We start from the raw sequence: 141,683 nt of genomic DNA, 5'->3' as shown, positions 1-141,683 counted from the left end.
GCTATGATCATTACGCCTACATGACCAATGAAAGGCCTTTTCTCGTGTCATCCTACCTTGTTGAATTACTGTTGTGCCCCTTAGATTTCTTAATTCTTGGATGTAGGCAACCGGTGCATTGCAGCAAGAATTTAGCTTCAGTATTTAACCTCCACTGTTGATCTTTTTCACACCAAAGTGTAATTGAAATAACAGTTTGAAGTTATTCACAGACGTTTCAAATCTTTCTACATTTTTGGCACTTTATGTTAAAATTGGCATTGGATATGGTAAATTTGTTATGTTTTCTTTTGTTGGTTTTAAGCACGTTAACATCTATTTTGTAATCACAGTTCATCGTGTAAGGACTGGAACTGGATTTGAACTGTCGTGATTTTTGCATGTTGTATTGACAAGGATACCAGCAGAAAAATCATGTTTCCGATATTATTTTGAGTCTTTAGGCTCATTGGTATATGAGTGTGTCTGCTCATCATACAGTTATAATGCTTCAGGTGCAGTAAATTCTGTCTTTGGAGTAATCTACCAATCAGAAGGAAATGTACACAATGTTTGGTGGTGGTTGAAAGTGAAATCTTGAAACGTGTTTGTGAGTTTGATGTGTGTGTATACCTCCTTTTCCTGTTAAGTGTATATAACCTGATCATACAGGACACATACAGAATATCTATGTAAGCAACTGTTCATACCTTATTTGACTGCACTGTTGATAGTCATGTATATTTTTATTACACTGACATACAGATGGTAAGAAATCAACCAGAAATCAAGAAAGCAACTGTCCGAATTTCGTAACTTTTAAACTTACGCCTGCCACACTCTCAGACATTCAGAAATGTCTGCTGATGTGTTTAGATTTATGTTTAGGTATGTAGTTATTGTTGCCAAATTATTTCTTGATTAATATTGTGGATGTAAAGTTGATTAAGTAGTGAACACTATTCCATGGGGCTGATTTAAGTTTCCTTATTTTGTCCAGAGGTGTATGTTGTTTGTGTTTATACTTATCATATTTAATAGAATATGCTTTTGCTTAGACACCAAAACTTGAAATATTGGTTTGTGTTTGGAAAAAAGGATTTGAACGATTTTTGAGGTATCATTTTAACCTGTTAGGGTTTAACAGGGGAAATCCATGGTCGTAAATAATTGTATTTTTTCTGTGAATGAGACCGTTCCCCCATTTTCTATACTACTCATAGTAACAGTCAATTTGATTTTAATGTACTGTATTACAGAATAATGCACCCGTGTGTGTGTGTCTGTGTTATACATACATACACACACGCGCGCACGCACGCACGCACGCACGCACGCACGCACACATACATACATACATACATACGTACATACATACATACATACATACATACAGTTACCTTTAATATTACAACACGATCATAGTAAATGTTCTAACTATATTCAGTTAACGGAGTTCAAATTATGAAACAAAAAATCACATGAGATCACATCCAGTCGAAATCACGTAAACCGTACAGATTTCATAAAAGCAATTAAAATGACCTCACTATCTGATACTTGAGTGACAGGTTTCGTGGTGAATCACTGCTGCTCTATTTTCATATGATATTCGTATTCAAAAATCCACGTTATGACATAGGTCATTGGCCTCCAGCTCCTCGGTTACAGCTACAAGTATGTGAGATGTCGCCTTTTAGTGTTTTCCTTTATTGTAAACGTGATAAATGTGAGCTATTGTTTGATGTTCTGTGTTTGGTGATCACATGGTGCTATTGGAGGAAGTCAGTGAGCGATACTCAAAGGCGAGACATCTTTGGTAACACGTGACGAAATGCGGAAAGAAATTTCCTTTCTGTATACCACAGCAGAACTCTTACCACAAAGACCACAGACTGAGACTTGTATGCTACAAAAAACAAATCCTAAAAAATCCCGAAAATTAAACTACAAAGATATTATTTCAACTGCTTCATTTTTTTAATGTAATGTAGTTAGTGTGTGTGTGTGTTTGAGAGAGAGAGAGAGAGAGAGAGAGAGCGAGAGAGAGCGAGAGAGAGAGAGAGATAGGGAGAGAGAGGCTTGTGTGAATACGTATGTGTAGGTTTGTGTGTAAACTTATGTGTAGGCTAGGGTTTCGGATTGTTGGTAGGTTCTTACATCGTCTTGTGTGTAGGCATATGTTTGTGTGTAGTTTTGTATGAGGACCTATGTGTGGGTTTTGTACAGGTTTGAGTGTGGGTCTGTTTGCCTGTGTGAAGGTTTGTGTGGACATGTATAGAACCGGGTGTAGGCGGGTACAGGATTCTGTGTTAGCTTATCGGTAGGTCTTGTTTCCGGCAATTTGTGGAATGGAAAGTTTGAGTGCAGGCATTATTATGTCGAGGCATGTGTGTGATCTGCGTATCCCAAAGAGGAAGAACTCCTCCTATAATGAGTATCCGAATGAAAACAACTACAGGTAAATTTATGACGTGTACTGTAAGGGAATTCCATCGTGTCGTATTCGGGATGCTTGTTACATGTGTACCAGCCTTTATTAAACCTCCATGACTACCTTTAAATATATCTCTTCTAAATGAATTCACAGGTAATAATTCTTAAGAACGGCTTCAAAATGTTTTTACATACCGTCAAAAGTAGCATGTTATCTTTTAATGCTGTATGTGGTCTTTATATTCAATTTATTTCAATATTTTATAAAGAAGGCCTTTGTTTTTATTGAGGCAGATAATGTCGCGGCATACATTAATCTTATATGTCAAGTTTTCGACCTGAATATTGCTTCGTAGAATCTGCTCATTACTAAAATACGCCAGAAGTCAGACAGTGACAACTGGTTAGATATTATCTAGTTCTAGATATAGTATGTTGTTTTTCACTCATTGGTGGAATTGATATCACCTAAACGATTTAATAGCACGAAAACAACTTTGTCCGGAATCGCCTTTTGCGGCAATCAATTGGTCCTTTTGTTAGAGTAATTTCCCTTTATTTTATTGACGCCATCCTTTTCTGAAAAGACACTTCTGTCGAGGGTTACCTTGTCATTGCCTTGTCGCCATAGCGACAAAGCGAAATCAACTACGATATATTCAGAACTATATATAAATTCTGGGAACATTACGTCGCACAGGCCTACATGCACAGATCTTGAAACGTATTCCGTCGAAATGTTCGCCTGCGGTCATTCTCTCAAATCCAACTTCAGCCCCACCCCACCCCGACTATAGTGTCACTAAGTGTTTTACTATTGTTGCATCAAAGTACAGAACGTCAAGAACGCGTGTCGTGATTAGTTTGGGTTTTTAATCCACACAGATTTGTCAAACAGGATACAGCTTAAATACTGCTGATATCTACTGCAGTATTCTGCATGCTATCCTCATTCAAACCAAGGAATATCCGTGTAAAGAACTAGATTTTCAAATGCAGGATTTTTGTAATGGAAGTAAATGTACATTACGAGACAAGATGACTTGTTGTGCAACGTCAAGGCCAGAATTTAACCAGTCAAGATTATCCACAGAGAGGCTCGATAGCGACAGAAATAGAATAGTCACTGAAAATGGATTAGAATCCGTAAACCTATGATGCATCAATAAAATCACACTAATATTGATAGTAATAATGTAAGATTACTATTGTACAACGCCAAGACCAGAAATTAACCAGTCTCGATTATCCAGCGAGAGGCTATATAGCGATAGAAAGAGCAAAGAATGGTCACGGAAAGTGGAGCACTGAATCCATCTAACGACTGACCTATGATACATCATTAGAAAGAAAGCTTAATTATAATTGTATTTTTAATACAGTTCATGTGTCCGTTATATGGCATATTTATCAGCTATCAGTTTAATGGTATCTATTTACGTCAGCTACTTGGTTATACATTGTAGTTGTTTGTTGAAAATAAATGTTCACAAATACCCATGAGTTCTGTAACATGACGTTGTTCAGTATTGTTGACATCCACACATTTCGACATTAAACACTTATTCAGTTCTGTGTGTTGCTGTGATGTTTATCTGGTGTATAACGGGTACTCGGGGGAGGGGGGGTGATGCATGGAGACAGCTCTGTTTAACGTGACACTATACCGCTACGCATAACGGGGACCTCTCCCCTGATGGACATTTTCGTCTGAAGAACATGTTGTCAGAAACGGAGACTCGCCAATAATCTGGCCACCAAGCCTCACCATTTGATCCATCACGTCTGTTGTTTGTTGATCAATCACTGCAATATTCCAGATATATGGTTTCGGTCTGTCAGTTATCGGGTCTGGACCAGACACTCATGAGATCAACCAGCAGGAGCATCAATCTAGGATAAGGACACGATGACATATGAGAAGTCCGCAAGTCTGACAACCCGTCAATCGCTTTAATGACAAGTATGGATTACTGAAGATTGGACTGGTGGCATACGACCAATTCTAAGACAGATTTTTACTGGGAAGACAAGCATGGTTTGCAGAAGACCAATTGGATCTTCACGGAGTAGACAAGCATGGGTTCCAGAAGACCAATTGGATCTTCACGTAGTAGACAAGCATGGTTTGCAGAAGACCAATTCTGTTCCGAATCTTCACGGGGAAGACAAGCATCTGTTTCAGAAGACCTTGATCTTCACGGGGACAGGGTTAGTCAAGCATGGGTTTCAGAAGACCAATTTTGAATAGGATCTTCACGTGGGAGGCAAAGATGGGTTTCAGATGGGTCGGATCTTCATGGGGGAGACAAGCATTGGTTTCAGAAGACCAATTCTAAACCTGATCTTCATGGGGAAGACACGAATGGGTTTCAGAAGACTAATTCTAATCCGGTTCTTCGCTGGGGAGACAAGCATAATTTGCAAAAGACCACTTTAATCCCAAATCTACACGGGTCCAGTGATATTATTGATCCATCAAGTCCACGTACATCAAGAATCGTTTACTCGGGTCGTGGTGGTGTGTGGTCATGTGCACCGTGCTCAGGTCACAAATCAGTTTAAGTTAATCGACATTGGTCGCAGAGAGTCCTCGGATAGGCGACCGACTTTAGCACCTTGACTCTTGATAGTTCCTCAGTCCTGGCTAACAACGAAGCACATGAAACGTGGTTTCACCTTAGGCAAATAAGTTTGTTCAAAACTGCTTCTGTTTACCCAGCTGAAAAATGGGTACCCGGTGGGACACATCATGTGACTATTACCCCCAAGCGCAGTTTGGGTTATTCGGGGTAACATTGAACTATCTGCCCTATGGGCATGCTGTCGGTGTGGATTTAGCGCATTATGAATGGACTAATTATAATTATTATTTATCTTGTTTGATCCCGGTATCTTCACGGGCTTATTTAAATAAGGTCAGGAGGACATACAGCATCTCATGACAGAAATCCTTGCGTTGTATTCCCAGGTACACTTACTGAATAATTTCTTTCCCCAATTCTTTGAAGGATTCGTATTACCATAACGGGCATTTGAACTCGGAAGCAAATTCCCTAATTTGGTTGCTCATCATTGTTCCTATCAACTCTTTGAGACTTGAAATATCCAACGTGCGTGCGTTGCTCTTTTAGATTGAAAACAAGGATTACTCAAAGGCCTTCTCTGGGGAGACAAAGACATGGGAACTATTTTCAGCATAGTAATCTCTAGAGAACAAGGGGATAACTTATAAGATGGTATAACAGCGGGTATTAGGTTCCTCTCGCCCCTTCGACTTTACATGACTGAGCAGCAAATGTCACTTTTCATATTTCCTGAGGGAGAGAGAAAGAACACTTCATATAGTGTCCCATATTATACCGTGAATAAAACGTTAAGCTCCACCCAGTATATTTTACAAAACATATAGGTTGGCACATACGAAATCTTTCAGAAAAACGAGCTATCATCATTTGGTTTAGCACTTTTAGTTTTAATCATCATTTATTTTCAACAGGATGCATGCGCTTTTGGAAAACATGCATTTTGTTTTCCTCAGGAATGTTACCTTCTTTTGAAAAGTGAAAATCAGAAATGACTGTTATATGGTCACACTGTTATATGATTGTCACTTTTAACAAGTGAAACCTAAATTCAATAGTGTTGTATAGCACAACAGCAATAGTTACTTTGATTTAAAAATCAGTGTCGTCATATCTGTAACAATATTTCCTTTATTTGTAAAAACAAGTTATTATGACATTCCTAAATCAGTTACCAGATGAAACTTCTCTAAATATGGACTGGTCTTCCCAATTAGTTCAGCCTAACATTTCCACAGCTTCACATTTTAGTTTTGAAATAGACTGGCGCTTAACTTTTTAGTCTTGGTATATATGTTTTTCATTACTTAAACAAAACAACATTACATTGCCTTGTTTGCATCCGTTGAAAGAATACAAACGGCTGGTTTATGAGGGCCGTACGGGTATTTTGGTCTATGTGTTTAACAGCCTGGAGGAGGATATGGACATATATTAAATGGAATCATAAATATGTACATGTTCCAATCACACATTAAGTCAATGAAATACGCCTAGTTAAATACATCTGAACTATTAACATTTCTGGTATACATATTGAGAATCTGGTCCGGTGCTGCGTACCAGGGCCCCGTTTCACTAAACTCTCTTAAGCCTCAGATTTTCGTAACTTTTCTTGTAGCATTGGCACCTACTATGTTACAGAATGCCAGGTACCAATGCTACGAGAAAAGTTACGAAATCTTAGGCTTACGTGAGTTTAGTGAAACGGGCCCCTTATTGGTTGCACCCAATGATCACATATGTGCATAACAAATAAGTATGTATGCAGAGATACACACACGTGTGATATGGTATAAAGTAAGGTTAAAAGCCAACATTCGCCACACACATCAAACTACATAAATTATAAACTTACATATATGTGTCACTCACACATACCAAACATACAGACATGCATGCAAACTGACTAGTCATTGCCTTTTAATAAGCTGTCTGCTGTTTAGTTGATATACTTTTAGAATTGTGTTATACATTTTACATATACCCACAATAACACAGTGATCTGATGATTCATCTACTATAAACATATCTATACAGGATATATAATAATTCAAGCATATCAAGTCTGAGTTAAATGCTATCGAACATATATTTCTAATTATAACAAACAGGAAACTTACCATATGTACAGCATTCTATACAATCAGTGACACAAAGGAAATGGCTGTGAGCTGGAGTAAGGAGTGTTGTATGGATCCAGCGTGACAATTAGTGTTGGTTAGACTGAGAGTTACAAGGCGTACTGTTCAGATCTATGGAATATGGGTAAAGTAAAGTAGAAAGCATAACTATGATCTTTACAGGTGTTCTTATTGTTCAACATATTTAAGAATGAAATGGAAACAATGCTATCCGCAATAACACTTAAAATAACCTCTATAATCTCTCTCCAACTAGTGAGTGAGTGAGTTTAGTTTTATACTGCGCTGTAGTGATATTCCAGCTATATGGCGACGGTCTGGACCATAAAGCCCAGTGATCAACAGCATGAGCATTAACTTAGCGAATCTGACCACCCGATTCCGTTAGTCGACGCTTACGAGAGAGAGAGAGAGAGAGAGATGGGGGGGGGGGGGGGGGGGGGGGGGGGGGCTGTGACTTGGTAATTCTATGTGGAACAAGGTAAATGCGGCAAATCACATTTGTACATCCACATTTGTACTATCGGTACGTTTTGAACCAACAAAACAAAATGCCTTGATTTTCAGATATTAGATATCTGTGGTACAAAACATCACAAAAGATGGCACTCATTTTCAGTTTCAGTTTTCAGTTAAAATCATATACATGGTAAGGTCAGCGTAGAAGCAAGACCCCTTTTGCAGCTTATGCTATTGTCCTGAGAATCCTGTATTTCGAATAGTGAAATTCCGTTCAGAATTCTTAGCATCTTGAGACATTTTATGAGCTCTTCGTTAGCGCAATCATGAAAATTATTGGTTTGGCTTGTTGGTTAACGCCACATTGAACAATATTCCTGCTATTTGTCATTGAATAAAGGAGTCTGCAACAGTCAATCCGGTGATCAACATCATGAACATCGATACATGCAAATGGGATACGATGCCAAGCAAGTCAGAAAGGCTAACAACCCGGTCCCGTTCTTACGACAAACATTGTCTGGAACGGACCTTCACGGACACGAAAAAGAAGACGGATATTGACTTCCAGAAAACTTAAGGCAAGGAAATATATGGAAAGGTGGAGGAAAGGTGGTCCAGACAGCTGCCATATACCTGGAACACTGCTGAGTACAACGATGAACTTCAAACAGACCGACGTCATATTGTGATACATTGCTGAAGTAAAGCTGTAATCAACGAACAAGTATTTCAGTAGATAACATGTTCAAGGGAAAGGATATACTGTACATGTAGCAGCGTGAACGTTACCGGTGACGGTGAAAGTTATACCAGTTAACAGTCTCTAAATGTAATAGTAACGGGTACACCTCGCATCGCGCATTCGACATGCGCTGTCTGGTAGGACCCATTCGTAACTACTTGTGTCATTCCGGCAAGAAGTCTTGCAGCTATCCCGTGAACGTTACCGGTGACGGTGAAAGCTATACCAGTTAACAGTCTCTAAATGTAATAGTAACGGGTACACCTCGCATCGCGCATTCGACATGCGCTGTCTGGTAGGACCCATTCGTAACTACTTGTGTCATTCCGGCAAGAAGCCTTGCAGCTATCCCGTGAACGTTACCGGTGACGGTGAAAGTTATACTAGTTAACAGTCTCTAAATGTAATAGTAACGGGTACACCTCGCATCGCGCATTCGACATGCGCTGTCTGGTAGGACCCATTCGTAACTACTTGTGTCATTCCGGCAAGAAGTCTTGCAGCTATCCCGTGAACGTTACCGGTGACGGTGAAAGTTATACCAGTTAACAGTCTCTAAATGTAATAGTAACGGGTACACCTCGCATCGCGCATTCGACATGCGCTGTCTGGTAGGACCCATTCGTAACTACTTGTGTCATTCCGGCAAGAAGCCTTGCAGCTATCCCGTGAACGTTACCGGTGACGGTGAAAGTTATACTAGTTAACAGTCTCTAAATGTAATAGTAACGGGTACACCTCGCATCGCGCATTCGACATGCGCTGTCTGGTAGGACCCATTCGTAACTACTTGTGTCATTCCGGCAAGAAGTCTTGCAGCTATCCCGTGAACGTTACCGGTGACGGTGAAAGTTATACCAGTTAACAGTCTCTAAATGTAATAGTAACGGGTACACCTTGCATCGCGCATTCGACATGCGCTGTCTGGTAGGACCCATTCGTAACTACTTGTGTCATTCCGGCAAGAAGTCTTGCAGCTATCCCGTGAACGTTACCGGTGACGGTGAAAGTTATACCAGTTAACAGTCTCTAAATGTAATAGTAACGGGTACACCTCGCATCGCGCATTCGACATGCGCTGTCTGGTAGGACCCATTCGTAACTACTTGTGTCATTCCGGCAAGAAGTCTTGCAGCTATCCCGTGAACGTTACCGGTGACGGTGAAAGTTATACCAGTTAACAGTCTCTAAATGTAATAGTAACGGGTACACCTCGCATCGCGCATTCGACATGCGCTGTCTGGTAGGACCCATTCGTAACTACTTGTGTCATTCCGGCAAGAAGTCTTGCAGCTATCCCGTGAACGTTACCGGTGACGGTGAAAGCTATACCAGTTAACAGTCTCTAAATGTAATAGTAACGGCTACACCTCGCATCGCGCATTCGACATGCGCTGTCTGGTAGGACCCATTCGTAACTACTTGTGTCATTCCGGCAAGAAGTCTTGCAGCTATCCCGTGAACGTTACCGGTGACGGTGAAAGTTATACCAGTTAACAGTCTCTAAATGTAATAGTAACGGGTACACCTCGCATCGCGCATTCGACATGCGCTGTCTGGTAGGACCCATTCGTAACTACTTGTGTCATTCCGGCAAGAAGTCTTGCAGCTATCCCGTGAACGTTACCGGTGACGGTGAAAGCTATACCAGTTAACAGTCTCTAAATGTAATAGTAACGGGTACACCTCGCATCGCGCATTCGACATGCGCTGTCTGGTAGGACCCATTCGTAACTACTTGTGTCAATCCGGCAAGAAGTCTTGCAGCTATCCCGTGAACGTTACCGGTGACGGTGAAAGTTATACCAGTTAACAGTCTCTAAATGTAATAGTAACGGGTACACCTCGCATCGCGCATTCGACATGCGCTGTCTGGTAGGACCCATTCGTAACTACTTGTGTCATTCCGGCAAGAAGTCTTGCAGCTATCCCGTGAACGTTACCGGTGACGGTGAAAGTTATACCAGTTAACAGTCTCTAAATGTAATAGTAACGGGTACACCTCGCATCGCGCATTCGACATGCGCTGTCTGGTAGGACCCATTCGTAACTACTTGTGTCATTCCGGCAAGAAGTCTTGCAGCTATCCCGTGAACGTTACCGGTGACGGTGAAAGCTATACCAGTTAACAGTCTCTAAATGTAATAGTAACGGGTACACCTCGCATCGCGCATTCGACATGCGCTGTCTGGTAGGACCCATTCGTAACTACTTGTGTCATTCCGGCAAGAAGTCTTGCAGCTATCCCGTGAACGTTACCGGTGACGGTGAAAGCTATACCAGTTAACAGTCTCTAAATGTAATAGTAACGGGTACACCTCGCATCGCGCATTCGACATGCGCTGTCTGGTAGGACCCATTCGTAACTACTTGTGTCATTCCGGCAAGAAGCCTTGCAGCTATCCCGTGAACGTTACCGGTGACGGTGAAAGTTATACCAGTTAACAGTCTCTAAATGTAATAGTAACGGGTACACCTCGCATCGCGCATTCGACATGCGCTGTCTGGTAGGACCCATTCGTAACTACTTGTGTCATTCCGGCAAGAAGTCTTGCAGCTATCCCGTGAACGTTACCGGTGACGGTGAAAGCTATACCAGTTAACAGTCTCTAAATGTAATAGTAACGGGTACACCTCGCATCGCGCATTCGACATGCGCTGTCTGGTAGGACCCATTCGTAACTACTTGTGTCATTCCGGCAAGAAGTCTTGCAGCTATCCCGTGAACGTTACCGGTGACGGTGAAAGTTATACCAGTTAACAGTCTCTAAATGTAATAGTAACGGGTACACCTCGCATCGCGCATTCGACATGCGCTGTCTGGTAGGACCCATTCGTAACTACTTGTGTCATTCCGGCAAGAAGTCTTGCAGCTATCCCGTGAACGTTACCGGTGACGGTGAAAGCTATACCAGTTAACAGTCTCTAAATGTAATAGTAACGGGTACACCTCGCATCGCGCATTCGACATGCGCTGTCTGGTAGGACCCATTCGTAACTACTTGTGTCATTCCGGCAAGAAGTCTTGCAGCTATCCCGTGAACGTTACCGGTGACGGTGAAAGTTATACCAGTTAACAGTCTCTAAATGTAATAGTAACGGGTACACCTCGCATCGCGCATTCGACATGCGCTGTCTGGTAGGACCCATTCGTAACTACTTGTGTCATTCCGGCAAGAAGTCTTGCAGCTATCCCGTGAACGTTACCGGTGACGGTGAAAGTTATACCAGTTAACAGTCTCTAAATGTAATAGTAACGGGTACACCTCGCATCGCGCATTCGACATGCGCTGTCTGGTAGGACCCATTCGTAACTACTTGTGTCATTCCGGCAAGAAGTCTTGCAGCTATCCCGTGAACGTTACCGGTGACGGTGAAAGCTATACCAGTTAACAGTCTCTAAATGTAATAGTAACGGGTACACCTCGCATCGCGCATTCGACATGCGCTGTCTGGTAGGACCCATTCGTAACTACTTGTGTCATTCCGGCAAGAAGTCTTGCAGCTATCCCGTGAACGTTACCGGTGACGGTGAAAGCTATACCAGTTAACAGTCTCTAAATGTAATAGTAACGGGTACACCTCGCATCGCGCATTCGACATGCGCTGTCTGGTAGGACCCATTCGTAACTACTTGTGTCATTCCGGCAAGAAGTCTTGCAGCTATCCCGTGAACGTTACCGGTGACGGTGAAAGTTATACCAGTTAACAGTCTCTAAATGTAATAGTAACGGGTACACCTCGCATCGCGCATTCGACATGCGCTGTCTGGTAGGACCCATTCGTAACTACTTGTGTCATTCCGGCAAGAAGCCTTGCAGCTATCCCGTGAACGTTACCGGTGACGGTGAAAGCTATACCAGTTAACAGTCTCTAAATGTAATAGTAACGGGTACACCTCGCATCGCGCATTCGACATGCGCTGTCTGGTAGGACCCATTCGTAACTACTTGTGTCAATCCGGCAAGAAGTCTTGCAGCTATCCCGTGAACGTTACCGGTGACGGTGAAAGTTATACCAGTTAACAGTCTCTAAATGTAATAGTAACGGGTACACCTCGCATCGCGCATTCGACATGCGCTGTCTGGTAGGACCCATTCGTAACTACTTGTGTCATTCCGGCAAGAAGTCTTGCAGCTATCCCGTGAACGTTACCGGTGACGGTGAAAGTTATACCAGTTAACAGTCTCTAAATGTAATAGTAACGGGTACACCTCGCATCGCGCATTCGACATGCGCTGTCTGGTAGGACCCATTTGTAACTACTTGTGTCATTCCGGCAAGAAGTCTTGCAGCTATCCCGTGAACGTTACCGGTGACGGTGAAAGCTATACCAGTTAACAGTCTCTAAATGTAATAGTAACGGGTACACCTCGCATCGCGCATTCGACATGCGCTGTCTGGTAGGACCCATTCGTAACTACTTGTGTCATTCCGGCAAGAAGTCTTGCAGCTATCCCGTGAACGTTACCGGTGACGGTGAAAGCTATACCAGTTAACAGTCTCTAAATGTAATAGTAACGGGTACACCTCGCATCGCGCATTCGACATGCGCTGTCTGGTAGGACCCATTCGTAACTACTTGTGTCATTCCGGCAAGAAGTCTTGCAGCTATCCCGTGAACGTTACCGGTGACGGTGAAAGCTATACCAGTTAACAGTCTCTAAATGTAATAGTAACGGGTACACCTCGCATCGCGCATTCGACATGCGCTGTCTGGTAGGACCCATTCGTAACTACTTGTGTCATTCCGGCAAGAAGTCTTGCAGCTATCCGTGAACGTTACCGGTGACGGTGAAAGTTATACCAGTTAACAGTCTCTAAATGTAATAGTAACGGGTACACCTCGCATCGCGCATTCGACATGCGCTGTCTGGTAGGACCCATTTGTAACTACTTGTGTCATTCCGGCAAGAAGTCTTGCAGCTATCCCGTGAACGTTACCGGTGACGGTGAAAGCTATACCAGTTAACAGTCTCTAAATGTAATAGTAACGGGTACACCTCGCATCGCGCATTCGACATGCGCTGTCTGGTAGGACCCATTCGTAACTACTTGTGTCATTCCGGCAAGAAGTCTTGCAGCTATCCCGTGAACGTTACCGGTGACGGTGAAAGTTATACCAGTTAACAGTCTCTAAATGTAATAGTAACGGGTACACCTCGCATCGCGCATTCGACATGCGCTGTCTGGTAGGACCCATTCGTAACTACTTGTGTCATTCCGGCAAGAAGTCTTGCAGCTATCCCGTGAACGTTACCGGTGACGGTGAAAGCTATACCAGTTAACAGTCTCTAAATGTAATAGTAACGGGTACACCTCGCATCGCGCATTCGACATGCGCTGTCTGGTAGGACCCATTCGTAACTACTTGTGTCATTCCGGCAAGAAGTCTTGCAGCTATCCCGTGAACGTTACCAGTGACGGTGAAAGTTATACCAGTTAACAGTCTCTAAATGTAATAGTAACGGGTACACCTCGCATCGCGCATTCGACATGCGCTGTCTGGTAGGACCCATTCGTAACTACTTGTGTCATTCCGGCAAGAAGTCTTGCAGCTATCCCGTGAACGTTACCGGTGACGGTGAAAGTTATACCAGTTAACAGTCTCTAAATGTAATAGTAACGGGTACACTCGCATCGCGCATTCGACATGCGCTGTCTGGTAGGACCCATTCGTAACTACTTGTGTCATTCCGGCAAGAAGTCTTGCAGCTATCCCGTGAACGTTACCGGTGACGGTGAAAGTTATACCAGTTAACAGTCTCTAAATGTAATAGTAACGGGTACACCTCGCATCGCGCATTCGACATGCGCTGTCTGGTAGGACCCATTCGTAACTACTTGTGTCATTCCGGCAAGAAGTCTTGCAGCTATCCCGTGAACGTTACCGGTGACGGTGAAAGCTTATACCAGTTAACAGTCTCTAAATGTAATAGTAACGGGTACACCTCGCATCGCGCATTCGACATGCGCTGTCTGGTAGGACCCATTCGTAACTACTTGTGTCATTCCGGCAAGAAGTCTTGCAGCTATCCCGTGAACGTTACCGGTGACGGTGAAAGTTATACCAGTTAACAGTCTCTAAATGTAATAGTAACGGGTACACCTCGCATCGCGCATTCGACATGCGCTGTCTGGTAGGACCCATTCGTAACTACTTGTGTCATTCCGGCAAGAAGTCTTGCAGCTATCCCGTGAACGTTACTGGTGACGGTGAAAGTTATACCAGTTAACAGTCTCTAAATGTAATAGTAACGGGTACACCTCGCATCGCGCATTCGACATGCGCTGTCTGGTAGGACCCATTCGTAACTACTTGTGTCATTCCGGCAAGAAGTCTTGCAGCTATCCGTGAACGTTACCGGTGACGGTGAAAGCTATACCAGTTAACAGTCTCTAAATGTAATAGTAACGGGTACACCTCGCATCGCGCATTCGACATGCGCTGTCTGGTAGGACCCATTCGTAACTACTTGTGTCATTCCGGCAAGAAGTCTTGCAGCTATCCCGTGAACGTTACCGGTGACGGTGAAAGTTATACCAGTTAACAGTCTCTAAATGTAATAGTAACGGGTACACCTCGCATCGCGCATTCGACATGCGCTGTCTGGTAGGACCCATTCGTAACTACTTGTGTCATTCCGGCAAGAAGTCTTGCAGCTATCCCGTGAACGTTACCGGTGACGGTGAAAGTTATACCAGTTAACAGTCTCTAAATGTAATAGTAACGGGTACACCTCGCATCGCGCATTCGACATGCGCTGTCTGGTAGGACCCATTCGTAACTACTTGTGTCATTCCGGCAAGAAGTCTTGCAGCTATCCCGTGAACGTTACCGGTGACGGTGAAAGTTATACCAGTTAACAGTCTCTAAATGTAATAGTAACGGGTACACCTCGCATCGCGCATTCGACATGCGCTGTCTGGTAGGACCCATTCGTAACTACTTGTGTCATTCCGGCAAGAAGTCTTGCAGCTATCCCGTGAACGTTACCGGTGACGGTGAAAGCTATACCAGTTAACAGTCTCTAAATGTAATAGTAACGGGTACACCTCGCATCGCGCATTCGACATGCGCTGTCTGGTAGGACCCATTCGTAACTACTTGTGTCATTCCGGCAAGAAGTCTTGCAGCTATCCCGTGAACGTTACCGGTGACGGTGAAAGCTATACCAGTTAACAGTCTCTAAATGTAATAGTAACGGGTACACCTCGCATCGCGCATTCGACATGCGCTGTCTGGTAGGACCCATTCGTAACTACTTGTGTCATTCCGGCAAGAAGTCTTGCAGCTATCCCGTGAACGTTACCGGTGACGGTGAAAGTTATACCAGTTAACAGTCTCTAAATGTAATAGTAACGGGTACACCTCGCATCGCGCATTCGACATGCGCTGTCTGGTAGGACCCATTCGTAACTACTTGTGTCATTCCGGCAAGAAGTCTTGCAGCTATCCCGTGAACGTTACCGGTGACGGTGAAAGCTATACCAGTTAACAGTCTCTAAATGTAATAGTAACGGGTACACCTCGCATCGCGCATTCGACATGCGCTGTCTGGTAGGACCCATTCGTAACTACTTGTGTCATTCCGGCAAGAAGTCTTGCAGCTATCCCGTGAACGTTACCGGTGACGGTGAAAGCTATACCAGTTAACAGTCTCTAAATGTAATAGTAACGGGTACACCTCGCATCGCGCATTCGACATGCGCTGTCTGGTAGGACCCATTCGTAACTACTTGTGTCATTCCGGCAAGAAGTCTTGCAGCTATCCCGTGAACGTTACCGGTGACGGTGAAAGTTATACCAGTTAACAGTCTCTAAATGTAATAGTAACGGGTACACCTCGCATCGCGCATTCGACATGCGCTGTCTGGTAGGACCCATTCGTAACTACTTGTGTCATTCCGGCAAGAAGTCTTGCAGCTATCCCGTGAACGTTACCGGTGACGGTGAAAGCTATACCAGTTAACAGTCTCTAAATGTAATAGTAACGGGTACACCTCGCATCGCGCATTCGACATGCGCTGTCTGGTAGGACCCATTCGTAACTACTTGTGTCATTCCGGCAAGAAGTCTTGCAGCTATCCCGTGAACGTTACCGGGTGACGGTGAAAACTATACCAGTTAACAGTCTCTAAATGTAATAGTAACGGGTACACCTCGCATCGCGCATTCAACATGCGCTGTCTGGTAGGACCCATTCGTAACTACTTGTGTCATTCCGGCAAGAAGTCTTGCAGCTATCCCGTGAACGTTACCGGTGACGGTGAAAGTTATACCAGTTAACAGTCTCTAAATGTAATAGTAACGGGTACACCTCGCATCGCGCATTCGACATGCGCTGTCTGGTAGGACCCATTCGTAGCTACTTGTGTCATTCCGGCAAGAAGTCTTGCAGCTATCCCGTGAACGTTACCGGTGACGGTGAAAGTTATACCAGTTAACAGTCTCTAAATGTAATAGTAACGGGTACACCTCGCATCGCGCATTCGACATGCGCTGTCTGGTAGGACCCATTCGTAACTACTTGTGTCCATTCCGGCAAGAAGTCTTGCAGCTATCCCGTGAACGTTACCGGTGACGGTGTGAAAGCTATACAGTTAACAGTCTCTAAATGTAATAGTAACGGGTACACCTCGCATCGCGCATTCGACATGCGCTGTCTGGTAGGACCCATTCGTAACTACTTGTGTCATTCCGGCAAGAATTCTTGCAGCTATCCGTGAACGTTACCGGTGACGGTGAAAGTTATACCAGTTAACAGTCTCTAAATGTAATAGTAACGGCTACACCTCGCATCGGCGCATTCGACATGCGCTGTCTGGTAGGACCCATTCGTAACTACTTGTGTCATTCCGGCAAGAAGTCTTGCAGCTATCCCGTGAACGTTACCGGTGACGGTGAAAGCTATACCAGTTAACAGTCTCTAAATGTAATAGTAACGGGTACACCTTGCATCGCGCATTCGACATGCGCTGTCTGGTAGGACCCATTCGTAACTACTTGTGTCAATCCGGCAAGAAGTCTTGCAGCTATCCCGTGAACGTTACCGGTGACGGTGAAAGTTATACCAGTTAACAGTCCTCTAAATGTAATAGTAACGGGTACACTCGCATCGCGCATTCGACATGCGCTGTCTGGTAGGACCCATTCGTAACTACTTGTGTCATTCCGGCAAGAAGTCTTGCAGCTATCCCGTGAACGTTACCGGTGACGGTGAAAGTTATACCAGTTAACAGTCTCTAAATGTAATAGTAACGGCTACACCTCGCATCGCGCATTCGACATGCGCTGTCTGGTAGGACCCATTCGTAACTACTTGTGTCATTCCGGCAAGAAGTCTTGCAGCTATCCCGTGAACGTTACCGGTGACGGTGAAAGCTATACCAGTTAACAGTCTCTAAATGTAATAGTAACGGGTACACCTCGTCGCGCATTCGACATGCGCTGTCTGGTAGGACCCATTCGTAACTACTTGTGTCATTCCGGCAAGAAGTCTTGCAGCTATCCCGTGAACGTTACCGGTGACGGTGAAAGCTATACCAGTTAACAGTCTCTAAATGTAATAGTAACGGGTACACCTCGCATCGCGCATTCAACATGCGCTGTCTGGTAGGACCCATTCGTAACTACTTGTGTCATTCCGGCAAGAAGTCTTGCAGCTATCCCGTGAACGTTACCGGTGACGGTGAAAGTTATACCAGTTAACAGTCTCTAAATGTAATAGTAACGGGTACACCTCGCATCGCGCATTCGACATGCGCTGTCTGGTAGGACCCATTCGTAGCTACTTGTGTCATTCCGGCAAGAAGTCTTGCAGCTATCCCGTGAACGTTACCGGTGACGGTGAAAGTTATACCAGTTAACAGTCTCTAAATGTAATAGTAACGGGTACACCTCGCATCGCGCATTCGACATGCGCTGTCTGGTAGGACCCATTCGTAACTACTTGTGTCATTCCGGCAAGAAGTCTTGCAGCTATCCCGTGAACGTTACCGGTGACGGTGAAAGCTATACCAGTTAACAGTCTCTAAATGTAATAGTAACGGCTACACCTCGCATCGCGCATTCGACATGCGCTGTCTGGTAGGACCCATTCGTAACTACTTGTGTCATTCCGGCAAGAAGTCTTGCAGCTATCCCGTGAACGTTACCGGTGACGGTGAAAGTTATACCAGTTAACAGTCTCTAAATGTAATAGTAACGGCTACACCTCGCATCGCGCATTCGACATGCGCTGTCTGGTAGGACCCATTCGTAACTACTTGTGTCATTCCGGCAAGAAGTCTTGCAGCTATCCCGTGAACGTTACCGGTGACGGTGAAAGCTATACCAGTTAACAGTCTCTAAATGTAATAGTAACGGGTACACCTTGCATCGCGCATTCGACATGCGCTGTCTGGTAGGACCCATTCGTAACTACTTGTGTCAATCCGGCAAGAAGTCTTGCAGCTATCCCGTGAACGTTACCGGTGACGGTGAAAGTTATACCAGTTAACAGTCTCTAAATGTAATAGTAACGGGTACACCTCGCATCGCGCATTCGACATGCGCTGTCTGGTAGGACCCATTCGTAACTACTTGTGTCATTCCGGCAAGAAGTCTTGCAGCTATCCCGTGAACGTTACCGGTGACGGTGAAAGTTATACCAGTTAACAGTCTCTAAATGTAATAGTAACGGCTACACCTCGCATCGCGCATTCGACATGCGCTGTCTGGTAGGACCCATTCGTAACTACTTGTGTCATTCCGGCAAGAAGTCTTGCAGCTATCCCGTGAACGTTACCGGTGACGGTGAAAGCTATACCAGTTAACAGTCTCTAAATGTAATAGTAACGGGTACACCTCGCATCGCGCATTCGACATGCGCTGTCTGGTAGGACCCATTCGTAACTACTTGTGTCATTCCGGCAAGAAGTCTTGCAGCTATCCCGTGAACGTTACCGGTGACGGTGAAAGCTATACCAGTTAACAGTCTCTAAATGTAATAGTAACGGGTACACCTCGCATCGCGCATTCGACATGCGCTGTCTGGTAGGACCCATTCGTAACTACTTGTGTCATTCCGGCAAGAAGTCTTGCAGCTATCCCGTGAACGTTACCGGTGACGGTGAAAGTTATACCAGTTAACAGTCTCTAAATGTAATAGTAACGGGTACACCTCGCATCGCGCATTCGACATGCGCTGTCTGGTAGGACCCATTCGTAACTACTTGTGTCATTCCGGCAAGAAGTCTTGCAGCTATCCCGTGAACGTTACCGGTGACTGTGAAAGTTATACCAGTTAACAGTCTCTAAATGTAATAGTAACGGGTACACCTTGCATCGCGCATTCGACATGCGCTGTCTGGTAGGACCCATTCGTAACTACTTGTGTCAATCCGCCAAGAAGTCTTGCAGCTATCCCGTGAACGTTACCGGTGACGGTGAAAGCTATACCAGTTAACAGTCTCTAAATGTAATAGTAACGGGTACACCTCGCATCGCGCATTCGACATGCGCTGTCTGGTAGGACCCATTCGTAGCTACTTGTGTCATTCCGGCAAGAAGTCTTGCAGCTATCCCGTGAACGTTACCGGTGACGGTGAAAGTTATACCAGTTAACAGTCTCTAAATGTAATAGTAACGGCTACACCTCGCATCGCGCATTCGACATGCGCTGTCTGGTAGGACCCATTCGTAACTACTTGTGTCATTCCGGCAAGAAGTCTTGCAGCTATCCCGTGAACGTTACCGGTGACGGTGAAAGCTATACCAGTTAACAGTCTCTAAATGTAATAGTAACGGGTACACCTCGCATCGCGCATTCGACATGCGCTGTCTGGTAGGACCCATTCGTAACTACTTGTGTCATTCCGGCAAGAAGTCTTGCAGCTATTCCGTGAACGTTACCGGTGACGGTGAAAGCTATACCAGTTAACAGTCTCTAAATGTAATAGTAACGGGTACACCTCGCATCGCGCATTCGACATGCGCTGTCTGGTAGGACCCATTCGTAACTACTTGTGTCATTCCGGCAAGAAGTCTTGCAGCTATCCCGTGAACGTTACCGGTGACGGTGAAAGTTATACCAGTTAACAGTCTCTAAATGTAATAGTAACGGCTACACCTCGCATCGCGCATTCGACATGCGCTGTCTGGTAGGACCCATTCGTAGCTACTTGTGTCATTCCGGCAAGAAGTCTTGCAGCTATCCCGTGAACGTTACCGGTGACGGTGAAAGCTATACCAGTTAACAGTCTCTAAATGTAATAGTAACGGATACACCTCGCATCGCGCATTCGACATGCGCTGTCTGGTAGGACCCATTCGTAACTACTTGTGTCATTCCGGCAAGAAGTCTTGCAGCTATCCCGTGAACGTTACCGGTGACGGTGAAAGCTATACCAGTTAACAGTCTCTAAATGTAATAGTAACGGGTACACCTCGCATCGCGCATTCGACATGCGCTGTCTGGTAGGACCCATTCGTAACTACTTGTGTCATTCCGGCAAGAATTCTTGCAGCTATCCCGTGAACGTTACCGGTGACGGTGAAAGCTATACCAGTTAACAGTCTCTAAATGTAATAGTAACGGGTACACCTCGCATCGCGCATTCGACATGCGCTGTCTGGTAGGACCCATTCGTAACTACTTGTGTCATTCCGGCAAGAAGTCTTGCAGCTATCCCGTGAACGTTACCGGTGACGGTGAAAGCTATACCAGTTAACAGTCTCTAAATGTAATAGTAACGGGTACACCTCGCATCGCGCATTCGACATGCGCTGTCTGGTAGGACCCATTCGTAACTACTTGTGTCATTCCGGCAAGAAGTCTTGCAGCTATCCCGTGAACGTTACCGGTGACGGTGAAAGCTATACCAGTTAACAGCCTCTAAATGTAATAGTAACGGGTACACCTCGCATCGCGCATTCGACATGCGCTGTCTGGTAGGACCCATTCCTACTTGTGTCATTCCGGCAAGAAGTCTTGCAGCTATCCCGTTCGTCACCACTTGCCTCTTTCCGTAAACAGAAGCATTTGTCACCACTCGTCCCTTTACATCAATCGCTATTCGGCTTGTCCCGGAATAACACGAGTTGGTCACGAATGATGTTGGACCGTGCCATTCGTAACTACTCGTCTCTTTCCGTGGCCTACAAGAAAACGCCATACGGCTTGCCGGAATGACACAAGTAGTTACAAATGGGACCGTGCCGATAAGCTGACCTAGCTGATTACGAAAGCGAGGATAATTTTAAAATATTGCAACATAAAGTCCAGAAGAGTGACGTATATCATGATATATTCAATGTCATTTAGAAAGTGGTTAAATGTTTTGTTTGAGTAACATTCTACAAAAAGTTACTGGTATAGAGATGGCAACTTCTTTATTTTCACAATTGAAACGTTTCTTATGCGGTTTTAAGGCTCATATTTTGGATTGATAATTATCGATGTATCGAGCCAAGCCTTCAATCCCGTGTGTCTCCTTTTGCAGCATGAATGGGTTGCTGAATACCAATTTTAAACCATATGTTCACAATAATAGCACATGGCCGGGTTTTTACGCCCCAGATCACACCAGGACAATCCCAGCTGACTTCTTTTACTGAAAAGTTTCTTCCGCCAAATCATATATTATTCATGTAGTATTATCATTTCGCCATGACGATGTCAGTGTTGACCACGACAACGGCAAAAACGACCCTGTCAATTATAACGAGAAACAATCGATTCTAATTCGTGTATAACTTTCCTCCCGCAAACCACAAACAGCCATCTATATGCCAAGTTTCAGTATTGCTGCTACAAGAACGACACATTTAGGTAAGCTTACTAGCTGAGTTCTCTAATATCAAAATTTCATTCACGTACTTAATTACTAGGTTGATAAATATTCTGTTCATATTGGTGGAAACTTTCTGCTTACCAGCTAGCAGAGGATACCGGTTTAAGAATGTGTCAAAATACACGACCAAAGAAGGTGTACACCAATGGTTAGAAATGTGCTACCCTTCAGATGTATAGACTCACTAGCAGGGGTGACTATTGAGGTAAAGTGACTATTGCGATAGCGATAGCAATGGTTCTACGCCACTTTCAGCAACATTTCAGCAGTATGACATCGGGGAACACCAGAAATGAACATCACACATTGTAACCATGTATGTGATCGAACGGAGGTCTTCGGCGTGACCAGCAAACGTTGTAACCACTAAGCCACCTCAACACCATGTTTCTCCTGGTTGAAGTGTACATGTTCTTTATCCTGACAGTGTAGTTTGTTTCGTGCATGACACACGTGTATGACTTGTTCTAATTAACTCGACTTACAAAAATGATATCATACAAAAATCCCAGGATTCTCAATATGCCCTTCATTGTCAGTATATTCCTTCTCAGCAAATCTGTAAATATTGTCTTAATGAATTCTAAGAATTGTCAATGGGCCATTTATTGTCAATATACTCTTTATCAGAATCGAAAGTCAGAGAGTCTTACGTCCGAATCTTCAATACATACATGAAGTTCTGGAGATCGTTTCTAACCCGTGTTATAGTAGGTTATGATAATAAAACAGTATTCACGATCGTTATCATTCAAAGGCATTCACTCTGCACAACAAAATAATGATCGATTAATGATGCATTTATTAGAGATTGTGGCAGTGAGAATTCATCGGTCTCAAATAAAATCGAAAGGACTGGACAAAGCCTAATCAAGTCACTCCAATTGCATGAAAGATATTTTCAGCGAAATTTCTGTTTGCTTCGATTATTTTGCCCATGCTATGTTCTTGTTATTCTTGTTATTAAGTATTTTCTCTTAATTTCAAATATTTTCTCATTCCTTCTATTAAGTTCTCGTTGCTTCAAGTTTGTGTAAAAAAAAACCTTGAAATTTCAAGTACGTTTCGTTAATTCAAGTTTCATTAAAACTATTCCCTATCCCCGATGACATGATTGAAGCGACGAGTAATTTTATGCTACGAAAGTGTCTCATTATACTTTCGTAGTTATCCCTGCACACAGGTCAAAACATCACAAAAATCATGATATATCAGGAAAGCTATTGGTATGGAGAACGTGAAGTAGGTGGTATATATATACAACGCGTTTAATGTGCCATGACCTGTGCATATCGTGATGTTTTTACTAAAACGCGCGATCACGTCCTTACGCTTCATATCCGTCTCCCACTGAGATTCAGCTGGTGATCACAGGTATCACAGCTGCTTTAAGTTAAAATTTCCTGCATCTCTACACATAATCCTCTTACTCTGCCTGCCGTGCGGTAAGTTATTCAATTTTAAACAAATCAGCCATGTTAAATGTCTACTTTAATAGTTGAAGGATGTACATATCAGAACTAGCTGACTTTACTCGAAAGCGTTTAGCGTTTCAAAAACATTATAATTCTGTTCTATGTTACGTAAATATATGTCGAATATCAAGTCTCGTGAAGAAGGACGAATCTCAATCTTTATTCAGAAGTTGACAGTTAAGTAAGTGTTTTGAATGATAATGATGAAATGTTTATATCTGAACGTTTAAATGCTATTTTAAGTGAGTCACACATAATTCATGAGTGTCGTCGTTTTGCAAAAGAGAGAAATTGTAATATAAAAAACCGCAACATGAGATATTATATTATAATAGTCAAAAATATAAATAACATGTGTTTGGCGTCTATTTTTAACACAACCAAAGTTTGATTGCTAAATATTCTGACAACCGTTTTTCCCAACTGTTTAACACATTATGTAAAATCATCCGAAATAGCTGACTTAACAGGAGAGCAGTTCTTGTCATTTTTACCCCTTACAATCACAGTCAAAACATACGTTACTGACGCAAGTTAAAGCATGCAAATAAGATGTAATCTCCATAGTTTCGCGAGCAGTATAAGTTTTAAAAATATGACATTATTTAATGATTTTCTCGTTACATTTTTCATGCTTAGACTCTTGTTGAAAGTTTAATATTTTTACAAGTTCATCCAAAGTTTTGTTTGCCATTTGTACAATCGTTATGGCAATGCACACGCAAATGCATCTTCCCGCCTAAACAGTGGTGCAGATAATTGACTGTGACGTTGGTTATTTTATGTTTCTAAATTTGTTGACCTTTTGGATGATGATGATGATGATGATGATGATGATGATGATGATGATGCTTAGAGGACCAAATTGAAAGGCCTAGTAGGGGAAAACAATAGTTACTTCAATATTTGTTAAAACTACACACACACACATAAATATGTATTTTATCAAAGTCATAAACAAACAAAACGTCCCATACCATTTTATTTCTATTTCTGTGTGTCAAACAAGTGATACAATTACTGTTAAATGTCAATCAAGTGATACAATTTACTGTTAAATGTTAACAAAATTCCTGGCGGTAGTGTTTCGGTATGTTGAAAAGGCACCAAATAGGTAAATATGTGACATAAAGTTTAATTATCATTTGCTTTGTAAAGCATGTTGCTTTTTCTACAAATAGAAGTCTTGTAACTTTTAATAGTTGATTCCTAGGCATGTTAACATCTCATCATCTGTGTATTATTACGATTCAGTGGGTCGTCGTTTATTCTGTTAACTTGACTTACTTCTAAGAACCATCAAATAACGAAATACAAGTACAACCATTGTTGTATGGCCTATCGGGATTGCATCTTAAGATGTCTTTAATGTTTGATAAGCTATTGATGTAACGGCTTTGAATAGTCACCAGTGCGTACAGCTTTTGTGTGCAAACTCTCTGGGTACAGCCCATGAAGAGCTAATGGGTTAGGTCTGTTAGAATTGGTCTCCAGCTAACCATGTTTGGATCTGGTTGTCAGGATCGCTGACTTGGTTAACACATGCCATCGCATACCTATTTCGCAGTTCGATGCTCGTGATCTTGATCATTTGATTGCCTGGAGTTATTTACAGATGGCCACCATATTGCTGAATTTCAGTAAGAGAACAAACCAACCAACCCAAATCTCCTTGTACACAAGCCCGATGTTTTAGCCTATTGGGGGTAAACTTTACCATTAAAGCAAATCAGATTTTACTTGACAATCATGAACACACTTTGTTGGGGATTGTACAAAGTAAGACGATGAACCCAGTTTGGTTCCCTTGGACGCCAGAAGCGTGGAGTACACTTCCAAATCTGATATGATCCCACGTTTAGCAATGTCACGGTGGTGGACAGCGAGAACGGTCTTGCTTTCAGACTTTGTTCCCGTGTGAGAGTCGAACCCAGGTCTTCAGCGTGGCACTTTAACCACAAGGCTATCCCATATCCCATGACGTTGGGGCAAGACGTTCATCACTTAGATAATTAAGGACAAGCGGGGTTTGAACCCACAGTTAACGATTCCTGGGACAAGTAAGGGAGGCAACCGCACAACCAGCCGCAGTGCCTTCGACGACTATATAAGGTGAAAAATTTGGATCAGGTGGTTACAGTGTGTGTCCCGTGTAACTATGTGTAATCATGCCCCGATTGGTTTGCCTTACCCTGCTCACTAAGTCGACCTCTATTTCTGTTTCCAGAACCATGGGGTCGTTTGCAGGACACATCGACGAGGGTATATTCTTCATTATTTTGGCTGTATGGTGGATGATATATATCTACGTTGACTACATATTCGTAAGTATAACAGAATTGCCGCCTTGTATAGCCTTAATTTAATTTGTTAAGAAAAGTACTTTATATTGTTAGATCCAGACTCGTCATTAAGCTAATGATTTTCTCCGTCTCTGAGATCGAGTGCTGTTTCAAACGAAGGAAATAGGCAGAAGTGTATAGAAGAGAAATGATCTTTCTCAGTATATAGAATTGAATGGGTTCGTAGGTATGCTTTTACGCCGCTCGTAGCAACATTCCAGCAACAGCATGGCGGGAAACACCAGAAATGGGCTTCACACATTGTACCCATGCGTGGAATCGAACCCGGGTCTTGGGCGACGTGACTAACGCTTTGACCACTAAGCTATCCCATCGCACCGAGATAATAAAGAAAAGAAACGAAAAGTGGTTTTCAGATGTATACTTATGTATGTGTGCAAATCAACAGATCATAATAGAATGTTTGTGAATATATTTAACACAAATCATCGCCGCTCACTGGTGTTCCTCATGGCGCACATGTGAAACAAATGTCAAGGTGAAGGTCATCTTGTATGGCACACATGAGAGTCCTGGATCTAGATTTTCAAAGCTCTTTTAGCACTAAGAAAACGTACGATTATCTTAGCGCTAAGAGAGCTTCGAAAATTTAGGCCCAGTGTGCCATTGTACAAAACAACTTTACCTCTAAGACTATCGTTAGTCTATGTTACGCTATAGAACTTACGATCACCTTAGCGCTAAACAACGACACCCACATATACCTCTCATCGTCGCCTCTTGGAACCAGTCAGATGGACATGGAGAAGGAGAATGTTCACCCACTCTTTCTGCAGAACTTGTGCCAACTGTTGGAGGTTCTGTGGCTGTTGCCTATGTGATCGCCGACGTTGGAGACTTTGAAGAATGCAAAAACCGTGATTCGCCATTAAACATACAACGAATGATATTTTGTGGAAGCGGCGCAAACATACAAACGTCACGTAAAACACACAAACAGATATGAGAACGTGCTCGTGGCCCTAAAGCTGGACGTGACGATACTACGGGTCACCTTGATCCATATGCAAAGAGACTACAGTCTGTTTGACTAAAAAGTGCCTCCATTAATTGCTGAATATATCAGTTTAGAAAGGTAGTTAACAGATGTCACGAGGCTTTTGACATGTCCCCTACATGGGTTGTGTCGACCACGCTGTCTCTCTTCTGTATTACATGTTTTCAATGCCCATGTACAAAGTCCTAGTGCCTTGGAAGCACTTTTCATACACCTATCAATTACATAATTATATATCTATAATTGTCTGATACATATCAGTAAATGTGAGGTCAGTACAATATTCACTTTCCCTGCCCTCTCAACGATCCAGTTAGTCGCCTCTTACAACAAACATGTGTTATTTTTGGTCTTTTGCAGGCGATTAACGGGATCGGGTGGTTAGGCTCCCTGAGTTGGTTGACACATGCCTTCGTATCTCAGTTACGTTGACCGATGCTTGTGCTGTTGATCCCTTGATTGTCTCGTCCAGACTCGATTATTTACAGACCGCCGCCACATGGTTGGAATATTGGTGTAAAGCTAAACACACTCACTCCCCTTTCCTCAAAACAAGCAAAACACACCCATGGGAGCTCCTTTATTACATATTCAATGGTATATTTGTGTGTTATTTCACACCTTTGTTTCTTTTGCAGCGGCAAGACAAGGGGAAAGAATTCATCCCGCAATTCAGTTATCAGTTACCAGGGAAACGGCGAGTTCCGGGAGAAATATGCTTCAAGATAGCTTTTCCTGTTGTAGGTATGCATCAATAGGATCGATGGGTGAATGTTTATTTACGCCGCATTGGCAACAATTTGGTTATCGCGTTACTGCTTGCAATGCATGCTTCGTATGTACAGGGAGACTATATAGAGAGGGAGAAGAAACTGCCCGAAAAGCCGTTGAACGTCTCGGGTCGTTACGTAACCAGTGTGGTCAATATGGCGGCAGCGCGGTATGTAAAACTGAGCCCGATTTATATTCAACAGCTGATTAAATTCGCTGAGCGTTGTAACAACTGAAATCCAACATATAGAAGATAAGTTAACTATTTTGTCACTTTAATTTAAGTCAAATAATTGGTATTAGTGTCGGTATTAAGATTTGTAGTTTCACGTCGGTAAGTTATAACTCACTGGCTTCTGTTCTTGATTCACCGCAACGATAGACTAAATTGTGTTCTGTTCTGATCCGCCACTGAAATGCTACACGTCGTTGTTTGAGTATTCCAAGATATTTCCTCAAAAACATCTTTCACATACACCTTTACTTCTTGAGGGGAATATGCTATCAAGTGAAATGTGTTTGCAAGTAATAGTGAGAGTTTCATCATCTAAAACAAAATGTTAGGGTGTATTTGAAGTGTGTGAATACTATGACATATCGCCGATCTGATCTGATCCGCCATTGGTGCTTGTGGGTTACAGTTGCATAACTTCTTTCTTTCTTGTGATCATATTATTTGACAAAACTGGAAAGGTGTTTAGAACGCTTTGTGACAGTTTTACACTTTCTGTTTTTGAGGGGTGTGCGACGGTGTCAGTTAACATTTTGTTGATGTCCATGCCGTTCCCCACATGCAATAGGATATCTGAAATAATTATTTATGTAAAGAAAAATGTATCAAAGTAGATTTTATTAAAGGACAGCTGGTGTAAACACATGTTTTCTCGCGATACTTTTGCGTTCTTTAACATGTTTGGGAGAGAAGGCCGCCGTGTATCATTTATCCTTTCATTCATTCACATATGTACTCCTTTCTTTTATGCTTTTTATTTCTTTCTTTCATTCATTCACATAATTCATGTTCTTAATTCTTACTATAATTCATTCACTCATTCATTCATTGTAAAATTCCGACTGATAAAATGAACTGGCTGAAGGTCTGTTAACAACACCTGAAATTTGCGCTGGGAACGAGCCAAGTCACTGTATGCGTTGGAGCATGACGAGGCACGCATTAATTAGCACAAATGGTAAAGTGACCTGTCCCTGTTGTAGATCCTGGTATATACGAGGCCGATTCTAGTAGAGAGAGGACTGCTGAAGCACTTCACACGTTTAAATAATGGAACTTTAATCGTAATAATAAACACATTTGATGAGAAGTTAACATATCTACTGTCTACCTCTACGATTTATTTAGTTGATATGTGAAAGTGTGAAATATCTGTTAAACTATGTAGGGGGATAGGAAACGTAGAAAAAGAACTTTACTGAAGAGATATTTGTTCAGAAATGAGAAATGAGGCGTTTTTCAAAGCCCAAAGCGACCATGTCTTTATGCAAATTACGTAGTGTGCGATGATATTGTATTACAAAGGGCTCGTCTAAACGTGCATTTTGAAATTAAACTTACCTACAATATAAACGATAGCTGACGTACAAAAAAAGATAATTTTCATGCTAAAACTATGAAGGATGCAGCTACCTATGCCCCCTAAAAAATCCATTTCTTCACCGATTTCGTTCAAATTCTACCGTTACAGTCATTACATGAAACACACGTTATGTAATGAGTGTAGCGGTAGAATTTCCTTAAAAATCCATTTATTCACCGATTTCGTTCAAATTTGGAATATATGTAAATTACAGCATCTAAAAACATTATATGTTTGCAAAGGTCCAGATTTATATCTTTGAAAATTATTGTCGGTGCATTCTTCATAATGTTTTACATTGTTACGTAAATCTTATTTTTATAGAACTGCGACAATAAGGTTTATGACAATAAATATGTTTATATCAAAGATGCTGCATCGTCTGCTCTTCATCTGCCTTCGATGACAGCACCTGGAGTCGTACAAACCGTGTAAACAAAGGATCGCTACGCAAATCGAAATAGTGTTACAAGTTTTATGATATTTTCTAATTGAAACTAAATCGTTCTATCTAAATTGTCTAATTAAATGCCCAGACTCATCAAAAGAGTAAAGAAATATATACATAATATTGAAAGGACTTTGTAAGATGTGTCCGTTTCTTGCAAAACGTACCCTTCTTGTAACACTGCACAGTTTGGGAGTGGATAAGGTGAGGAGTTGCCACTTTGTCACCAATAGCCACACGTCCCAATTAGTCAAGGTTAAAGATTAATCACAGTGTGAATGGGTGAGTATAGTTTTAGCGATATTCCAGCAATACCACGGTCGTGGATGCCAGAAATGGGCTTCATACATGTATCCATGAGGCAAATCGAACCCGGGTCTTAATAACTAACGGGATCGGGTGGTCAGGCTCACTGACTTGGGTGCCACATATCATCAGTTCCCAATTGCGCAATTCGATGCTCATGCTGTTGATCACTTGACTGTCTGGTCCAGGCTCGATATTTACAGATCGCCGCCACATAGTTGGAATATTGTTCAGTGCGACGTAACACTAAACTCACTCACTCACATACTCACTCATCACTTTCGCTTCTTCAGGATTCCTGGCGGAGCTCATAGACAGCGGCGCAAAGTTCCAAGACGAGGAAGGCAACTTCACGAACCTCATCTACATGCAGCATGTTACCATCTACGGCTTGTTCATCATCCACGGCATCACCGACCTCCTCGTGTATTACGACTTCCCTCTCCCCGCCGGCACGCACTACCTCACAGTTGCTATCGCCTTCTTCTGGTACGGTATCGGTTTCTACTTCCACGCCCACATGCACGGCAAGGAGCCGTTAGAGGAGATGGTTCATGTGCTTCCCATCCCTGTGATGCTGGCAATGGGGTTGACCGTCCTCTCCGAGATGCTGTGGAAGAAGGGTGTGGCCACTGCTCTTGCCAGGACGTACTTCGTGTTGACTTTGGGCACGTGGTTTTCGCACGTGGCTTTCATTCTGTACGATCACACCACATTCCCAGGTAGGTTACATGTGTCATTCGTATTTTCTGAGTAAGAATAGGGTGGGCTTCCGCCCTGAGTGAGTGAGTGAGTGAGTGAGTGAGTGAGTGAAGTTTTACGCCACTTTAGGCAATATTTCAGCATCAAGGTGCGGGACACCAGAAATGAACTTCACATGTAATATCCATGTGGGGAATCGAACCCGGGTCTTCAGCATGACGAACAAACGCTTTAACCGCTTTACCCCACCGCCCTTGCACCCTTACCACTCACATAGCTACAGATAACATTAACATGGACCTCGTTCGTCCAGCGAGCATTCCAGAAATATCTCTGAATTAAGAAGTCTCCAGAAATGGACTTCATATATTGGAACATCGCATTGGAAGACAACGGATGAGATCAAGCCTTAAGAGTCATGGACGAATGAGTTAGTGAACGTGTGAATAAGTGAGTGGATGGGTGAAATCAGTAACTAGGTGAATGAATAAATGATTGATTGGGATGGAAGAAAAGTGGTTGTTTGTTTGTTTGTTTCCTTGCTTAACGCCACACTCAGCAATAGTCCGGCTATATGGCGACGGTTTGTAAATAATCTAGTTTGGAGCAGACAATCCGGTGATACACATCATGAAAATCGAGCTACGTAATTGCGATACCTAGACCGGTCAGTGAGCCTGACCACCCGATCCCGTTAGCTGAATCTTGGGTTACAGGCGGACAAGTCATATCCGATGTCAATAAGGGTTGGCAGGGAATATTAAGCAAACCCTTTCTACTGTCTACAAATTGAGGTAAACTATACATTTGCATTATTTAAACACATTTAAGGGGCACGTAACACTAACGCTCTTTGCACCTGTTTAAATTTTCAGGTTCAGGTCCATCCAACTATGACCGCCATGATCACAGAAACGTTGCATTTGCTGCTGCAGCCTTCGGCATGCATCTCTGTTTCAACCTCATCTTCATGGTTGTGAGCTACGTTATCACCTACTACGTTGTGAGATGGATGTATGGTGTTCGTGTAACCATCAGTTATCGCTCTGAAGATTTCGACCAGCAGTACAAGAACCTACCACTGGATCATTCAGACGACAGTGCAGAGTCTTTCCTAATGAAGGAATGTGACTTTTAACACAGTCTTCGGGCATGGGTGACCACTTGAGTTGCGTCCCTTCTGCATTAAAGGCTCTGCTGGACAATTATTGCGCGCAAAGTCTGCATAAGTTTTGGCTTCCGGCTATATCCAGATGACACATCGTAATAGAACTGAAATACTGCCTAAAGCGGCTTTTTGCCATATTTATTCTCTATTATGCATGTCATGTAACATTTTATACGAAAATCATTTTCCATATTTTTGTGATTTATCCTATTACGCATTCCATCAAGGATTTTATGCGACAATCATTTACCATATATTTGTGATACTTCGCAATGATCAAGCAAAATGTAACTGAAAGCACAAGAGCAGATATCTTTTTTTCAAAATGAGCGTGACTGCTATTTGTTAGTTAGCGTAATTGTTTTTAAGGATGTTTTGGTAATTTGTTTAGTAGTTTAAGGCGGTCTAAATATTCAAAACTTGACCGTGAGCATCGATAGATTCCAAAACGACAATCGTCACGCTGAAGACCCGTGTTTGAATCCCTGCATGGGTACAATGTGTGAAACCCATTTCGATATATGTAGTGTCCCCTGCTGTGATTCCGCGGCGTAAAATCATACTCATTCAATCCAAAACGACAGAGGGTATTAGGTTGTGAATTTATCATATTCCTTCTCAATGCAACGAAGACCAAGAGCCGCTTTGAGTTTGAAACTTGACTGAATGGGCTATAGTCAAAACGGACACCAGCCAAAACGGCCAAAAATAATTCGAAAAAAGCCCAAACGCCCAGCGTTATATTTATATATATCCTTCAACCTTGGTGTAGCTATGGTGACCGTTTTCTCTAGGCACATAGGTCGCTTTCTCTAGGTTCGAAGGCTGTTCTCTCGAGCTTGGTGGCTGTATTGTCTATTTTGGGGGGTCCGTTTTCTCCGAGTACATATACATATGGCATATTATGAACGCAACCATGGTTGAACACATTCCAGTATGAACCCTCCTCAACGTGTGACTGACTTGCAGTACGTACCCAAGAAAGAAGTGAAAACGAAATATGAACCATGTACAACATATTCTTTTCGATCTGCGCAACTGGGATACGATGACATGTGTGAAGGTTAAACTACACTATATCAGCATCACACGCTCCCCGAACGAGGACCGTATGGAAAACTCAAACGGTCAGAGGCCTATGACAGCTGTGATTGGATGAAATAGTGTAAAATGTTTATGTGTATTAAAAGCTCATTCATCCAGTAAATAAACCTGACCACAATTTAAAGTATTTAGTGCTGCCATTTTTATCACCATGACTTATGCTTATGTGTGCACCGATATTTTCAAGTTGGTGACATTTGGTGCGGAATGGAGGGATGATGTGTCCTGCTTCTTGTACTCGGAAAAATCGCCGGACAGGTTTGGCACAATTTGTGTTCTATTGTAGTTTAAAGGCCAGACTGTATACTTATGTACATGTAATGGCTGTTGATAGCCTGGATATTTGTTTATGAAAAAATAGGGTTATTAGAGAAGTATAAGGGAAAACATCTGGTGACGTGTAACCTGAAGAAGGTCAGCGAGCCTGACCACCCGTTTCCGATAGTCGCCTCTTACGATCAACATGGGTTGTTGAAGGTCAATACTAAGAGTATTCTAACCAGGACCTTCTTGGGTCATCGTTTGGATATAAGATGAGCTTACACTAGTTAGTTGCACATTGTATTGTGCTATCTACCAGACAGTGAGTAAATATACAGATATGTTGATAATGTCACCATCATTTGTCTTTTGCTTTCACATCGTCAGTGTTGAAACACGACACAAAATGACTGTCTCCCGTGAGTACTAGGTCTGTTTTATCAAGACATGTCAAAACACTGATTACACAATATAATCTCGTTTCCTGCTGACAGTGTTCCGTCCTATTGCTCAACTTCGTACAATGACATATCCAAAAAGATCTTTTGAGACCAACTCATACAACTGGATATATACCGTGAATAAAATGTTAAGCTCCATCCAGTATATTTTACAAAAACTTTAGGTTGGCACATACGAAATCTTTCAGAAAAAACGAGCAAAGCCATAATGGAAATTATCTTTTACTTTTAACGTGATGCATGCGCTTTTGGAAAACATGCATTTTGTTTTCCTCAAAAAGGTTACCTCCTTTTGAAAAGTGAAAATCAGAAATGACTGTTACATGGTCACTTGTCATTTTTAACAAGAGAAACCTAAATTTAATAGTCTTGTATAAACACAATAGGAATAGTTATTTTGATTTAAAAAGCAGTGTCATCATATCTGTAACAATATTTCCTTTAATTGTAAATACAAATGATTACAACATCCCTAAATCAGTTACCAGATGAACATTCTCTAAATATGGATTGGTATTCCCAATTAGTTCAGGCTAACATTTCCACAGCTTCACATATTAGTTTTGAAATAGGCTGGCGCTTAACTTTTTATTCTCGGTTTATAATATTAAGATCACTTATATATTGCAAAACTACAACCCTCTACTCTTGGAAACACGCTGTGCAGCGCGCTCTGTAGTACATGCGCTGACAAACGGAAATCTCAAAACGAGGTTCGGCCGCTAGAATAGTTTGGTGATCTTTTACGGCCTTGATATTCTATCAATTACACTGTATGTTACGAAAATGCACTTAATAGGGGCAAGCAACACAAAACAGGTGAAACCAGTGAGTCAGATGAATTGCGAATCATTGTACGACCTCTTCAAACAGGAGCAGCCTGTGACGTTTCTGTTAACGACATGCTGAATACACCCCGCTAAAATATACAAATTCGTTTTTTTTGGTTTTTTTTAAAAAAAAAAATCAATTCAAGTCATTCGTAAATACAATTTTGCTGTGAAACACGGAATTTCATGTAATCATAATTGTTTGTAGCGTGCCTTTTTCACTTTCACGCAAGAAAATTGTCTGAAATATTTAATGAGTGAGTGAGCTCAGATTTACGCCACACTCAGCAATGTCCCCGCTACATGGAGGCGGTCTGTAAATAATCGAGTCTGGCCCAGACAATCCAGTGACCAACAATATGAGCATCGATCTGCGCAATTGGGAACCGATGACATGTGTCAACCAAGTCAGCGAGCCTGACCACCTGATCCCGGTTGTCGCCTCTTACGACAAGAATTTTTGCATGGTTCTTTTGGTTGATATCGTGAGTTACAATCTGACACGCCGACAGGTTACGCTTACACGCTATGAAGCAGGTAGCCGAGACAGACCACGCAATCGTTTCAGTCACCTATACCTTTAGGTCATAGACAACCAATTCTGACTTTCAGTGAGTGAGTTTAATTTTATGTTGCTTTTAGCAATATTCTGGCAATATCACGACAGGGGACACCAGAAATGGGCTTCAGGTATGGTAGCCATTATGGGAATCGAACCCTGCCTTCGTCGCGACGAGCGCACGCTTTAACCACTAACCCCTCTGAATTTACCGGGGCTTTAATATGGTTATAAAAAGTTTGTATATGATGAAAATTCCTTTGGTCCACCTCTAAATAGTGTGGGTATGGCGTTATTAATGGTTATATAATAGTTATATCCCCTATGGTAAACACATATAAACCACACACACAATCTCCATTTTTGTCCCACTTGGTGAAACTCATTCATAAGATTGTATTTTCCGGCAAGGTAATACATGCCAAAGAATACGATCCTCACCAGCTGAATTTACTGTGACATTTTAACCGAGAATTTTCATTGTGTTCTAAAATAAATTTGAAAATACTTCATACAAATGAAGACAAGCTGAGGAGAAATTAGCTGAATTTGTTAATGATATTTTGGAACAAAAGAAAAGTCTTTCAACATAAACTGACGAGCAAAAGAAAGCACACAAGTTTCTTCCCGTAAGACAAAAATAACAAAAACTTTAGATGAAATGGAAAATTTACGTTGAAGCACACAGCAATAAAAGTATTTTATCAGCAAAATGACATTGTACCAATAAACAGTTACGTAGTGATGACCCCTGCGGACGGTTTCTTCGATGCTGGAAGGTCAAGGCCATACCAGGCCGTAGTCGACAGGCCCATATGCCAGCAGCACGAGGTCGTCTTGTCACTGTGAATCGGCTTACACAATTACCCAGTGTACAACTGTACATCTCTTTCACCAAAGTAACCGTTACCGTGACCCAAAGAAGCGCCATAAATAATATACACATCAGTTTACAGTGTTTCCCGTAACGCTTTAAAGAACTTTAAGAATTATTGATAACGTCGACGATAGTAATTCCTTGACAACAACCCTATCGAAATAAGTAGATTGCCTGAATATTTACTACTCAGAGTTGATGAGACCTGGACGGGATAAGGGTGTTCAGAACCAGCATGGAATCCATCAGGGCGATCATACTAGTAGCGATCATTGTTACAGAAGTTCAGGCTGGTACACTGGCCGTTCGGAAGAGCATCTACACAGATCTGTTTGACGGTTACAACTCTCAAATACGACCGGTGTTGGTGGACTCTGAACCAACGCATGTTAGCGTGGGTTTTGTCCTCTTCTCTTTGGTGGAACTGAAAGAGGTTGAGCAGTCCATAACGCTGAACGGAATATTTAAGCTCGTATGGCACGATGCATCTTTGAAGTGGGATCCCGATGTCTATGATGGCATCAGGAACATAGAGGTGGAACAACAGAAAGTGTGGTTGCCGGACATCGTGATCACCAATACAATGAATACACGAGGAAAGCTGGGTTTTGATGAGCTGAAGCTGCTGGTCGAACATACAGGGGTGGTGGCTTGGCAACCATCGGGTCTCCTCACCTTGTCATGTCAAATTGATGTCACCTACTTTCCTTTCGACCAACAAATTTGCAAAATTGCAGTATCTACTTATTCATCTGCAGGAAAGGATATTTCGTTTGTTTCCAACAGTTTTCCGACAGCTACGAACACCCCGAATGGACTATGGGAAATTTTGAATGTGACCACAGAGTTGCTGGAATCGGATGACACGAATGCTTTGCCAGAAATATTCGTGTACTTGTTTCTCAAACGTCGCCCTGTCTACTACATCGTGAACGTCCTCTTGCCCGCCATGCTTCTGTCAATCGTCAGTGTCCTGGTGTTTCTTCTCCCGGTGGATTCTGGAGAGAAGATTGGACTGTGCATCACCGTCCTCCTGGCGTTCTTTGTGTTCCTGTCAGGGACTGGCATAAAGTTACCACTCACATCCTTGCAAACTCCCTTCCTGGTCATCTACATCTCGTCCATGACCGTTATGAGTGGACTGTCCCTGTTGGCATCCATCGTCGTCCTCAACGTCCACCACAGACCCGACCGTGTCCCAATACCGGGTTTCATCAAGGCATGGGTCAGCTGTATGCTGTGCAAACGACCGAAGTTGTCCGTAAACAAAGTGTCTCCCATCGAACAGCAATGTCTGCGCAATCGTCCCCTGACCTTGTGTGACAGTCCCGGATGTGGAAATGAAAATGCAGACGAGAACCTAACACCGGAAGCTCCTGTTACAGAAGACCTTGGCTCAGAGGTCAGAAATGATTTCAGTTCAGAGGTCAGGATCACCTGGCAGCAGGTTGCAAGGTGCATGGACATCACATGCTTTGTTTTCTTCAGCACAGGTGTAATGATCTCAAATATATTATTTTGTCTGATTATGCTTCAAATCGTTGGAGTAAAAGTGCAAGGATCTTAAACGGCAAGGTTTAGTACATAAAATGCATGCTACACAATTCGTGCTAGTGATTTAATATAAACGGAAGGGCCAACTAAAGGAATGAAAATCAGATGTCACAGTGATATACATTTGGATCTGCACTCGAATAGCTTAACGCCGCAGTTTTGATAACAGTTTGGACTATGTCTGAAACTATCAGCGATGGCAAACGCCATCGGGGAAGGGAACGGTAGAGCAGCCAAGTGGATAAAGCGTTCGAAGGCCCGGATTGTTTACCCATATAGGTACAACGTTTGAAGCCCATTTCTGGTGCGGGAATACTGCTACAAGCGGCGTAAAACCATACTCAATCACCCATCCTGGAAAGAGTTGCACGATGTCACTTAAAGCGCTATAAAAGAACCACCGGTCCATTTCAGCCGACTACAGTGATGGCTTGTTGCATTTTCATTATTAAATATTTATTGATGCGATAAAAGGCAAGGACCGTTCTGTGAGATCAGTCCCACTCTGGCGTGTTGAGACAAGTGTTTGACTTAGATGATGTGTTCTGTCGTAAAAAGGTGGGGAACACTTGATCCGAATCGAACAGGAATCTCTGAATTCACAGCTAAGTGCATTAGCAGACTTTATGTCGATATAACCACCCTTGTTGACAAATACGATCTCAGCTGGCAGGCTCTGTATGCATCCTTGTTCCGGGGCCTCTCAATATGAATGAGAGGCCCGGGAACCAGGATGGTTGATTCATCGCAAGCGAAAGTTACTACCGGTATAGACGGCGGGGTCCTTTCCAGTTTTACTTCGACATCAACACGTTGTTAAAAAATACAACTACTAGTGCAATTTGAGGCTGGACTATTCTTCTAACTATGAGAATTTTTACAAACATGAGCGCTTTGCATAAATATGTCTTTTACACTTCGGAAGTTTTTACCTTCACAAAGGCAACATTTGACGTCACATTAATGAAAAACGGGTGTATCTAGCTTTCTTATCCTTCTTTTTACTGGTTCATTTGTATTCTTTGTGCAATCAGAGACAACGTTACAAATGCGCGTAGACGCACCCCTAGGTTTTTACCCCGTTTTCTGACCATGTTTTTGTGCTTACGAGAAGAGCTGTTTCGGTTATCTCCCCTGGCTGGATATCACTACTTATGACATTCAACATGGTCGGATAGTGTGACAACAAATATTTGTATTTATGTATTTGCATTTATTCATTTACCCTATCATTTGTGAACGATTGTAAGTATGTATTTGCATGAGGATCATGCATCAAATTGATGAAAAGTACATGCAAATATCGTGCATGTGAACAATTACGTTTTGGTGTAAAATTTGGTAAAGAATTCATTACTGTGTTTTCAACATTACGAATTTGTTTCACAAAACTTCACTTCCTGTGTACCTTTAAACAGTGTTGAATATTTTGAAACAGTTTGGAACAGTTGACTGAAGTAAGTGGCAATATTTACTCTAGTTCGTCTAACCTTTTGATAGGTAGTAGATACCGACGATGAATATTGTCAGTTCATATACTCATTATAAATATTGTTTATTGTTGACATGTTCTACTTCACAATTTGTGATGCATTTTGTAATAAATTACTTCACGCGTGAATTCATACATTAGTAAGACGTATATCCCGCCTCGATTTTTACGATAAGGAAATGTATGTTTGAGTGTCATTTCAGATGTTCAGATATTTCAATATGTTCAGATGTTTCAATATGTTCAGATACAATTAATGAAACATTAAAACTCCTCCTGACCATATGGGAAAATGCATATTCAGGTGATGATTTGACTAGAATGAACATGGTGAATTAAAGCGGTGATACGGGCTGAAGTCTTTCCAATACATTTGTAGCCTTCCCATAGCATGCTGTAAACGTGCGGTACCGATCAAAGGAAACTTTAGCGTTTGTTTATCTGTCACTAAGATGACACAAACAAGAAATGATTATTCGATTGTGGTGTGTTTGAAACAGATATGCCATTTGTGTTTGGGCCTGAAATTTCGAAGACTCTTTCCCATGTTATGTTCTGATGACGTTGATAAGTTTCGGTCAAATTCTATTTCAAATATACTCTTTCTTTCAGTCGGAATGTTATTTTTAGCAGTGTCACGACAGTCTATGGGCAATGATCTGTATCAGATGATGCAAAGCTAGAGGAGTCGTACGTAAAATGTCTTAGTGTCGAACATTTCGACGAATAAGAAACATTTGGCGAGCATGCGAAATATCCTTACAATTCCGGACACAAAACTCGAATGTTTAGGAGCTAAAGACGAAAAAGGGGCGTAAGTCTGCAACAAATTCCAGGCAAAAGAGGATATTTATAAACCAGTTTCCAGTTTAAAGGGTTTTAAAAAATTCTGATTAATTTTATCCTCAACAAAATCATGTGCATTTTCGAATTTAAGCCTTGGGCTTAATGTGGTTAACATATTTCAGCACCAGCACAGTGATTGATTGATTCCGGCGTAAATACAAGAATTTCAAGTACTGCTGCTGGTTGTCGGGGGCGTGGTCTGTGAATCCTCTCACAAAACTGTGAGCCTTGCATGATTGTTGAAACCAATGATGGCGACTGATGAATATTGCACAGGATTCCGATTAGATTTTATATGATGACATGTAAGCAGTCATATTAAATAAAAGTATTTAGGGTCATTGCCTTAACATGCCAGTTTGTTTTGTTTGTTGATTCCAGCAATGTGGTGGCAGTCTGTAAAGAAACGTATCTGGACTACACAATCCAGTGATCAACAACATCAGCATCGATCTACGCTTTGGGGATACGATGCAATGGCTTGTGTAAACTCAACCAAACCGGCCCATGGATCCCGTTAGTTGTCTCTTATGACAAGCATGGGTTGCTGAAGATCAATTCTGATCCAAATCTTGTGTGTCACTTATTGTGACAAGCATTGGTTGGTTGGAAACAAATCTAACCCAGAATCCCCCCCCCCCCCCCCACCTCCCTTTCAGTATAAGAAAACACAACAAACAAACATACTTAACACGTCTTATTTTTTTTATTTCATTAAAATGTAGTCAATAAATCTGTATAATATAACACCTTAAAAAACAGTTTCATGGGAACGAAAGTGTACCTACATATATATTAATATACTGCGTCTCATCCTCTGTATCACCAGGGCTAATAATTTGATGAATCTACACTAAACCCTGGATCAGTTTCCGTGGTTCTTGTGATCTTAAATTACCATCACTCCTATTCAGGAGTTGTGCAGTTTTACCGAACTGAGTCCTGGAGACATAGAGGTTGAACACATTTTAAATATTCAGAAAATATAATAAAATACCAATATATTGTACAAACAAAATCATTCTTCTAAAACATTTGATTGACAAACGAATGTATTAAAAATTTCAAGATACGCTGTAACAAGATGTACCAAGAGTACATATCAGGCATAAATATGACAATATCAACTTGGCTCCACACCATCCTGGATCATCAGCCGAAAAAATCTATCAATACAATTGATTAATTTGTTTTATGCCTAAAATTGAGCAAATAAATTTATTTCCCAGTCCTAACTAATGTTATGCAAGATGTAGGACTTGTGAGAGTTAAAACAATACCTCAATATTCTATTTCCAACTTATCCTAGTACATATATGTTCCATAAGATATCTCATTCTATGATAAGCATTATTGCTTTTATATACATAAATATATATATACGAACATCCTGGTACTGGTACAGGCTGATAGCGGTCTCATGAGATACCATTCCAGAACCAAACATGGATATGCCATTTAGACACACTGTAAACCAAAACTCACTATCTTCTTTAATCTCATTGGTTGAAAACATGATCGAATGGTAACCAGTTCCAAATATGTGCAAGACTATTCCCTGTGTACAGTATTGTTGCTGGTCTGCTCCCATTTGTGAGAAGTCTCGGTTGTGAAACTCCCAGTTGTGAGACAGTGGAGTAGATACTTACAGAAAACACACCAGACTCCCCTATTTGATGAAATGAATGAACCTTAGTTAATTAGGACTTAGCTGTGTACCTGTACCTTGTAAACAGAACAGAACACACATTATATTCTATAAGATCACATATAGTGACACACAGAACATACAGAGTATTGACACATTAACATATTAGGATCTTTGTACAGACATTGGGAAAGAAATTGATGCCCAATGGCATTTAGTGCTGGACAGTAAAATATAATGTGGATTCACCACAAACAGATGATGTATAAAATTGGCAGATTTTTTTTACATCTTTCCTTGTCGTAACAACATCTTGTTTCAATGGGCAACCAGTGGTTTGAAGTTCTAAATTCCGTTAACCACAGCATAAAAGTAATAAGGTAATTCTAACAAGAAAGGTTCTATAAAAGAAAATAACATGATATGCTTGACACTTGATAAAAATGGAAAATTAAAATCAACATTTGAAGAATATGAATTGTAAATAAAGATAATGCCATTAATAAAATAAATAAAAGATTTGCCATTCCATGACATTACAGTCCAGTTTGATATAATTCTTACATTTATGCACATACTGATGGGGTATCTACCTAATTCATCGTAAATCATAAAATCTAATTGCAATAACTATTTTAACAATAATTAATATGAAAATATTTATTAGCCTTAGACTACTCTTTTTGATCACCATTGTAAGCCAGGCCTTCAGCAAGTACCGATGTCTGCCTGGCCGCTCCATATCTTTGATGATCTAATTCATTATTTCTGTATCTATCAATGTTCCTTATTAAAAACAATAAATGCTCTTTAATGAGCAGTGGCTTCTGTGTTAAGTGACTCATGAAAGAACCATGCCTCCTGTGATCATTTTTCAGCAACTAGGCTGTTCCACTTTCAGTATAGGGAAGTGGAAGCACCACCAACATGCACTCAACCACTAATTATTGTCTCACAACTGGGCATTCTCAGAAATGGGAGGACACCTTCTTGCCTCATCAGCAGTGGTGATGTCATTCAAATAATATTTTGAGGTAAAGTCGGGATGATGTCACAAATGAGCAGTTCCAGATGCTACCATGGGAACCAGCTGAAAATGGCCAGCTGATGACACTTCACTGCTGTACCCATAACCTATGTAAATAAATGCAGTAAAACTGAGCTGGGCCTTTCAGAATACTTTTGTGTTGACAATGCTGACTAATGCTGCCGGTTCCAAATGAATTCTCATGCTTCAATTACTCGATAACACACATGATGTTTATCTCCTAACTGTACTGACACTTCTTGTTTTGACCCTTTGTGTTGAGCACCAGGCCAAGTAACATTTTGTACAGGAGTATAAGCCTTAAGAAACTTTCCAGAGACATCTGTGAACGCACCACTATTTCTCTTTCTCTTTATCATCACCTCTAAACACAAAGCATGGTGCTTGATATTGACGTTTTTCAAGAAGGTTGATAAATCGGAATTATCTTGCATCATGCAGTTGTGTTCACGACTGTTCTTTCTTTTTTTCAAATTTAAATTATACACATGTGAATTTCAAGTTATACACCAATCATCCTTCAGGAGCAAGTACTGTTCTACAAACAACAATGGTCAACAAATGGTCATGTGCTCTCAAAACATTCATTATTAATAATATTATCATGTCAACACTGATTGCATCAGATATATGTATCCACATATTTTTCAATAATAAATTAAAAATGAAATCCCCTTCATATTTTCAAGACCATATAACCAACAAGAATCAGGCAACATTGTTACTAGGGCTGAGTATTGGCAAATAAATTGTTTTGCAATTTACTGCAATTCAGATACCCGTACTGCAATAGGCACTGTGATGTATTAAGAACTAAAGTGTTTGAAAACACATGACACTAACTGTACATGGTAATCCCCAAAACAATACGTTATGGTTCTGATAAGTGATCTCAACATTAGGTTGGATAATCAGGGATTCTAGTTTCTTTTTTAATACATTTCATAGTATTATGGTATGCCATTTTGTCATTGAATCATGAAGGAAAACATCTATTGCGAATGAAAGTCTGTGTAGATTTTAGTTTAGACCATAAACTTAATCACACAAACTTCATAGATGTTCTATACCCAATATACCAGTTCTCAGAAAAGAAATTACGACATGTATTGTCTGAAAAGTGCATTGCAGGCCTAACTGTGACAACTTCTACGATCCCCATCTCTGCATATTGCAACAGCGTGTAGAGTCATCCCACAGATGACATCCTTACCGGCCTGCTGATAAGGTACTCTTCTTCGGACTTGTGGACAAGACATCTACCAGTAACGTCGCATTAGAAGAGCTCTGAGTTGAATCTCACGGTACTTGGAAATTCAATGTCCACTAAACACATGTACCATACTAATACATTGGAGGTATTGTATCAAACGGGACACAGTGTTCGTCAACCCATTCAAGGAACTGTGGCGTGGATTTTTTCACTATTTTCAGCAAGGCAATACAGTCGTCTTCAGCAGTATGTGCCACTTTTGGAGGGTGGCCGAAACATCTGGTGTATACATCTTGTAATCGGTAGGTCTTTCGCTGGACACTATTTGGCATCACATAGTTGCTTGATGAGCTATTAGAACTGGCTGCTCCATTCTGATTACATTCAACCACTGAACAATTATGGTTTCTATCTCTGACAAAGTTACTGTTCTTGACATCACTGCCACTGACCTTGACCTCTTGGCTGCTGTCATTGACAAGTGCAAAGTCCTTATCTCTCTCCTGGCAAATAGTCCTTGCCTTTTCATCTTGTTTCTCCATATGCTGAACAGCTTCAAGAAATTCAGTGTCAGGGAAGCTTCCTTGTGAGCTGAGTTCACTTGAAGCTTTTTTGTCAGAAGGCTCGTAATATATGACTGTGGCCTCAGAGTTAAGTCTTGGTTGATGAACACTTGCAAGAACTGACTGAGGTTCTTCTTCATTAGAATCTTTTGACTGATGTAATTTGACAGATTCTTGGCTACTTAACAGAACAAAGGTGTTCTCTGGATCTGACCCAATGAACTCTGTATCCATGCTAAGAGTATCTGAAATACTGGGGCCCATTGATTGTTTCTGTGTATCAGAACTGCTCATTGGTCCACTATTTGAATTCACTGCATCAGAACTGTAAATTGGGCCACCATTTGAATTTGTAGCATCAGAACTGCCCATTAGTCCAATATTTGAATTCAATGCATTAGAACTGTTCATTGGTTCAAAATCTGAACTCCCTGGATTAGATTCAGAACTGCTAATTGATTTTATAACATTCTGTGTATCAGAACTGCCCAAGGATCCTATACTGGGATTCCGAGCACCAGAACTTTTCAGGGGTGTTGCATGACTTAAACATAGAGTAGATCTATCAGAGTCACTTCTTTTCATGGAACTATGGTCCAGGCTATTGTCAGCTTCTATCTGTGTTATGGCTAACACTAAATCATCATCTAGAATACTTCCTTGGGAGTCCAGCTGCGTTTCAGTGTCTTTAATTGTCGTAGATACACTGATGTGAAGTTCCGTAGTTGCTGCATCTGGCTGCGAGGGGGTTTGTTGATGGCCTGCTTCTGAACCTGTTCTTATACACATGTTGCGAGTCTGTGGGTTGGATGTGTCTTGAGACAAGATGGTGGAATTGATACTGTTTGTGTGGTTTTCTGTCTCCGAAGCCATTTTGTCTGACCTGACATTGTGAACAGTGACAGAAGTGTCTTGAGACAGACTGGGACAATTACTTACATCTTCCTGCACCATGGGCATCACATTGCAAACATTCCTGAAAACAGGAACAGTGGGAACTGAAGATTTAGAATTGTTTCTAACTGAAGATGATGATGCTTCAACATAATCTTCTCCTGAAAGGCTGACTGCTTTGTCTGGACTCACCTTGTGTTCTGTTACACTTGAATATGCTTCATCTTTATACAGCTGTCGGGCAGCTTTTCCCCGCCTGATATTTTCAAAAAGAGACTGGGTCTGGTCAAAATCTTTTTTGGGCTTCTTTGGAATATGTAACTGTTCATCCGAGTTTTGTCTTTTACCTGGTGTAACCTCAGAGACTTCCCAGGTTTGACCTCTGACCTCAGCTGGTGACATTGGCCTTTCAGTTGGAGGATCTATTTCCCTGAAGGCTAATAATGAATCAGCGCATAACATGTCATGGGGCAAGGATTCATTCACCTTCCTCAGCTGTGCAGCCAGTAAAGGGAAGTCAAACTTGTCACCATTGTGGGCAATCAAACATGTAGGGTGTGCCTGTGTTTCCAGAAATCCTCTGATCACCGCTACAATTTCACTATTGAATGGATGTTGTCTGTCAAGTGCATCGTTGAACAAACCTGTCAAGATAATAATTTTCATAAATGTCAGATCTAGTGAGTGATTGAGTATTGCTTTATGCCCCTTTCAGAAAAGAATGGGATACTGATGACCAATTAAACTGGATCTTCATGGGTATACGGAATATGGAACAACAAATCCACTTTTTTGCTGGCTGAGATCATAATACTAATTCGAAAACTAAGTTTTGAGAAAAGTACACCTCGATTTTTCAGTACAGTAGACTTGTGATACAATCAGATAATGAAACACTCGATATACAAAAAACAATCCTCAATTCTGATGTTTGTTTTGAAACCTTAATTCAAAACGTAACCTGTTAACATGCTTGAGCCAGGAGAAACTTGTTTTCTTGGGTTGAGGCAAAGCCGCAGCTTGTTGACAATACGAGGGACAGCCACTCCATCTTCAAACATGTCATCTCTGTGTATACCCAGCAGGCAGAGCTCGGTAATCTTCGGGTTTCCGTACGGCCCAGGAAGACCTGTTGTCTCCGTATCAAATATTACATAACTTTGGGGTTTTGTTTTCATTCCACATGTTACGGCATCATTCTGGTTAGATTCCATTATTGGCTATGGACTATTCACTGATTTCCAATTTAACGATTTTCGGCGTTCTGTGGTCGGTGGTATAATGACAGCAGAGACCATCTACTTTATGGTCTCTGGTGACAGTGATGATCCAGCTGTGACCTTTTAGGTACAAGGTCTATAGTTGTTTAATTTTTCGTGGCGAACCTTTTTCTTCTTCTTCCATTTGAGCAAATCCTCAAGGCCTTTCATTGCAGACAGTATTCATTCATTAAAGCGCACACTCGTCATTTCAGCTCCCTACATCTGATCACCAACCTGTTCTAACACGCCGTACCCGAAATAAACATCTCCACGTTTGTTCTATATTTGGAAAATGTTGTGGGATGTCTTGAACTCCACGCAGCGACCTCCATGGGTCCTATACATTTGTTCGATGTAGACAGTTTATTACACACGCAATGTATGAAGCTTGTGTTGACTTTTGACCATGGACTATTTTCCACATGACTGTCGACATATTCCTAAAGACATAAGGGGATGTGAAAGTAACAACGTGTAGTTTTGAAAAGTTTTTGTGGTTTCTTGCGTGCTCAGATCGAGGAACATTCTATGCCTTAGTGATATCGATATGTTTGCACTGTGTATATAAAATGGCTTTCAAATATGTAAAATATTTACTATTTGCTGAAACATGAGGGTAATAGGAACCATTGTGATGGGTTAAGAGAGAGTGGAAAAGTGAGTTTCATTTTACGCCACTCGGCAATATATGAGCTATATGTCAGTGGTCTGTAAATAATAGGGTCAGGACCAGACAATCCAGTGATCAACAGCATGAACATCGATCTACGCACATTGGGATACGATGACATTTGATTCAGAGAGAAATTACCAGACGGGTATATGATGGAATATACATGACTGAATAGAATGAAGGAAGAGTTACTATCGTAAGGAAAAGAATAAAAGACAATACATATTTTAGGAATATACCATGCATTAGTACTATCAACATCTTTTCATTATGTTTATAAAAAATTGGTTTAAAACTATGTAAAATATTTATTCTTACTTCCACATCGGCACCATTGATTCATACATGCCTTGTAATGCTGTGATTGTTCCTGAAATTGATAATGCGGTTTTTTTGTTTCGATAATATTCAACATTAGATCATTGTTCTCCCACCAGGTAACCGAGTGATTGACGTTGGAGGTAGGTGGTCTCTTATTTCCTTATAAAAATAAAAGGATAAAATATATTGTAAAATATTGGAACGTCCCGTGTGAAACGTTTTACCGGTGACAATTCGCAGAGTATTTTCGTTTTCATTTGCTAAACATTTCAGCTGTTATCTATGAAGCATTCATGAAAGTATAGATTCTTACTTGAAATAACTTATTTGTCAAATGTTTGGTTTCTTATCACTGGTGGAATAGTTCTCGCTTATTCAAAATCATACTTGAGTAAAAAAGGTAGTGGGTGTATGTTTAGAAATCCTTCGTCAAAATAACTCTTTCACTTTGTCACTTTTGGCATGTGCAGGTAGACGTGTATGATTCAATGCTTTAAATTTAATACGTATTAACGGAAATACGTTTTACTGCGGCAGGTGCTTGCTTCCGGTCATGTGATGGCTATTCCGTTATCCTGCTTTCCTCCCGTGTTTTAGTATATTCAAGTCCTGTTAGTTAGGTAATATAACGACATCTACGCATTTTACTGCGCGTGTTTCTACAAAGACCTAGAACGGGCACTGGACAATGAACAACTAGTAAAAGGCATTCGTATTTATAATCAGGAGTGTTCATAATAAAGCTTACCGCGGTTTTCCTACGATCAAACAGAATCCCCTGAAGGTCGTATTTGGTCGGAAACATCCCAGAGAAGAGATATTGCGGTATTTTAACAGGTAAGGTCGATTCCTGTAGATATAAATGGAACAAACTTGAGATATATATGTTTGAAAATCGTTTATAGGCGTCCATGATTAGATTGCGTTTACCATCATACCTTTAATCACAAAGTTATTTTCGGTATGCAGCACACCCAACTGTAGATTGGCTTGACCTGGTTCAGCCGGTTTACAGAAACTGAGAAAGCGTTAAAACGCGCATTGTACGACATTTTTGCCACAGTAAGTTGAGTTTTGACAGCGTATTATCCTTATGCATATTAAAGCTACTTTTATGAAACACAGTGAGTCGAAGTAGATGTACCTGATTTACGTTTGGACTCAAAGTGTCTGATGCATAGAATTATGGCATCTGATGAGTAATTTAGTAGTGGCAGGGGCCTGTTTAGGGTTGGGGAATGTTCTTAAATCTTCAGTACCCGCCTCCAGTTGACGTTTCGTTTCAGTCAGTGGTGTTGTAGTGGACGTATCACAAGATTTGATTCATAGTATGTTTGGTATTTAAGGGCATATGCATAAGCTGTAAAGAGATAACAAACCTGCTGCAATAACAGTAGAGTGTTTTCAAGCTATGATTCATTCAGAATCGATAGTACACATACTGATATGACATAGCTTGCATTCTTGCTTCTCTTGGTATCATTTGTGCAACATAATTGTGGTCAGTGTATGCTGTGCACAAGAATGTCATTAATTATTAGCTGCTTTTAACCAATGCTACTATTTACATACAGGCATGTTATAAATATTCAGTGTTCCAAGTGAAAGAGAAAATACCCCCCCCCCCCATTATCTTGTGCCCAAGACCCTTCCTTAGCCTCAGCATTCATTTCTAAAATACAGAGATTGGTTTGTTTGTAAGAGCAACATGTTAATGTATTTTCACATTCCACCATTTGTGGTTGTGATGCTTTGAAAGCTTGGTGTTTTGATCGCAAGATGTTATCATGTATATTCGTTTGTGTTTCAGTGTGATTCAGGAAAAAATTCTAAACATGAGAAATGAGCTCACCTTAGTAAAGCCCCTGATATTGTATAATCCATCCTTTTCAAAATACACAGCCTTATTGTGGCTTACTTCAATAGTATCTGCATTTAGAGACCTCAAAAAGGTGATCTAGTGGTTAAAGCATTCTCTTGTCAACTGAAGACTTGGGTTTGATTCCCACATTGGTACAATTTGTGAAGCCGATTTCTTGTGTCCTCACCATGATATTACTGGGATATTGCGTTGAAGCAATAGTAGAAACACTCACTCATAAGAAAAATAACAACTCAATTAAGTTAATTCAAACGCTTAGGGTGCCTGTAAAATTACACTGACTCTGGCTTATCACCTAGAACCAATATGCTTTGCTGTTAATCATTAATGAGCCGTTTTCTGTATGCAAGAGTAAGTATGCATAAGGCCACTATTCATTCAACCCCAAATCAGTCACATGAAATGGTGTATGTGGTAATTTAGGTTATGAATCAGTTAGGCTATCTGCAAATGACTTTACCACACATACAGTAAGGAGGAATTTTCATGCTCTCTTCACTTACCAAATATTGAGAAATACCAAACGCATATTACCTGATTACATAACTAATCTAACGATCAATCGTCCAGGCTGCCTGCCCTAGTCTATCATTCCTGAGTTACATCATAGCCCGCAGGCAGCCTTACAGCATTGTACAGTGGCTGTTATCCAATGTCAGTCCCTGCTGTTCCACAGCCTCCCTGCTGTACTAGGTCTTCCTGACCTTCAGATTTCAGTTGTGCTTCAGCGACCCCAGGATAAAGTCTACAGGAAGGTAGCAGCTGTCATTTGGTAAATTAGTGCTTTGAACTTTTCAGCTGACTTATTTGGCCTTTCAGTGATGGATTTTGATGTTAACATGTTGTATGTGTGAAATGAAATACTGCCAGGAAATTGGTATTGAAGTCAAAGGTTCTTGTCATTAGCCCATTGTTAAAAGTTGTGATTTAGGGCATGTCTTGATTTTAATACCATGATTGCAAAGATCGGGGATTCCGTAAATCTTAAGTTAACAGGTCTAATTGTATTGTGGATCATGAAATAATGTTTATGATTTTGTCTAAAAGTATGGGACTTGTAGGCTTTTGAAGGTGAGAATATAGTGGGTGGGGAGCCCTAGGGGTTTTACAGTGTTGCATTTACACTTAACACCTAGCAGTAGCAGTCTTTGTAAACAGTCCAGTGGAGTACAGACATCTACCATCTAGTAAAGGTGGAATTTGTTGTCTTCTGGCACTTAAGGAATGAACAGATGCACAATCATAGACTGCTGGACGGAAATGTCCTATTCACTATTACAGGTTATTGTCACACATTCCTTAATAATGCTCCTGTTGATTCTTGTCAATATCCGTTGTAGTTTCAAGAGAATCTTGAACTTCTTGTTGATCCAGTAGTTTAATCTGGGTAACTGAAGCCACGTCTAATGAGACATTCTTCCATGTCATTATCAGGGTTGAAATGGGAAGACGTTTGTGGAATCATTGAATCTTCACCCACTCCACCTGTGGAACATGTTCAGGTTTTTTGCTAAGTTTACATGCCGATACTTAATCTTATACTCTGCAAATCATGGTACATCTCTATCAGATGTTGCACTCATGAAATAAAAAAGTTGTTATCTGTAAAGCTTGTTTGTATGCAACTTTTCAGCTTCTAATATGCCACTCAAAGTAGGTGTGTCATTACCAAATTTAACATGTATAATGTTGAAAGATATTTTGTAGGACAGTCCCTAATCACTGACTTGATAAGAAACTGGTCAGAACCCCTGTGACTAGATTCATATGGCTGATGCTACACTTACATGTCGGATGTTGTGACCCAGGGGAGGAATGTTTGGCTGAGTGTGCTTCAGCAGAGTAGACAAGATAGTGTGGCATTCCATTGGTCTTATAGACTAGGAGTCTTACACTGAGCACATCCAGCTGCCTGCTCCTTGCCCTGTCTCAGGTTACTTAGCCACTAAAACAATGGCCCACTGTAGCCTGCTCCTATGGTGGCTGGTGTTGGTCAACAGACCAAGAGCTCCAGTCTGCAGATGTATCTTACAGTATAGACTAGAACTCTGGATATATAATTTTGATAGCAATGAACAAATTAGTTTAATTGGAAAAGGAGCCCATGGGATTGGGAGACAGAGATTCCGTCTGAACCTGAGGAAATAAAAAATTGCTTCATATAGGACTTAAGCAAAGTAATGTCAGGCCCCCCTAAGTAATTGAAGGAATTACAGCAAATTTGAAGGAATTGCATCTCAAATGTAAACAAACGCAGCCCGACAAACGCGGGACAATAGCTTATGTTTTTAGGAAAAGATAGTCACTCTAGAAGTGTGTCACAAGTCATGCCCCTGGAGGTTGTTTACATCTGAACATCAAAGTCGTGCCGATGATTACGAACATCATGAACGTGCGCCATGAAGAAGTTTATGAGCCATAATGTTTCTTTCTATGAAGTGTGATTGACAAATTTAAACACATTTTACAAAAAAAATGATGTTATATCTAGCACACCTTCGTAATCATCGGCACGAGTTCGATGTTCAGATGTAAACAACCTCCAGGGGCATGACTTGTGACACTCTTCTAGAGTGACTATCTTTTCCTAAAAACATAAGTTATTGTCCCGACAACACTTCATACCTAAACGCATTCAACACGGGTGGTCAAAGATGGATAAGTATAAAAATGTAATAGTAGGAACTAAAAACACAACTCACCGAGACGGGTGTTTCTTCCAACGACGCCATGTTTTGCTGCGTGAGTTTCCGCTCGCGGCCGAAAAATCTCCGAAGATGGCCGATCGTGTTTCCAGTATTACCGACATTGCTTCCGATAGGGCCGATGTGTTTCTGTTATTACCGCTAAACTACGGATATCGCTGTAATTGTTTCGTGAGTGGGCTGCGTTTGTTTACATTTGAGATGCAATTCCTTCAAATTTGCTGTAATTCCTTCAATTACTTAGGGGGGCCTGAATGTGGTTCAGGGACTGTTTGGCATACTACTTATGTAGTATAGAGCTTAGGCTGCCGTACAGTGCCTGAATGAACCACATTACTTTCCCTACTGCCTTGCCTTCTCTGCAGTGCTAAAGCTCTGAGCGTTAGTTTATCTGGAGCTCATGCTGGTTGATCAAGAGTAGACATCATTAGTTGCACCTAAGTCTTTTAGAGCTTATTTTTCTAATCTGTTCTATAGTCACTATTTGGACAAGTGTTTTATCTGAACATTCTGTGAGGCCAGCTGTCATGAATATACTGAAAATAATCTTCCTTGTAATGAGTGTAATATCACATCTTTTGACAGTGATTTTGAGAGAGAGCCAAGTATGGCTTAGTAGCCTCCAAAGTTTTAGGCGTAAAAAATATTTTTTTCATAACATTAGCATCTTTATTATATGCATATAAAGTCTGATGAAACCAAAGAGTTATCTCCCTTTCAGTACTTGTGTATCAGGCAAAATGCCAGAATCAGTAATGGTGTTTTTCGATTGTTCTACAGCATTTCAAAATACCAGTGGTGGAAATAACCCGTTGCCCTATCTCCCAGTCTAGTGTTTTTTTCTGACAGGCAAGCTAATTTGTATATCACGCTGTATCGGTGTCCAGTTGACTGTCCATTGTTAATTATGTTTATTTAAATAATCAACAAGAGCATCGGCTGGTATAGTGGTAAAATTGTACCAGGGTACATTAGCAATTCAAGAATTATTTCCATTTCTGCAATACCTTACAGGATTGGAGAACAGAGACATGATATTTAGCTAATCAAGCAAGGAGAAGACTAAGTCTGCATTTCCTTGAATTTTATGTGATTTAAGAATACACTGAATTTGTGAAGCCGGCATGTTTGATGACTTGTTCAATAGGCCACTGCTAGAAATCATCTAAAATTTCTTCCAGAATTTATGTTTCTATCTTCATAAACAGGCAATGTGCAAGGATTAAACATCTGAGAAAAACGTAATGTGGAACTCTGCATGATTGACAAGTTGTGTTCATGTCAGTTTAATACTTATTTGTAGACTTTTAACAATATTTGTCTTCAAGGTGCTGAACCTAAATTTAACTGCCAAAACAGTCTTTCTTCAGATAAAGTTGGATAGTCTGCAGTCAGTATTCTTTCATTGTTATTGAAAGCTCTAATCACCAGTTGTTAAATATTTACATGAAAATTTTCAACAACATTTGTCTTCTCCAAACTCTCTAAATTAAGTTTGATGTCCAAACACATCCAACTCATAATAATAAATCCCATGATAAATTCTGTGACCATTTTCTGAAATTATTTTGCTTTTAATCAGTATGAAGGTGATCTTCAGTTCAGTTGTTAAATTTTTGCAAGAAAACTTTTAAAAACATTGTCAAACTGTCATAGCCGATAACACTTCTCAAGTGCTGTCAACATCTTCAATTCAGATAAGTGCAAGTAAGTGTACTCCATTTTGTTCCCATATAGTGGTGCCCCCCCCCCCCCCCCCCCCCGAAATATAAAACCCTGACACAATGAATCACAGCATGGTACTGTTTGCTGGTCCACTATAGTACCCCACCCATTTTATGAGATGATCAGCCTCTTGGAGGGGCCTCTGACCCATCTGTATTGCTTTTCTAACAACTGGGGTTTGCATTCATTGTGTCTGTACCTTTCAGTTTCACGTTGTGTTACTACATCTGAAAATAGATGAAACAGTGAATTCAACTGACAAGAGACAGAATGATCAGAAAGTATTGTAAGACTTTTTCAAAGTTCATACATGTACAGACATTGCAAATAGAGCTTCAGTTGGCGGGGATTGAAATAGTGTTTAATTTTCTTGCCATGGCCTGGTATGTTTGAAATGACTTAGGTGAAATATTTTCAATGCTCTCTAGTTGCACAACTGAATTTTAAAAATATAATTATAAAGATATCCTGCCACTCTCAGTGTCACAGCTTTACTTGGGTGTAGCCATTTTGAATGCCAGGGCAAATAACAGGAAATCCTGTTTTGGATGATAACATAGGTTGTGGTTTAGTTTATGTGTTTGCGACATGTGAAGCTGAACTATTCTTGCAGTCTTGGTTGTGTTTAGGAAATCAAGCTATGAAGTTTACATATATTCATAATGTTTACAGATTTATTAAACAATGAATATTAATGACATTATTGTGATGCTTAATTGGATAATCTGAAGCATACTTACCTTCACAAACACACACCTGTCTTAAGTCTGTGACTCCCTTTGAAGAAATTGCCTTTATCATTTTAAGACATGATGGTCTCACAGACACCATGTATGTGTTTGGCTCTGTGAATACATTTCCTGATTGTAATTAGGCATAAATGGCTAAAGATGCATGTTATAACTTGAATGTTAAAAGTGAAAAATGCACTGATATATTTAAGTCTCCAAGATTCAGATATTATTAGTAGATCTCAGTTAACTCAGAACATAAGTATTTCAAAATGAGTTTACTTTGTTAGTAGAGATTAATATAATATTCTTCCTTCTCATTCAAGTTAGTCACTGTCCTATGCCTGCTAGAACAATGTGAAATTTGTCTAATCTCATTTCTCAATATTCATGGTAATTTATAGTGTCAGCAAATGGCCAAGTATCAGTGCTATTTATACCTGTCTAGGGATTTAATTGCATCAGTTTGTGTAATTTTAGACTTGCCTATCCCTAGATGTTAAGCGTCGGCTAGAATTGTATCTATTTCTGCTTACTCAGCTTTGTGAAAATACCTGTGCATATCCTTTCACCACACCTGGTGGCCCCAGGCTGCTGTAATAAGCTTTGCATGCCTCCATGATACTATTGTGGATGAACAGGCCCTGTTTGCTCAACTTGCTCACTATAGCAAGTTCATTCCCTCACTATAATGCACCCTTGATAAAGTGAATAGGGTGTAGCAATATTCAGATGTTGAGGAATGTGAGAGCTTCACTTATTCTAGGCTGTTATTGTATTTCCTAAAATGTGTTTTGAGCTAGGTTTGCAGCAGATGGCTAAGTTTGTTTTCTTAGTGTCGAACAAAATTGTTTATTCATAATTTCATTGATTTGTGTATTGATTTTCAAATTTTACCATTCTGAACAAGTTTGGCCCAGTTTTTTTCGATCGTGGAATTACTTTTGAAATTATTTAACTAATATGCAATTCAAGTAGTTTATTTCATTTGAGAGAGTTTGTTAGTATTCTGTTACAAAGCCAAGCGTTATATCGAGGGACATCAGCCAACTAAAGCTATTGTTGCACCTGTTGACAGAATGAATCATCAACTAGTCTGGGTCAGCCTTGGCTTGTCAGTGTCATACCAGTACTCCCTCCTGAAGGAACTATTGATTATCATAAAATACCCATTTATGATGTCACAGTGCAGCTGTGAGCTAACTGAATTTTCTATAGACTGAAGACATTTCGAGAACCACTATTTCCTGCACTTATAAACCTAATTCTGATCACTGCCTTTAATGGTCATTATCCTTTCTACTTGCACCAATACCCGGTAAGAGGTTTTACTCCCAATGTAAAACCTGGGAATAGGTTTAACTAGATTTAAGTAAAACCTATTCCCAGGTTTTACTAGGAGTAAACCCTCGTCCCGAAAGTACCGGTTTGGAGCGATCAGCCACCGAAATCTGCATTCACAGGAAAGGAAAAACAAAAACTCTGACAACAGTGTTTTAATTGAAATTGAACGTCATTGTAACACTTCCGTGAGCGACAGTTTGTGTTGTACCGGAATCTCCCTCTGAAGTAGGAACCGACACTGTCGCAGACGTCTGAGTTTTCTTTGGAGCTGAACATGAGAGAACATCTGACGCCATTGCTTGTTGTTGATCACTGGTTCTCTTGTAAACCCTCACTGCCTCGCTTTTGTGACCTACAATAAAAGAATTCATCTTGATAAGTCATTTCAAATTGTACATAACCGTTTGAAAAGCAATTTATATGATATTGTAATCGCTTTGCTTGGGGCCGTCATTGGGATTCGAACCCGGATCTTGGCATGTTAACCATAACACATGTTGACATCACAAGTTCTAGCATTTAAAATCGCCAAATTGCAATTTGGCCCAGTCACTTCAAGTTTCATTCGTGTTTTGCAGATATTCATTGAGTTACATACCAGTTTGTTCACAAATCTGTTGCTCGCTTATGTTTGCCTCGTAGAGACGGGTAGCAGCAGTGCATCTGAGCGAGTGGTTCGTTTTCCTTCCTTCAATTCCGGCTTCAGCACATATTCTCTTCACCGTTGTCTGGATTGTGTTGTGGCCCATGGGCGACTCTAGGTACCATTTTCCATCCTTAGGTTTCTTCATCGGGGTGAAGTAAAACGCATTTGCTCGAGTTGAAGATGGTAGGCTGGAAAGTTAAATTGTGTTGACATAGAATCAATTAAGTATGAAATGTTTGCATTTGTCATTTATATGCCCCTAAACCAATGCGTGCAATCATCATCAGGGAGTAAAATTATAAGACAATTTACATGCAGTATGGGTCAAGTCACCCGCATGATGTGATTAAATGAGTGGTATATCTATAGAATGTATAACATGTATCAGAAATGTATCAGAAAACATCTAATACATACCAAAGTGACTTGTACTTCATGAAAAGGCGCACATAACATCGTTCCGGGTTCTTGGTATTTTCATACGCTCGCACCTTTTTCTTCTGCAGTTTCCTGTCTTTCACTCCCCCGGCATTTGTCTTAGAGACGTCTTCCACATACTGCAGGTACCTGCGGCCGTTCTGGTCTGTATGTGGGCCTGTAATCTGAGGTTGTTGGTGTAGTCTTAAACTCCGATGTTCCTTTCCACCTCTCAAGGCGAAGTTAAGTCCTGGAAAATAAAATTCCGTACACAATTATATAATGTTTATCTATTTTGGTCTTAACACGGGATTCAAAATATCCATCCAAACTTTGTTTGGTTTGGTTTGCCTCAAAGTGAAGTCGGGCATTTTGTTCCAGTTAATCACATTTATTTTCGATGTGAAGGTTTGATTGTAAATGCCAAAATTGCTAATATCCGACTTTTCGACAGGGAAATCAAATGCAAAATGCAACTCACCAGTTAAGTAGAGGACTGTCCAGGAGTTTTTGCGGCGTGCCTTCTCCAAGAGCCCCTTGTTAGCTTTCAAGTGTGACGCTATTGCCGTGAATAGCCCATACACAGTAACAGCTGGGTAGCAAGTCCCGTCCACTTTCCTCGCCTCGAATAGGAAATACTTTAGGGCTGTATTTATATCTTTAGCAGTCATATCCAGCAAGTCTTCAGTCAAGACGGACGACGACAGCGCGATGTTTGCATCCATTGACCTCGTCCGACGCTCTTCTTGCCATCGCCTGAATACTCCTTTCGCCCAATCATTTTTGTACCTTGTCGTTCTTGGAACACATCGAGATAATTTCCTTTCAATATCTTCCTCAGTCAAAGGTGCCGCGAAACGGAACAGAAAATCATCATCATCATCATCATCATCAGCAGCAGCAGCATTGTCATCATCTTTCTTAAACTGCGACTGTGTTAAAAACATTTCGTCTTCGCTCTGGTTTGCCATGGTTAGCAATGAGCGGATTCAAGTAACCACGTGGTATATAACTGACTCACTCACAAAAAACACGTGCACTGCGTGAAAATCCCGTGCGTTTTCTAACTTGTGCATTAGAGTTGCGACATTGCTGTCATTCCGAATGTTCGCGGTATAGTGAGGTCCTAATTCCTTATAACGCAATATTTAAAATGACGGTTTATAAGCAAGAGAAAAAACTTCTCCTCAGTTTTGGTAGAGAATGTAAACCTTCGGGGGTCGGGAAATCCCTCGGGGCTACGCCCCTCGGGATTTCCCTACCCCTCAGGTTTACATTCTCTACCAAAACTTCGGAGGCGTTTTTTCTCCTATACTTATACACTTAATCTGGTTTGCCTTGCAGATATGTATTCAAGCCAGATGGGATGTATCTGATATGACATGAATGTGGTGATAAGGATGTTGTATTACCTAACATTATATGTCAAATGAGTAATGGGGCAGTTTGGCTAGGGGCAGATGGGATGATTGTCTGTATTACTTCATAATTATCATGAAAAGAAAGTGTTCAATACTTTTCGTAAAGTAACTTTCCATCTGTTTTTACAAGCATATCTTAACATACTGGAATAATGAATACATTAATAGATAGTAGCTTGGAGCTGGTGACTATAATTCTAGCATGTTCTTTTATAGTTGTGTAATTCAAATTCAGGGATCGAAATAGTATTTAATTTGCATGTCTTGGCATGGATGAAATATCTTCAAAGTGCCCCAATTCAAAACCTAAATTTTACACCCCATGAAACTGTTATGTGTGGCACTCTCAGTCTCACTTCTTAACATTGGTGTGGCCATTTAGAATGCAAGTGTGCACAAAACATATCTTGTAAGTTAGGTTATCGGTCCCGGGCAAATAAAGCTGAACTATTTGTGCAGTTATCATAATGTTAAATAAATATCTGAAAGAACTTGTATTTTGTCTCAGCTTGCATCTTGACCCACCTGTGTGAACCCAAATCTAGTAAAGTTCTGCTTGTTCCAGTGTGCTCGAATTATAGTCCATATGAAATCATCATGCTGAACTCGATGCCAAGAGCAGAATTTTGGTTAAAGTAGACAAACTTCGTACCTCTGAAATGATCATATTTACAGAAATAACAGTTTCTAAATTGCGTTCATAAAAATTAGATAAAAGGCTGTCTTCAACTGAAACTTTGATAAGCAAGACTTGCCACTTATTCTAGACTTTCATTAGCTGCATTGGGTATACCTGTATCAGGATCTGTATGGAAGACTAGGTTTGAAGTAGCAGTATGTTTTGGTGCAGACTGTGGTCTCTTCATGGCCGTACATGAGGCCAGTTATTTCATATTGAGAATATTGTGTAGAGTTTAGGTGATGGTTGTTCATGAATGGATAAGTAAACACTCCCAAAAACATAAGCATAATAATACTAAATCAATGCTTTTAATTATCATATGCCATTTAGTGATGTTTCTGTTCTTAGAAATTGATGTGGTTGAATATTTGCTGTTAACATATTTGCAATTCACCTCGATTTTTCATTAGAATATTGCTACATTCTTCTCTGTTTCTGTGTAAATCTCATTTTTGTCCACTCTGCACACTAAGCTAAGTCATTTTCAAATATCATCAGCACTGATTGAAGACTAGAAAATGGTGTTTAGTCCCCTGAGAGGTAGTTTCAAACCTACTTCAAAATCCCTCCAGCCTAATGAAACACTCAATGATAAAAACATCCTTCCACGGAAGTTCCACTCGACAGAAATACATCGAACATCTCTCTTCTAATCCTTCCAACATGACATCATCAGGTAGGTTGCCTTCTGTGGCTTCAATTCCTGCAACACTGCAGAGCAATGCAAGCCCACTCTATTGATCTGCCTGAATCAGTAATGATTGCAGATGGTTGCCGTGGCAACATCGTCAGTAGAGCTAGCCGGCCAGCTCTTCCAACTAGCAGCAATGGCCTCCACTATGAAACCACGGCTGCGTTGCCAGACCGGCAAGTATTGATGTGGATGGCTCTGGCTCACCGCTCCCTTGACTATTCACCAGCCAACAGTCATTCCGTGAGGGGCCTCAGGGTTGTGTATTTCTACCAGCCGATTCCAGCGGATGTTTAAATGTCCATTCCTTGAGCAGTTCCCAGACCTGTTTTTCCTAACTGTCACCTTCCTTCTGTTGGCTTATGCTATCTACTATGGCCTTTTCTGTCTAACACTTTACCTTCTCTCCACCCAGAACAGGAGAGGTATGTACTAACAACCAGTAACATTTGATTTCCGCAATATTCACTGATTATGTTAAAAGGACAACATCGACAAACTGGCTAGTCAGCACAAAACTGCTTACTTGTCAAAATTTCTTTTAAAACTCTTATTCAATCACTGTTATTTGTTGAATTATCTTTTTCGTGCCTTTAATTTTTTGGTTTTAATTTTTTTTTTAAAGATAGTGTTGTCTAGTTTGGTTTATGTCATATGGGATGTTTTGTCGATCCACAAATTTGACTTCTTGTTTTGTTTATTCAAATGAATGATGATGATTTCCTTTTTTTTTCAATTATTTTTTAAGGTCAGTGCAGATATGAATATAATGATAGATGTGGTGCTTGTAACTTGATTTTCTTTTTATACCAAGAACATTTAGTTTTGGATGCAAACGTTTCCCTTGATTGCAGAATTCTTACATAACGTCAGAAGGACGTCATGACATCCTTCAATCCATACATAGTGTACATACGTAATGAATATTTATCTGTGTTAAGTACATGTATTGGAAGATTTAGTATTATTCATGTTCTTGCTGGAGGCTTACTTATTGTTTTGGTACTGATGCGCCCATGTTGTGTTAAGTGATCACATTCTTGCTTCATTGTTTGATGTCTTGTTTGTATGCTTTGCCATAAGTCATTAGAGTGTCAGGATTAATATAGATCAAGGTTAAAAGAACAAAAGGTTATATGGACTATTGACCTCAGCTTGAGAATGGAGAAAGATGACACTTTAACACATTCATGGTGCTGGTACAATAGTTGAACTATTCTGTTCATGATCTGGTTCAACGTTTCTTTTTTTGTTTGGGGTAATTTTTGCAGTAGGACTAAAAAGCTTTCTACTTGCTTGAATCTTACCTTCTTGTATAATATATTGGGGTTCCAAATTTATTAAATTTCTTTGTTGTTGTAGTCTAACTTTTGTCTCTCAGAGTTCATCAGTTTGAATTTTCCTTTTCATGAAAGTGATAATAATATTATTCCTAACACTTGTGTGCAGGTTAACTGTTACCAGGGATAGTCATAGACAAGATGAAATATAAATGATCAAATTTTTTCCTCCAAAATCTTTTAATTGTCCTTAAAATACTTATGTTAAATGAGTTGTTGGCAGCTTGACAAATTGACACATTATGGACTTTACTCTTGGATGTGTGCATGTTCAAATTCATAACTTAATGAACAAAAGAGGAACTCGCAACTATTGACTGTCTGATTTTGATTTTACGCTAATTTTAGACATAATCCAACATTACCTCTGCGGACACCATGAATGGACCTCAAACCATGTACCCGCTTTATTTGGCAGCCCAAGACAGTTGAAATTCACTTAATTACAGCAGTGGAAGGGTCATTGTGGCCTATCCCAGTCTAGGTCAGAGGAACATTTCGAGGCAGTCGATAATCAAACCATGGACCTCTCGTTATGGCACCTCATTTGTAGCACTTACATCCAGGAGATATTTCAGGATGGATTGAAGTCTTGTACATTATGGGTCTCTACAGCTTAATCAATGACCAGGCCAACTGATACTGGTATTAGTGGTAGACACTGCCTCCATACAAATTAATGCGAGGATTCGTGGGAATCACCCGTCTGCTTCATGGGTCACAAGATGGCTAAAATATTTTCGCTGAGGCGGCTGTATGTGGGCGCTGGGGTACCCGAGTAGTTACTCATTGGTTTATTTTGTCAACAACCTGGGATCAGTTCCCCTCATGAGTACAATGTGTGATGTCTATTTCTGGTATCACTCACCAGAATTTTGCTACATGCGGCATAAAACCATGCTGACTTACGTTTGGGTATATAATATAATTTTGATGTCATGCTTTTAAGGTTTATGAGCTCGGTAGTATGTAATGAGTATTACATTAAATAACAAAATCTCTTCTTTGATCTCTTAGAACGATGGGAAAACGAATATTCCTTTGAATGTAAATGAAAGAATGACTTCTTCTTTGAAAGATCTGGTTTGAGCTCATCTTGTTTTTCACAGACGGCGTAGACACAGAGACTTCTAAAGAACTTTTGTGTAATGCCATCTCACAAAACAAGCCAGAATGTGTAATGAGGAATTAAGACTATAAATAGATGTATGAGCAAATTGCAACTTTTGTTAAGCAGCATGTGGATCTGAATTGTTACTGAGTAGCATAAATGGCCAGTTGTGACTCAGTATGCTGATTTGTGGTTTTGTTCCAAACTTCCAGCAGTAAATATATAAGATCTTCATCAGTAGCTGTGTTTACAATGGGCGTAAAAATCCTGCATATTTGACTCCCTCCCATGACACCAGGGAGTCATAATGACTTCTAACCTTTTATGATCAGTAGAATATTGTTCAAGATGCAATAGATCTCTTGCTCACCAACCTTCTCGCCCATTCGCTCGCTCACTCACACCTCCATTTGTAATTCTGTACATGGTACAACATCCATCCCAGTATTTAACCAGTTACAGTGATGATTGTGACCCAGATTAGATACTTACGTAGTATACCACATTTTTCACAACCACCACACCTGTGTGACATCTGTTACACCTGTCTAACTCATTTCCATGATTACCTGCAAGGATCCTATTCATGGTCTTGAATTCTAATTAATTTAATCAAAACACAAATGTTAGGTTTTTTTGACAGTCAACTGATCTAACCTCAGCAGAAATGAACCAGTATTAACAGTGTGCTGCAGATCTTCAGCAGTACTTATTGTAATAGATTTGTAACTGTGGCAATATAGTGGATCAAATACACAAAAGAATATTTTATGATTTTTATATATTATGATATTTATGTACTCTGTGATGGATAAGGAGGTGGAAAACAGTGTCTTCCTGATGCAGCTTGCCTGTGATGATCATTTGATTGATTTAACTTGTATGCATTGCTTTCTTGTGTTCTTGTTTTTTAGTCTTAAATCTGTCAAACATTGATTGGTGGAAGGAAGTTTATGAAGGAAACTAACTGTATCTGATATCAATAAATCTGATAACTCATGGAAACATTTGTCTATGTCATACGTATTGCAATACAGGTTAAGTATACAGCCTTGGTGTCACTTTTTGCTGTATTGATGATCTAAAAATATGAGTGAATGAACCTCATGTTGAAACTTTAAAATTAGTTTTCTTTTTAAATCTTATTTCACTTTTCTGCTATCCATGTAGCTGGTCTTGCTTATACTAGGGGGAAACATAAGTGCAAATAATGTGCCTGTTGTGGACTCAGAAGTAAGTGTAATTCTCTCTCTGTGAAAATATGCTGTGTCTTTGAGAATGAAATAATTAAAATGAACAGTAATAGAGTAACAGTCATTGAATTTTGTGGCTTACATTAAACAAATACTTGTTTTGTGGTTTCATCAGATGTTAGAGGTACTGATTACTGGGCCCAACATTTCCAGTTGGAAGTTTGTATTCATGCTTGGCAAAAATCAGGAGAGCCCTTCGTAGAGGTGACCAAATACTTGAGCTGGTTAGGCTTGAGTGTGTCCATTGTGCATGATGTTGTTGTCATAAATGTTATGAGTTTGATGGGGAATGGTAGGGTAACCTGGTGGTTAAAAGCCTTCACTAGTCACACAGAAGACCTTGGTTTGATTCCCCACATTGGAACAACTTGTGAAACCCAATTCTGGTGTGCTGGAATATTGCTTAAAGTGGCATCAAACCAAGTTCATTCCGACACTTATTTGTTTGTTGCAGACACTGAAAATGTCGACAACAGAGGTCCAGCCTCGCGAGATCAAAATCCTGGAGACAGCAGAGGACATTCAGAACCGGAGAGATGAAGTTCTGTCCCGCTACAGCAACTTCAAGTTCAGCTGCAGAGACCGCCGGGAACGTCTCGAGGACTCCCGCCGCTACCAGTACTTCAAGAGAGATGCTGACGAACTGGAGAGTTGGATCCATGAGAAGCTACAAACCGCCTCAGACGAGAGCTACAGGGATCCTACTAACCTGCAGGTGATTGCTGGTAGCTTCTTTAGGCATGTTTTTTTTACAAGGATTTACATGAACCTGCTTCTTTATTTGCATCACTGGTTTTGTTGTTGATATTATTATGCTAAATAGAAAAAAATGTTGTGGTTCCCTAATAATTAGGGTTGGTAGGTAGGATTTATATTTTATTTTTTTATTATTTAGAAGTAAATTGTTTAATCAATCAAACATGAGGCCATTGTGTCAGCTTACTCTATCAGGCTGACCAATGTCCATTGGCGCCGGGAAAAAACAATGGTATCTGAAAGTTTATTTTATTCATACTACTTTAAAAAATAGGATTGCCACAAGAATTCAAGAGTGTGTCAGGTAATGAGAACCACAATGTTTCTTTTAGGCCTTATATTGGAAGTAATCCATTTGACTCAAAAATATTATAAATGCAACTTGTGAAGTGTGAAGTACATGTTTCAGAATATATATTTACACATTAATCCGTTTTATGTAAGTTATCTGATTCTTATTATTGATGTGAAGAAAAGACAGTGAAATATTCCACCATGTCTATCCCTATTGTGGGATGTCCTGGTCATGGAGTGCCTTTTCCTTCCCTGCATGAACTAGGGGTAGATGTATGTGTGTACTGATGGACCTGTAGGAAGTAATACGTACCATATTTCCATAACTTGTTGCCGCAATAAATTGTTTTGGATTCTTCATGGTTAGAGTATGCTGAATGTGTTTCGGTGTTTTGCAGGCAAAGATTCAGAAGCATCAGGCATTTGAAGCTGAGGTTGCAGCTCACAGCAATGCCATTGACGTCCTGGACCAGACTGGAAACGAGATGATCTCTCAAGGCCACTTTGCATCTGAGATCATAAAGGTAGGACATGATACGTGCAGGGGAGGTGATCAGTGTCTGGAGTGTTTTGTTGAATTTGAAGTAATTCTCACAAACTTGATCTTTGTGCTGATGGAAGGTTACATCAAGACAACGGGTATTTAAAAGAACAGGAGTCCCAGGTTAAATATGTGTGGACCGCATTCTCTTTCAACAGTCATATCTTCCTACATAACCTCTGTTCTAATAGGCCATATTTCCCAGTTCTTGTAAAAATCGTAACAAATTATCTCCCTTCTCTATGTCCAATCTGATCACGTGTTAAATCTTGTTAGCATGTTATATATGTATTTAATGTGTTATGTGAAAATAATTTATCATTTTATCAATGTTTGAGCTCTGTACATTTCACAAGAATTCCCTCGTGGGTAATAAAGTATTGTCTTTGTCATATAAATATCAATGGTTTTACCTAATTTGTATTATTAATAAACTGTTTTTATAAGCTTGTAATTTTTTTCTTAGATATGATCATTCACAATCATGATCGAAAACCAAAACTGAAAGTAGCCAAATGTAAGACTTTTCAAAACACGCTTTCTTTGGCTGAACTTATTACGACAACCAAATCAGTGACATTACCAAATCAGTGGATTAAAACTGGTTCACTTAGTAGTCTGTTGTGCTATTGCAGCCCACGGTAACATTATTTGTTGCAATGTATTTACTTAGGCTGCACTTTATTTTTAGGATGCAGTGTTTTCAAATATTTTGTGCCCACATGATGCAACCCAAATTTTGGTTAGGCACAATTCATATTTTGATGCAGAAATGCTGCAGAAATGAATCCTAGGTTTATTCTTGGAAGAAGAAGTAATGATAAAGTTGGCTTATGTAATTATCTTTCCCCTGTCATCCATCTAACGAGATGCATCACTTGACAGTACCCTCTCTATAGTATATGCTTCCTTTGTTCTGTATTTCTATACATATTGGGTGGTGGGGAAGCCAAGTGGATAAAGGGTTGCACCTATCAAGCTGAAGACCCACATTAATTTCCAAGATAACTGCAATGTGTGAATCCCTATTCTGGTTTCCCCGGATGTGATATTTCAACAAGAGACATAAAACTAAAACTCACTGAATGCATCACCCAGTCTCTATACATGTCTCCTCTATCCATAGGAACGTCTGGATGAGCTGCACCGCCTATGGGAGCTGCTGCTTCGCAAGCTGTCTGAGAAAGGTCTCAAGCTGCAACAAGCTCTGCGTCTCGTTCAGTTCCAGAGGGAGTGCAATGAGGTCATGTTCTGGATCTCAGACAAGGTTAGTCATCTTCCAAAATGTGGAAATGATCTCACAATTTGACATCTTCTCAGAAACTATTAGGAAATACAAATATATGGATGCCAAACTACAGTTAGCTACTGGTGTTCTGATTATTAATTTTTATGAATCATCGATCTCTTAGGAACAAACTAGACACGTCAAATTATGATCCAGATTCAAAGTTCGTAGAACTGTAGAAGGACTGTTGTTCTGTCTCAAAATCTTGTGCTTTTATCAATAAACCACTATCCTGAAACGAGCTTGAAACTAGTTGCATCAAATTCATTCATGATCCCTATGTAGACTTAAGATAATAGTGTGATGAGAAAAACTGTTTGTGGTAGATATTTATTCGTGCAGTTGGTAGGAGAGAAGTATTAATTACATGTTGATTAAACAGGAAGCATTCGTAACATCCGAGGAGTTTGGACAAGACTTGGAACATGTGGAGGTACTGCAGAAGAAGTTTGATGAGTTTCACAAGGTGAGTAGACCTCAGATACAAACAAACAAGTCCTGCTGAAAAAGAACATGCCTTAACTGTTGATAGAAATTAAATTTCAACAGAATCAGTATGCTTGACCTTGTCAAATTCGCAAGAATTTTTTTTAAAGATATTTGACTAAATGTAAGTATTCATTTGACTGTTGTTTTTGGACATGTTTATGGATGATGTACGCTTTATCGTCAACAGGACTTACAAAACCATGAGGACAAAGTGACTGAGGTGAACAGCCTTGCCGACAAGCTGGTGGCAGATGGTCACCCTGACGAGGAAACAATCAGACAGAGGCAACAGGTGAGTCCATGACAGGTGTGATATTAGAGTGAGAATATCACTACTGTGTAAAGTATTTCAGTTATGGTCAGTGTATATTACCATTAGACACTTTAGTTAAATATATCATAGCATTTGAAGAGTATGTCAATGCATATCACTTCAGTTGAAGAACATGTCATTGTGCGTCACTATAGTTACATACATCACTGCATTTGAAGACTATATCTGTATATGGCTACAATAGAACATATCACTTCAGTTGAAGGGTATATGTTACATTCAACATCCTTTTTTTTTAGTTCTAACTGTCAGTCAAATTGTCTCTGCACTGAAATGGTCTAGAATACTGGACACCTTCTGCCATCTTTCAAAGCAGGCAAGTTAACATTTGGTCAGGGTAAGGGTAAGGGTAAGGTTTAGGGTTAGGATTATTGTTTGGTTTAGGGTTAGGATTAGGGTTTGGTTTAGGGTTAGGGTAAGATTTAGGGTTTGCGTTAGGATTAGGGTGATTGTGACACTAGGTACCCAGTGTTCTGTAACTGTTCCCCAAAATGGTTTCTGCTCATGGTGATGGAACAAGTATTAGTCCTATTGCACATTTGCTAAATGTGCTTTATTGTGTGCTTCAGGAAGTGAATGAGGCATGGCAGCGCCTGAAGCAGCTCTCCCTACTGAGACAAGAGAGACTGTTTGGAGCACATGAGATCCAGAGATTCAACAGGTCAGTATGACATCCACATGTCTCTCTGGGGGCAGTAGGGTGCTTGTAACACTGAAGGCTTGGATTTGATCCTTCACATGGGTATAGTTTGTGAAGACATTTCAGGAGCTCCCCTATTAGTTATTGCTGGAATACTGCTAAATGCAATGTAAAACCATGTATGGACTCGCACTCTGTCATACGACATATTCATCAAAATGTGAAATACAGTGGGAGCTGTCAAAACTGGCATCAGTCCAATCCGGCTTGTAAAACTTCCCTCGCTTGCATTAGTCATGGTTGGATGTTTCTTCTGACAGAGATGCTGACGAGACCATCGCATGGATTCAGGAGAAGGATGCTGTGCTGTCTTCAGATGACTTTGGACGTGACCTGGCCAGTGTGCAGACTCTCCAGCGTAAACATGAGGGAGTGGAGCGAGATCTTGCTGCACTGGAAGAAAAGGTAAACTCATGGTCCATGACGATGTCCACATCCCATTAGTGTGTTTGCTTATGTTGTGCACCATGGAGATTCTGGGTCAGAGTTGGTCTGTAGTAGTGTTGGGAATTGGTTGAGATCTCATAGTTGATGAATTTATGATCTGTCATTGAATAGAATCGGTTAGCGTCATTTTTTTAAGATTTTCAAATTCAGGTTGTTATTCCACATAAGTATAACATTGTTCTCTGTTGTTCTTTGGTTCGCTTAGAAGCTGCAAATTGCATGTGCATACTTAACATCCAGTGTACAGTGATTCAACTTTCTACTTTAAAGTTGTGACAAATATATCACGAACATAAACTTCTTGTCATGACTTTTCAGGAAGTTAAGTGAGTTTTCAAAGAATGAACCACATTTCCAGGCCCTGAAACCTCTTCAATGTGTTCCATCGTCAAGTGTTTCACTTAAACAGTAGTTCCATAATTGTTTGTGTTTGATTATGAGGAAATGTGATCGATAGCTTTGGTCACTGCAACCAATCTTTGATTATTTCAAATAATATGTAGACCACTAGTCTGTATCAAGTTGTGCTGGTTCAGGGATGTTACTTAAAGGACAGGGTGGTCAGGCTCTGTGACTTAGTTGATTGCAGGTAATCTTACCCTGATGCCATGGACTTCTGCTCAGAATAGCAAGCACTGGTTTGTCTAGTCCTGATCTGATTTAGAAGAGGTTACAACATTATCCATAGCCAGATGGATTTCAAAGTCTGCACTTTGATCCAGACTCAATGATTTAGCTGGAATGACCCTGATCTGTGGCAAAATATCATACAATTCAAATAAAATGTTGCCATGTTCTGAATAACACAAAAAATGTTCTTTCCTGTTCGTGTGTCTTTGAGTGGGTTTAATGTGGATTACAGGTGACTGCTCTGGGTGCAGAGTCTAAGCGGCTGCAGGAGATTCACCAGGAACAAGCTGGGCAGATCAGCGGCAAACAGAATGAGATCGAGGAGAACTGGGACAGACTCAGGACCAAGGTACATTAACTTAAATTTGCAAGGTCTAAGATTTATCCATGGTAATAATTAAACCATGGGCTATTTTGACGTCTGCTCTAAGTGGTTACTCCTGATAGTCTCCCTTGTGCAGACTTGTTAGTGAAAAAGTTTTAGATCTATGCAAGATATGAAGATTAGAATCGGGGGATATTTATTATGTGGAATCTTTTGCCATCCGCTCATAAACTTGGCTGTACTAGCCACTGCAGTCTTGTCAGTGGGGAAGTTTACTCTTATTTTGAACCAACTGGATGTTGTTTTTTACAGGCATCGGGAAGGAGGTCTCACCTCGATGATTCCTACAACCTTCACCGTTTCTTGGCGGACTTTCGGGACCTGGTGTCGTGGATTCATGACATGCAGGCAATCATCTCTGCTGATGAACTGGCCAAGGATGTGGCTGGCGCTGAGGCCCTTCTTGAACGACACCAGGAACACAAGGTGAGAGGAGAGACATAGTTCTTGCTCTTTATCTTTCATCAAAAAGAAGCAAAACGGGAAGCTTCCTTCAGTAAACTCAGACCAAACTCTTGCAAGTTAATGCATATGATAGCAATAGGACGTTGAGTGTCATTTTAGTCATTTTAGTCTGTATATTTGCAGTTACAAAATGTCACAATTTTGGAAAAACAATTTGATATGTGCGAAAATGTCAGATGAAGATAATCAAATGACATAAATATTGGGGAACCATGATTCAGTTATTTTGGAAAACAGCTCAAGTGTATTTAGGTGTTGGTTCTCATTTGTCAGATTATTTGATGTATAAGCTTTTATATATGGTCTGTTTCAATCTTCCAGGGAGAGATCGATGCTCGCGAGGACAGCTTCAAGTCAACAGCTGAGGCTGGGCAGAGATTGGTTGATACCAACCATTACGCCTCAGATGAAGTTCGTGAAAAGGTAGAGTTGCTTATCTAACTAATGACACAAGATCTGATTTTCATTGATGCTTTGTGGTAGTTTTGTTGTCTGAAAACCTGCATAGATACAATCAGTCCTGTTTGATCAAAATTGGATTTTCTTAATGATTACTTAATAGAAGGGTTCAATTTTGTTCCCAAATTATATGATCATCAGGGAATGTGAGTGCACACTGATGTATTGACTGGAATTAACATGGTACTGCACTGTGAGCAACCTGGCTAGCTTGAAATTTGTCATTATGGAAATGTACTTCTTTGTTATAATTAATGCTATGTATATTTGAGTGATCATGTTGCTCGAAACCTCTGACCTCAGTGTATTTTCTGGTTGAAGCTGGACGTTCTGCGTCATGAGAAGGAGAGTCTCCTGAATCTGTGGGAGGAGCGACGCATTCTCTATGAGCAGTGCATGGACCTGCAGCTGTTCATCAGGGACACTGAGCAAGCTGATGCCTGGATGACCAAACAGGAGGTATGTACTTGAAGGACCGCTTGGATGGTCTTGCTGGGATCTCTTTGCTGTGAAATACCAAAATATGGTCATGGCAGGTCCAGGATTTTGGAGAGGGCTACGTGGATGCACATATATCATTAAATCCAAAGATTGGGGGGAAATACTCAAGGAATTTTTTGATAGGGGACGGGTCAGATCTGTCCCTGATGATATCTCTCTGCCTGGTGTTGAATAGTGATGTGACACCTCAGTAGCAGGCACTTTAAGTGAATCGGGTAAGTTGGGTTTTGAATACTGTCTTTCTGTTTAGAAGACAATCTTTCAGTATCCTTGTATGTCAGACAATGAGTGTAATTCACTCTTTGAAGCATATAACTGGGCCTTCGAATAGCCTGTTACTTGAGGAAACCATGAATACATATATCTGTTGTCATGCAGGCTTTCCTTGCCAATGAGGACCTGGGAGACTCGCTCGACAGTGTCGAGGCCCTCATCAAGAAACATGAGGATTTCGAGAAATCTCTTGCTGCACAGGAGGAGAAGATCAAGGTATATAATGGGTCTAGAGAATACGAAGTCACATCTAATATGTTGGCCATATTATCCTTAGACACATTGTTATCTCATAATAGAAAGTGCAGTTTGTCATGCAAAGTGCAACCTTGTTATTGAAGAACCTTTAGTTTAAAGTATTTTCCAGATTAGTAGGTGTTCACTTTTCCTGTTATAGATTAAATAACATGTTAAAGGTGAAATGATCATGAAGTAGTAAGTTTTCCATGATTGCACTGTCAGTGTGTCCTTAATTGGATAGTAATTGGCATGCCAAGGTAACCATGCTCTAGCTTTTCTCTTTTCTATCACTTTTAAGTGTTAGCTGTGATATATTACCTAAAGACAAAATGTGAATTCATAGTGTTGTGATAGGATTTGCATGTTCAGTCATGTTGATTGCACTGTCTAAATGTAAGCATGTATTCCAGGCTCTTGATGAGTTTGCAACTAAGCTGATTGAGAGTGAGCACTATGCCTCTGATGAGGTAGCTGCGAGAAGAGATCAGGTGGGTACAATGATACAATGAAAATTGTGTAATGTTGCATGTAAGTACCTTGTGTAATGCTACTTATTTACCTATTTTAATGTTACTCAGTTTAATATTACCTCCAGTTACCTGTGAAAGTTCTAGCTGCTAAACAACCAAAGGATAGTTTAATGTTACCTGTTGCTATGGAAGTACCTGTTACTGTATTAATCTTTTATTATCATGTTCCAGCTTCTTCGTCGTCGCAACATGCTTCACGAGAGATCTGAGCAGCGCAAACAGAAACTGGATGAGTCTGAGCAGTACCAGATCTTTGAGAGGGACTGTGATGAAACCAAGGGCTGGATCAATGAGAAGCTCAAGACAGCCTCTGATGAAAGCTATCTGGTGAGTTATACCAGTCTCTCTCACACCTCGACAACCCAGAGCTGATTTAGTTCATATCTCTGTGGCTCTGTATATACGCAACCAATTAATAAAATGTTGAGTGATAATGCTAGGGAAATTATCAGAAAAACTTTTAATTCCACTAGACCCCAGTGATAAAGGTCTTCCAGCAACTAACAATAGTAGTAAGAAATTACTGTCATGATCAGTGGAGGGCTTGCTGATCTTGTTCTCTTGTATCCTTATTACTTAGATTGATGCTCATGATGTTGATCACTGGATCGTATGGTCCAGGCTCATTTATTCACAGACCACCAGGATATAGCTGTGTTTTTGCTGACTGTAGCGTTAAACACCTAACAAACTAAATGACTATCTTTAAAGTGTTCTTGTTGTAATGGTGGAACGGATAGGTTAACTGGGTTTTGATAGTTCTCACAGCACCAGAAGTTTCACCTGTAATATACCTGTAAAACACAAGTAGTTTGTATACCATTTATATTAACAGTGCTTTCAACACCAGGTTTCTCTTAACAATTACATGATATGGTATGTTCTGCCAGTTGGCCACCAACCCCCCCCCCCCCCCCCCCCACCTTAGTGATTTTTTTATTGAACAACAATGACTTCCTGTTTTCAGGACCCTACAAATCTTAACACCAAGCTGCAGAAACATACCAACTTCGAGGCCGAGCTGGACGCCAACAAAAACCGCATTGTAACGATTAAACAGACTGGACAGGATCTCATTGACAACAAGAACTTTCAGTCACCGGCCATTAAGGAAAGACTAGATGAAATTGACGACCTTTGGGCAACTCTGCTTTCACAGACTGAGAAGAAAGGTATTTAATAGTTGCTTTTATTATCTTTTATGGATTACACAACTCTTTGTTTATTGCATAGAGCTTCTGTTTGTTGCATAGAGCATTTTTTAAGGGTTGACACTGAACATCACTGTATGCAGTAAAATTATCACATGACTGTAGCTCAAAAGTACAGTTAAGTCCTGATGAGTCAAATGCAGGCGTCTCAAATGTTATGCACAACTCATATTGCCTGTCAGTGACAGCCATTCCCTGTTATTATTTTTATAATTTGATTACCGGTTACACAGAATCATCACACGATGGCTCGAGAAGGAAAGTTGTCCCATGAAAGTTGTCCGCTATCTTGTATACATAAGCTTAAGTCAGTCAGTGAGAAGTTAATTGGTATGGGTAACTGGTTCAGTTAACAAACCAGCACGGCTCCCACCTTTCCGCCATTGACAGATGAGTTCAAAAGGCAAATGATTTTATGGAAACAGAATAATTAGCGCATGACATTGAGTCAAGTCAGCTAAATTGATTGTGTTATATAACAGCTTCCATTTAGTTATTACTATTCTTGATGTGTATACTATGGTCGCAGTTACAATGTTCTCAGCAGTCTGGCCAAGGACCCAGTCTAAATCCTATTGGGATAACCAGATAATGTATTGGTGTGCTGTATTTTGATATGTGCTGAATAAGGGAATTGTGCAATATTCAATCATCTTTTTCCCAGCCGTCATAGACATACCTATGTCTCAAATACATTGATAAGTCGAATTTATTACATTATTCGAATCATCAAGATTTGTTTAAAAAGATTTAATGGTGTATATTGTTTTGAATATTAACATGCTTTGAGTAGTAGCAAACATTGATTTGAGTTCATTGACAGTATGTTCTTATGATGAAATTAACATTAATATGATATTGTTTTTATGTACATAGAAATGCAGTGTTAATGTACATGTATTTGAGTGCTAAACTGTATTGTGAATAGTTTTTATCAGAACTGTTTTTTCTTTGACACATGTTTTATGAAATGAAGTTTTTCATACATCAGGATAAGTATTTTAGCCTGAGATTTTAATCCTATGTTTAGTGATTTCCTGATTATATATGTTCAAATTTTGTTGCTAGGCAACAAGCTGAAGGAAGCAGCCCAGCAACAGCAGTTCAACCGCAACATTGAGGATGTTGAGTCATGGCTTTTGGAAATTGAGAGTCAGATTGGTTCTGAGGACTATGGCAAGGTAAGCTGTAAAGCCTGGTCTCTTTCAAGAATGGAGCACTACAATCTTGTGGACATCTGACTAGACTAGAATCCTACTCTAACCTTTATTGGTTCCATTTCTTTTTGTTGATTTTATCTCTTAACTAATTCTGTTGTAGCTGTATTTAAGAGATTAATACATTACAAACTCTTTCATAATATAGCAGTGATTGTTTTCCATGCTGCTAGTGATGTATTTAGGACTTAACCAGTTGAATTTGTCATATCTTTGCATGGAGATTAACATATCTGCAGTTGTAATTGTAAAGTAACTTATATAGTGCCGTTTCTTTTGTAGAGTTGAATCACAGATGCATGTTATAACAATTGAATACCTTCTTATCGTCCATGTGACTATAACCTGTTAAAACTTTTCTAATGCCATGAATATGCCAGTGATAACAATTCCATTAGAGTTAATGATCCTTGGCCTAGATTTTCGAAGCTCTCTTAGCGCTAAGATAGTCGTAAGTGCCATACATTAACATTGACTTACGACTGTCTTAGCGCTAAGAGCGTTTCGAAAATCCAAGTGCTGTAGTATCAACTTGTGGGTTGGTCCACTTCAGTTCCCTCGATTTTCCCATTTCTCATCTTTGAAGATTTCAAAATGCTGGAACATTTTCTCAGGAAGGCTTTTGTCGGTTAACTAAGGGCAGATAATTGGACCCATTTTGAGACAGTCTCCCCTTAAGGAGGAAACATGCCTGAGAGATTGTTAAGTCATTTTGTTGCCTAACATCTGTCCGTTTATTTGCTTCAATCTTATTTGGTTTTCTTTGTGACTTATGACAGCTGACTCAGAGACAAGTGAGTGGAGGTTCAACCGGCTGCTCTTACATCTTTATATATGCATAAAGGATTTACTATTAACAAACTATTGCCAAATTAATGGATCATATATCAGAACCTTGTTCTGAAATGCCTCACGACTTACAAGCAATTACAATATAAACTGAGAATTTTTCGAAAAGAAATAGAAAATTAAAAGTATTTCATCTCTCTTTTTAATATTAATTCCTGACATTTTGTGTGCTCTAACATTTTAAGCAACATGCTGTTAAAAATAACAATTTGTCGTTCATCAAGACTTGTAACATACTGAACAGCAAAAGAAGCACAACTGTATTTTTTTGGTCAAGTTTTTAAAGAAGACATAAACTCTTACATTTGTGAGATATGTTATCAAAAGATGCGTTTCTTTTGCTGTTCAGTATATATTTCTCACCTTCTAATGATCTTGTGTCAAAAACGGTAATTTGGCTGTACTAGTTAGTCGTAAATCCACTTCTTTATAAGGATGGTAAACAGCGGGTGTGTCCTTATTTCAGGTTATTCTCTCCCATTTCTTATCACCTATTTTTTCCGAACTATTTTGTTGCATCAATTTATTGTTATGCAAATATAAGCTTGGTTTCAACTTACTTTTGTCTTTCCTGCAAGTATGTTTATATCCAATGGCTACGTACTACGTATCTAGAGAAACATTGAACAGTAGAATTTTTTTCAGGAAGGGGTAGTGCTAGCAAGATGCTTGGTGTATGGTCAGTGACTAGCTGAAGATGAAACTGTGCATTTTGACTATAGAATACTGTAGTGTTATTGCATACAAAGGGAATGAAATTGTTAAATTTGTGGAACAATTTTTTCACTAAACGTTTGTTGTATATCAAAATTTAATCAAATTAAGAAATGAAATTTTGAACCTTTTCTGATAAAGTCAATTTTTATCATAATTAACATGAATTTTAATGGTTTATATAAGAGTTATATATTCAGTGATTGCTTAGCTCTGAATGAACACAAGCATGTCATTATTTTCATCCCTTTTGCATACATAGAACCTATAGAAACAGTATCTTAGTAGTATTGGTGTTAGAATCACGCTTACCATTTCAGTAAACTTGTAGTTGACTTGTAGCATAGTAGGGGAGGTGGGGTGGGCTAGTGGTTAAGCATTACTTTCTGACAATCCAGGTTTGAGTTCCTCATATGGGAATAATGAGTGAAGCCCATTTCTGGTGTCCCCCGCCTTGCTGGAATACTGCTAAAAGCGGAGTTAAACAAACTCACTTATAGCACAATAATGAAATAGTAGCAAGACTGGTACTAAGTTTATTACACTCAGCACCTTACACTTGTGATTCATTCAGTCAGAACTTTGCAGTAATTGCTAACAATACACAAGTGTGATGTTCCTTATAGTTTTCTCACCTTGAACCATGACTTGATGAACTATTTACTCACTTAAACTCTTGTTAAAAGTATGGCCTGCCATTTGAATGTATGCATGTTCAGGTGGTGAAATTAGGATCAGGCATGATCAGGTCCATCCTCAAGATGGCAGTCTACACAACAGCATGGACCAGTCATGGTTTTGTCTCCCCAAAGACTTGTTACATATAATAGACTCTTGGTGTGGCTCTAATATTGCTGAAATATTGCTGACTGAGCTTAGAACTTCCCACATCATTCCACAGTTAGCATGTAACCTGCATGACTAGTGTCCTTCTGCTTGTATGTGAAAGGGAACTCTCGGAATTATCCCCAGGGAGTTGATAATCTCACAGATGCATAGTCACATAGACACCTAGATAGACAATGCTCACAATATGTCACTAGGGTGCTGTAGTGTCACTGCACCAGTTTGTAGTTATTATGGGTTTAGTTTTGGGTGCGTAAAATTAAATGATAATTTCTTATTGAACAAACCCATGAAGATTCAGGTTAAAATTGATCTTTGGTCACCCATACTTGTTGTATGAGGCGGCTAACAGGATCAGGTAGTCAGACTCACTGACTTGGTTGACACGTCATCATTTCCCAGTGGTGATTGATGCTCATGGTGGTGATCGTTAGATTGTGTGGTCTAGACTTGATTTTTACAAACTCGCGCCATATAGCTGGAATATTGCTGAGTATGCCGATAAAGTAAACTCACTCAATCACTCTTACTGAGCATACGTATACACTACATTATGCCTAAAGGTTCATGTTATACCATTCATGTACTTTTTTAGCATTACATATTGACATTTCATGTAAAATTAACTGACCTATGTTTAATTGATCCAATAATTAACAAGCCTCCAACTTCAACCACTAGACTGGAGCCTGTGTTGAGATACGTCTCCATTAGGCTCATAAGTTCATGGTAACCTACTTTATAAGCTAGACAGATTGGACATATTTGTATTTCAGCATGATGTGAGTTACCATTGATGAGTTACACAGAACAAATGCTTGTGCATACATACTAATGTTCCGTTTACCTAACAACTGATTGCTTTCAACATAGCACTACCCCTTGATCAGAAGTCGAGTAATTCTCAATATTTGAGGAATTTAATTACCACTGTAAATATGATAAGTGTGGTAACAGATTTTGTCACTGTGGAGTATGGAATTTGACCTGAAAGGGTTTATTATTGAAATTTTAAGTTTTGAGATGCTAAATACATGAAATTTATTTAATTGTTTATTATCTTTTCATTTATCTTCAGATGAAATGTTGGACAATTTAAGCATTGCAGGATATCATTGTGTTGTCTTGAATTTTTGAAAAAGGAGTTTCCAGTAGTTAAGGCAGTAAGGTGTTGTTAGAAAGTACAGGTTTCATATCGATTCTCATCATTGTAGGATCTTACTCAAGTGAAGAACCTTCAGAAGAAACATGCCCTGCTAGAAGCTGACGTTGGAGCTCATCAGGTATGTACACATTTCTGTTGCTCGCCTGAGACCCCTGAAAACCCATACTTGTTGTAAAGAGCGCCCAACATGATAGCATGGTCAGGATCGACTGGTTGGCACATGTCATCATATCCGCAGATTGATGCCCGTGATGTTGATCACGGCATGTCTGGTCCAGACTTGATTAATTACAGACCACTGCCATATAGTTGGAATAGGGACCTAGTGGTTAAAGCATTTGATTCCCCACATGGGGGCAAAGTGTAAAGCCCATTTCTGGTGTCCCCTGCTGTAATATTGCAGGAATATTCCTGAATGTGGCATAAAACTATAATCACTCACTCACTAATGCTTGAACATTGCCTAGCAAGACTTGAAACAACCAAATATTCATTCTGCGACAGTACTGACTTTCTAACACAATCTTTGTTTTGACTTTCTACCTTGACTATTTTGATGGAACTGAACATTACCTTCTATCTCTCTCTGATCACAGGACCGTATTGATGGACTCAAAGTTCAGGCAGCACAGTTCCAGAACACTGGCCACTTTGATAGTGACACCATCCAGGCTAAACAAAACATTGTGCTGGAGCGGTACCAGAAACTCACAGTGAGTGTTGGTAGTGGAAAGGGAGGGAGGGAACAAACGCATCCAACAGGAACAAACAGTGTTTTCTGTGTTTTGAAAAACTGTTGGCTCACATTTATATGCCTGAAGCCATAGACTTTCTGTTAAAGGTAGAGTTCCTTCTCATTGTGCATTGAGTCCCTTGAGGAGAATAGGACTTACTTAGACATGTTCAGTGCCATTGTTCAGGCCAAACAATCACTAATTTCTGAATTCTTGTGAATAATATTGACTACTTTGATGTATTTGAAGAGCTGATTTTTATTTTCTGGGCACTTTTACTCAAAGCTATTGCAGTGGTAAGACACTCTTAAGCCTGTGTTAGTGTATGGGAGTAACTTTCGTCTTAATGCGAAGATAGGTTTGTGAACTCTGATCTTAAAGAGGAAAGCTTAGTTTTACGCTATTGCATTAAATGTAGTGTCCAGTCATAAGAATATACAAGCTTTTCAATGGTACCCAAACAAGTACAAGTTAGTTTGCCTTCTGAGGACACTAATTTTTTATTGTTTATAGTTTATATAGTCCTTAGTTGACATCAAACTTGCTTTAAAGTTCTTTTTTTTGTAAGTTATGTACACTATGCAATTAACTATGATTGCAGAATGATGCTTAGTGGGATATTTCACCTTACAATATGTTGGTGTTGTTTCCCGACTTTGATTGCAAAAATATTTTTTAAATAATCACACATAGCATGATGTGGGTACTGGTTTAAGTTATTTCTGTATAAAAAACAGTCTTGTATTACTAAGTACATGCTTAATATACACAAAAAATTGCAATTTTGACATATTGATGCTAAAATGTCAATTACAGGTTTCATGTCTGGCCTTACTGTGTTGCCTGCCACCATGATACTTGTAGTATCAGCTATGTTTGAATTTGCCACTATGAGTTATATTGTAGTTATATTTTTGGTATTTCAAAACAGAGAATGCCAGAAGACATTTGTTTCTTGTACCTATTTTGCCAGCATGTGAAACACCACTGATATGGCTACGAGATAATTCCTAGTGGCAAATTCCGCCAGAAATTGATACTACAGGTATAATCGTGATAGGCAACAACATGTTAAAAGTTTAACTTTTGACATGTGTATAAAATCATTGTGATGGTGGTGTTGAGTAGTTGTCTGACAGTAGGTTATTTGTGTGGTTAACAGCAACCAATGACTGGACGTCGTCAGAAGCTTGACCAGGCCATCAGCCTCCAGCAGTTCCTTCGAGATGTAGAGGATGAGGAAGACTGGATCCGGGAGAAAGAGCCAATTGCATCCTCCACCAACAGAGGTGAGCCAACCAACTGGATCATATGCTTTAGCAAAATTATGGTGTTATTTACTATATCAGTTCCACCCACAGTGGAATCTTTGGCCCACAGCAACCAGAGCTTGTTGTAAGTGATTTCCAAATGACTTGAGTGTTGAGACTCAGTCGACTTTGTTGATGATGTGACAATGTACTGTCAATGATTTCATTATCTGGTTTTGACAGTGTTTACAGACATGGATTTCTGTGAAATTCATGAAGCATTCTAATTCTAGAGGGACAGTAGGTGTAGGTGTGCATGTTATCAATCACAGGATTGTCCAGTCCAGAGTCACTTTCGCTGTCATATTTATAACTCTAGTAGAATGTATTGCTGAACAACCAGCAGAAACTTTGTAACCTTGTATATCCAGGACGTGATCTGATCGGGGTGCAGAATCTGATGAAGAAACACCAAGCCCTTCAGGCCGAGTTGGCTGGACATGAACCACGTATCAGCAATGTGTGTGATGTAGGCAAAGACATGGTGAAGGAGGGACACTTTGCCGAAGACACCATCAACCAAAAGATTGGCGAACTGCAGGACAAGTGGCAGACACTCAAGGTTAGTCAAGGGTCAAAGTTAGAATAGTTTGCAATAATAAAAAAGAAAACTTTAATGTGATCACATGATTCTAGCACCCACTCACACTTGTGTGCTATGCATTACGATGATGAAAGCCAGTAATGTGTACCTGACATATTTGCATGATGGAAATTTTATGATTGTAACACTTCCTTTTGCAGTTTGCAGTTTTGGCCACTAGTCCAAAACTTAATCTAGTCATGTATATCCTGAACTATTCTCGTTCAAATGCAAACATTTTCAAAAGGAAATTGCCAAAATCCAGGTATTTGACACATAGATCAGTAACATTAATAGTAATAATAAATGATAACAATAGACCGGTCTGTGCATTTAAGCCAAGAGTCTACCATGTCAGTGAAACCAAATATATTTTGCATCGTTGACTTCAGCTTATAAGTCAACTTAAGACTATGATATATACCAATAAGCTATCTGCTATGAAAGTGAGGGATGAGGACATTGCCAGTTGCATGACAGAGTGACTCATGGCACTCATTCCTGTCACCTCTCTGCTGCTTTAGGACAAGGCCACCCAGCGCAAGCAGGACCTTGAGGACTCCCTCCAGGCTCAGCAATATTTCGCAGATGCCAACGAGGCCGAGTCATGGATGAGGGAAAAGGAACCACTGGCTGCCAACACTGACTATGGACGTGACGAGGACTCAGCTGAGGTAAGTGTAGAGGAACATTATTGGAGTAGTTACAGCTCTGTAAAATGGGAATGTACAGTAGCAGAATATTGTTAATTGCACATATTGTACACAATTAAAAAATTCAGTCATTACTGCAAAAGTATTTTCAAAAACATACTCAATCCTGTTATTTTGTTAATATATACTCAGTATTCAATCACATCACGATGCAGGTTGCTGACAGTTTGTATGGGCCTACAGGTGATACGCTGACTTTTACAATGTTTTATCGGTTATACTTACCTGACAACTTATATTGTTTTTCAGGCTTTGATAAAGAAACATGAAGCCTTTATGTCTGATCTTGAAGCCTACCGCAGTGTTATTGAAGGTCTTCGTGAACAAGCCCAGTCATGCAAGGTACATAGAGTAGATTCCTCCTGAACTTAAATCAGTTTGTCTTTTTACAGAATCTCTGTGTAATTTTTTTAGAATGATTTTTTTTTTTTTTTTTTATCCTGTGCTCTTTAGTTTGAATGCTGATTCAGGATATGTGTTAGAAAAGAAATCATGTTTGCAGTGGTCATTTTTGTTCAACATTATCTACTGAAAAAGTTCATTTTTAGTTTTAGGTCTCAGTGTAGTTTTGATTTTTGTTGAGTATTATGCTGATTATTTTGTACGCTAATTCAGGTTTTGAACTGGGAAGAAAGTTAGTTACATTATAATGATACTGGCTGTGTTTCTTTGTGGAATGTATTATGGCTGGACAGAATGCCTATTGCCAGTCAACTTCTCTCCCACTGCTAAGACTGCTTATGTCTGTGGTGTAAACAAATGTGTACTTTTCCAGAATCCAGATGTCCCCTATTTCAGTGGTCATAAAATTCAATTGGTTCGTTGTTTCACCTTCATCCTGGAGTTACCTCCCTTCCTGCTGACACTTACACACCCATGACCTTTACCTCTCTCAATACAGCTTTGAAAACCAAGTCAAATTGAAACTGGTTAAAGCATTCCTTTCCTGATTCCTGTTCATCAGCTATGGACAAAAAGATAGCCTTCCTCAATTCATACCTACGTCCATAATCAACTCCCAGTGTGTGCCCTACTGACTTAATCATAAGTTAATCCTTCAGTGTTGAACTTTGCTATTGTAACAAAAATAAGAGGTGAATAATTACATTGGGTGGTCAGGCTCACATACTTGACACATATTATTGTATCCCGATTGCGTAGATAAATACTCATGGCATTGATCACAGGATTTACTGATCTAGATGCGAGTACTTACAAACCACCACCATATAGCTGGAATATTGCTTAGTGCAGCATAAAACTGAACTCACTGACTTTAGTAATATAAAGATAGATGCAACCTCTATTGATAAAGCTTGTACCACATTGCTTTACAAGAACACCAACCTTATGATCTGGTTAAGCATTCTTCCGTGTCAAAGCAGATGTCTTCTTGAATTCATAATAATTTCTTCTAAAATTCTTACATTTAAATGCCATATAGCCAGAAATCAGGCACAGTGGGATGACATAACTCCTGTGAAGTACCAACAATTCTTTCCTTGAATGATTGTGAATTTCTTCTTAACTCCATTATTTAATGGCAATACCTTCATGAATCAATCAATGAAAGCACTTTGATATTCATAGGATCATGAGACTTCAGACAGCCTAAAAAATTATTTGTAATTTGAAATATTTGTCTAAAGGACTAGAACAAATTTCATTTCAGTAGTCTTCACAAGATGAGAATGTTTTCATATTTTGTTTTTCAAAATAGAGTTGAGCCTCTGACATTGATTGCAGTACAAACAGGTGTGATACTGTAGCATGTGTGATCATTGCAGCAACAAGAAGCTCCAGTTATTGATGACTTTGGTACAGAGAAAGTGGTCGCCCTGTATGACTACACAGAAAAGTCTCCACGAGAGGTCTCAATGAAGAAAGGAGATCAGCTCACCCTGCTTAACAGCTCTAACAAGGTATGCTGTCATGGAAACTGTAGCATAGAAGGACAGGGTTAGTCTCTTGTGGATATCAGCCACTGGGTTGTGTGTCAGTATTCATATATTAGGTGGGATATATATTTTACTGGTTGTGCCCTGTTGTATTTATGAATGAATGCATCAGTCTGCACTCCAACAGTAACCTCTGTTGACAGGACTGGTGGAAGGTTGAGGTGAATGACCGCCAGGGCTTTGTCCCAGCTGCCTACGTGAAGAAGCTGGATCCTAGTCTGTCGGCTAGCCGCAACAACCTTATGGATGAGTTCACCATCTCTGTCAGACAGAATCAGATCGAGACACAGTGAGTAGAATGGCTGCATCTCTGTTATGGGATGGGGCCAATGTGAGAAGCCCGTTTCTGGTGTCTCCCGTAATGATATTGCTGGAATTTTGTTAAAAGCGGTCTTAAAGCCAACTCAGTCACTGTCTGTTGTGGGAGTTTGGGCTTTAGAAAAAATCCCAAGTATCATCACGTGCTGCCACATGGCCATTGCTGATTATTTTGATTACTGGGTTTTATTGCAATTCGGTTGTTAATAGCCTTCTGTAATCAAGCTGGAATATTATTGAATGCTACAACAATACCCATCATTCCTGTCACTGCTTATTCATAAATTCGATAATACTTATGTCTTTTGGCTTCAAAGTCCAGTCACCTGGACTCATGAGAATTCCCAACTAGCACTTGATGGATGAAGGGTAGATTATAGCAAGGATTGTTTGGTCAAACTGTGTGACATTGCTCAGGTCATTTTTAGGCATAAATTGTTGCTTGTGCTGTCTGTCAACCACTTCTTCGGCTTACCAATACAATCAAAGCTGTAGTGTCCAACAGGTGCATGGCCCTATCAAATTGACATCAATTGTGCAGGTACGCCAACCTGCTTGACCTTGCCCGTCAGCGCCATGAGAAGCTTGGGGAGTCTGTAAAGGCCTACCAGCTGGTGCGTGAGGCAGCAGAGCTGGCATCGTGGATCACAGAGAAGGAGAACCTGATGGTTGGGGAGGAGGTTGGAGAAGACTTGGAACAAGTGGAGGAGATGCAGAAGAAATTTGATGACTTCCAGAAGGTAATGAGTAGTATCCTAGTGGTTAAAGCATTCAACCATTATGCCAAAAACCTGGGTTCGATTCCCCACATGGGTACAATGTGAAGCAAATTTCTGGTGTCCCTTACTGGGATATTGCTGGAATATCATAAAAAGTTGAACTGAACCTGCTCACTCAATTAAGAAATGTATCATGGTATCTTAAGAATGTAACTCACCATTTAAGAAAACTTTTAAAATTGCATGTTTTTTGCAGGTTCATGAATGCTGCTTCAGTCCCTAATGTTTCAGCTTCAGTTTGTAAAACTGTAGTATGTGTTTTGTTTGTATTTGTAGCTAGAGAAGTTACTTTCCCATATTTGTAAACTGAGCCCTGTTTAGCTGTAAACTCTTGTTTGTTGCATGTTCAAATGAGACAACAGAATGGTTCATGTTGCAGCCTGGTAACACTACATTCATGTGCTTTGTGAATGCTTCTCTAATAGAGTTTGCATTTCGTAATGTTTCCTGTTTTGAAATTCAGGACTTGAAAGCCAACGAGGTGCGTCTCCAGGAACTCAACTCCATTGCAGACAGACTGACTGCCATGGGACAGACTGAGGCTGCGGAGAAGATCCGAGAACAGATCACGGTAAGTCATCCAGTGTACAAACAGGGTATGAGTTGTTAACATAATGGTGAGTAATATGGTGAATTTAAAGTTCCCGCATAAAACGGACAACCAAATTTCACTGAAAAAAAGAATGTGATTGAATTAATATGTAATTGCAACACCTTGGGGATTATCGTTAGGAAAGGAAAGGAAAGGCCCCTCCAATCTGTGCTGGTCACAAGAGGCAACTAAATTATTTAAATGGCCAGGATCATTTCTTTAGTTTTAAATGATGGCCTTATTTATTCCTCATAATATCAATGACTGGACTGTCTCCTCAGGACTTAATATTAATAAAGCTTCCATCATGTACTGCTGAGTGCAGCACTGAACAGTTTCTCTGAATGTTAATGCATGGTTAAATGTGTTTGATTTTCTCTTCAGCAACTGAACCAGAGATGGGTGACCCTCCAGCAGGTTACAGCCGAACGTGCGGAGACCCTTGGCAGTGCCTTCGAGGTGCAGAGATACCACAGGTAGGCACCTGATTCTGGGTCTCTCCATGCATTAAACCTATGATGATCCAGGTTACAATTGATCTTCTGTAAACCATGGTGGTTGTAAGAGGCAACAAACTGGATTGGGTGGTCAGACTCGCTCTCTTGGTTGATGCATGTCAACATATTTCAACTGCGTGGATTGTCCATATCATTGATCTCTGGATTGTGTGGTCTAGACAGTTTGATGATTTACAGACTACCACTATATAGCTGGAACATTGCTCAGTGCGGCATCATACAAAATTCACATTATCCATAGTGTTTAAATACAGTTTGGATTAATCTGATGGTAAAAAATACAGGGTCCTAGATTCAGATTCCATGGGATCGTTGGTTTCCAGGAGTCCATTAAAGTTAAAGCATTCACTTAGGTAAACATTTTAACAGTGATACACTTGTTGATGTGTAGTTTTGGGAACGTTTGCTGATCATGTTGAATTGCATATTCGAAATGAAACACTGTTTCCTTCTGTTTGATTTGAAAATCTGTTTGTCCGTTAAATAGGGCAAAAAAGGTGTCAGTCATCCTGTCGTATCATTAGTTACATGCCAAATTTGTTTCCCAGAGAGGTGATCGAGACAAAGGACTGGATCGCTGAGAAGGACAACACCCTGAACAATGACAACTATGGCCACGACCTGGCCAGTGTACAGGCCCTGCAGAGGAAGCATGAGGGGCTCCAGAGAGACTTAGCTGCACTTGGAGAGAAGGTCAGTCTCTGTGCATCTTACAGATCTGTCACCCAGAGAGCCGAGTACCTCTATTACAGTGTGTGATGAAACAACCTGTCAGCCTTGTCATACAAAGCAACTGAATGTATCTGGTGAACTTGGTTCATGCAAGTCAGTCTAGATTGGATTACTCCTGATGCTGTCATCTGGGTTTATCTGGGTTATATTTATCAACTTGTGTGATATTGCTGGAATATTGTGAATAGCTCTGCTAAGCAGTATATATATATTTTTCAAAATTGGAATTATGAAACAAAATTTGACCAGCTGTTAGATGATGACTATCTGGCATCAGAAACGGTTTCCTCTGGTGTCAAGGTGTAGTCTGCCTCTATAAGTGTGTTATTGCCCATAGTTGGAGCATCTACTTCTTAAGTATTTCAGCAATTCCTTCATCTCTGTTTGTTACTTTATTAACAGGTCCGTAGTCTGGATGAAAACTCCCAGCGCCTGATGCAGTCTCACCCAGAGCAGGCAGAGACCATCTATGAACACCAGACCCAGATCAATGAGGAGTGGAATGCCCTCACATCAAAGGTAGGTTTCAACAGTGGGATACAATGAATAGTGTTCCAATATGAAGGCGTTTCCTATTCTTGTGGTACTTAAAGGTATTATATTATTCATTCGCTATTGATGAAGTGAGGCTCCTCCCATTCTCGCTGTATAATGAGGAAGTAGTGTTTTGGAGTTAATGGAGGAGCTATCCTGCAGGAAAGGGTTAGGAAAAGTTACGATAAGTCCAGGTTGGTTTAAACTTACCAATATTCTTAACATGGCAAGATTTTGATCACTCGCACACTTCCTAGTACCAGTTATGAAGATTAACAACCATTCATTGTCATGCATTGGCAATATCGGCAGAAAGCATGTTTGCTGCGAGAATAGGAGATGGTATAAGTAAACCTCTGTAAATGACAAAGTGTCAGTGTGAGTTGTTTTGTTGCAGGCTGATGCCCGCAAGGCCAAGCTTTTGGATGCATACGACCTTCAGAGATTCCTCAGCGACTACAGGTAAGGGACAGCTTAGTCAGAATTTGATTTTACCATTTACAACTAGCCTCCTTATTCTTTCACCATGCCCCAGTTTTCGAAATTTAAGCTGGTCATATGGTCCCTGGCTAGGGAAAGTTCATCAGGACCACTAAATGATAGGTTTGCAGTTTTTGGTTGCCAGTGAATTTTGTATTGATAGTTATTATTTTGGACTAGTGAAGTACAGACAGGACCACTGATTATTGTCCACTCAGTGGTCCTGTGGTCAGGTGGGAAATTTTGAAAGATTTCTTTGCCTAATGTGCTGGTTTGTCGTAAGATTCTACAGGAGTATTATTTCCTCTTGAATTTCAGGTAAATTGATATATCAAAGTTTGCAAGATCAGTAAGATTGTGTCCTGTTTCAGGGATCTAACAACTTGGATCAATAGCATGATGGCTCTGGTCTCCTCCGATGAGTTGGCCAAGGACGTCACCGGTGCTGAAGCTCTGCTGGAGAGACACCAGGTGAGTCACCAACTTTATGAAGGGGCAGGCAGGGAGTGTTTGTTCTAGTGGAGAGGATAGATGAGGCACATGCCTTATCATGCACATGAAACTGGTGTTATAATTTGGCAACAAGGGCATAATTGGGATTCCCAACATGGAATCAGTGTTCAGATTGTTTGGAACTTTCCTTCAGTGTGAATGCTATTGTTTGGAACACTATTCAGAATTAAGTGGTGTGTTTTAATTTCACTTTTATTCCTCCATGTTCTCGTTGCCTTACTTGTGTTGAATTTTTTTTAAAAAGTTATGCAGCTTTGTACATATATGGACATATTTATGGTGTATTCTCATTCATGCATATCATTTAAGAAGTGCTACCATAGTAACAAACAAATGACTTTCTAATGTACATTGTGGATTGTAATCATACAGCAGTAATATTCCGTCTGAAACATCATAACTACTTTTTACCAATTTCAAGTCAGTGTTAGTAGAAATCGTGTCTCCCCTGTGATCGCTACACCCCATCATATGGTAATTATTGTTGTCGTTGTCCTCTTCCCATGTAAGCTGTCAGCTATACCCTGATTACAGATGTTCAGTTCTGAGATCGTTAGCCATTACGGCATCACATCATTGCCCGATGAAGAAGAAGAGGAAGAGGTAGTGATGTCATAGGTCATGTGACCTGGTCACGTGATCGCACGCCATGTGACTGATGTCCTGTCATGACAAATTCATTATACCGAATGTTACTTGTGTTGCATCAGAAACCCCATGGTTGAAATTGAACCCTTTAGATTAGCTGGCTATCTGTCGATTGTATGTTCATGAAAGATGGATTTAGTTCACTCAGCAGAAGATGGGTACCCAGTGGGATTAGGCATGTAATAGTTAAGGAAATTACTCTTTACTTTTGGATTCAGTGCTTAGTCATTTTACTCTGTAAATGTGACAAGTTTTGTCATTTATGTGTTTGTCCAATAAACATCACCTTTAACTCAAATTGTTTTGACGATGGGAAAAATGAGATCTCATCTTACATGAACATAATGCCAACAATGAAACTATGATAGCCAATCCGAAAACGTCCTGGTTAATACATGCGAATATATTTTTGATGCATGGAAAGTTTGTCAGTGGGCGTAACATGATTTTCAACGGATCTAATAATGTATATATTTTGCATGAGTGTGTCTGTCTATGGAATTGTATGGGGCTGAGACTCGTGTCTTAGACTGTCATATATTCTTCTCTACTCTTATATGCTCAGTGAGAAAGGCAAGCTAGTCATGCTGTGAGTGGAATTTGTACAAGTTTGGAAATAATTACTGTGATAAGGGTGCAACCGATGAAAAACACCTGAGAACCAGTCCCAAGTTCAGCAACTTCATTAAATGCACGTAATTACTCATCAACGACATGAATTGTTGCTCACAATGTCGATCACTGAATTGGTTGGTCCATACTCACTCATTTTCAGGCCATCATCATATAGCTGGAATATTGCTGAGTGTGCTATCTCCATAAAACAACAAGCATGGTAACCTTAATAGAAATGTGTACAAGGGTTAGAACATTTTGCCGAAGCAACACAGGGTTCACTCATATTTATATCTGTACTGTTAGAATTGATAGCCACTCATACATGTCTCCCCCATGAAGATCTGGGTTAGAATTGGTCTTCTGTAACCCATCCATGTCATAAGTGGCAATTGATGGGATCAGGTGCTCAGGCTCAGGTCACACATGTCTTCATGTTCCATTTGCATAGATCAGTGCTCATGCTGTCAATCACTGGGTTATCTGATCTGGACTGGAATCATCTACAGACAGCTGTACAAAAGCTGAAATATTGAGTGTGGATAAACAACATCAATCAAACAAATACCTGGAAGTCCCTCAAGGCGATATCCTGGTGGTGATATCTGGGTGGGATGTAGGCTGCCTTTCTCACTGAAGACTAATTAACCAGTTTGTTTCAGGTTTTTGTAGATGCCCCGATTAGCTGCGTGTCCAGTGGACTGCATGGACTACATGGCTGTGTCCTAATCCTCATTCTTAATGTCTCATACGATTAATACAACATGGCCTCAGTAGTGTCACTGCCTTTACACAGTCGAGATACAGGATGGATAATATTTTTGAAATAATCTGTTTCAAAGAAACTTCGGGATATACAGTGGTTGAGAGTGAAAGATTGTACATTTACTGGGATATTTAGTCCGAGCTCGCCTGATTAGTCGGCAGCAAGTATCGGTCAAACTTCCAATCTGAGAAAAAGAAAGTTTTGAATATGCTAATTAGTAATAGCTACAATGATAGCTTCGTCATGGTGGCATTCCATGTATTTCCCTGAAAACAGAACCAATAGGAAGGAAATGGTTTCAAGTTACATCATTGTTTTCAAGATTACCTGAAAAGACTTGAAACTTACAGAACTCAGTGTGCAAGATTAAACCTACTTAACAAGGAGCTGCTGGGGTTGGTGAGGTAGCCCAGTGGTTAAAGCTTCCACTCTATCACATCAAAGACCAGGGTTTAATTCCCCATATGGGAACAGTGAGTGCAACCCATTCTGGTGTCCCCTGCCATGGTACTGCTGAAATATTGTTAAAAGTGGCATACAACTCAGCTCATTCACTTAAATGGAGATGAGTAGCTTGATTTTGTCCAGGGTAAGAATCTAAGGATGTCTTGTCAGCTTATGACTTTAATGTAATTGTTAAGAACTAAGTTTCTCCATAATTTTGCATTATCATCTATAGTTACATCAGTGTTAACTATTGAAATGCACATCTAGTATATCCAGTGAATTGGGAGTGAAGTAACAATAGCTTGAAGTCGTTGTAATTGTTTCATCTGAGAAAGAGTGGATAACCTCTCACTCAGTGGTCATTCTGTTAATCGTACGAGATACTTTCAGTTCCCCTGCATGGTTTGGAGTGTGAGCCAGTGTATCTAGACAGGCTGCCAATGCATGTGATGGTTATACATACTTGGGTACATAGTGTAGTTAGTGTGTGCATCGGAGATGCACGGCAACCTTTTACTGCTGTATCGAGATCATCCCGGAGTGAACCTCTGTATCAGAAATCCTTCCCTCAATGAAAACACTTCCTTGTGTTGGTTTCATTAATTATATGTAATTTCCCTGGGACATATTAGACTGTGGCCCTTATGTAAGTTCCTTTATAATCCTGTTGACATAACGTTTGTAATATAACCCCCCCCCCCCCCCCGCCCTCTCAAAGAAATGTTTGATTAATATTTCAGCAGTTACAAAGGTAATTGGCTCAGTGCATTGTGTAAAACCAGTCATGGATATGAAATTTTGTCACTAATCAACTGGGAATGTAAATGGACTCTTGAAATAAATCTTGTCCTTGAGAAATTAACTAAAAGTAGGGGTGTCAAAATTGTCTATTTGTACATTCCCATGACATCTAAATTTATTTTGATGACTAAACATAATCAATGTGAAATATGATTGTTTTGGCCAGAAGATAAATTTGACACCCTGGAAAGCCTGAGACTGCCAAACTGTTCTAACCTTCTGCATGGACTGAGAAACAGTGAAAATCAGACAAAAATGTCATGAATATTGTATATCACACACTGACTGCTCTAGACTGGCTCAGAATGTGTAATTTCATCAATTCCAATGTTTTCTTTAAACAGTTGATGTGGTAGATAGACAAATATCCAATTTCTTAACCAGATGTGTTTTTACCTTCAAAATGGTGTCTGAATCCATGAAAGTTGAAAATATCATTTTTGGATATTTGGCTGTCGATATATGTAATCTGTAAGGTAAATCTGTCTTTTATCTTTATCCTTATTTTCTTTCCATTTGTAAGTCTGCATTGTTATGTGACATCAAACGGAGAAGTCTGATGGGTTTTAAATGGAGTGTTTACCATTGTAGGAACACCGGACTGAGATCGATGCACGTGCAGGGACATTCCAGGCATTCGAGCAACTTGGACAACAACTTCTGCAGAATCAACACTATGCGAGTGAAGATGTTCAACAGAAGCTTGAGGAACTTGCTCGTGCTCGGGAAGAGTTGGAACAGTACGTTTTTTGGTTTGCTACAAAACAAAAGACTTAAAAGTTGCCGTGCATGTGCATAATACATAGACTGTAATCTTGAATACAACACTGAACACCATAATTTTGCAAAAGTGATTCATGTTTTATCACACTCAGTTGGTGTACACGCTCATGTTTTTTGTTTCTATTATTATTATTTTTATATATTTTTAATATTTAATATGAGACGCCATATTTTGCCAAAGCGTTATATTGTATCATATTGACGCATTGTACATGCTTATGAACAGTACAGATATTTGTGGGTTTGTGTTGGTTGTTGTTAGGGAAGTGTGTCATCAGATAATTATGTGTAACCATGGTTCCTTGCAGAGCCTGGATCTCTCGCCGCATGAAACTGGACCAGTGCCTGGAGCTGCAGCTGTTCTACCGGGACTGCGAGCAAGCTGAGTCCTGGATGGCTTCCCGCGAAGCCTTCCTGGCCGGAGACCAAGTGGACGGTGATAATGTGGAGAGTCTTATCAAGAAGCATGAGGACTTTGACCGTGCAATAAACTCTCAGGTTAGTGTTTTGTCAGGCTGACTCTTCCTCATTCCATCCCTACCTGATGGTAATCTGGGATAAGGCCAGAACATGTCTACCAAAATTATCTTATGGCTTTGTAGAAGTAACTTGTGCTTCACTGGTAGCCTGGCCAATAAATATACTGAACAGCAATAGAAACGCAATTTCCTAAAAAATGAACCCTCATAAAAGTAAGTGTTCATGTGTAAGTCTTCTATTTAAAACTTAACAAAAAGCCATAGTTTCTTTTGCTGTTCTGTGTAGAATAGTGTTTCAGTGCTTAGTTTAATTTCAGTGCATTGAATGCAATCTAAGTAAAAGAAGCTGTAAAAATATCCCACTTTTGAACAAATTAACAAATTGCCGGGTAGGTACATGTGATTTACAATTCCCTATCTGTCCCTGCTACATTCCCAGCAACCAGTTGGGGTTGGAGGGTGAACGCTCAGTGACTGGATAATGTTCTAGGCTCATGTACCTTATGCTAATGATTTCGGCCACTCTACATATTAATCACTAGATTTTTTAGTCCAGAACTAATGTTGGTAAAGGTCTTGAACAAGTGAAATGAAGTCATTTCTGTCAGGAAGTCATTCTGAATGCAGTCAAATACTTCCATCTACTTTAGTCGCGCGCTGATATGACCCAGCTCTGTGTATGTAATAGCTGTTATGTGTATGTGTCCATTTTCAGGAGGAGAAGATCAACTCCTTACAGCAGTTTGCTGATCAGTTGATCACTGCAGACCACTATGACGGCCCTGCTGTTTCTGAGAAGAGGGACCAAGTGCTAGACAGGTGATGATGATGATGATGATGATGATGATGATGATGATGATGATGGACATGTTGCCCATGATGATCATGAACGTTTAAAGAATGTTTTTTATGGAAGTGTTTAGAAAAGGTGCTTAGTCAGCTTTTTTTTTTTTTTTTAAGGGAGATACAGGTCCAAAGCTTTCAACCCCAATCTACGCTTGATCGCAGATGCTCTTGGTTTTCCTGTGTTAATGATGACAGTGATTTTTAGACAGCTCCTTTATGTGATCTTGTACCGTGTCATTATGTAAAGGGACAATTAAGGCTGTCAGCAGTATAGATAGGGGAGTTTTGTGATAACTACAGCAGATTGGGTTTGGAACACTTGACTTCTTGGACACACAGCTAATGTTGCATAGGAGTCTCATGCCACCATTTCGTCTGTCCTGTAGATGGTCTCAGCTGAAGGAAGCTTTAATAGAGAATCGGTCCAAGCTGGGAGAGGCTCAGACTCTCCAGCAGTTCTCCCGAGATGCTGACGAGATGGAGAACTGGCTCCAGGAGAAGCTTCAGATCGCCATGGACGAGTCCTACAAGGATCCCACTAACATTCAGGTACATACCTAGACCACAGGTTATTGTAACCCTGAAGAACATGCATAAGGATCTTCATGCTTAATGTTCAACATTAGTTCGATGATGTTCAAGAATTTTGCTGTCACTTTTCAAAGGTATCGCTGTTGAAACACACGAAATATATTTCAATGTGTTAACAATTTTTTACATCCAGGATGTAGGATATCTTCCAATTCTGAAACATTTATTTTGTCTCTGAAAGGAACAAGAACAATAATGTCTTAAGTCAGTAGAGAATTGACAGCCCTGTATCCAGAAATGTTTCTACCTTTTTCAGAGCAAGCACCAGAAACATCAGGCTTTTGAGGCTGAGCTTGCTGCAAACGCTGATCGTCTGCAGGGTCTGATTGGAACTGGACAAAGTACGTAATCTTCAGGAGAGGCAACATCAACAAATCAATGTTTTTACAATCGTGTGTCTTTCCACCCTTGTGACTGTTGGGCTGTAGCCAGTGGTTAAAGCATTTGCTCATCACATCAAAGACCTGATTTTGCTTCCTATGGAAACAATTCGTGAATCTCTTTTCTGGTGTCCACTGGTATGATATTGTAGAAATATTGTTAAAAGTGGCGTAAAACTAATCTCACTCACTTACTTTGAACCTTGGAGGCCTGTGAATCTGACATTCTCTTTATCTGATCATGTGACTGAAATTGAATAGATAATAATGATGTTGTGTAGTTACCGTATTGCACTGTGTCTTTCTCCAGACCTTATTGACCGCCACCAGTGTGCTGGGTCTGATGATGCTGTCCAAGCCCGTCTGGAGTCCCTAGCGTCCCAGTGGGAGGACCTTGTGGCCAAGTCTGCAGAGAAGAGTGACAAGCTGAAGGAGGCCAACCGCCAGCAGACCTTCAACGCAGGGGTCAAGGACATGGAGTTCTGGCTTGGAGAGGTGTGTGTTTGTTCTGTGTTCACTCAGTAATACTCAGTGCTTTGCTTCCTCTTGTCACTGGACATATAGATTGTTCCTTAACAAGCTACCACAGGAGACTGCTGAAAAAATCTTGACCCAGAATACAGACACTTTGCAAGCAGTTTCAATGCCATCCATATGAAATAAGACCAGAGGCCCTTCTACTGCTGAAGCTAGTTAGCTGAAGTTTTTACTCCTAAGACTGGATTTTTACTGTTAACAAACTGAAAAGTTCAGAATAATTACTCCCCACAATAAACAGAATCTTGCCCTGATGTTGCATGTCAGCAAGCCTTTAGGTATCTGGACACCATTCTATATCTTGTGGCAACATCCCGACACAACAGTGTGCCATGATGTTGATGCTCAATGCATCTTATCATCCAGACATGTGGCATGTAGATCGTAACAAAGTAACCAATGTTGCAGGTGGAACAAATGCTGGCATCTGAGGATTATGGCAAAGATCTGGCGTCTGTTCAGAACCTGCTGAAGAAGCAACAGCTCCTTGAGGCTGACATCACAGCTCATGAGGTAGGATCTCCCTACACCACACTACTTGTGCCAAAGCCAACCATAACTTGCCATACCTTATCACATCCCCATTGGTTGTTGATTTTTAGTTTCAAATTTTCAAATCACTCTTGACGAAAGTGCCTTTAGTTTCAGTACAGTATGGTTCAACCATATCAATCTATGGTGCATTCACACACTTTGGGGTGTTTGATTTTTTGTAAAGGTAATTATCAGATGAACTGTACCAACATTTAATACCAGTACTGATAGAAATTTTGTGTAACATGTCCTGTCAGTCTTGCACTGCTAGTTGTTTACGCCATGTCATTGCTTTAGTATTGAAAACAGCAACACTACACCTCCCTGGAATTGTAGAAAGCACCATTTCTACTTTAGGAGTTTTCTCCCTTAGGCGTTCAAGGATCTTGTTGTTAGTGTTTGAATCCTATCAATCCTTGGTTGTTATTTATTGGAATAAGCATCAATATTATAGTACTAGAAGAATTTTTTATCCACAATACAAATTCATTCCAAATATTGTAATTACATTAGATGAATTTTCTTATAAATCCTTGTATTTCTTTTTTTATTTAAACAAATGAAACAAAGCTTGTTTTTGTTAATATTCAAGAAGTGACTTCATTTTACTCCTCCATAATCTTTTTCAAGATTCCATGTAAATATGTTAAGGGTGTTCTTGGTATTTTATTGTTATGTACAGATGTTTCAATTGTTATGGAACTACATTTTAAATTGTCTGTGTTATGTCAACATCTATTAGAACCAAATCTGATTTCTAATGATCACTATTTAAAGTAACATAAGAGTATATTACTTGGGTGTCAAGTCAGCTTTGATAGTGGGGTGGAAGTCTGGGGTTGCGGGGAATGGGAGTTTCTGGAAAGTGGAGGGAGGAAGAAGGAGAAAGGTTAATTCTTGTTTGGTGTGGGAGGGTATCTCCAGTATTCCTGGTAAGGAAAAGTAGGTATTCAGTCAGCATGGCGACATAATAATCATGTGTGATTTGAAGGATAACTATGTGTCCATTATGACAGACTCCGGAAGAACCGATGCTGCAGAAGCCACTGATGGCCCAGCGCCTGGAGGCGCCCATATTTCATGTAATGTTCTATATAAGGTCTCTGAGTGTGTCTTGAGGCTTGACGTGTAGTAGGTTATTAACGTATGCAGGAAACAGGAGTCAGGTTTGGATTGAATAATCGCATGCATTACTTTATAAACTAATAAGTATACACTATCTACACTAATCTTATAAGTACTGATGGAAAATAATTCCAGATTTGACTGACATGCAGGTTCTATTCAGTCCTGGGTAAATAAGAAATGATACAAAGTAAAAGCACATTGGGAACTCAAATTCTGTAATGACATTTTTATAACAATTTTTGATAGTGATGTAGGTACTTGTTTTATTAGTTTTATCCAGACATCCAGTTTGTCCACCATCTTTCACTTTGAAATTTCTTGGTAATTACTCATTGTTTAGTTGTGAGGGCTCGTATGTCTTAATATTGACTTAACTGCCAAGTAATTTATTGGATATCATGATAAGTATGTACTTAAGGAGGTATCAAAGGTGGTAATCTGTTGGTCACATTGGTTGCCAAGTGTGAGTAGTACTTAGACAATAATGGTCAGTCTGCACCATGATCATTGGGTGCATGTGTACCCAGATTTTCTCATTTGATTCTCACTATGGACTATTACTGTCTTTCCAAAATAATGTCACTGTTATTCTTCTGACAAGGCAGATTTTTCAATTTTCCGCTCATGAATAGTGAGATCGCATGTCAGATTTCAGATATGTTTTACCTTTATGCACAACTTTGATGATATGCTCTTTACATGAGTCATAGTGATTTATTGTCAATATTGTATCGGACATTGCCTCACCTCCTGAGTTAAGTCCCTTTGCTTCCAGGATCTTTTTGTTGCTTGTTTGAAGCTTAGATTCATCTTAAGAGATTAGTGGTTTGTCCACACCAGTCAAAACAGACATGATCATGATCGTTTTTCCGTAGATCAGGTGAGCAGTGGGGTAACCTAGTGGTTAAAGCATTCACTTGTCATGCCGAAGACCCAGGTTCGATTCCCCATATGGTGAATATAGTGAACATGTGAATACCATTTCTGGTGTCCCCTGCCATGATATTGCTGGAAAACATAGCAATAAAATCAGCATGAAACTAAACTCACTCACTTTATGTCAGACATTGCCCTGACGCAGAATTCTTGCTCATTTAATGCAGTCTGTGTGGAAAACAATGAGGTTAATTCTGCCTTAAGGTCTGTTTGACACGACAGCAAGTGTACTGATTCTCACTTGTCTCCCATAACATGCATTTGACTTGATTTCCCTTGAGGGAAAGAGAGAGTCAAGATGAACAAAATGTTCAGTAGCGATTGGACAGGTCCTGTTATTTTCCATTCCAAACCATCTGTGAAGATCAGGACCAGAATTGTTCTTCAGTAAGAGGCAACTAATAGGATCGGGTGGTCAGGATTGTTGACTTTGTTGACACAAGTCATTTTATCCCACTTGCGTAGGTTGATGTTCATGCTGTTGATCTCTGGATTGTCTGATCCAGACTGGATTTTACAGACCACTGCATAGCTGTTATATTACTGAGTGCACCATAAAACTTGATCACTCTCGCACTCCGCTCCAAGCCACGTGGGAATGCCATGTTAGAACTGGACCCAGTGTCCTGTGCTGGTCAAAAGGTTGTCAGGCTTGTACCTTGATGGATGCATGTCATCATACCCCACTGACATGGATATTTTGGTTGAGAGATATTCTTATACCACCATGTAGCTGAAATATTGCTGAATGTGAGTTTAACTCCAACAAAGAAGGTCACAGTAATAACAACTGGAGTATTCTGATCACAGGTGGCAGTTGTCAATGTTCCAAGGACACTGTTTAAGACTACAGGGAACAAGAAACACCCACAACTCGAAGCACCTGTTTGTCGGGGTGACATTAATGATCTGCATATGTGTGCTGTTAATAGAGCTCGTATCTTCGAATGTTGCATGTAATTCATCCACACAATTTTGTACTTTGATTTTTTTCTCATGTTGCAAATAATTAAGCAACAACATGCCTTATTTTTTCCTAACAAGAGGCTCTTCCTCGAGGAGACATTTTCACATTTTGATTTTTAGCATGGCTGGGAACTTTTTTCTTTTGTTTAGCCAGTATTACAGCACTTTGACTGCCAAGAGTGAAACAGGCATGCTTCTGAGGAGGCCACATGGAGGTTAGGGAATTCCCCTGGGAGCTTCCTAGGGAATTCTCCAGGGGAATGCCTCTCAGAATAATCCATGTTGGTTTGTTTTATGATATTTCAAATGGTATCTTCATATGCTTATCCCAAAATGATTAACTTTTAGGTTTTCACAAAATGTTATCTTAAATTGATGGCTATACCAGTTAAGAGCATTAAATGTTATTCCTCCATTAATACTTTACATTATGTCCAAGGGTTCAAGATGAACTTATCAACTGACTCTCCATGTTCAAGGCAATTTAGTGGGTATGGATGCCATTGTACAAAACAACCTAAGCACAAGTCTATGTTAAACTATGGGTGTCACAGTCACTTTAATGCTAAGATTGCTTTGTACATTTTCAAACATAGTCAATTGTATGTCATCATACCTGATGATATGTGACATTGCTCATAAGATAATCCTTGATTTCTTAGCATGTATTTATTATTTGTTGTCCCCAATCCTTATGCTGGACTATTGGAAAGTGGGTCGTTGGCTGTGAAGTCTAGCGATACTGATTAAATGACTGTTCTTCTCAGGATCGCATCACAGATTTGAACAGTCAGGCAGATCAGTTCATTGAGGCTGGCGTTTGGGATGCGGAGAGTCTCCAGGACAGAAAAAAGACCATCAATGAAAGATATGAGAAGTAAGTGTCCAGAAACAGACTCAACTTTTGACACTAAATCCATAAGGGCAACTGTATAAAGAACTATAAGAATCTATAAGGAAAAGTCACAGCATATAGAATGAAGGGGGTTGACATCCGTAAAGCATTTTGATCTTATTACTAATCAACTTCTAAAATGCCAGAGTTTTCAAATATTGGAATATATAAATATCTGACAGTAAGGACAGTATATCTGTGAGGTTTGTTGTTACATTTACAAACAGGAAACCTAGCAAGTCCTAACGTATTCTGTCTTTGCTGTGCAGGATCAAGGAGTGTTCCATTCATCGCCGTGCCCGTCTTAACGAGGCCAACACCATGCATCAGTTCCTCAGGGACATTGACGACGAGGAGGCATGGATCAAGTGAGTCACGCTTTGAATTTTGGGAAAGGGAGATAGGTCTTATATTTCCAACATGTCCATATCAGAGGACTTTCATTCAAGCATCTCACGGTGTGAAGAATTTTCATGTCGAAAGTTGCAGTGACATATAAAAATTGGTTTATTAATGTTTCCTGAAAAGAATATATATTACAGAGTTATGGTTACAAAGTTACTTATTTTATAATACAGTCTTCAATGTTGTGTCTTAAAAAGTTGAACTGACCTTGAAGTGATGATTTGTGTTTTGACACAACCATAAAATGACAACCAAATATGGAAGACGCCAACAATCAAGCATTTACATTGAGTCAACTATGGGTTCACTATATCTCACATTGGTGTTTGAATCAGTACAAGAAAAGATTCTTCAAATGAGCTCCTTATTTTCACGTGAATTCTATTCAGGGAGAAGAAGTTGTTGGTTGGGTCTGAGGATTACGGGAAGGACTTGACATCAGTGCAGAACTTGAGGAAGAAGCACAAGCGCCTGGAAGCTGAGTTGGCCAGCCATGAGCCCAGCATTCAAGGGGTGCAGGAGGTCGGGGAGAAGCTGATTGCTGAGTCTGACATTGGGGCATCCGACATCCGGGCACGCCTTGACCAACTGGCGGAGAGCTGGGAGGAGCTGAAGAGTATGTCTGCTGATAGGGGACTCAAGCTGGACCAGTCCTATGCCTACCAGCAGTTCTCGGCCAATGTTGAGGAGGAGGAGGCTTGGATTTCTGAAAAGCAGCATCTGCTATCTGGAGGAGACTTTGGGGACACAATGGCAGCTGTACAGGTAATATTGATTGATTCTATAGCTGCTGTAGGGATGGCTCCATTCAACAAAGGGATCTTTTGACAAGGATTATAATAAAACCATGTTTAATGGATGGCAGTTACAGGAATCTTAGTGCTAAGATCCCTTTTGTGGAATAGGTGCAAGGGACAAATTTAGATTGTTACCTTGGTCCAAAATATGTCTCAAATGACCGTGATATTTTCCAGTTGGAATTAAACTTTTCATTCTGATTATTGTCTTATAAGTATAAGTATGTGTTTGTAGTTCAACAGGAAGATAAATGAGAAAGTCAGGTCTTTAATGCATATGGTAAAAATCAAATATTTTCGGGATTCTCAGAAGATTTCCTTTGTCATTGCAGGGTCTGATGAAGAAACATGAGGCCTTCGAGACTGACTGCAAAGTGCACCAAGACCGATGCCAAGAGATCAAGAATGAAGGACAGAAGCTCATTGAAGAGGTACATGACACATGCTTATTTTGAAAACAGATAATGTGGAAAAAATGAGAGAAAACAACAGCGCCAGTATGATACAAGTTAATATATGATTCAGTTTTATCTCAGAGAGAAATACTTCTTGTATGTTGCTTAATTATTAGGTAAAATATGAATATTTGCATTTATTGTTCTGCAGAAAATAAGTTAATATTGATTTCCAGATTCTTGAATGTGTTTTCCATTTACTGTTTCTAGGGTAACCACAATGCTAAAAACATTGCCCAGCGAAGTGACGGACTTGAGCAGAAAATGAAGTCTCTTGAAGATGCTGCTGCTCACCGTCGTGCCAACCTCATCGACAACTCGGCCTTCCTTCAGTTCATCTGGAAGACAGATGTTGTAGAGAGCTGGATTGGTGAGTTAAAACTGGTAGTATTCAAGTCGTTCAAATGTAGTGTGGGGACCTTTGAAGATCCAGGTTAGAGTAGATGTTTATTTACCTTTGCTTGTTGTAAGAGGCAGTGAATGGGATTGGGTGATCAGGCTTCAAGATGTCATTAGATGTTGAGGTGAGGTGTTGCTTCTTAAATGCCAATAAAACCAACAGATGTGTAGATGTGATAACTCAAGGGTGTGCCATCAGACTGGGTGGACTAGCTTGCTGACTTGGTTGACGCATGTCAACGTACCCACTTGCGAAGATATATGCTTATGATGTTAATCACTGGATTGTCTGATCCAGGATTAATTATGTACAGACCACCAGCATATAGTTAAAATATTGCTGAGAGTGGGGTAAAACAAACAAAAACAAACTCGGTCCTGTTCTTCACTTTTCAACCTCTCAATAGTATTTCTCTTCTGTTCCAGCTGACAAAGAAACCCAAGTAAGATCTGAGGACTATGGGCGTGACCTGTCATCTGTCCAAACCCTTCTCACAAAGCAGGAAACTTTCGATGCTGGCCTGCAAGCATTTGAGAAGGAAGGAATCCAGACTATCACAGCTCTGAAGGATCAGCTCGTCTCTGCTAAACATGCCCAGACACCAGCCATTGAAGCACGCTACAATGATGTGATTGCCAGGTACTCATATATAAAACTAGTCAATATTCATCTACAACAAAATGGGGCAGTAGGGTAGCCTAAATTTGTGGTTAAAGTATTCACTTGTCAAGCTGTAGACCATGCGTGAAGTCGATGTCAGGAAACCAAAGAATTGTACTTATGGCTTACATAACGTTCTGACCTACAAATTTTGTCAGATAGATAGCAGAACAAACGTGTGTTATTTGGCTTTTATCCTATATAACAAACAATCCTTGATGTGTGACCTCTTTTTCTGACGCTACTGATTTTTCCACCTGATGTGTGACCTCTCTGACGCTACTGATTTTTTTCCACCAGATGGCAGAAGCTACTGGCGGACTCAGATGCTCGTAAGCAACGCCTTCTCCATCTCCAGGATCAGTATCGCCAGATTGAAGATCTGTACCTGACTTTCGCCAAGAAGGCCTCAGCATTCAACAGCTGGTTCGAAAACGCTGAGGAGGATCTCACAGATCCTGTTAGATGTAACTCAGTTGAAGAAATCAGAGTAAGTTTAAAACTGTTCTGTGGGATGGTAATTTTGACAAACAGTGAACACTTTGTTTGGCGTACATGACATCATATCACCTGTGGGTTATCTTTAAATGTGATTAAAATTTGAAAAGAAAATTCAATTATTTTGTTTGTTTGAAACTAAGTGAATATCATTTATTTCAGTTTTGAGGGACAGAAATAAATCATCTATTTTCTTTCATTCTGGGGTGATGGGGAAGCTTAGTAAATTAAGCAGTAGCTCGCCAAAGACCCAGGTTCAATTCCCGACATGAGTACAGTGTGTGAAGCCGATGTCTGGTGTGTACTTCAGTGATATTTCTGGAATGTTGCCAAAAATGGCATAAAACCACTCTCACTTTTTATGGTTCTAGAAAATTGTCGAATGGTTGATTGTTGTTTGTATTAATAAGTGAAAACAGACTCCCATCACTAGCTTTGGTGTTAAATGTGTGTAGGATTTGCCTGACCATGCACTCACCACAAAAAGAGCAAATTTGCTCATGTGGTGTTAAACCGTATTTACTCACTCACACTGACAGTTCTTTGTTGCTAGGCACTGCGGGAGGCTCATGACCAGTTCAAGTCCTCGCTGAGTGCTGCCCAGGCCGACTTCAATGCTCTGGCGGCCCTAGACAAACAGATCAAGAGCTTCAATGTGGGTCCCAACCCCTACACCTGGTTTACCATGGAAGCCCTTGACGAGACTTGGAAAAACCTACAGAAGATCATTAAGGTGAGCTACAAACAGATAGGAGGTGGGAAGGGAAGATAATTTGGTGATACTGTTAAGTCATGCCAGATATTTTATTTGAAAAGGGTTTATGATCCTGTTCCTGTTGTATGAAAACACCACCAAACACTAAACAACACCACACCTAACCAAACCACAATCTATGGAAAGATGTCCCAAAAGCTATCAGAATTACACCACACCACACCACACCACACCACACCATATGATGTCCCAAAAGCTGTCAGAATTACACCACACCACAACACAACACAACACAACACAACACAACACCACACCACACCACACCACACCACACCACACCACACCACACCTGGTCGCCACATGTCTGCTCCAAGCCAAACCACCAACTATCAAATGCTGCCCACATAAGTTGTCACATTCATATGAGAACATGTCTGTGATTGCAGGAGAGAGACAGTGAGCTGGCTCGGGAGGAACAGAGGCAGGAAGAGAACGATCAACTACGGAAACAGTTTGCTGCTGCTGCCAACACCTTCCACTCCTGGCTGACTGAGACAAGGTCAGTAACGGCAGGTTTACCTTCGGGATTTTGCGGGGACGGGGTGGCTCATAAGCAGGCCAGGGGCAGGGATCACTGGGAGACCAGGCTGGGAATTCCTTGACTCTGGTCAGAGTTTCTGTTCCACAAGAATGAAGTTGTTGTGACATCTAATATTTGAAGTTTTCTATCTTGATGACAAAGATCATAAATGGATGTCATTGACATTGAAAGGCATATGAAAGTCAACAGAATACAATTTTGTACTTTACTACAAACATTTGTGTATATTTTGTTTGTGTTTGTTTTGAGTAAATGGTTTTACTGATGTAATTTTATTACATTCCTATACATTAAAATACATTAAAAGTATCATGTTATTTCCACAAGGACATTCAGTTTATTGGGTTTAATTCTTGCTTTTATTTTGTTAATGCAATTTCTTTCTTTTCTATGAAATCCTGACTTTGCCCTGGTCAACTTCTAAATTAGACTGTGGCTTCTTGATGGGTTATTATTATATTTCTCAGCATGTTACAGATGTTGTCTCTAGTTGATAGGTCCTTGCATACAATAACTAGCTTCTGAAGTCACCCGCAACTTTGCAAGTAGTGCAGCATCTTGTTAATGATCAAGTTCTGTAGCTCAGTGACTAACCTCTGAAGGTCCAGTATTTAACTGATCTTCAGTAACCCATACTTGTCATAAGAGGCGACTAAGGGCATTGGGTGGTCAGACTTAATGTACTGATCCAAATTCAGCAACCCATGGTTGTCGTAAGAGGGATCTAACAGGATCAGGTGGTCAGGCTCACTGAGTGGTGGGCATGTACGTGTCATTGTATTTAAGTTGCATAGATCAATCTTCATACTGTTGATCACTGGATTTACAGACAGCCACCATATAGCTGGAATAATGCTGAGTGTGCCATTCAACATTAGAGAAGCAAACTAGTGACTTAAGGAACGATTTCTGAAAGGCTATTCAGGTTATGGTTAAATAAAATCCCACCTTTAAGACGTTAAAATTATTGTACCAGATGTTTGACATTTTCTTAAAAAGTGTTTACTAAGCGCTTTGATTTGCAATACAGTTTTATGGCCATTCTGCTTCACAAAATTAACATTATTGCTGTTTTCTAAATGCATGAGTGTGACCCATCCTATCAGTTAATAAATTGCAATGAACAATCTTACATGAATTAATAACCATGGTAACTTTGAGACTGTTGTCTCCACCCAGTATTTGTCACTAACCATTTCATCCCCAATTCCGCATTTCGAACCATCCTTTCTGTTGTGTTTTTTATTGACAATTTAACAAAACCAGCCAGTTACATCAGAGTGTACAAACAAATTTAGATGGAGTGCTCCACGCAAAGATAGGTTCATTTAACTCGTAACATTGCATGAGCGTGTGACAATGTGTGCAGTGTGATCTGTTGAATTCACAAAGAATGTTATTTATGGTCTTGATGATGAACTGATCACAAATGGAAAAATAATATTAATAATGACAGAAATGAATAAATATTGCACCAGCTCAAGTAAATGCTCATGGCACAACACTATTTTTACCCTTGTCAGTGAATCAAAGTGATCTCGATTTTTGTTCTGAACACCCTGAGGAGTATACAACACATTGAACATTAAGTTTCCATTTCCAGCATCACCACCCAATACTTGTGCAAGAGGTGCTCTTTTTTGAAACATATTCAAATCCTTGTACAAATTCTACATTATAATGTTGGTCCCCAGCAACCTGACAGGATTATTTACAGGAAACTCCCAACATCTAATGTGTCCTTGGGAGTGATCTTTAACATGAAACATTTTTAGGACTTGAAACTAAACGTTTTAGCCGTGTTTGGTTTTAAGAGTTTTTTATGTGAAGTTTAATGGACTGTCTCCGTGTTTCAGAGCTGCCATGATGGAGGGTTCTGGGACCCTTGAAGAACAACTAGAAGCCACTAAGGTATTGTCTTCCATTTCACTTAAATTTGACATTTTGTGTTATGATTCCAATATTCGTTCTCTACGTTTATTGTATGAGCTCACTAGAGTGTTGGGCAGTGGGGTAACCTAGTGGTTAAAGCGTTATCTCATCATGCTGTGGATTCAAGTTCACTTCCCCACATGGGTGCAATGTGTGAAGCCTGTTGCACTGCCTTGATATTGCTGAAAATTTCTAAGAGAAATGTAAACCTACACTCACTCATTACTAGAGTGTTACTAGACTCGTTTGAAGATGCTGACTGTAGATAGTATTTGATGGTTTGACTGAGTGCCATGTTGTGTCCTTGCAGCGCAAGGCTCAAGATGTGCGGGCACAGAAAGGTCAGCTGAAGAAGATTGAGGACCTGGGTGCAGCCATGGAGGAGCGGCTCATTCTGGACAACAGGTACGGTGTGTGACATGAAAGGAAGATTACTGGTATGTTGTGTGATGTGGCACATGTGATGTGACAGCTGTAAGACAGATGTGAGGTGATGTAGGTGACAAGTGTTCTCTGTGTTGTGACAGCTGGTTGATGTGATTTAGTTGTGTGACATCACAGGTAGATGACCGATACATTTCTTATATGTGTAACAGACATGAATGCATCAAACCAACTTTTTGTTTTATCCAGGTACACTGAACACAGCACTGTGGGCCTGGCTCAGCAGTGGGATCAGCTGGATCAGCTTTGTATGAGGATGCAGCACAACCTGGAGCAGCAGATCGAGGCCAGGTAACTACTGCCACTATCATCCTGTATGACTTCAGATCCTGGTTAGAATTGGTTCCAATCCATCATTGGAGATAAACTGGATTTGGTGTCAAAACCCATTGACTTGATCCGGAGCCAGCTCGCATACCCCTATTGCATGGATTATTCCTCACAAAAGCAATCACTGGATTATGTGATTGAGATCACCATTTTTTATCAGCAGCTCCATGTGGCTGGAATACTTCACTGTTATAACAGGGAACAAATTGAATTTTGATAGCATTAGTTTGGGCAGTAGTTTTTATTGTAAACTCTTCTTCAGTTTTCAACTGACATTTACTACTACTCAAATGAGAATGCTCGGACATAGTTGAAATATTGGGTTGTTCCTTTGAAATAATTCAACTAACGCTTACTGTTATCCTTTTTAAAGAAACCGCAGTGGTGTGTCAGAAGATGCCCTGAGAGAATTCAGTATGATGTTCAAGTGAGTACCTGCTAACCTTTTTGCTGCAATAATTGTCAAAGTTGTAATGTTCATTATGTAGTATTCCCATGTTTCCAAGTGTAAGTCAGCCTGTACACAGGTGTGTACATGCTTAAAACTCTGAACACCTTCTAATGTTTAGTATGAGTTATCTGCATCATAATCATAATATCATGAAGTCAGGTGCAGTTGCTGACTAAGAGGTAGAGACTAGGACAAATGTGAAATACAAAGTCAGTTTCCTCTATTCATGATTGTGGTCATTACTATTTGTTATACTGAGGACTAAGCTGTAGCCAAGTGGTTAAAGCATTTGATCATTATTGAGAAGGCCTTGGTTTGATTCCCTACATCAGTTCCTATTTCTGGTATCCTGCTGTGGTATTGCTAGAATATTCTTACAAGTGGTATAAAACTTTGTGGCGTGTTAACAATTGCATGGTTTATTTCAGACATTTTGACAAGGATAAGAGCGGCAAGTTGGACCACCAGGAATTCAAGTCGTGTCTCCGCGCTCTGGGCTACGACTTGCCCATGGTGGAAGAAGGACAAATTGACCCCGAGTTTCAGGCAATTCTGGACATCGTGGATCCAAACAGGTATCTATTCTTGCACCTACCACAGCATCTTAGTGAATTTCACGGGCAGGGTTTCTGGTTGTCATTCATCCAAACAATTGTATATACTTCTAAATTAATCTGCTGTGAATTGAGGTACTGGATGCATGAGTGACCAGGTCATCTATTGTTTTGCAGTTAGCTGTGTAGAGTTGCATGCCTTGGGTATGCAACTTGATTGTGGGTTCTAATTCGGGTTATTTTGTAGGTTTGTCTGTAGGGTAATTGTGTAAGTTCAGACTTGACACATTCTACTGTCACTCTCATATTAACCGTAACTTTCATGATGTAAATGGAAGCTGGAGTATTGTTCACTATTATGACCAGTTTACCCAAGCAAAGACTTTGAATGTGTAATTTTATTTCTTAATGCAACAGGTTGACTGAAATTTTTGGATATTACGCTGATGTTTCTTTTTTACTTTTCGGGTAGCCTTGTGTTAAAAGTGCTTGCTTGTTACACTGAAGACCTGGGTTCAATTCCCCCCATAGGTACAATGTGTGATGCCAATTTCAGGTGTTCCCTGCCATGATATTGCTGAAATATTGTTAAAAACAGCATAAAATCAAAACTCGCACTTTTGTACATTTAGCAGAAGTTCCTTTGTTCTTGAGAGGCATTTAGAAGTTGGTGAATATATATAAGACAATTATATGGGTGACAACTTCTTCTTTATTGTATGACACAACATTCTGGGCTACTTCTTGCCCTTCTTCAGGTGATTGAAGTTCTTTCGTGCACTAATCACGTTTGATTGTATGTTATTTTTGTGTTCTGTTTTTCAGGGATGGTCATGTGTCCTTACAAGAGTACATGGCGTTCATGATCAGTCGAGAGACAGAAAACGTCCAGTCCAGCTCGGAGGTTGAACAAGCTTTCCGAGCTCTCACCTCTGGCGAAAAGCCTTATATCACCGCACAGGAACTGTATGCCGTAAGTAAACTTTGATCCTTCTTGTGAATATTGGATAGGTGACTTCATAACATGTGCCAAGGGCCTCATTCAACATAGCAACTGTAACACAAGGAGAGTCATGATTGTTTAAATGTGGGAGTTGAGATCACCTTAGCGCTAAGAGAACAGAAGGGATATGTGTGATGGATTACATGGTCAGGTTCAGTGACTGGGTTAAACCACTGGACTCACAATATCAACCAATTACTTTCCTGGCGCAGACACTGTATTACAGGCCTCATTGATTATGACCCATGAAGGTCCAGATTAGAATCGGTCTTCAGTAACCCATACTTATCGTAAGAGGCGACTAATGGGATACAGGTTTTCAGGCTTGCTGACTTGGTTGAGTAAGTTGGGCTGTATGTCACATCGGCATTGTTTCAGCCATACAGGGACGGGAGCAAGTCTGCACTCATTAGAAAGTCCAAATGATTTTTTTTTTTCCACACATATATTCATAATATTATTATTGATTTGGTTGATACGCCTTCATATCTCAAATGGGTGGATATGGAGGGGCATGCTGTTGATCACTGGATTTTCTCATCCAGGCTTGATTATTTTCCGACTGTAGCTATATAGCTGGAATATTGCTGCATTTTTGCTGGCATTAAACAAAAGGTAAACAAACCATTCCCATTTATGATCTTGCAAGGGAATCTTCGCCCCCATCTCTCCCATTTCACCCAATCTCACCAAGTATAATGAATGTTTTTCTTTGGTTTTCAGAACCTTACGAAAGAACAGGCAGATTACTGTGTGGCCCGCATGAAGCCTTATGTCGACAAGACAGGCCGAACAATACCCGATACTTACGACTATGCCGATTTCACTCGTCAGTTATTCGTCAACTAATATTGATGTGGACTTCTTGACACAGCCAAGATCTGCTATCTTATCCTAGTATCGCTTAATGTACGTAGATACGGACACTGTGAAGACATGAATGGAGGCGAAGGTTTTTATGAAAAGACTCGAAAGAGGTGGTTGTGAATGTTTTAGCTGCAATGGTAGACACATTTCATTTTTGTTTCCACTTTTACACGTCTTGTTAATTCATGAATTTTACATGTTAAACATTTGTTGAATTCATATTTAATCGATGTACCATTTTACTGTAACACTACTGATTGCTATTACTACGTAAGTATAGCGTTGATTGACGTGTCCTGTCCTCCCTGTGTCAGTGGCCGTTACGTGTTCAAGCTTTATTAACAGAGCTGGTATGACAAGATTTCTTCTTCAATAAATGCTTATTCCCTTATAAGATGGCTTTGTTTTCTGTTATTGGTGAGTCAACAATGAAGCATTCGACTTTATGGATAACAACCGAAAATAAGATATATCCTATTAGAGCGCTGACACTTATCAGTGTGGGGCAGGTTAAGGGCAATGTTGTCAGTGGGGAATAGCAGGACATGACACGGGTCTGTTGGCAGTGATTGTAAACTCGATTGTAAACTCGATTGTAAACCCTTACAGAAAGGTGTAAGTGTCTGCAAGAATGGTGATCAGCCTGCTGACAAGAGTCAGCAATTCAATATGTTTTGGTGCATGTGATTTGTGGGTACTGTGAAATGTACAAGAAAGTCGATGAGTTACCCCTACAAATTGTAAGCAGGGATTTTGGCTCAGAATGAGAAATGTTCCAAAGAACCTAGCGGCCAAATCATTGCTGCGATTTCTGTGCTGTATGTCTCATTTGTAGGTAAATCTATTGACTATGTAAAATGTGTTGAGCATTGTTGAATTCGCCTTGAAACAAACTTGGTGTGTGGACCTCCTTACACCGATTTCCTTATATACAGGGCACTTTTTAGATTACAAGCGCCTGTTTGTGAATCTACACTGAGCTTGAGTATGATGTAATAATCTTTACCCAAAGTCTCTTTATACTTTAAGTAAGAGGTTGTTCATGAACTTTAATGCTTGCATAACTGACTCTCCCACTTGTAGAATGCCAATCAAACGTTCACTGACAATTACAGTCTAAGGGTTGGTAAGGTAACCTAGTGGTTATAGGGTTTACTCCTCACACTGAAGACCCGGGTTATACCCCACGTGGGTGCAATGTTTTGGGCTCATTTCTGCTGTGTCCTGCTGGAATATTGCGAAAAGCAGAGTAAAACTAAACTCATAGCCCACACATGGAAACCATTTGGTTTCTTCAGTAAATTATTCTCCAAAGTTTGTAACCTGTGAGTTCCTGTTGTAGTGAGGAGTCTAATAAGAAGTCGGTTCTCTGTCTGGGACGAGGGAACGACCCAATCAAACTAATCAGACCAATCAGACACACACAACTAAAATACCCGCAGGAATATTGCCAAAAGCGGTGCAAACCATGCTTAGGCACACTCACTCACTCACTCTAGTACATGTTGGAGAATACTGCCAAAATGTGTTGAAGAAACACGTGGTAAAACATTCTGATAATTTCATATGTACATGTTACCAACTGATTTTAAAGCCACCTGATGTGACCGTGTTTTGTTTAGAAAATGGTATCTCGTCATGTATTGTCAAAATCGATGACAGAAGATGTTCCGTATTTTTTAATTCATTTTCTCCATTAAACTGTCATTGAGCCATTAATGTAGAATAACCATCGGAAACTTGGCATCACAAATGAATGCGATAACTTCCTTGCCAAAACTAGGATCTAAGAACAATATTTAATTTGGGATAGATAGTACTTGAAGCTTGTTAGTTGTACTATAAGTACAACACAGTGCCATTGAGTACTAATATAGCTAACATGACATCACTGGGTTAGCACTGGTCTCTTCAGTCACACGGCCTGAATTAAAGAAACAAAAAACAAACAATTCACCCAAATCTATGCGAGTCAACACACAAAGTACTAAGGAAGTATAACATAGACCGATGTGACTTGTGTGAGAGTTCTCTCATCTGATCTGACTGAAACCTAAAGGCTCAATGTACGAGGTAAACATCTGAAGTTCGGACACATCCATCACAGAGAGAGACATGCAGTTTAGACAGAACGTTCAGATAGATGACAATCAAGTAAGTTAATTAACGGACAAAGCGGAGTATCGGGGCCAAGTATGACTGCTGTGGCGGCCATGTGCAAATCCAGACCAGACAACCCGCAGTTTGAAAGTAATTATGTCCCACAAGAGCAATTTTAGCAATATTGCAGCAACATCAGAGCGCTTGACACCACGACTTAGCGTGGTCACGGCGACAAGCGGATGCTTTAACCACTGGGCTACCCTACTGCTCTCATGCAAATACAAACAAGCATCTGTGTAAATATATATATTTATTGAGATTAAATACAGTGCTATTGTCAAGCGCCGTTGTCAGCTGTTGCTAGAGACCAAGGAGATCGTAACTGCCCCTTCTGTCCTCGTCGCCCTCCAATAACGTCACCGTGGCTGCTTACACCAGAGGGCTGAAAGAACATGACAGGCTGTATAGTATGTCTGCTTTCTTCCCTTCAAACCAGTCATGATCATGGTTTTCGATAAAGGTCTGAGTGCTCTTGGTGTAACGGGTGATTTTATAGATGCCAGCCAGTATGAGGAAAACATTTGATTTAACCCAGCTTTTAACTGAGTAATGCTGTAGTCACGTATCGGATTCATTATTATAGAAAACCTCTTGTAGAACAATATTATTTCCCGCCCTTACTGTAATTCAAGAGACTTAGTTGGAGCAAATCCTTATTCTTTGATTTTCTACGACTCCTTTGCAAATATTTTTGGCTTCCATCGTAATCGCATATATTAAGAGACTAACAGTTGATGAAAATCTTTAAGCGTTTACCACTTTGGTGAAATCCACGACCATGGGTATGGCATTACCAAAGAAACCGTTATCAGTGGGTCCAGGTATGCCAAAGCGAGATAACTTTGTGAACGGAATTTCGTCGATTTCCATGACAGGACCCACCGTGTGTCTGTGTAGAAAATTTAATGTAATACAAGCTGTTATACTTACAAGGCCTCGCAAATGAAGTTGAGCTCGGCGTTGCAGGAGTGATCGTTCCACTTGTAGCCTCTGGCAGGCTTGGCGTTGATGTGGGCGCAGTTCTCGCCGCGGCCGTTGTCGTTGTTGGGCTGTCCAGGGATCCAGTTCAAGTAGGTGGCGTTCTGCTTGAAACGCATGTTCTGCCATTGACCCTCGGTGTCCATGTCGCTGAGGCCGATCCAGAACTGCTCGTAGTAGTCTGCAGAACAAGAGAGTGAGTGAATATGATTTTACGCCTAAATATTCCAGCAATACCATGGTGGTGAGCACAAGAAACAGGCTTCGTGCACATTGTGTGGAAATACAGAATCGACACTTAAACTCGTTCATATACATTTAAGGCTATATTATGGAGGAATATATCTAGAACGGGTTTGTCCAATGTTTTTGCCAATGCAGGGAAGCGAACGCGGATGTGTTGCGTGAAAAGCAAATACTTTTATTGGACAAAAAAGATCCTTTGGTTCAGGCTACTACGGTTGAAACGAGACAGTTTCAGTAACTTCAGTTTGTTATATACGAAGTTCGTGATACGCATTGTGACTAAAAACCAAGTATCCATGAAATATAACTTCAGTTTGTTATAAACGTACTTTACTGTTGAAAACAGAGATACTGAAGTTCTTAACGTCCCCGCAGAACCTTACGAGACATTGATCCAAGCAGAGCCCTGCACTCACCACTGTACTTGGTCTTGAGGATATCGGCAATACGATCCTGCTCCTCCTGGCTCTCGATCTCAACCAGGGAAGACCTCATGGCGGTACAGTAGGTCTGTAGATAAAGGATGGAGGTACAATATAAACCCTGGAATTGCGAACGCTTGATACCAGTGGGAATTCGTTGAACTGGTATTTGCATAACGCTGCAATATTCCAACCATTTGATGGAAACAGTCGCGTCTGGACAAAGGCAAAGTTATTTTTGTGACATTTTTCATGAATCTCTTCAATTACATTTGTGTCAAAAGGCATTAAGTAACATTTCGATGGACATACCCAGGCCTCTATCCAGTGGACCCTGAGCTTCACGACCTTGTAGCATGAGTTGTCGCCGGCCTCCCAGCCTTCACGACACTGGATGCTGGTCTCTAGAGAACAAGTGAGTGACATTGCACTTATAGTGGCAAAACCAGACTTAAGACTAACGTATAAATTTTTGCAGAAACAAGCAACTACATGTACATAAAATTTAAAAGGAACTTTAGTGAGCTTGAGATCTTGAGAATTGTAAGGTTGTTAAGATTTAAGATCTAACGTCACAACGAAGAGCCTGTGTACCAGTGGAGTGTCTTCTTCCAAATTCTGTTCATCCACTGCATTCATAGTGATCACCCTACCCCTACCCCGTTCAGTCGGATTACATTAACAGTTAACGAAAACAATAAGAAGTAGGTGAATCACTAGTGCTTCAAATTCTAATCTGGAATAAAATATTTATTTTTTTAATTTATGCTTATAAAATCAAAGTAGCCAGGTTAACAGTACTTTTCAGTTTCGCACACCATTCCTTAAGATCTTCACCAGCCTGAACATCGGCTAGCGTGGCGGATACCTAAAAATATGAAGACCTTTCACCCCAACAGGAGACTAGACGTGGCAGGGTTATCTCCCTTTTTATACTCACGAGCCATGGCATAGGCAAGGACAGCGAGGAACGCGAGAGCAACCTTCATTGTTGAAACTGATCGAACCACTCTGTGATTGTGATGACTGTTTGCCTCTCACCCCCATTTTTATACCTTTTTTCTAAATGTGAAATTGCTTACCGGGCAACAAATAATCGGATTTTCTTAAACAGTGACGTGTCTGTTTAGTATAGGGTTTTAGCGGCGGGCGTTTAACGCTGAATGCTTAAGAGTAGGTATTTAGTTCAGGCCCAACAAACAGATTCCCTTCTAACTGTTGACAGCCTGTATTCATTAAAAAGCGAGTACACATAGCATGGTTTTCCCATTATTGGATAAAACATAAAGTCAACTAAACGGGTTATGATTTGAATATTAAGCTCGACACGAAGACTTAGTGATAGCAAGGATTTACTTCTAATGTGGATTTATATTTCACTTTCATTGTCAGTCCTTCGTTTATGTGTTGCCGAAGAAAGATGCATCGGAAATCAGCTAGGAATTTAGGGAACTCGTTGTTTTACAGTATCTTCAGTGAGCGTGTGGATGGGTGAGTGAGTGAGTGATTATTGCTTAACGTCGCATCGCAATATTTGTAGGTGACATTTATGACTGTAATGTTAACGAAAATGGATTGAAGTTGATTTCAAATGATTTTCTATAAGTGGAATTGTTGAGTATAGTGCCAAATGATAAAGATACCAGCACTTGCACGGAAGCATAGCAATAAATGATTGATTTATTTATTTATTTATTTATTTATTTATTTATTTATTTATTTATTTATTTATTTATTTATTTATTTATTTATTTATTTATTTATTTATTTATTTATTTATTTATTTAGGCTGCATTGTCATAATATATTCAGTTCCATACATAATTAACAGACCAAACACCAATACAATATGTTGTGAAGCTGAAGGTTGCATATACTTCTATATACCGAAAGTGTTCGTCAGTGATATACAAGAAGCCTACATAAAGCATCAACACAGTCGTAGGATCTGTATGGAAAATGCATGAATGGAAACTTTGAAACTTTCAACCCCGTCCTCATTTTTTTATTCAGACGTAAATGTTTTTCAGTCTAAAATACTGACAACCAAATATTATGTTAGAAACTGTAATCTACTGTTTGAAATCTAGTTTAGTCACTGTTTATTTCAGTATCTGACACGTTACTGACTGTTCCTCACACAAACCTCGCAGCTTGTTGGTTTGAAACTGAATACTATATAATTTAAGGTTTTAAGAATGTTTTTGATGAACACATTAAGCTCGGCATATCTAATACGACATCATGTAAACTGTTCACTGCCGCCTGGGCGGTGAGGTAGCCAAGTGGCTAAAGCATCCGCTGATTACACCGATTACCTGGGTTCAGTTCCTCGCATGTGTACAATGTGTAAAGACATTTCTGTTGTCCCTCGCCGTGATATTGCTGGAAGGCTTTAATATCGCTAAAACCATACTTATACCATACTCCACCTGGCGTGTGTTTGGTTTTGATAATATAAGAAAAACTCGAACGATCATACAAAATGCACTGGTCAGTTTTGTCTGAAATTTCCAGGTGGCGTACCTCAGGATAGAAAAATGTGCTTTTCGGATTAAATTTCATTTTGGTTTGATTTTATTTCGTGATTCCAGCTGCATGGTTCGACTCCACATAGTTTAAAAAATAGTAATAATAATATAATAATGACAAAGGTTTTGAATGACTGAATCAAACCCCGCTTACTAACGAATAACCCAAGCATTGGCCCGCAAGGTTCTTCATTAGACACTTTTGAGAATAGCCACAGCGCAGACAGTGAGGTGGGCCGCAGGAGTACTTTGCTCAGGGTCTTCCCATCTTTGATACAAGACTAGACGTTATAATTAATACCTGGGGAGAACAAAGGCTTTGTGTCTTATTATCAGGGATTAGTTTCACGAGCATTTAACAGTTAGTTCCCGAATGACAGGAATATAAGTTTGAATAAGTTTCACTGTAGCAGGATTTGGGGTTGTGTTTCTCCCGGTGTACTGACTGACTGAGTTTGGTTTTACGCCGCTTTTAGCAATATTCCAGCAATATCACGGCAGGGGACACACGATATGGGTTTCACACTTCGTATCCATGTGGGCAATCGAACCCGGGTTTTAGGCGTGACGAGCGAACGCTTTAACCAGTACTCTACCCCATCGCCCCTTGTTCCAGTTTAGCAGGGATGTGTATGTTTAGTTTGTCCCAGAATGACAAGGCCAGAGGGGTTGAGTTAGTTCCGGAACGTTCTCCGGAACGTTAGTGAAACGTTCTCGATTATTTTCAAACCGTTGTCATAGTTTGGATACTGTTGAGAGCGGCGTTAAACAAAACTGGCGTTCTTCATTAGGAACTGTAAATAGAATTTCGAGGATACGCAATCAACCGAAGCGTCTGTAAAATATGTGAAATGCAGACCACAGATCGATTTTGTTTCAAATTGCTGACCTGCGTCAGCCAAGGTTAATACATTTTTGGCGTGAATAACTTCATCCTGAGTTTACCAAATAGGAATAAATTAGTAATAATTAATGACACAATGCACAATATATAGAGGTGGAAACAAAAGTTTGGTCACTGAGAGGGGACTTTGCTTGCTTTCTTATGAGTCAAATATTCCAAAACCGTTATCAGTTATGTGAATAAGTGAAGATCAATCCGGGTTGGAATTGATCTTCAGTGACCTTTGCTTGCCGTAAGAGGCGACTAATGGGATCCGCCGGTCAGACTCGCCGGTTGACACATCATCGTATCCCAAGTTGCGTAGATCGATGCTCAATGCTGCTGATCCTTGGATGGTCTGTCATTTACAGACCGCCGTCACATACCTGGAATACTGCCGAGTGCGGCGTAAAGCTAAACTCACTCACTCGCTCATGTGAACAATTTCCATATTTTTCAAAACAACATTTCACAGTTTGCCGAAACTTTATTGTCTTTAGTGGATGATGGAATGTAATTCCACACAAAGTATACCACCACATGTAAACGCATTCACATAGATGTGCATTATAGTCTATACATATCCACACGACACAAAGCACAATATTCTCGGTATAGTATCAACATGACAAGTTCCACAATTACGTAGATCGATATCCATGATGTTTCTGATTGTCTTTTCCTGATATGGTTATTTACAGACCATATAGCTGGAATGAGACATTCCTGTGCCTATAAGACTCGTAAGAAACTAAATATGACGGTAAATCTCTCTCCCGCAGTACCGAGAAATGAACAGTCCGTTTGTCACTTTTCCCCGTTTTCTATGTATCTGTATGCTTTATTGTTTTGAGTGGATTTTATTTTGCCGTATCTGAAATATATCGCTTAAGATCTTCGTATTTTTTAAAATACTAAATATATCTATGTATTAGGACGTGCCAGTAGCATTTGATTTAAAAAGTATGTTAGAACTGTTTCTTGATGAGATACAGTGTTTGGACAATGCAAATTATTTTCTAAATTTTTTACCAGAAGACTTTTACCTTGCCACAAGTGTCTTTTACATGCTAGCAATCCCAGTATATACATGAGGACTATGTATATACGTTTTCGGAGTGAGCAAATATTTTAGTACTTTGACACCCTGTGAATATTTGCCATTGATAATTACAGGAATTAAGTCGTATTGCGCCCACAAGTCATTTACAATATTCCCATCTGACCCTCTGAATACTTGCATGACCCCTGACATCCACTGTCCTAATGACCTTCGTCTGTCTATTTGCCAATGCCGGGGCCCCCAATGTAAAACTGACACTCCGGCTGGCAAAGTTCACTGAGGTCATTTGTCTTGCAGAAACGTACGTCACAGCTGACGTACTCCATGGTTGTGCTAGAAGCAGCGAAACTGAACCGTCGCCCGTACGCACTGGTGGACAGGATTCCGACTGACCTGTCGTTGACGCATCTGAAAAACAGTTAGATGGCGGAAGTGAATTTTAAAGCACCTTAGCAGAGCACAGCAGGGATACTGAAGTGAGTGAGTTTGGTTTAACGCAGATTTTAGCAATATTCCAGCATTATCACGGCGGGGACACCAGAAATGGGCTTCACACATTGTACCAATGTGGGGAATGGAACCCGGGTCTTGAGCGTTACGAACGGACGCTTTAACCACTAGGCTGCCGCACCGCCAAAGTAGGGGCATTGGAAAGGTGACAAGTTAGAATACTGAGTAAAGCGTCGGGCCGAAGACCCGGGTTCCATTTCCAACGTCCACACTCTCCTCAACACACCAGTATATAACCTGCTGAAAGTTGAAACTTGAATTTTCCCGATAGACTGATAGACATGAACAAATAAAACAACACAGAAACAACAACAACAAACAAACAAACAAAAATAAACTAATAAACGAAGGTTGTGATACAGGAGCCTTAAGATATTATTACAATAATGATGTCAGGGTTTGAATCATGAATCATGAATCATGAATCATGACGCTATCACACCTCGACACATCTTCCAGTGTCGTATTACTTTTCAAGAGCAAAAATCCGTATCTCGTTTTAAACTGTTTGACCACCTGACCACCCGATCCCGTTAGTCGACTCTTACAATCATGGGCTGCTGAAGACTAATTTCATCAAGGATCTTCACTGGTGTTAGGTATGGGTGTTCATTATCGCTGTGTAACATCTTAACTCTCACCTATTTCTGATCAAGTGTCTCAATGGTGTGGTCGAGTCAGGGTGTTCAGATGTGTAACAGTCGCTGACCACAATGCTAAGACCCATGTCCGACGGTATGGACACTTCCAGATATACCGTTCTTCCACTCACTAACTTCAAGTCGCCTGAAATCTCGTGCCGGAAGTCGTAGTCGCTGAACAACTTCATCTCCACAACGGTAGGGATGTTGCCTTGACGAACGTCGATGACGTTGACGACCTGGGGCTGTGTGGCAGACACGTTTGAGGTTGCTAGGGAGCAGATGACGTTATAGTGCCAGCCCTGATTATACGTCAGTGTGTTCTTGTACATGGTTTGACCTTCCACCGTCTGCAATACCGAATCATCTGGGATGAGTGAGTGACTTGGGGTTATATTCTAAAGTTAGTCGAATGAAATGACAAAACCTTTCGGGCAGCGCCAGAAAACGATTTTATCCGTGCACCCAGTGTTGCATACCAGGGTGCCGTACAAAACATCCTTAGTGCTAACACAGTCATACATCTATGTTACATCTATGTTAAGACACGGGAGTTACTAGGGGCGATGGGGTTGCCTTGTGGCTAAAACGTTGATTCATCCCGCTGAAGATCCGTTTTCGATTGTCCACATGGATACAGTGTGTGAAGTTCCTTTCTGGTGTCACCTGCTGCGATCTGCTGCGATCTGCTGTGTATGAAGACTAAACAAACTCTATGTTACTGACAAATTGAAAAAATGTGTCATACTATGTTCAAAATATTGTCTGGAAGTCAAGAGTTTGAAATTTCAGCCGTAAAGTTTCAGAATAGTGATTTCGATTTGGCTAAAGTAGACTTCATATCAGTCAGGTAAAAGTTCACGAAACGTGACCCTTAATGAAATATAATCCATATCTTTGTATAGCTATAAATTGGACCAATATCCTATTATTATTTGATTTATTGTTATAGGATATTAATATAGCACATATATCAATGCAACTAGTGCATGCTCAAGGCGCTGATATTTGTTCCCCTCAATCTTTGGATATTCATCTCAACGTCACATCGTTTTATCATTCTCAACTCTCTGGGCAGTATACAACTTTTGCTGCCACTAGGCGCATCCAGTTTAATGTGGCTCTCTCATACTAACAAGGTACCCAGTTCGCAGCAGGATGGACAAGGACACATAGTCACAGTACTTTGTCCACGTTTACTGCACGTTGCTGTACCCGCAACTAGGTGTTTGCACGTATTCATGTGGCCACCATCTGGTCATCTACCAACGGATTCATGGGTTCTTTTAGATGCACAGGGTTGTGCACTGTACACTAGGGGTTGTGACAACACGGAAAGAACCAGCCCACACAAAGTTCCAAGGTTTTTACACTAGGTTACAGGTGGGCTCGATTCCAGACACCTCAACCTCGCTGGATCACTAGTCTACCGCTTTAACCAACTCGCCCACCCCGCCTCGTTCCCATGAGAATGGTATTACCTGGTACATGTTTGTTCCAAATTTTCTGAATGTTGGATATGTGAGCTGTAATCCGTATCTTTAACACGATATTAAAATCACCTCTGTTTTAGTCTGGCAGTCCTGAAGAGAAGCGTTGAGTACCAAGCGGTCACCTTGCAGTAACCCAGTGCAGGACGGATCTCCACCTAGAGTCACGTTGCTGAAAATAGGACGGTAGGCCTGGCTGCCACTGAATGCTGTGGCATTGAGAGTTATCTCCCATCTGTCACGGTCACAGGCAAGGTGAACTGGATTGGATTCGATACCTATATATCAAAGAAATTGCGAACTGTAACGTTAAATTTGTAAGAGACGACCATTTGATATTAATTTTACCCACAATAATTACACTGAACGTTTGAACTCCTGAATATCGTTCAAAAATGTATTTTGTAGTGAAATGAAATTATGTTTCTCCTTCACTGGAAGAAATACGCATTTATGGCATTGAAACAAACATCCTAACAACAACAACAACAACATCAGAATAAGAAACAATAATAACGTACCAAACTCCTGTCCCAACACCTAACTACTATATGATTCGCGGGGCGAAGGGCTAGCTTAGAGTATAAAGCGTTCGCTAGTCACGCTGAAGACCCGGGCTCGATTCCCCAAATGGGTACAATGAGTAGAGCTAATTTCTGACATTCATGGAATATTGCTAAACGTAAAACAATACTAACTCTACTGCGAACTACCTGTGGAATGAATACGCCCCGATCCTGGTTTCACAAAACTCTCGTAAGCTTAAGATCTCGTTCCTTTTTGTCGTGCATTTGCACCTGGCATACTGTAACAAAGGAGGTACAAATGCTACGAGAAAAGTTACGAGATCTTAATAGATTCACGAGGATTTTGTGAAACGGGGCCCTGGACAATATTTCTGGAAGGGAATATAAACCTGTATTCAGAGTAGGTTATATTATTTCTTACGCTGTGACTGCATGAACAATATATTATTATGATATCTTCCATCTTCACGTGTCATACGAAAAGTGAATAAGTGAATTAACGCAGTAGTCAGCCCCTGATATAACTTAAAATGTGCGAAAGGGTTTTACGAAAATTTGTCCACGAAAAAAGGTTTAAAAACCGCCGTCAAGTTCTCTCTGTAAAGTAACTCCACACTTACCTGGCAGACCCGGGGATGAGGTATATACCCCGTACCCAACATTCACCTCGAACTCTCTTTTGTTAGCTGTGAAACCGAAAACCTGCGCCGAGAAGTCCCCAAACTTAGATGTCTGCTGGAGATGCATCAATGACGTCATCGACAATGGCATTACGGTAACAGAATATGGCAGGACCTCGGATGACATGTTGGCCCATTTCGGAACTACAGAACTGTTGCTTTTAATCTGCATGCCTCCCAGTTCTTTTGTTTCCGTCGTCACAAATACGTCCGCAAGTGATGTGTCAAAATTGGGGACAAGAGCGTCCGTCTGGTAGAGAGTTAGGCACGGAACAGGGATGTACGAAGCTCCGTTCGGGCCATACGCTATAATTGTAACAGATATAGGGTTGGAGCTAAAATAGACCGTGATGTCGGTGGAATTCAGCTCATCTTCTATATACTTTCCTGGCCCAAGGCCCGTGAAAACAGCTTGCGTGAATCCCCTGTTTATTTTATTTACGACTGTTAAATTCGTCGCTGCTATGATTCTGGTAAACCGTCTGGTGTAGGTTGATCTGGCTGGTTCCTTGACGATGAAGTCTGTTCCCCACATATGCAAAGGAAGTGCTTGTACGGAGCTGAATTCGTCGCTCAATACGTAGCCGCCATCTTTGATTTGGCTGGATCCAGAGATCACAGCGATTGGTTGGTTTGAATTGACGGTGGTTCCCCCGAAGTCGCTGGACGGAGAATATAGATACAGAATCTCGTTTTCCGAAAGAGTCTCATCTATGTAATCCCCTGATACTTTCGCCACGTTACCATGCATAAACCCTGCAATTGATTGCAATTGAATATGCACCCTGGTGTCATCAGACGTTGCGATTATTCCAACAAAACCGTTGCCAGGAAACCCAGGGATATGATACGCCGTGGATAGACTTGATATGGGTAGAATCAACATGACGCTTGACAGAAAACCGGAAGAACTATAGGACGCGTACGTAGACACCGGAACTGAGCAAGAAATCCGAATTGCACTGAATTCCCTGACGGCCCCAAACGACACCCGTGCAGAAACTGGAATGGCGACCTTCGTTGTCTGTTGACCCTTGACCTTTACATACCCGACTGACCTTGTAAATGGATCAACGGCATAGTCGATGTTGCAGTAGCCGGACTTGGTCGAGGTGATGTAGATGTGGCTTCCAATGGGGGAACTGACGTTCTGGGAGGCGTAGGGGAAGAAGGCCATTGTGAAGTCCGTCCCTACACTGGATCCGGACGCTGAATCTGTGGATATGTGAGTACAATTCAGCAGGGTATGGTCACAGGAATAAGAGTTAATCAGGTAGATCAGGTAAACTGATCTTAGTTGTTGGTAATGGGCGATTGGGGTCATATTGCTGAATCACTTGCACCTTTGGAAGAAAGCACGAGCAAAGGCATATGTGATCAGGATGCGGTCATAATCGATGTGCCGATTTAGGTCAGAGATCTAGGACAGTCTGTCCTCATTTCACGACAGGAGTTGTCTTCACATATTGGGGAATCGAAAACGAAATGTGTAAAACGCTGTATCGACAATATCATCTCACTGTCCCGTAATATACGCAGTATGAATGGTATAAGCCCTCTATAGCTGTTGGGCACTGTCAAAACGTGGGTAGTGACACTGAGTGAAAGGGCGAGACATAAGACAATAAACTAGCGTCTATTTTGAAAAAGAAGACTAAACTCAATTACAAATTTGTATCCGGAACATGATAATCTCGGATCGTAAATCTTCCGGCTACTAAAGTGGTAAAGACTCACACCATTAAGCAGGACAAATTTCTATAGCCAGGAACATTTGTAAAGTTTCTCAAAGGATCACATATGAGCGGCAAGTATAAAAAATTGTCACAATACAATCTGAAGAATAAAATCACAAAAATCAGATTCAGTCTTGATGACCATTTATCAACCCGAGTAACCTAAATCATTACTTACCAACATAGCATCTGGAGAGCACGAAACCAACTGCTGCCAGTCTAAGAATGATCATGTTTGCTTGCAAGTAAACAACAACTGGAAAAGGACATTTAAGGAATATGCCGGGCCTTTGTACAACAACCAAAGTGTGCACCGTAACCTTCACTGATAGACGTGTGTCGTGAGGGTGATTACGAGACTGACACAAATACAATATCTAGTTGATATGGTCAGGACCTCAAGGACAGTGTCTCCTTGTGATATATGATCTATATTAGGATTAGGGTTGAGGACCATGGTTAATCTTCTTTCACGTCGTGATATGATAGGCTAGTGGTTAATGTGTTTGCTGTTCTGACTAAAGGTCAGGGTTCGAGTCTCATCATAAGTACATGTGGTGTTCCCTGGCCTGATATAGCTGGAATATTGGTTGAAGTTTCATTTAAACGATAAATCACTCATAAATTGGTCAAACCGATACTACATGAACCGCTTGGGATCTTCTCTCACATTGAGCATGAGGAAATCAATTCACAAATTAAATTTTGGCTTAGAAAACGCTTGGTTCAGATGTTTTACCGATGTCCCCATTCGTGCTAAACGCGGCATTAAACAGCATTCATTCACCCACACCTACCCCAAAGCCGAAAAGCGGTAACGTAGCTTAGTGGGTAAAGCGCTCGCTTGTTACACCAAAGACCCAGGTTCGCTTTCCATTGTAAAATGTGCGAAGCCCATTCCTGCTGTGCCCTATTGCTGAAATAGTTCCAAAAACGGACTCAATCAGTCAACTTAGAAGAATCATGTTCTGTTGTAAAACCCGTGTCTTCAGCCACACAGAATGCAAGACTATACTATTCACCTTAAGTGAAGTGTGGGATCCTGTTCGATAATAGAGCATTTTAAGGTTAGACTGATACGAAAAAGGTCAAGCAAAGAATTATCTTCACGAGATAAAGTCACTTAACTGTGAAGGTAGACGCATACTGACAGAAACATGGCGTACAGGGCTAGTATATTGTCTGTTGGTTTAACCATTGCATTTCTTCCATTTTCAAGTTCAGGTAAGTAAACTTTAAAAGTCTTGCAAATATTGTTTCTTGACCGATGAAAACGTCATCGAGCCTGGACATTTGACTTATTAAGTCGTATCTTCCCTGCCAACAAATACTGTATTCTAATCAAATTTTGTTCTAGTCCAGAGTCCAGACCAGACACTCCGGTGGTCAACATCATGAGCATCGATCTATCCATATTGGATACGATGGCATGTGCCAACCAAGGCAAGCGAATCTGACTATCCGATCCGATCACTCGCCTCTCACGACAATCCTGGGTTGCGGAAGATCAGTTCTAACCAAATCTAACGGATGTGTTGCCTTAGAGGCACTAGGTCATATTTACAGTGGGTTTGGGGGAGTATATTTATATTGAATGGTTCTCTGTGATTATACATACAAAGATATTTTGTCATAGTCGGTATTAAGCTGAATTTAATTAGTTCGTATTTGACTGAGTTCAGTCTTTAGTAACGGACGATTTTGGTGTGTGATATGGCTAAACGTGATTATTCGCACACAATGTCTCGAATAATCACGACTATGACAAAATATCTTTGTATGTATTATCACAGAGAACCATTCAATATAAATTCAATATAGATGGTATACAAAATTATCGAGTCTGGACCAAACAATCCAGTGATTGATACAGTGCGCAACGAACCACACTGTCGAGTACCATGTAAAACATCAAGTCTTTCAACCAGATCCACTGAGTCGTTTCATGAGACAAAGGCATAGAATACAAAGGGAATATTCCCCCTTGAGGTCTTACGACAGAGATTTGAGACACAAAGCTCAGATGGTTAAGGATCGCGAAAACACTATCATCTGTCAAAAACATATCTTTTTGCAGTTTCTTCTGACTCACAATCCACAGAGGTTTAAGGGCGGGAAAACGCTGTTATCATATAGATAAATCATATATTCTACATTATTGTTATTTGCAGTTCCTTCTAACACAAACCTGGTCTACGCATGTCAAACAGATGGATGGTACATCCAGTTGGACATTCCGTCATTTGGTTACGGCGTGACATCATCCACTGCTGATGACGTTTCTCTGGGGACAGAAATATGCAAAGGAAGAATGGAAGGTCATGATCTGGTGTTCAGATACCCGTATGGAGCGTGCAACACGGATATCTCGGTCAGTCCACCCCATGTTTGAGTGAAAATACATTTGTACAAAACGACGTGAGCGCTTTGACTGTCGTAAGTCTAGTTTAAGACATCGGAGTTACGATCACCTCACTGCGAAGACTGTCGTAAGTCCATGTTAAAGCATGGAAATTACGATCGATGACCTTATCGCTACGACTTTCGTAAGTCTGTGATAAAGTGTTGGAGTTACGAGCATATTTATAGCAGGACTGCCGTAAATCTATGTTAAAGGATGGGAGTTACGATCACCTTTAGCGCAAGACTTTCGTAAGTCCTGTCTAAGTAAACTTAGTCTCATCATTATTCGTTACACTCCTCTACTGAGTCTTAACAAACCCTAGTAGGAGGACGCGTCAGGTAGGGAATATAAAGGGAAAAAGAGAAAGAAAACACGGTTTCCTTTCTTTTTAGCTCTTCGTTTACAATACTGCTAACTGAAGTCTGTTATTGATTTTCTCTTGCTTCTGTTACTCCTTGAATTTCAGGTCAGTAAAAGTAGGGTGTGGTTCACGAACACCTTGTACATGGCGAACGCCAGTGCGACAGTGGGCTTGGCCTGGAACATTCAGCTGGCGTGCTATATGGATGACATACAGACACAACGAATACGGTATATGCCAGTGCATGTGACCACTCAATGTACGTATGCTAGCTACACTTGGCCGTATGTATTCTTTTTTCCGACCGGATAAACAGATTTCCCAACAATCGAACAAAAACAATGCGATTAGGGTCATATTGAAATGATCAGGCATTACATTTCTCCTCCTTACAAAATATGTAATTATAAATGTATATCTTATTACAGCTATTTTCGCGCAGACGACACGCGAAGAACAGACCTCCACGCAGACACTGCCTGAAGCCACGACAGGAATGTTCATCACAACAGACAACCAATACACAACATCAACCAAACAATCCACAGCACGTGCATCTGAGCCACCCTCAACAAGACAGACCGTTGTGCCAGGTAGATCAAGGACCAGGTCACATGACCTGTTCCTTGTAACCATATTTCCAAGAAATAGCGCACAGAGAACACAGTAATTGTTTTCTACTGGAGACGATGTAATAACCTAGTGGTTAAAGCATGCTGAAGACCCGAGTTCGATTCCCCACATGTGTGTAACCCGCCGTGATATTGCTGGAATATCGTTAAATGCGACATAAAAGTGTACTCACTCACCCACTCACCTTTTCTACTGAGTCTGCAATGGTGTTAGCATGAGTACGGAAGCCTGCTAGGGCCACGCTACGCTATTATTCAGCATCTTGAATAAAAATCAAATTGCTACATTGAAATTTCAGCATCCTTTCATGAGAGGTGCAGAATAATAGCCTGATGTGGTCCTAATAGAACATGAGAAGCAATGACCAATTGGGTTTGACACTAAGATTGTCGTTACGCAATCTACCAACAAACAACAGCACCTGTTGTTTTCTTGACGACGTCTGTGTCTACTTCAGCTGTGTGCAACGTGTGCAGCGGCGGGCCATGCGGCATCATCCCCTCCATGGAAAAGACGATGACGTGCCCACCGGCGGAACCCTTCTGCATGAACTCGATCACGAAGGACGCTCAAGGCCAAACGACATACGTAAAACAGTAAGTTGCTCCAATTTCTTTTTCAAACTCTAGTTTATCCGATAAAGTCTTAATTTTCCATTTTCCTCTATTACTATTTTTTGATAGTTCGGAACTAGTAATTAACAGAATTTATAAAACATATCACATATATGTGAGACATTTTGTACATATCTTATGGCCATACAATATCACAGTGTATCATTGTACAGCTATCAAAAATTATAACTTGAAGTTGCCATGTGGTTGAAATGCTTCCAATATGACTAAAACTCTGAACTCAATGCACAGCACCTCAGGTACTTTGACCACCAAACTGATATTTGGCTAGTCACGCCTGTTGTATGTGAGCGGGTTCACTGAGAGTGACTTAGTGACGTGGCCTTTAGCAATATTCGCGGCGCGTGCCACCAGAAACGGACATCGGGTCGATCACCCCCAGACCTTCGGGGTGACGTGCGTACGATTCAAGGCTAGCCTACTCCGCATGTGAGCGATGTATCATCTGAAGGCGAGATTAGACCCCGTTTCACTCTCTCTCTCTCTCTCTCTCTTTCACGTTCTCTCTCTCCCTCTCTTTCTCTCTCTCTCTCACACACACACACATCATCATCATCATCATCATCATCATCATCTCGTTGTCCCCGCCTCCTGTCACCGTAGAGACACCAGCCAAACCTTTCCCCTCAAAAATTCATCTTTCATTCTGCAAAGTTCAAAATTGTTTTCATGTGTGCCTATAAAACCGTTACAACCTTAGTTCTACGAAACTTGTTTAAACTGAAACATTACTCAAATAAATCTGAAATATTTAAGATGGTCCAAAAAATGTTTACTAACTTAATTCGCTGATTTTCTGCTGCTATCATGCCCTGTCCATTATTCTGGTACTCCCGAGTAATGTAGACAAGAAATATGATATATTATTAGTTATGGAACAATGGACGTCTAGCCACGGATTAAGAAGTATTTCTAATTTCACTAAGACAGACTGTCGTTGATACGTACGTCCAGCTGCTGTCTACAATCATTTTATTATCATAGGTCTGTCTACTAGATATTTCCATTATGCGTTATAGGAACCGTTATCATCTACTGGAAGCTGTGTAATTGACGTAAACCTGAGTCAGTTACGGACATCAGTATAACAATTTTCACAGGTCACACAGATTAATGATTGCAATAGGACACAGCAATACACCAAGGATTCTCTGATATTGTATGCAGGGTATTTTACCTTTAGGGAAGATGAATGTCAGTTCTTATTAGTCTGTACTAATTATAAAAGGTATAAAGTTTATTTTAATACCACTTATATTTTTCATCGAAAAAAGATATATATGTATTGTTGGGAATCTGTCAAAACACGTATTGTTCATACACTATCAATGTAAACTGACGCACAAAAGAAAGTATACGTTGTGAACATATTTTATTTATGAAATGTAGCCAAAGCCTGAACATGGATTGGCACAGGCCAACGGCTTACGACGCACTGTAATTTAAGTGGCGCTCCATCACATATAGCACAGCACAATCAATGATTAATTTCAAATAACAGAAGTGATTATTCCCACAAAGGCATGATATGCATAATAAAATAAAAAAATCTACAAAATTACATTAAATGGTAATTGTATAAATGAGAGTTGAATAATTTGAAAGTAGTATGTATTTATGAACAGTCGAGAATAAGCTGATTAAATCTGTTATTTGAAGTCTGATTACCTTGGAGATTTGAATTGAAGCCAAAACCATTAGTGTAGAAATATTTACCTGATCTTGTTAAGTCATCACAAGGACAAGACAAGAAATAATAGAGAGAATTTTCACACATGCCCAGTTGGGAGTATTTGAAATAACCCCAGTCTGAGGCGAGCATGGATCCTTTAACACGAAGCGAATTCCTCAAAATTGTATCTGACCCTTAATTTAGAGATGTTATCAAAATGCCTCTAGGCCTAACTCTGATACGATACGATTTGATTGGATGTAAATTTGTATAGGATACATGCACTTGCATCGAAAGTCATCTGCTCCGCGTTAGAATTGGTCTTCAGTAACCCATGCATGTCTCGTGGTCACATGACTTCGTATCCCAAAAGCGTAGATCGATGCTCCCGTGTTGTTTGATCACTGGATGGTGTGGTCCAGACTTGATTATCTACAGACCGCCATCAGCTGTAATATTGATTGTGGCATGAAAAAACAAACAAATAAATCTTTAGTTACATTGGCCCAGTTTACATATTCATCCGGGTTACATCAAACTGTCCCGATTAACAAGGTTCTGGTACTGACAGGTGCGCTGGACAGCCTCGTTGTGAGAGGCTATGGTGGGAGCAGACCTCTGATGACCAGAGATGTATCCCCCTGGACACCGGCTACTCGGGGGAATTGGCATGCCACTACTGTTGCACTACAGACGGATGTAACAAAGACTTCGTCCCTAAGACGAACACATTGTTCAAAGGACAGGATTAATTTATTATCACAGTTATAGCAATATCAAACCTTGTATGTGACGATATTTTTATAAAAGATTTAAACTTGTCATGCCTTTTCTCTTCCGGCTCTTATTGTGATTAAACTCAATGAAAAAAAAAATTATTTCACTGATACAAGAATGAACCTTTGGATGATCATAGGCACATGAGCTAGTGACAAACATTTCTACATTTAAAACATCAGTGGTCACAATGATGTTGGTTGCATTTTCACATTCGCAGTAACCCGTGAAGGTGTGGGATTCGATAACCGTGCTTGTTTTTGTTTTTTTGTAAGACGCGACTAATGGATCGGGTGGTCAGGCTCCCTGACTTCGTTTACAGATATCATCGTATGGTTGATGTTGATCAATTGATTGTCTTGTTCAGACTCAATTATCTACAGACCGTCTCCACATAGCTGGAATATTGCTTAGTTTAAAATCACTCATTGTTCGGTGTAACGCCACTATTTCATGGTATAAAAAAATCCACAAAGGCATGATACTGTCGGAATGAACCGATGTACCATTATTCATACATTTTTGGAACGCATCAGCCCTTGACTTATTGCCACCTAGCACAAAATGGGTACCCGGTGGGATAAGTCATTTGACTATTAACCCTCTGGCGCCTCATAGGCAGCTTTGGTTATCCAGGGTAATAATGTTCAGATTGTGGTTTCACCACCATTGAGCACCGTATAGAAATCGTTAATTATCATGTTTTACAGATTAAGATGAAAAATGCAACAGGAAGGGTTCGGGTGATCCTGGCACAGCCAGGCTGGTAAGGCTCATCATCAGCTCAGGGCCCTCGCCCCCTCTACACGCAGCCCAGTGGGACAATGGGACTTCTGCCAGGAAACGTTGCGTAGTCGAACTCACCAAGAACTTTCCGAAGAATATGAAGATTCCCCAACACTGCAGCCTTCTGCATTACCTAGAGCGTCAGAAGGGCTGTGCTCCCGATGGAGAACCCGGGCACTCTCCTGAACTGCGCCAAGAGATCAGGAGCTACCAAACTAAGGGCACCGAGAACAATGGACACCTGACGACAGTGTACTTGGGTATCTGGGATGCAAGCGCTGAAAGCGTTGTCCGCATATTTTGCATGCTTTTCCTGAATCTTGCCAATCACGTTGTTGTCAAAAGGGGCAGATAATTCAATTCATTGGCTTTATCAAAAAGGGACAAAATCAGGTTGGCTGGAATTCTTCTGATGCTGTATATGGGTCTGTTTCACAGAAGTTTAAAATCATTATTTTCCATGACGCCCTAGACATGTTCAGGGTCGTACCATGGATTGACCTTTGAGGCAAAGCCACAGGCATGGCGAAGACGGTTGGAGAAGCAACGAGCCATGCCATCATGTTATTAAGATATGCTGTTTCTGCCACGGGCTGGTGGGCAGTCTCTGTAATTTCATTTCAAAGTTAACTTTTAAATACTGGTGTGTGTTTTTAAATTGCGAGTAGGATGTGACTGGTCCTGGGCATAAAGTACATGTATTATCAGTTTATTATCCCTAGATCAGGACCGGGCCATTAGGACAAGAAGTACAATAAACCTTTCACGGCATGACGTGATCGGATTTCGAACCAGCGACCTTCCGCTCTACTGCCGCAGCAATCTTTGGAATATATTACAGGAATCATAAGTAAATCATGGGACCGAAAAATAAAATGGGTCTGCTTTTGCCGATTATAGCATGTTTACGGCAATGACTGGAAGTTATTTAGCTATTTGTGTGTTTCCTTAAACAGGAACTCGTGCGTTCGAGCCGTCAACAACTGTCCAAAGCGAAAGGAATGGCTGAAGAATGCATTATTGTATATTTCATTTTGGAGCGTTGAATTGCTCACTAATACAAAATCTGACAACTGCAACAAAACAAAATATTGCACAAATTGAAATCGACAGACCAACTCTGAAGTTTTGTCTCATAATTTTGGACAACAGAGTAAAATCTATAGCAAACGAGTATGATTTTGTTGTCACGTTTGTTGCTATTTTCTTTTACGAGGTGAGGGGAATACTTGCTGGTGGGGCAGCCGTATTCAGCAAGCGTGATTAGTGAATTTTTCATTTTAACACGTGCAACTGGCAACTCGCACTCTTCAGTGGCCTCATGGTTTAGTTGGTGTGTGGTTGTGGGTGACAGTGTAGAGTTAGCGAGCAATGTATCGATCTCAAATGAAACCAAACGGACTGGAATATGGCAATCACACTACTGTGATATATTTGCTGGTTACTCGTGAAACAATTTCACACTGCTTAGAGTGTTCACGCCACTTGGATATGCAGAAGGTATATGCTGTGATATCAGAACTTAAGGATAGTCTGCTCGTTGGCCAGACAGTGGAAGTTCGCTTGTTACAGTAAACATGCTGAGTCAAAGAGTAGTTTTCTGGCAAAATTCTCTTGAATCGTACATGATATCAATTACTTACAGATTAGAATGATTAACGACAATGGTCGTGTGATGGAATATTGGTGAGTGTGACATTGAACAACAGATAACAACAAAAGAATACAGACATTGATGATTACATGCAGAACACATCTACAACACGCCCTTGTAACATTCATAGCCAACCAATGTGCCATCGTGGATACAGATTTATCAAAAAATTTGAGGAGAGGCATGTAATGACCTTACAGCTGTCACCTGTGGAAAATGAACCCGTGAAGGTCCGGGGTAGAACAGGCTTTCAGAAACCCATGCTTGGCATACAAGGCGAGTATGCTTGTCGAAAAAAGCGACTAACGGGATCGGGTGGTCAGACTCTATGACTTGGTGGTCATCGGTTCCCATTTGCGCAGATCGATGCTCATGCTGTTGATTACTGGATTGTCTGGTCCAGACTCGATTATTTACAGACCGCCGCCATAAGACTGGAATACTGCCGAGTGCGGTGTAAAACTGAACTCACTCACTCAGTGGAAATTGGCACCCGAGTTCCATGCGGTACTGTCTTCCGTTTCTTCAACTGTTGCCAGGTGATTCTGAGGGGGTCGTTGTCGGCACGGGTACGACAGATGCGTACCCTAGGTACGTATGCAGAAACATACCTTTGCTCAAATCAGAGTACAAAAAACTATCCAAGAACGAGTCCACTGTGCATTAATCGGAACTGTTATACCGTTGTATTAGATGAATTTCATTGCGTTACAGAAGAAATGAACACACACCGTTCATAATTACGGTTTCGGTTTTCGGTTGCGAAATATGGACTCGTCCGCCGTTTAGGGTGCCGGGCACATTTTGGTATTTGGATTTTGTGTTCGGATGTATTTCTGTATGCAGACACGTACACATCTGTAGGAACTGTTCTGACAAAGACCCTTTTCAGGTCAATTGATCCGAATCGCTGAGTCATTTACACAGGAAGCGCTCGGCAAATCACTTTAAAGACGTTACGTCAAAACACAAAACAAAATCCTAACAAACTACTGCTTGGCAAGCATTAGATGCGCCAAATGGCAAATGACCCCAATTTGCATATATGGGAACGCCCTCCAGAACATTCCATTTGAAACAAGAGGAACACAGGTTGTCGTCTAAATATTTTAAAGTTCAATTTGCTCGTGCGAATCGTATCGTGGTGCTGTCTTGCTGAACTATATCTTTCCACGACACACGTGTTAAACAGTAGTGGTATTGATTTCACGCCACGGCCAGCATGTATTGCACGTGTTTAATCGCCAATCTCCCTGAAGCAAACAAGACTTAGTGTATTCGTCTAGATTATGTGCCCCGCCTGCTTGTCACAAACACGTTCACTGTGCTGGCTCATCTAATACTTATCTAGCAGTAAAGTACTTTACATCTACACTCAAACTGTAGCGCAAATAGGGTTGCGTAGCAAAGGGAAAATGACCAGTCTTCCTTTATGCAAATAAAGTGCACTTCACTCTCGTTTTGAAAGACCGGTCATTCTAATCTCTGTTGCGCTACAATTTGCGTGTGCTACAACATGAAGGCAATGTCAGGTGAAATGAGATTCTTGGCTATTGAATGTGTATACGGTCTAGATCATAAGTTAATAGCGGGTGAGTAACCATGCCTTTTCGCTGCTTTTATAAAATATTTCAGCATTATAACGGCGGGGACCCAGAACTGGGCTTTACACATGGATGGAATCGAACTGAAACGTGAGTCTCATCAGCCTATTCAGATAATGACCTACTTGTCCGCCGATCCGAATTTTTTCGAGTGAAAGTGAAAATAGACAACTCTGGTTACACTGAATTTCAATTCCTTGTTACACAAGAAAATTGCATTTACAAATGAATTTTAATAACTTTAATAACGCCGTATTTCTATCTTTTATGTCGAGGTTTCGGCAGCGTATCTCTTAACTAAGAAATCGCAGACTGCCCTTGGTTGATGAGGTCGTAAAATGATTCACAATGCATCCGGCTCGTTGGCTACACCTGTTATGTGTTTTTTGCGCTTTTTAGTGGAGTTCTGTATCGCTCAATGAGATTGATATAATATCAAATCAGTACCAGACCACCAATGTTTTCTAGCGGCAGAGCCTCGTTTTGAGATTTCCACGATTTCAGTCCGTCAGGGCACGCTGCTCGACAGAGCAGGCTGTACGACATGTTTGCAAAGATTAGAAAGTGTTGGAATATGCAAGTGCTTAGAATCATACTAATCATACTAATCATACTAATCATACTTATGTTTACGTATCCCGTTAAACCAATCAGTCTAAAATTCTGGACTGGTTATCGCATTAAGTTGAGCATTAGGACGAAACCCAGTGACCAGGAAACAAGACTGTTCTGTAATCAATGTTTTGAATTGCCACACAATCTTTTTATACTGGAATATTACGCCATGTGGTTTTACACGTAAACAATACAAACACATCCAAATTTATGCACGAGGAGCATTTGCTGAGACCCGTGACGAAACCCGTGATAGACGTAGGACGAGCATTTGCTGAGACCGCCGTCATATAGCTGGAAAACCGCGACAGTACGACATTAAACAACAAGCAAACAAACCGACCTTTTGACGAGCAGCCCGTTTTGCTCTTTTCGCTACCAGCCCCTTTTCTCACCCTTGATCTAATAACCAAATGAAAAATATCACCCTCTCCAAAGCCCATCCATGTAAAATGCTTGCTGATTGCTCTGTCGCGGTACGCAAGGGTTTGATAACAAACCATTGACAGAAGAAAAACCGAATTATGTTCTTTGACAAAAATCGACTTGGCAATGCTAGAACTCAGTTTAATTTCCATCAACTTTCATTTGCCTGATGCCATCTTCACTGCTTCGCCTGTAATGAAATCTACTGGGCCATTTCATTGTCAAACTAACTGGTGTAAAGGATCGTGGCAGAGACATTCCTCCATTTTTTTCCGACCGCAGTGCCGCGCCAGACAACAATGGTCCCGTTCGCCGTCGGGTGTTCGCATCTCTGGAGTGACTTTCCACGTGGAATGGTCATTTCGGCTAATGAGAATCTCGCAGAAACCAGCCCCGGAGCATCAGTCGGACCGGAATAGTCTCTCATTTTCCGTTTCGCAGTCGTGTTTTACAACTTTCCCGGTAAGGTGCCCTGGATGAGATCAGCCATTCCAGCAGATGTCCTAACGCATTGCTTTCTCGTCACGATCTCCTGAGAAAATAAATGACATTTATTTGTTTATGCATTGGTCATTGCGTGTCCAATGAGCCGCCATTAGCTCCCACATCCGCGCTGGCTTAAAGAGTAGTCAGAATCGTTAACTAGGCGTTTAACATGGTTCTGATATAAAGTATTTTGTCATACCGAAACATAAGTCTCACTAACCTATTCAGACAATGACCTACTTTTCAGATGATCCGAATTTTCTCGTGTGAAAGCGTAAATTGACACCACAAACATCTCTGGTTAAACTGAATTCCAATTCCTTATTTCATAAGAAAATGGTATTTACAAATGAATTTCAATTTTAAACTTTAATTGCACCGTCATTCTCTACTTTATGTCGAGGTTGAGGCAGCATACCTTAACTATGGAATCACAGATTGCCCCTGTCTAATGAGGTCGTAAAACGATTTACAATGTATCTGGCACACTGGTTAAACCTGTTATGTGTTGCTTTGCACTTATTGAGCGTAGTTCTGTAACGAACAATGAGGTTGATGTAATATCAGTTCCGTCAGAGACCGCTAAACTTTTCTAGCGGCAGAGCCTCGTTTTGATATTTCCACCATTTCCAGGTTCCTGTTTATCAGAGCTCGCTGTACGACATAGCACGCCATACGACGTATTTACTAGGATTAGAAGGAGCTTAGTGTTGCAATATACAACTGCGTAGACTTATCAAATCACACTGTTTAATATATATGCATCCAGTTAAATGACATGGTCTGAAAATACTGGACTGGTTATCGCATTAAGCTGCGCAATAGGACAGAACCAAGTAAACAGGAAACGAGACTTTTCTGTAATCAATGTTTTGACATGTTCTTTGTTTATCGCTTAACGTCGCACTCAGCAACATTTCAGTTAGATGAAAGTGGGTTGTAAATAATCGGGTCTGAATCAGACAATTCAGTGATTGATATCATAAGCATCGATCTACGCAACTGAGAAATCGTTTACATGTGTCAGCCAAATCAGCGAGGCTAACCACCCGAACCCGTTAGTCGCCTCCTACGACAAGCATGGGTTACTGAAGAAATTCCAACCTTTGAATTAAAGTACACTAAACGCCTTTAGTATCGAATACCCTTGTAACGAACAGCGGTTTTAACGAACTAGATTTAGAAGTATACATCCATGTTTGACGTTGTCATCCATGTTTGACGTTGTGAAACAAGCGCGAAATGGTTTCCAATGGTGATTTAAAATCTGTTTGTTACGGGAATCATGATTGTGTTTTAGAATTCATTTGACAGAATATTTTCATATCGTATATTATCATATTTGTTCAAATCCAATTTCTTTCTTTTGCTGATGTTTAGGATTGGTATGGTTTAAATACAAACACCGTTGGGCCGAGCCAGTTTGAGACAACATTTGCAACTTTGGCTAGCCAGTTGGGCTAGCAATGTCTTCAAGTGATGCCCGCTAGACTCGCAAGCCCTGAAACTGAACGTATGAATGGTTCATGGCAACTATACACAACCAATCACTTAGCGTGTTCCATGCACAGTTGAATACCATCCCTTGAATAAGATATTGTCGGCATGATACGAGATTCATCATTAAGCTGTAAACATTTTTATCAGGCCATTGTATTGTATGATTTAAAAGTGTATTATAACTTAACAAGTCGGACAGAGTGACATATTCACAAAAGGACCCTATGAAAAACCACTAGCCAGTCTTGCCAGTGACCTACGGGGATTTACTGACCCGACTGGAGTTTTGCAAGCCATGGGTTTTGCGGACCAGTTGTTATTTCGCACACTTGGTCGAACTATGATGTATCGTACGTATGGCTGCCTCAATGTAAAATTTGGTAGCATCATATTTTTCTATTTATAAAAATTACGATTTTTTAGAACCATAGATAACTCGAAGTATTTGCACAGGTTCCTTCGACAAAACGGTATTTGACTTTAGTTTGAATCACATATTATTTCCGATAAAGTCCGATTTAAAAAAAATAAAAATAAAACGTTTCTTAAAAATGTACAATTTGAACTGCTGCTTTGTTGATTGGTTCTTTTTAGCTTCAGGTGAGATATGACTCACTGGATATTTCTTCGCTGTTCTGAGAAGATTTTGCAGAAATCCACATATTGAAATTAGACTACACTGGATGCCTTGACATGAACACTGTCTGACCCGCGTCCAGTCTGGTGGTCAGAGGACAGGCTGACCTTACAGTTGGGACATAAAGACCTTGTAAATATATTTGATGTAACGTCAATATATTTGTTGTAGAACAGACTGAGGTTGATATATGCATTGTAACACCAACCTTGTTGATATATTTGTTGTAGAACAGCTCCAGGTTGATATATTTAGTGTAGCAGCAACCGCTGTTAATATTTTTTGTACATGATGATGATGATGATGATGATGATGATGATGATGATGATGATGATGATGATGATGATGATGTACTCGAATGTTATAGACCAGTTGATGTAAATTTCTGTCGTACATGATGTGTTGATATGTGTTTACGGAACAACCCGATGTAAGTATATTTTCAGAGAACAAATCTAGAGATGTTTTGAAAGTTCAGTCTGTTGATGTTTTTCTTTAATCAGAGTGATGTTAATAATTTAGTTTTAGACCAGACTGGATTTAATACAATAGTGATTATCATTTGCAGTTCACACGGCTGATGTTGAATTAAAAATGACGCATGCAACTTTATGGATTACAACTTCTTGCTTGTTGCATAGAGCGACGTTTCGATGTACAGTGTGCTCCCTCTAAACCGACATCGCTCGGGACCGCTGACAAATGTCGGATTGGAGGGACATCGGTTTATAGGGAGTATTTAGAAACTCAACCCAGAATCGACCCACACAAATCAAAATAAAAACAAATACTGTGAAATGCATGTTTATGTAGAGTTATATCTGGAGTCAAGTCAGTCCCGGTCTCGTAAGAGGCGGGATAGCCATTGACCTGCAGTCACGTAACTGACCATGACATATGATTATAATATGACATGTGGTGTTGACATGCAATATTCGTGCTAGACTGAGATGGTCTCAATGTTAATTAATCATAACAAGCACGTAACATGTGATTTCATCAATATATGAATCCACTGAACGAGTAATTCGCAAGTAATGAGAAGTTAACAGAGCATCTTATTACGCCTTGGCTGGCCCAAGCATGTTCATTGGAAAGTACACCATGCATTGGCTTAGTCAGTTTGCACTAAAACATGTTTTGGTGTTGTATTTGAGTGTCGGAATTCTGAATAGAGGATGTCAGATTAGAGTAGAGGGGTGTCAGATTAGAGGGCGATTCTTACGCGATATCATATAGGAACAAATTCGCTACCAAATAAACATATCGATTTATAGAGAATTCGAATATCGGATTAGACGGATGTCGGATTAGAAGGGTGTCGGTTTAAAGGGATGTATGAATATTCGTAAACCGGTATCAAGCTAAAGTGAACACTTTTAACTGTGTTAGAATCTACACTGATAGGGTGCTCTATCCAATAAACAAGAAGTTGTTATCTATCAATCCATTTTTGACTCACCAACTTCCAGAATGTCTGTTCAAGCAATGAGGTTGAATATGTTGCAAAAGCACTACGGAAGTAACGAAATAATGGGAACACTAGGTTTAGCTTTCACTATAGTATATCAGTGGTCGAGTCCAAAACAGTTCGTTGTTAACCTAATTTAATGTACTTATAACATGCTTCTACTGTCTCGCAATTTTCAGGAACCTTGTACTTCAAGTGACCACTTCAAGGGACAAGTTTGACGACAAGTACGTATGGGTGTCTGCTTGTACTAGCCCAGACTTAAGCTGGTTTTATAGTGTTAACCCACTGAAATACCACGCGGCAGTTAGCATGAATACCCCCACTGCCACATTATGCTGACTTGACCAGTCCTTGTTGTACCCGCCAGACAATGGCCAGTAAGTGCCATATTTAACATCTTCTGGTATGACGCGGCCGGAGATAGAACCTGCGATCTTCCGATCTCCAGTTGAACTCTTTAACCACTACACCACGGGCCGGTCGGACCACTGAAGGGACCAGTGGTCGAGTCCCAAAGAGTTCGTTATATCCTTGAGTTCGTGATAAGTTACGTTCTTTATAGACGGGAATTACTAACTACATTTCTTTTTTGTTTAGTTGTTTTCTGTAATCAAGCGTTTGTGTGGTTTCACGTGTCTGGAGTGATCTCATTGGACCCAAGTGCCGAGTGATATCCGATGTATCATGTGATCCCAGTGCCCTTGTGACCTCAAGATTCTAGATTGATCGAAGTGCCTGGGAGAACACATTGCGCGATTTGACCTCAAGTGTCTTGAATTATCTCAACGCAGTATAGGGGCGATGGGATAGTTCATTTCAATGTCTGAAGTTCATTTCTGGTGTCTGCTGCCGTGATGTTGCTGGAATATCACCAAAAGCGGCGTGAAGGTGACCTCACTCACTCTATGCATCAGAACCACATGCCCCATTTAGTATTCCATGTCTGAACTCACACAGCTCTGAAAGGTGAAGACTCACTCACTCATTCACTCACCATGTCGCAATTTAAGATGAAAACTCACTCACCGTGTCGCAGTCAAAGGTGAAGACTCACTCACCGTGTCGCAGTCAAAGTAGAAGATCCATGCTACATTTGTCCACAGACATATCTGTCTACAATTTGTTAAAAAATGAAAGTAGATGTCATTTGAGGTTTACTTTGAAAAATGCAGGACTTCCTCATTGGTCACATTTTTTCTAAAATCTCGATGTAAATCATTTAGACATAAAGTAAGTACCCCCATAGGCACCAATTGTGATTTCCTCCTTACGGAGCTGTTACTATGCTCGGGTTGGCGAAAAAGGTAACATGACCAAAATATTTACTTTTAGTTTCAGGCAATGATCTAATAACAGCGAGACCGCCTCAACTATTTCTTATTTTGATCTATGCATAAAGATTCGGAGTGACAAAAACTTTCCACAAGGTTGCAAGACAACTTCCCAGTAGTCAACTTCCCTTTCATGTCGCGCTCAAGCCTTTGGTGGTTACTCCTCCCAACTTTTAAGATACCATAGAGCAGACTCTTTTGCACAAAATATGAAAGATTGTAATACGACTCTTGTTCAGGCGTTCTGAGATCAAGGTTACGACACTTAAGGCATCAGGAAAGCTTTCGATCTTTTATTGTAGAGATGTGGAGGAAATTTCACGGCTTTTGTGACAGTTGCCTCTGTAAACGACACAACTCTCCATTTTGACTTGTACCACATTTTTTCCGAAGTTTTTCAGGTAAACAGCTGACAATACTTTACGTATATGTATGGCGGGTGCCACCTTTGGCCCGGACTCACGCGAACCCCAGGTATAAATGATTGTGGTTTAACTATTTCACAATACATTTCTATGTACAACTAAGTTTCTTTCTTTTAAGATCGAACAGCGTCTCGAAGATCAATTTCTGCAGAAATGCCATACTTTCATGGTACCGAGCTCCAAATCTTCTATTTATCGTATCTTAAAAACCAATATAGAATTTGAGAAATGTCACTTTCTGCCCAAAATATGTTTGTTTCCCGATTTTAAGATTCAGAATAAGCAATCCCCAACTCCCTACAGAAGCTGAACGTTGGGAATATGTAAATTATGTAACACCCATACAGTGAGAGATGAACTTCATTATCTATTCAAATACGAAGCCTTACTACTGTATAGACAAGCATATTTACCTTTTTACTTGAATTCAGTAAACTGTTCTCCTTTAAACAAATGGGTAATATATATATATATATGACTGTAACATATGTACACACACACACACACACACACACACACACACACACACATATATATATATATATATATATATATATATACATATGTTACAGTCAATGCCTACAATCAGTCCATGTGTACCTTGCCTAACGAGCTCAGTCATTGTGTACATTACCCAAAATTTTCAGTCATCGTGTACATTGCCTGATTAATGTGCCCAATTATTGACCACATTGACTGATTGTTTAACAGGGATCATCCAGATGGCGAGATTAATACAGATTTCATTCTGTGATCGCATAGGCTTCTTTCAACGTAATGATGTTTATTCATTAGAGCACTATGAAGACTGACTGGTTCTGTTCACGTGTTAATAACTGACTCAGATTTCTTACCGAAGTGGAAAGGGTTTTGTCGTGCCTATTCGGTATATAGTTCTGAAATTACATTTTCGTGACATTCCCGTCGTTGTGACATCCAAGAAATGGTAGTGTAATCATACTGAACCTCAATATTATGTAGTAACAAAGTGCCAGTCGCTGATAGATACACTCAACCTCAAAAAGCCAGCGAATAAGAGGCCAACAGGCGGATGAAGTGGTTAGTCTTGGTGTTTCGAACCCGTGCCAAAATAACAGTCACGGAGGAATGTGTACTTACAGGAGATATTGTTGTTTAAATGTCAAAGTTGGGTGTTGAGTGTCATGTAATGGAGGATCCTTGCAGAAGGAAATAGAGTGTATGACACTGATATTGACGCACATGTGCTGGGTGTGGACGGACGATCCACGCATGGCTTCCCATTGAAA

At 40.4% G+C, this 141,683-nt stretch overlaps 7 protein-coding genes across 15 annotated transcripts; 4 read left to right on the top strand and 3 right to left on the bottom strand.

Annotated features, from left to right (window-relative positions):
* Positions 1–23,567: 23,567 nt before the first annotated feature.
* Positions 23,568–31,979, top strand: LOC137272506 (transmembrane protein 45B-like). Its single transcript, XM_067804891.1, has 5 exons — positions 23,568–23,629; positions 25,887–25,983; positions 27,658–27,763; positions 30,433–30,861; positions 31,717–31,979. Exons 2-5 carry the CDS (start codon positions 25,891–25,893, stop codon positions 31,977–31,979), a joined length of 891 nt encoding a protein of 296 aa, XP_067660992.1. The 5' UTR covers positions 23,568–23,629; positions 25,887–25,890.
* A 4,357-nt stretch (positions 31,980–36,336) lies between these two features.
* LOC137271763 (acetylcholine receptor subunit beta-like) lies at positions 36,337–41,634 on the top strand. Its single transcript, XM_067804167.1, has 2 exons — positions 36,337–37,556; positions 41,562–41,634. The coding sequence occupies exons 1-2, from the start codon at positions 36,337–36,339 to the stop codon at positions 41,632–41,634; spliced, it is 1,293 nt and encodes a 430-aa protein (XP_067660268.1).
* Positions 40,681–46,918, bottom strand: LOC137273649 (uncharacterized). Its single transcript, XM_067806436.1, has 2 exons — positions 46,321–46,918; positions 40,681–46,003 (listed from the first exon to the last, which is right to left on the bottom strand). The coding sequence occupies exons 1-2, from the start codon at positions 46,571–46,573 to the stop codon at positions 44,034–44,036; spliced, it is 2,223 nt and encodes a 740-aa protein (XP_067662537.1). The 5' UTR covers positions 46,574–46,918; the 3' UTR covers positions 40,681–44,033.
* A 1,459-nt stretch (positions 46,919–48,377) lies between these two features.
* Positions 48,378–109,521, top strand: LOC137273647 (spectrin alpha chain-like). Of its 9 annotated transcripts, XM_067806426.1 has the most exons (58): positions 48,378–48,452; positions 64,018–64,278; positions 65,012–65,137; positions 66,281–66,421; positions 66,825–66,908; positions 67,119–67,223; positions 67,835–67,926; positions 68,226–68,370; positions 69,275–69,391; positions 69,680–69,853; positions 70,214–70,315; positions 70,673–70,810; positions 71,231–71,341; positions 71,776–71,853; positions 72,067–72,222; positions 72,863–73,067; positions 74,175–74,287; positions 75,103–75,117; positions 77,947–78,015; positions 78,494–78,610; positions 79,794–79,920; positions 80,313–80,503; positions 81,049–81,198; positions 81,487–81,579; positions 83,025–83,159; positions 83,339–83,484; positions 84,055–84,253; positions 84,756–84,863; positions 85,269–85,360; positions 85,951–86,095; positions 86,537–86,653; positions 87,066–87,130; positions 87,520–87,619; positions 88,196–88,264; positions 91,530–91,678; positions 92,030–92,219; positions 92,916–93,019; positions 93,433–93,595; positions 93,894–93,978; positions 94,328–94,512; positions 94,963–95,067; positions 98,886–98,995; positions 99,283–99,381; positions 99,808–100,183; positions 100,548–100,646; positions 100,881–101,040; positions 101,496–101,709; positions 102,031–102,220; positions 102,782–102,961; positions 103,390–103,502; positions 103,974–103,991; positions 105,401–105,455; positions 105,787–105,881; positions 106,110–106,211; positions 106,624–106,677; positions 107,130–107,276; positions 108,081–108,228; positions 108,982–109,519. In XM_067806426.1, the coding sequence occupies exons 2-58, from the start codon at positions 64,027–64,029 to the stop codon at positions 109,105–109,107; spliced, it is 7,344 nt and encodes a 2,447-aa protein (XP_067662527.1). In that variant the 5' UTR covers positions 48,378–48,452; positions 64,018–64,026; the 3' UTR covers positions 109,108–109,519. The 9 variants fall into 9 exon arrangements, with proteins under 9 accessions (XP_067662527.1, XP_067662528.1, XP_067662530.1 ...); XM_067806427.1 differs by lacking the exon at positions 75,103–75,117; XM_067806429.1 differs by lacking the exon at positions 88,196–88,264.
* A 2,693-nt stretch (positions 109,522–112,214) lies between these two features.
* On the bottom strand, positions 112,215–113,923 carry LOC137271762 (perlucin-like protein). Its single transcript, XM_067804166.1, has 4 exons — positions 113,875–113,923; positions 113,247–113,338; positions 112,929–113,022; positions 112,215–112,447 (listed from the first exon to the last, which is right to left on the bottom strand). The coding sequence occupies exons 1-4, from the start codon at positions 113,921–113,923 to the stop codon at positions 112,215–112,217; spliced, it is 468 nt and encodes a 155-aa protein (XP_067660267.1).
* A 2,892-nt stretch (positions 113,924–116,815) lies between these two features.
* Positions 116,816–123,400, bottom strand: LOC137272505 (uncharacterized). The gene is made up of 5 exons (XM_067804890.1): positions 123,174–123,400; positions 121,200–122,474; positions 120,125–120,330; positions 118,563–118,912; positions 116,816–117,819 (listed from the first exon to the last, which is right to left on the bottom strand). The coding sequence occupies exons 1-5, from the start codon at positions 123,226–123,228 to the stop codon at positions 117,630–117,632; spliced, it is 2,076 nt and encodes a 691-aa protein (XP_067660991.1). The 5' UTR covers positions 123,229–123,400; the 3' UTR covers positions 116,816–117,629.
* Positions 123,401–124,116: 716 nt separating this feature from the next.
* On the top strand, positions 124,117–131,437 carry LOC137272504 (uncharacterized). The gene is made up of 6 exons (XM_067804889.1): positions 124,117–124,219; positions 125,167–125,366; positions 125,866–126,019; positions 126,189–126,353; positions 126,851–126,989; positions 129,272–131,437. The coding sequence occupies exons 1-6, from the start codon at positions 124,153–124,155 to the stop codon at positions 129,450–129,452; spliced, it is 906 nt and encodes a 301-aa protein (XP_067660990.1). The 5' UTR covers positions 124,117–124,152; the 3' UTR covers positions 129,453–131,437.
* Positions 131,438–141,683: the final 10,246 nt, after the last annotated feature.

This window comes from Haliotis asinina, chromosome 2 (assembly GCF_037392515.1).
Source record: "Haliotis asinina isolate JCU_RB_2024 chromosome 2, JCU_Hal_asi_v2, whole genome shotgun sequence".
Taxonomy (NCBI): Eukaryota; Metazoa; Mollusca; class Gastropoda; order Lepetellida; family Haliotidae; genus Haliotis; species Haliotis asinina.
The sequence above is the reverse complement of the archived record's forward strand: the minus strand, read 5'-3'. Positions and strand labels throughout refer to the sequence as shown.

Excerpts from the sequence above, each read along its gene's own strand:
- LOC137272506 (XM_067804891.1), top strand. The coding sequence starts at position 25,891 with ATGGGGTCGTTTGCAGGACACATCGACGAGGGTATATTCTTCATTATT. Across the intron at positions 25,984-27,657 it reads TCTACGTTGACTACATATTC|CGGCAAGACAAGGGGAAAGA; the intron begins GTAAGTATAACA and ends TTTCTTTTGCAG. Across the intron at positions 27,764-30,432 it reads GATAGCTTTTCCTGTTGTAG|GATTCCTGGCGGAGCTCATA; the intron begins GTATGCATCAAT and ends TCGCTTCTTCAG.
- LOC137271763 (XM_067804167.1), top strand. The coding sequence starts at position 36,337 with ATGGAATCCATCAGGGCGATCATACTAGTAGCGATCATTGTTACAGAA. Across the intron at positions 37,557-41,561 it reads ACCTGGCAGCAGGTTGCAAG|TATTGTTGCTGGTCTGCTCC; the intron begins GTGCATGGACAT and ends CCCTGTGTACAG.
- LOC137273649 (XM_067806436.1), bottom strand. The coding sequence starts at position 46,573 with ATGGAATCTAACCAGAATGATGCCGTAACATGTGGAATGAAAACAAAA. Across the intron at positions 46,004-46,320 it reads TGGCTCAAGCATGTTAACAG|GTTTGTTCAACGATGCACTT; the intron begins GTTACGTTTTGA and ends TTATCTTGACAG.
- LOC137273647 (XM_067806426.1), top strand. The coding sequence starts at position 64,027 with ATGTCGACAACAGAGGTCCAGCCTCGCGAGATCAAAATCCTGGAGACA. Across the intron at positions 71,854-72,066 it reads TAGCTGCGAGAAGAGATCAG|CTTCTTCGTCGTCGCAACAT; the intron begins GTGGGTACAATG and ends ATCATGTTCCAG. Across the intron at positions 101,710-102,030 it reads TACAATGATGTGATTGCCAG|ATGGCAGAAGCTACTGGCGG; the intron begins GTACTCATATAT and ends TTTTTCCACCAG.
- LOC137271762 (XM_067804166.1), bottom strand. The coding sequence starts at position 113,923 with ATGAAGGTTGCTCTCGCGTTCCTCGCTGTCCTTGCCTATGCCATGGCT. Across the intron at positions 113,023-113,246 it reads TCCACTGGATAGAGGCCTGG|ACCTACTGTACCGCCATGAG; the intron begins GTATGTCCATCG and ends CTTTATCTACAG. Across the intron at positions 112,448-112,928 it reads CCTCAAGACCAAGTACAGTG|ACTACTACGAGCAGTTCTGG; the intron begins GTGAGTGCAGGG and ends CTTGTTCTGCAG.
- LOC137272505 (XM_067804890.1), bottom strand. The coding sequence starts at position 123,228 with ATGATCATTCTTAGACTGGCAGCAGTTGGTTTCGTGCTCTCCAGATGC. Across the intron at positions 120,331-121,199 it reads CTCATCCCCGGGTCTGCCAG|GTATCGAATCCAATCCAGTT; the intron begins GTAAGTGTGGAG and ends TTTGATATATAG. Across the intron at positions 118,913-120,124 it reads ACTGCCAGACTAAAACAGAG|ACGGTGGAAGGTCAAACCAT; the intron begins GTGATTTTAATA and ends TCGGTATTGCAG.
- LOC137272504 (XM_067804889.1), top strand. The coding sequence starts at position 124,153 with ATGGCGTACAGGGCTAGTATATTGTCTGTTGGTTTAACCATTGCATTT. Across the intron at positions 124,220-125,166 it reads TCTTCCATTTTCAAGTTCAG|TTCCTTCTAACACAAACCTG; the intron begins GTAAGTAAACTT and ends TGTTATTTGCAG. Across the intron at positions 126,990-129,271 it reads CAAACGACATACGTAAAACA|GTGCGCTGGACAGCCTCGTT; the intron begins GTAAGTTGCTCC and ends TGGTACTGACAG.